The sequence below is a fragment of the Hibiscus syriacus genome, unplaced genomic scaffold (genome assembly GCF_006381635.1).
Source record: "Hibiscus syriacus cultivar Baekdansim isolate YM2019G1 unplaced genomic scaffold, ASM638163v2 tig00111028_pilon, whole genome shotgun sequence".
NCBI classification, from domain to species: domain Eukaryota; kingdom Viridiplantae; phylum Streptophyta; class Magnoliopsida; order Malvales; family Malvaceae; genus Hibiscus; species Hibiscus syriacus.
Window position 1 is genome coordinate 23,811 of NW_024062961.1, and position 144,179 is coordinate 167,989.

Consider the following 144,179-nt stretch of genomic DNA (forward strand, 5'->3'; position numbering starts at 1 on the left):
GTAGTAGATAAAATCACATTTGATCCTACAAGTCATAAACGACCCCTAGTAAGACATTATGACTATCCAAGTTAAATGAAAAGCTCATGATCTTAGACAACCTTAATGTATTTCATATGTATTAATCTCATAGCGATTCGATCCAATATTTGTTCTCAACAAATACATATGAATTTGATTTGGATCTCATTCCCACATTTTATCCTATGAATATCTATCAAACTTCATATCAATCTTATTTTATTGTCATTCTCACAATAATAATCGGTTAGAGATATTAAGAATAATTAATAATAATATTTAAGGATGTTAATATAAAAAGTCATATGAATTATGAAAATAAATTAGATAATCAAAATATCATGTCCAAGCAATAAGCTTAGGGTACTATTGCTAACAAAAAAGTGTTTAATGTTTTATTAAATATTCATTTTAATCTATATTATTTTGGAGTATTTTGATTTTAATATTTTATTTTAGGTTAAAATGACTTCTAGCGTTTTATTAAATAATCACTTTAGCATCTATTATTGTTTTGAGATCATTTTGACCCTTACATTTAATTCTAAGATAAAATATTGACCGTTTGTTGACTAACAAATTTTAAATTTGAACCAAAATAATTATTTAATCAAACGTAAGATATATTTTTTATCATTATATTTAAGATAAAATAAGTATTACTTTAAAAGATGGATGCCCATTGTATGCGATGAGAGTGGTTCGAATAATAGGCCTATGTTATTGCATTTATTTTGTTTATGATATCCAATTATGCACATGAAAAGACAGGAGTATTTTTTTTGGAATTTTTATATGCATAAGCATTATAACGTGATATATAAAAGAGGGTACGAACTAAACGATTTCGATAGTAAAAGAATGATTATTATTATTTAAGGTCTTGAGATTGAGTACTATGAATATTAAGGATATGAATATTTAATGAAAAAATAATTAAAAATTATCTTTAATTAAATGATATATTATACTTACCTTAAATTAATAAAAATAAAAAGAAATATTTGGGACAATAATAAAGGCAATGTTCCATATTAAATTCAAACTCCTTCAATGCACTGTACAGAGAGTTGATTCAATAATGTTGACAACTAAAAGTCTTTGTACTAAATCCACTGTCGATCTCCACGTCACATCATCTTTATTTATACTCAATTTCAAGGCTTTGGTGGGTGACACACTATAAGGTGCGATGCCATGTTCCCACGATCAGCATTATTCATTTATTTTAAATATATTGACGTGATTATGAAATAATATTTCTTTTTATTATTGAAGCATTATTCATTCATTCATTTTATACTAAAAGTTGTAATTAGACAATAAGAGAATTAAACAAAAGTTTTATATTTGTATATTCTGATTTTAATTTTTTCCTTATCATATTTAACGTTACATTTATCATCTGATTGATTTAATAAAAATAAATAAAACAACAATAAAATTAACTTGAACAACAATAATAGTTACTATCATTCAAGATTAAATGAATATTTGTAAGTGTACATTTATAAAAATATTAAGGTTAAAAGTTAAAATTTATGTCATTAAAAAATCAAACACTAATATTTATTTTACGTATGCATTAACAAAAATTATATATTTATGTTTATTGGTAAAACAGTTAAGCAAAATTGTCATAAAAAATCAAACATCAGTATTTATAAAATGTAATCCACATATAGAATAAGAAAATAAATTTTACTCTCACTTACCGTTTAATATACATTAATGCATGATATTTAAAAAAAAACAAATGAATATATAACTTCACGGAAATTTAAATATTACTGTCGGGATGTTTGTTTCAATCTATAAATAGACTTCTTCAACTAGCATACAAAATGTTCACCATCACTATAGGAGAATCCTTAAACACTGTAGCAAAATAGAGTTTTAGTGGCGTTTTTAAGCGCCGCTAAAAGCACTCGCGGCGATAGTAGAAACGCCGCTCATACCAGCGCCGTTAATGTTGGCGGCGTTTGTGATATAAAAACGCCGCAAAAAGTCAAGATATATAGCGGCGTTTTTGGAACAAACGTCACAAAAGGTTGAGATTTATAGCGACATTTTTAGAACAAACGTTACAAAAGGTCGAGATCTATAGCGGCATTTTTGGATACAAACGCCGCAAAATGTCAAGTTCTCTAGCGACGTTTTTGCCAAAAATGCCGCAAAAGGGTATATATATAATGGTGTTGTTGGATACAAACGCCGTAAAAGGTCAAGATCTATAGCGGGTTTTTGGAAAAAATGCCGTAAAAGGTTAGATATATAGCGGCGTTTTTGGATACAAACGCTACAAAAGGTCAGATCTATAGCGACATTTTTGGATATAAACGCCGCTAATTACCATTTCTTAGCTAAAATTAATTGATATTTTGCATATTACATTCGTCATATACATCACCTAAATTTAATATCATGTAATTTTATATAAATAACAACCACCATAAATTTTAACAACAAAATAAATTAAAATTTATAAACATTAAAATATATTCATTACTTCGAAAATATTGAGTTCAAGTCCACATATGGAAAGAAAAATAAATTAGTATGCATATAATATAAGCTACAAATGTCATTTGGCTGGATTCCTGACCTAAAAGCCATTCCAAATTTTCTTGGAGATTCAACTTCTGCAACTCCTCCCATTTTTCTCTGTCTGCAACCATTTTCAAGGTAATTGGACATTTCTTAATGGAAAGCATAAGCAAATGATGATCTCTTATAACCTCCCTCTATCTACTGGCCAAGTCTTCCAATATTTTTGAAATTTCAACGAATTCAGGTCTACAAGATGGATCATGTTACCAGCATCTCCATAAAATTTGGGTGAGTATGCGTAGGAATAAAAGGCATTAAACCTTGAAATTCACACAAGGAAAAATCTCTTTTGCTTCAAGTCTACTATGTTGGTATGAATTAGAAATCTCGTAAAGCCAATAAGCAAACTGAACTTTCCAAAAATTAGATTGATTTTTCCTAACCTAAACCATAAACTACTAGAAGAAAAGATAAACCAGAATGAATCAAAATAAAGGAGCCAGAGAAATTCAACGACAAGTTTTTCAAAATCTAAATACGACATCTACGCAAGAATGTCTTCTTCATCATCGAAGCTCAAATTCAATGTCTGTAACTTGAATCCTGCACCCTGTATGAGCTCCACCAAATTGAATGCCACTCCGGTAGCTTGGACCGCCTTCGGTTTAGTTAACTGAGAAAGAACGGAATAAAGGCGAGAAAACTCTATGAATGAATAGAATGTAGAAAACTCGATGAATGAACCATGGATCAAAGTTAGGAGTCCTAGAGAAAAGGGTCTTGTAATAAAGGCAGGAAAAGCAGACTGATTGTTTTGTTTAATTTTTGTTCGTTCAACTATGAATTCGAGTTTTATGACCCGATAGATCAAAGGTGCTCATGGGAAGTGATCTGAAAGCTTAAATACAAGACATATCAATCAACAACAAAAAGAACACTCACCTCAACAGTACCAATACCCTAATGGACTTGAACCTTCAAGGTGCTCAGAAGATATGAAAATAAGTTATTAATAAAAATTATATAAAAATAGATAAATTATATGAGAATTTAAAATTTTCATGAGAGACCGTTTCTATCCTTCTTAGCAGGTCAATAATACATTATTTCTCAAAAAATGAGAAAAATATACTCAATTTATAATATAATGATTCAAATATTAAATATTATTTAAATGATCAAACACTTAATTTTACTAGTCAATTAATTGTTGATAAAATATTTTACTAATAAATGAATAATAAAATGAATCCTTCAGTCATATTTAGTCTTAAAAATTTTATTGGAACTGGATGGAATGATAATTCTTTTATTTTCTTTATTTTTTATTTTTGAAAAAAATTAAAGTTTTCCCCCTAACTAATCACATTAATTACGCTAATTCATACGACTGCTTCTGTTCTATTAGAGGACGATTTTTTGAATAAATCCAGCTTGGCCCTTTAAAATTTTAATCCTTTATTACATAAGTTTACTCATTCACCTTCCATGGACCAAGAGCAGATAATATGTTAGAGAGCTGCATGAAACTGCTTAGGCAAATAATGTTAATCATTAATATAATCATGGTCTGGAATGCCATCAAAAGTGTCATCCCTCATAAATTCATAGGTGCTTGCTCAATGAAATAGTTATAGTTTAAAACAAAATTGAATATGTTATGCAACTCCTATTTGTAGTACTGAATGAATTGTAATTAACTACGAGTTTCAAGGTCTGCTTATGCCATACTTGTAAACAAGAATAAATTCAAGAAACATAAGATCCACAACCTTATCCAGGAAAAAAAAGAAACATAAGATCATCTTAAAACTGAGCTCAAATTCAGAATATGCAAAATAAAGTTCGATTTTAGACAAATAAAATTACGGTATGTTATTTGTTACACATCCTTTTCGAGTCTCCTAGATACCTCTATGTACAGATAGCAAGTTAAAAAGTCATAAAACGAAAATGAAAGAAGCGTACCGAAAATCGGTTGATGGATTAACACCTTGCCACCCCATCTCTTTCCACTGTTAATAGATCAAGCCTGTTAGAACAACATTGGGAAAGGCAATGTTCCACAATTTCATGAGAGCTTTCTGTCACACCAAAGGATCATGAGATCAATAGTCTTCTAATTTATATGGCATTTCAGCTCTGTATAACCATGTTTGCTCATAGTTAGAAAAGATGGAAAACAATATGGATGTTAAAAGAATGAAGAAAGTGCCTGATGGTCGGGATGAGTCTCGTCAAAGGGTACGTGTAGTCGTGCTTGAAGCCTTCGAAGTCTTTTTTACTGATCAGAATTAGTAATATATATATATATATATCAATTTTATTATTATTGGGGCTAAGAATGGAATGAAGATGTTTATATGTATATGTAATATATATGTACATACACATGATAGATCAATACAAATCACCTTAACAAATTATCCTGGCACATCACTAGACTGAATACCCAAGAAACGATGGAAAAAACCAGTTCAATTCTTCTCAAGAAAGTCTGATTTTCTATCGTAATCCGTCTTGTAACGGAGTTCTTAAATCTTTATCAGTCCTAACTTCACATTGTCAATTACTTGAATATGATTCAAATTGTAGTCAAGAAACTTCTTAGTGCGCTTGACGAAGCGATTGAAGAGCCCTCCTATCCATGATCGTGGTCCAACCATAGTATTAGCTATAATCAGTCGAGGTTGATCAGAGAGAGATATTAAACAATGAGTTGTAAACTGAATGCTGAAAGCTAAAACCATGCTAATTAGGAATGCTGAAAGAATTTATCAAGAAAATATACTCACTAAAACATTGAGCTAACTGTGATATGAGGTGAGTGGAATTGTGTGGCCATTCCAACTCTAGACGGTCTTTATTTCGTCTCCAGTGAACTTCATCCTCATCAAACTATATTTCAATTTTAAGCAAACCATTCAATACCAATTAGTTGCACATCAGGTTCAAAATTTGGATGCTAAACTTTGTAACTAAGCTCTTAATTATTCATTATATAATGTAAATGCATTCACTCCGAACAAGAGACATAATCATTCAACGCAAAAATGGAAGAGTTTTCCGTGATTAAGATTAATGACAAAAACAGATTAAGCTAACAGATATGTGTAAGTAATACACTTGTAATTACTCTATGAAGAGAAGAACAAGAAGGAAAGCATTGGCGACGCTTCCTTAATCTCATGAGAGAATCATGAACAAAAGGATTAGATTTTTTTACATTCCTTTTAACCAAAGGAAAAATAGGCACCAAATGATTGCAGTAAACTCATGCGCCTCCATCCAATTCAACCATTGTCATCATTAGAGATAGGCCAAATGAATATATTAATGACAAACACAAAGTTTCCTAGAAAAAAATGAAAAAGATGAATCATTTTTCATCTCTAGTGCGCAATCAAAGGCCACTTTTTGCTGTAAGAAACTTTTTTTGCACCCCAAAATAACAAAGTTTTGTAATTTGTAAAGAAAAAAGTCATAAAAGGTAACACCCTTTTGTCTCTGGTTCGTCAACGACATGAAATGCAAGACAAAAGGGTAAAAAGTAACCTTTTTTGTTACCTCGAAAGCGATTCTCTACCTGTTATTTCATGTATAGTAGCGAAGCAGATGGGTTTGAGGTCCGACAAAGTGAAACAGTGAAGCAACGAAGCAGATGGGCAAAGCATCGAAGTAATAGATTTGGAGAAAGGAATTTGTGAGATCGACGAAGCAACTAAAGAAGGACTAAGATCGGCAGAAATTAATTTGTGGGTTTGGGGTAAACGACGTAAAGGAAGTAAAGGAAAACTAGAAAGAAAATAAGATGAAAAAGGGCTAAGGTTTTAGGAGATAAAAATACAAACTTTGCGGCATTTTCAATTTCAAACGCCACTAATATCTTGTCAAGTGCGGCTTTTTAACAAAATGACACTAAACGTTAACCCTATTACGGCGTTTTTAGTTACAAACGCCACTAAGTACACTATATGCGGCGTTTGTTGAAAAATACCACTATGGATAACCCTATTGCGGTGTTTGTACGAAACGCCGCTAAAATGCTACTTTATAGCGGCGTTTTTATAAAAACGCCTCTAAAGTACTACTCACATTGCGACGTTTATTGAAAAACGCCACTATAGATGAACCTATTACGGTGTTTGTATAAAAACGCCGCTAAAGTGATACCCTATCGCGGTGTTTTTATAAAAACGTCGTTGAAATTACCATTTTTGTGGCTTTTAGTATGTAAACGTCGTTATATGTTTAAAATTAGTGGCGTTACTCCTAAAACGCCACTAAAAGCGCCGCTATAGAACAGTTTTGCTGTAGTGAAAGTTATTTCATGTATATCTCTTTATCTAGGTCACCACTGAGAAAGACAGTTTTCATATCTATTTGTTGCAACTCAATGTCGAAACAAGCTACTAATGTTAACATGATATTCAAGGAATCTTTCTTATAAAATGAAAAAGTCTCAGTGTAATTGAATCTTTTCATTAAATGAATCTTTCACAACAAGTCTTACTTTTATATTTATATGTTGTCCATTGGGTCTCTTTTTGGTTTGAAGACTTATTTACATCTAATGACTTTTACACCATGAGATAACGGTACAAGATTCCAAATATCGTTGGTTATCATGGAATTCATCTCATCTTTCATAGCATAATATCATAATTTTGGTTCATTGCAACTCATGAGTTGTGAAAATGACTAGAGATCATTTTTAGCTCTAACATTATACTCAGACTCTTGTAAGTACACAATGTAGGTACTAGAAATTGTTAATTTTTTTTTCTTTAGTAGATCTCCTTAATGTTGAACCAACATTTTCTTCTAGATCATCTTATTCAACTTCTTGTTCAATCATGTCTAAAGTTCTGGAACAAGACGATCTACTAGAATATTTTCAACAACTTGTGAATTTATATTGATTGGTTGTTTAACACTCTATCGTTCTTAAGGGGTATTTCGTATGATAACCAATCTCTAACTTGAAGTGAGAGGTTGATCTACATGAATTAAGTCCCAAGACAGATCTTTCCCAATGATTGTGTCATACTTAAGAAACTTTTTATTTCTTAATTTCACAATTCTAATGTTATGAGTTGGACAATGGAATATATATATATATATATATATTGGGCCTTTCGAAATATACAATGAAATATTCATTGATGGTTATGTATCTAATTTCTTTTCTTGTGGTTTATAAATTCTCACTTCATATGGGCACCCTCGTATGTGTGTATATTATAAACTTGATTTTAAACCTTTAAACAACTCAAAAGGTATTTTCGGGACAACCTTCCGATATAATATATACATAGTCCTTTTGAGAGCTTTAATCTTTAAAAATTAGTTAGATTAGAGTTGCTAAGCACACTTCATACCATATCCACTAAAGTTCGATTTCTTCTTTGTGCAACACCATTTCGATCAAGTGATCTTGACATGGTGTATTATCCATCTTTAATATATCTACCAGAATACTCATCACTTCTATTAGTTCTCACAATCTTGATTTGCTTACCACATTTTTCCTCTATTTCAGCCTTGAAAACCTTATAGGCTTTTAATTATTTGCTTTTGTGACGAAACTTGTAGAGATACATGCATCGTGAGTAATTGTCTATAAAAAGTGATGAGATATTTCTAACCTTGTACATACATATATGGGAAACATATATTAGAATCGATGATTTTCAATATGGTCGAATTCCTCTTGACATCTTTATTTGACTTGTTAGTATGCTTACCTTTAGTAATTAACATCCAGCTCAAATGGTCTTCAATTTTTAACGGAAAAGAACGAGTTTGGAATATATGAATAGTCTTGTGGCCATTTTATAACTTTTAATAGTTAGGGGACTCAACAAAACAACGCTCTATAGTTGAGGAACCCTTTTGTAACTTTTAATAATTGGGAGACTTAATAAAGCAGCGCTCTATAGTTGGTGGATCATTTGTGTACTTTACCCTATTATTAAACTTAAGTTGTTACTAATTCTTTAATTAAATAAAATTATTTAATTTCCTAGACATATATCTTAAAATTTTAATGAAAAATAATTTATGCAATAAGTCTTAGATTTTGCATGCACCTACCTAAAATGCATGTAACTAATAACCATGTAATTCACATACAATCAAAAAAATTTAGACACAAAAAAAGTTCATACAAATATTTTTAAAATGTTCCCAAAATTATTTTAAACATAATTAATTTTAGAAAATTTTTAATAAAATATAACAACTTCAAAAAATAAAGCTTCCAACGAAAAATTCTCAAAGTTTAAAAAAAGAAACATGTGAACATAATTTTGACAAACATACAAATTTTTAAAAACAAATAAGGTTGGGACTAAAACATGTTTTGATACTAAATGCAAGCACAAAATGAGCATAAACACAAAAGAAAGATCGAAATTATTTATACCTCCGACCATTGCTTAATTGATGCAAAAATAGGATGTGACTGAATATGGTAGCACCACCGTTAAATACTTCAAATCTTCGTGAATTATTATTGAACACTTCAAATTCGATTGCACCAAAGATTAAAACTACCAAGAATCTTTTAAGCGCTTAAAACCTTACTATATAGAATAAAATCCCAAACTTTAAATATTAAATTGTTTTCAAATTGTTTTGAGTTCTTATGAACCTTGTGCTAAGATATAACATTGTTTTTAAATTGTTTTGAGTTCTTATGAACGTTGTGCTAAATGGGTATTTAGAAGGATGATTCCCCATCAAAAACCACCACCTTAGTGACATAACTTAAATCATGGGATAACCACTATACCACTAACCAAACATGAATTAAATATGGAACATCCATTATACCACTAACCAAATGTGGTTTTCTAACGTGCATGTGCACGTAATTGAACCATTCCAGTAACGCTTTTTACTGCAATAAATAAATTTTTAGAATAGTACATATTTTTTTAAATAGTCCGGCGTGATTAGAATATGATATATGTTTAAAATTTTCTTAGTTAGTGACAATGCACAAATATCATGTAGACGCAGTCACTCGAATTTATATCCTCTGAGAAGAATAATATTCATTTTAATTCAGAAATTTATAATAAGATTATAATTTTGTCTTTACAATATATTATGTGTGCGATTAGGGTCTGATATGATGTCTATTGGAGTATAGATTTTGCATGTTTCATGCAAGTATATTGAACTGAAGTATAGCCAGATTATTTGAGTTTTAATTTTCGTTATATTTTTGTATGACGAATGTGAAAAGACAAAAATACTATTATCCGAATTAGAAATACTCTCGTATGATCTATGTTTGCGCTCGGTTAAATATTGTGTGTGTGAACTTATGTTGTATGTTTCTATGAAAATTTTAATTTTGCATATGATTAACAATAGTCGTAATATGTAAATCGGGTCACTTTAGTAGCTAATGTAGCGTTCAACATCTGGATCAGATTATCCTATGTACATCTCGAGTGTTTGAAATATAATATTTAACTCAAATATCATTTGATAATATTATCAAACATGTCATATATATACATACATAATATATATACGTACAACATATAAGCATAAAGAAAATTAAGCATATTCACATAGTTAAATTAAAAAACGCCTAACATACTTTTAATTTCATACGCATTTCAATCATCAATACACACATCGTACACTTTTTATCTCATGCTTTTATTATCATACATTTATTTCATCAACACTTATACGATATATTTTTACTAAATTAGTCGAGACTTAATTTAAACATAATCAGAAAATATCTTAAGTCATTCGAATCAATCATATACACATTTAATCATATTTCAAATGATTTGAAGGGCTCTTCGCAAGTCCTGGTACATCGTGTATTGAGCTAACTTATAAAATACACTTATCTTACTTATGAGTTTATGGATTCGTATTTTTATGATCTCCTGTTTAAGGAATATTAAAAAAATATAAAAAATATAAAAAGTACTATTATATATATTTCAAATGTTAATATGATCAACAAAAATTGTATATTCAGACTAACGTGAGATGGTCAAAATACTTTTTCAGTGAAAGTGTTTAAAGATTTTATTTTTTTCAATTTTTTTTAAAATTTTTATTGGTTTTATTAGTCTTTTTCATAATTAATTAAACTATCAATTTTTTTAAAAAATAATTAAACTTGTATGTCACATTATCATTAATAGTTGATTATCACGTTAATATTTTGAATTATTATATCAACATTATGTATCATCGTATTAACATTATAACGATCAATAATACTTTTCATCAATTAAATAATCAAATTGTTTTTATCTCAATTTAAAAACCATATTAAACACAATATAAGTTCAAGAATTACACTAATTATTTTGAAAATTATAAAACCTAAAAATCATTAAATTAAATATAATTTATTTAGGAAGCACATAATTGAGAAACAAAAATCAGTGCATGATATGGAAGAAACAAACAAGGGAAATCTTTACCATGTTTTGTGAAAGTGAAAAACCAGAATGTAAAAAGGTTGAAAAAGTTAATGCGGTTATCATTACAAGAAACGAGAGCAGGGACAAAATCGTCAATAGGTATTCAAGATTGGTGGGTACTATGTCTGCAGCCGCGCTCACTCTGCCCCACACAATCACATGACTCTTATCATTGTTTAACTATTATGGTATACTATAACTTGAATTTAAAAACTTCTTCTTATATTTAATCAATCTATTCTTATTTTACTTTTTTTCTTAATTTCAATAATACTAATGTTATTTTCTTAATAGTGTAGAACGGTTAAAATATATAATATTTATTTATATTTTTTAACTATTAATAATACATATTCATCATATAAATATCATTATCAACAAAATTAATTTAAATGATAAGTAATTTGATATCGTTTAAATAAATCTCGAGTTTAATAATCTCGAGTTTAACAATCTCGGGTTTAACAAATCTCGAGTTTAAAACTTTGTTATACAAAAAAAAAAAATTATTAGAAGACTCACCCACAAATAATAAATGTGGCATGGATAGATCGACATTTCTTTTACAAATGCCTAAAGAACTGAGAAAACAACAAAAAATGTTATGTAATATTTGAACATAGATCCTCTTAAAATAGAGAAATATAATATATGATTACAATTTTATTTAACCTACTAACAATATATACATCCTACAAATAATTACATTTATTTTTATCATTAAAATCATTTAATATATCTTATTTATTTTATATCAAAACGAGACAATTGAGAGACAAATAGGCAGAAAGGGGCATTTTTGGTTGAACATGGAACATGGAACATGAAAAGAAAAAGAGTTAATTAAAACAACTATAATAAAACAGTTACTTATTCAATAAAACAAGCTTATAATACATAAATAAAATAAACAAACAAAATTTGTGAGGCGTAATCTTTATTTAAGCCCTAATTTACCACTAATCATAATTTAAGCCCTAATTCAACTTATAAGTAAAAAAAAAAGATGGGGAGATTAAACTAAAATAAAAGTTAAAAATACCATTTTTTTATGTATATTATGGCATCATCAAACTTGGAACTTCCTTTTTTTCAACTTAAATCCAAATATTTCTCTTTTTTTTTAAAGGTAAATTAAATTCCAAATATCTTCTTCACATAACATTGCAGCTTGAGGTATTCTCATCACTAAAGAAGTGGGTATACGGGTCGGGTTGAGGGTGTGGGTATGGATGCGGGTATGGATATTGATATGGGTATGGGTATGGTGGTGGCATGTAATTGACAGCTGGTGGTGGCCTAGCGTGCATCATTGGCTGAAACCTCTCACTTGGTCCTCCCACTGCACGTTGCTGGTTCATCATTGCTGCCATGATCTGTTGTTGATGGTATGGATTACCCGGCATAACATCTGGACCCGCCCCTTGGAAGTATCCACCGTTGCCGCCTCCGCCATTGCCGTTCATAGCCGCGGTTGCTGGTAAGCCTTGAACCGCTGGGATGTTACCCATTTGGCCCATTGCCATGTTCATGGCAGCCGCCCTCTGAGGACCACCCATGTTTCCACCATTTGGGCCGCCACCCATGGTTGGGAACCCATCGGAAACACCATTATTTCCCTTCTTGCCACCGTTTGGACCACCGTTATTTACACCACCACCAACGTTCTTGTTTGCCTCCTGAGGTCCATTTTTACCTCCGTTTCTACCACCGCCACCACCTTGATTTGGGTTTCCCCCATTATTATATCCTCCAACAGGACCGCCTTTTTTACCTCCGTTTCCATTGTTACCACCACCAGCAGGCACACCATTGCCACCGGCACCACCCTTTTTACCGTTAGGTCCGGCGTTTTGGGCTGGCTTTTGGGCATTCATAAGCTGAGGATGATTAACATTCATCATCCCCTTCAACATCATCATATTGTTGGGTAATCCCTTTGGAGCATTTCCCATCACGGGCTTCATCTTGTTAAGCGGATGACGAGGATCATCCAACTCGTCTTCTTCGTCGTCATAATCATCGTCATCGAGATCACAATCATCATCCAAATCGTCATCATCATAATCATCATCATCACTCAAAGCATCCTCTTCAGCAAACTTCAAACCCTTCTGATTGTTGTTGGGAATAGGACTATTCTTCATGTCTTTCAACTGAGGAAGCTTCAGATCTTGAAACCCCTTCATTTGCTGAAGCTGTTGAAGATGCTGCTGCAATTGTTGAGGCGTTGGCTGGCCTACTTTGGGTGGTTGGTTATTGTTGCCCCCTTTCGGCGCTTCCTTCTTGTTATTGTTGCCGACATTGTTGTTCTTGTTGTTGTTGTTTCCACCTTTTCCGCCATTATCAAGCATCTGCATGTTCTTGAACTGGTTAGCAAGGTGACCCTGATTATTGTTGTTGTTGTTGGTTGCTTTTGAAGAACCCCAAAGCTCTGCATGTTTCCCAGATTTTGCAAGCTTCTTGATGAGAACATCTGGGTTTACATTTCCCAGTACTGTTACCTTACCTTGCTCAGAATCAACGGTGGTTTTAAAAACCCCTGAGAAAATAAAGGAAAAAAACCCAAAGAGCTCAAAATTAGAGAAACACGTCACAATCAGTTTTTTTTTCTGCAAAAAGAAGTATATTAGAGAAGAAATACCTTCAATCTTTTGTAAAATTTTCTTCACTTTGTTCTTGCACCCATCACAGTGTATGTTAACTTTGAGAACACAAGTCTGCAAAAAAAAAAGATTTTTAGAGTGAGAATGAGGTAAAGGTGCAACCTTTGAAAAAGAAAGAAAGAGAGTAAACATACTTGGATCTTCATAAGCTCTTCTTTACTCATTGTTTATCTATCTTAACACTTGAAAAATCAACAAGCACGAAAAACAGGGAGAAGGAAACAGATCTGAAGAAGGTAAAAAAACAGAGGATGAAATTTACAACAAATCCCAACAGAGAAAAAGGCTTTGTTTTGTAACAGAAGAAGAAGGAATTAGAGAGCAAACAACAAATGTGAACAAAAGAAAGAAGAAGAAGGCTTCGTCTTGACCAAAGAAAAGAGGGGATTGTGTAATAAGCAGAAGCAAAAAAAGAGAGTGCCGGCAATGGCAACAATTAGCAACGGCAAAGCAATGCATCAATCTTTTATCCTTTGGATCTTTATTTATTCGTACATAAAAATAAGGGTAAACTACAACTTTCGTACCCATCTATCATTTTTCTTTCGTTTTGGTCATTACATTATTTTTTTATGTTAAAACCATATCTTATATATTTTAATTTTATTTTGATCATTTATCATTTAAAAATAAGAGTCTTTTTTAACCTAATATGAAACATTAAGGACTAAAATATCTCAAAAATAATAATAAGGGATAAAGTGATTATTATGTCAAATATTATGAGTCTTTTTATCCTAAAATAAAATATTAAGGCCAAGATGCTTCAAAAATAGAATAAGGGTAAAATAATAATTTTTGTAAACGTTGGGGGCAAATTTTGATATTATATCTTAAAAAAGTAGTTAGATGAATAGAAGTGATAGTTGGAATAGTAAACATATAGTTTACCCTAAAAGTAATTATATATTGAATTGAGTGTAATTATGCTAAAATGTGTGGCTTGGCTCAGGCTTAATTGGCTTGTATCAGAATAATTTTGACCATTTTGGTGTTTTCACTTTTCACCGTGGGGTTTGGGTGGGTCCAATAATAAGTGGAGTGTACAAACATCACATATGTGAATGAACTCTTTGTCAGATTTTTCTTTTATTTTTAATTTTGGATCAAAATTCTTTGTCAGATTTACTCTCCTATCCTATAATACAATACAATCAATAATGACAGTAGATGGGATTGCTATTCACTTGTCTATTGTCGGTTCCATACCATAGATTCGATTTCGTTTACCTAAAATTTAATTCTAATTTATATGGTTTGTTTTAATTTAATGATAAATTTATGTCAGTCAATATTATTAAAGTGTTATCTGTATATTATAATATTTTATTATTTTTATTGATGACAACAAATTAATTTGGTGATAATCGGTGACTTTTTTTTAATTTAAAAAGAGAGTTGTAGTTGATAAAAAAAGATTATTGACTCACATATGAAAGAGGAGAAGAGTTTATTATGGAGGAATAAAAAAGCGATATTAGAATCGTGAGGGTTTCATCCCTTTCCTTCGATTTTGATTGAGGATATTTATAATGATTTTCAATATTATTCATATGATAATCATGATTATTCATAAATCGGCAAATTATATGGATCTAATAATTTAAATTTAAATTTTATTTTGACATATCATGTGAGTATGTCAGAAGTATTATCTAACATTATATCCGACTAAGAGCCTATGTTATAGGTGAAGTATAAGAGACTTTAATAGATAGAGAGGAATGTATAAAACTTTGATCAGCAAAAATCTAACGATTTCGACATATTTAATCCAAAAAGAACTTCAAAATTTTTAAAAATTATTTCTCTAAAGTATAAAAATTTTTAATAACAAAATAAATTATTCAAATTTATCTGAATCGTGACTCATGATCAGGCTTATGTAACCTGTTGTTTTATGTGTGGGCATAAATCAAGTAATATATAAGAATATATATTGCGAGTTTAACTTATATTTGAATGTTTTCTCTAACTCTTTGGACCACCGTTCTGATTAATTGAGTTTGGCATTTTTGTCCCTTTTGGCTTTGTATACAGTTCCTAATTTATGGGTTAAGGCTTCTTCATCGAACTAGTATTTAATTTAACGCTACCATCATAATTATAAAGCCACTGTTTTCATATACATATGTTGAAATTTATATTAAAAGACGTAAGTGTAGAAGTTATATTAAAAATTAGAAGATACTAAATTTATAAAATTTTAAAAAAATATGAAATTAAAATATTAGTATAAAAATATAAATAAAATAATTAAACTATATGAAAATTAAAATTTTCTTGATGATATGACCGTACCAACTCCTCTTCGATTCATCCATATTGTTTCATATCGTTAGGCTTAATCTGTACTGGTCTCGGACTGCCTTTTACCTTTGGATTTCATTCTCCGAACAAAAAAAAAGGTGACAGGTTCGTGTAGTAATGGTAACATAACTTTTTGACATAATGTAAAAATAAATAAAAAATCTTGTATACAGGAAATTTTTGTTAGAGACTATCCATCAAAATCAGATATATATATGCTACGGATCGATCTAATTAATCAAGACAAAGTTTTTGAAATCGGGAGGACAACTAGAAAAAATCTTTAATATTTAATTAAAGCTATAATGTCAAAATTAATATCTAGCGTTTATTAAAATTGTTATTTTTAGTATTTATTTTTTTTGAAGTATTTTGATTCAATGTTTTATCTTATGACAAAAATAGTTCTAATATTTTATTTAAAAATCATTTTGACCCTCAATGTTTTTGTTTTGGAGTAAAAATACTCATATTTTGGAATGTTAACCACTCGTTAACTAATAATTTCTATCCAGATAAAGACATTTTTGTCCCAAAATGAAACGATAGGAGTAATGATGCACCAAAAGAAAAACATGGACTAAAATAACTATTTAGTCAAATGTTAGAGATATTTTTTGATATTATGCATCAATTCAATGACCATTTTAGGTTTTTTTTAGTATTATGATCTGTAACGTTTTATTTTAGGGTAAAAAATCCTAACATTTGACAAATTAATCATTTTGGTCCATGTTCATTCTTTTTGAAGCATTTTGACATCATCGTTTTATTTTAGGGTAAAAAAGTTCTTATTTTATAGCATTAATTATTTGTTGACTAATGATTTCTATCTTCATAGGAATCTCATCTCAAAATAAAATAATAGAAGCCAATATCTCAAAAAAAAAATAACATTTCATTTAATCACCGAAATCATTAAATAAATTCACGTTTTAAAATATACTAGAATGAGTAAGGAATTTATTTTGATTTGTTCCATTCAATCGATTAAATTAATTTTTTTTTTTATAAAATTGAAATTTAATTTTTCATTTTATTATAAATGAAAAAAGGGGTTACGACAAAAATAAAATAAAATATGTGAAATATTTTTTTTTCTAAACAAAGCAGATGGAGGTTTGTTTTGTTAATTAAGCATGAGTAGTGAAACCTTCCTTACATTGAACAAAAGAATTCCTTTATTTTACTTATTGTCAGATGGATGTGAAAATTCAACTACACATTTCCAAAGGTCCAATTAGCTGTTTCAGTTGGACTTTGGAACCCAAAAAAATTAATGATTATGACTCAAATCACTACTTATAATGATTTATATAGTCTGAATTATGTGTTTCAGTAGTTAAAAAGATTTATTATTAAATATTAAGGTATTAAATTTAAGCATATATTATTTTATTCACATAAGATTTATAAAAAATAATGATTTATATCATTTTATTCAAGTTTAATTACCAAAGTTATACATATTATAACATTTAAACTACTTATAATCAGTGGTAGATTCAAAAAATTTTTGACAGTAAACACATTTATATTAATATATAAATTTTTATATAAGATCAAATAATATATTAAAATAGACACAATCAATAAAATAAATAATTACTCAAATAAAATTTAAATGCTCACTTTTACTAAGTCGTTGATCCACCACTACTTATAGTCTCATGTTTCTTAATTAATTATATTTTAAAATTATTTTTATTAATAAAGTGCTTACAAGTGGTAGTATTTGTTCTAAAGATTCGTAATCATTTGACAATGAACGCTCCAATACTCTAACAATCTCGGGTGCTCGAACTTCACACCTCTAGGAATAACAACCGTTTTTTTAACCAATGAGTTAACTTAGTTTGGGATCATAAAAGAAATTTAATGGTATTGACCAAACCCAAAAATACCTCAAAACCAAATTATACAAAACTGTAAGGTGTGGTGTCAAAGAATAAAAAGAAAGAAAAAAAGGTTGGGGTCCAAAAGAGGTAAAGTTGGGAAACATGGCTATAAATGTGTTCATTGAGGAATTGCATTATTCATTTATGAGGGAAAATTTTGATAATTATGGACAACACTGCCCTTCCACTTCATGAGATTTTACGTTTTGCATTTGGCTTTTCCCCCCTCAATTATTTCCATTTCTCCAAAAATAATTCCTTAATTATTTCAATAGCCATAATCATAAATAATTCTCCTTAACTTTAAATTAAATAGTTATTTCAAAATCAACAATTAATTTGTCTAATAATATGATGTTTTAGATTTATTAAATAATGTTAAGGGTTCGAATCATGACATTATGAATGTAACAACTATATTGAGAGGGTCGTTCTCATAATATACCTTTGTAGTAATAGATTAATCAACAAACGACTAACGTTCCAAAATAGAGGCACTTGTCCTAAAATGAAACGTCAAGTGTCAAAATACTCAAAAAAATAAAAAATAAATGCTAAAGTCTCTATTTAATTAAATATTAATTATTTTAATCCTAAAATGTTGAGATTAAAATAATGTAAAAACACTATACATGCATAATTATTTTAATATAAAATGTTTAAAAATAACAATATTTTCTGTTGCTAAATAGCTAATCTAATAAATTCATCTTTTATATATGAAGTTCTACGGTAGTCTTAATAGGAAATGCATTATTGATTTTGTTATTATTCTTTTAACAAAACCAATAAAAAATTACTTAAAATATTATTATTTTTATTGGTTTTGTTATTATTGAGCGCTTTACCGAGCTTAGTAATATATCCGATAAAGCACTACCTAAAATATTATTTTTTTTACCAGATATATTACTAAACCCGATAAAATACTTAATAATAATAAAATCATAAAAATAATAATATTTTTTTATAATGTTTTACCAATTTTATTAAAATAATAACAAAATCAATAATTTTTTTATTTAACTGTGTATTAATCACGTTTATTTGCAGGCCTTTTTTCTTCTTTCGATTTGAACTCTGAACCCTTCTTTTTTATATCATTTAATTTTTTCCCTTTCAAAAAGCCTAAATGTATCGAGAAAAGTTTTATTATACAACCGTCTAATTTAAAGTTAAAAAATAATAATAAAAATATAATATTTTTATTAAACGTAACTTAAAATATTAAGAAACTTAAAATATTTAAAATTATGTTTAATAAAAAATATTATATTTGTATCCTATTTTCACTTACATCTATTTTACATGTAAACACTCGTTGAATTGTTTTAAAAAAATGCACAATGCGAAAACAAAAACTCTAATATTTGATTAAATAATTATTTTGATTTTTTCTGAGGTATTTTGTTTCTTATATTTTAGGATAAATTTTTTTAGGAATAGAAATCTTTAGTTAACAAAATATTAACGTTTTAAAATAGATATATTTTTTACTTTAAAATGAAATATTGACACCCAAAATACTCTTAAAAAAGGATAAGGATCAAAGTAATTATTCGATCAAACGTTACAAAACTTTTACCTTAAAATGAAATATTGGGACCAAAATAATTTAAACTTAAAAATTTAATGCTCATCTCTCGTCATTTTCATTCAATTTACTTTTTAATATAAATATCATTTTATGATTCTTAATCATTTAATTTCTAATTGAAATATAATAATTTTTAGGTATTATGCACCCTATTTATATTTCATTATTTAAGATATATATATATATATTTCAATCTAATATCTTCAGTGATAAACTTCTATTCTCTCCGTATCATTATATATTTCTTTTAAACACGAATATATATTCACCACTGATTATAATTTCAGTCTTTATAATACACAATCTCATAGTCACTTTCATTTTTAGTGTCATTTGAATCAATTTATTGTTCATTTAAATATAACGTTGATCATAATCTTGTAAAAATATACATGTACTAACGGGTCAACGGAATTAACAAGGATGAACCGTCTTTTAATTCTCATACAATTTAATTTTTTTTTATATTTTCTAATAATCTATTTTTTTCTCGGGGAAATTATTTGTTGAGATAAGATGTTTGCTAAAGTGTTAATAAGAAGACACGTGAACTACTTGACGTTTTGGGAAGACGTTTGAAAGATACGTCGTCTTCTCCAAGCTGCATGCAGTTAGAACATAAACCCTAATATAATAACAATCCAAAAGACGTAGAGTGATCCAAGCATCTTTTCAAAACACGAGATAATTCGCATATCTTTCTAAATGAATTAATCTTTTGCCGATACATTATCTAAGAAATTTTATTACTGAGTATTAAATATAATGAGAATTTATTAAAAAGGAAAAAAATGAAGGATTGAAGATGACATCACATAGGTTTAGAAGGGAAATGGGAATGACATTTATATTAAAAACAGAGGCTGAGGACATCACATGAACACCACATGGGCGATGCCGTGCATTCCTTTTTAATCTTCCCATGGATTTTCTTAATAAACTAAAAGTTTAGGTTTATGTTTAAATTAAAAATTTAAATAACAGTCCATTATTAGAATAATAATAGATGTAACGATAAACACAATCGAAAATACGTCAATTTAAATAGGAGAGGTTTGGTTTTATTAAATGCTTTTGGCTGCCATCACAGTTTACATGGACTGAAAATGAACCCGTAGGTCATGCCTAAAGCTTCATAAGCTAAATTGGTAACGGTGGAAGACACATGTTATTATATCAGTTAAAGAAAATTATTATTTTTCAAAATATTTGAAATTTCAGTGTTTAAAATTATTTTCGACCATCAGACTAATATTAATTTGCTAAAATTTAAAACTTGATTTCGACCATTCAAAATTAGCAAATTTAATATTAGTTATAGTTTAAGGATGAAAGAGGGTCACATATAAATAGTACGAAATTCAAAAATCTAAAATGATTACAAACATTTATGATGCAATTTCAATGTTTAATTTGAAAGATTATATTGAATTTCAGTGTTTGAACAATTTAATCACTCAATAAATATAAGTAAACATATGTGTAAAAGACTATATTAAATTTAATCACTCAACAAATCTTATTTCAGTATCTGGGGACCAATTTAGAAAGAGGGTCATAGCTTTAGGATCAAATTAGAATGCTCAAAAGTTAAAGGACCAATCTACAATGAGGGTTATAGTTTGGGGACATATGATACAATTAACCCTTTTTTATAGCATTTTATTAGATCAACATTTAATAAACTTATTATTCAAAATGCAACCCTTATGATTTCTTTTCTTTTCGTATTATAATCAAAATCACACATAATGTTGGTGAGGTTTTAACTGAGTTGTCAAAAGCTGAAAGCCTGAATCATTGAACTCACTACTGAAAGCTGAGACTACAGGATTTTCCCTTTGATTTTCTTTCCAAAAGTCAAAAGATAAGATATTCCCAGATTTCCTTTCCATATATTACAACTTAAAAGGTCAAGAATGTCTATCCAACTCATTATCCCTCCATCTTTTCTAAACTTCTTGGAAAAACACCTGTGCTGCTCAGTAGATCCAACCTAAGGCTCGAGCCACACCTTGGACAATTCAAACTGTTTTTTTAATAGAAATGTTAATCTCATATTTTTTAATGAGGATATGGCATTACTTTATAATAATACGTCAACATCACCCTTACTTTTTTTTAAGGACAAATGACCAAAAATAAAATCAAAACGTTAAATACTTTAATAATAAAACGATTTTCTTATTGTCTTGTTATTTTCACCAAATGTTTTAGGTATGAGCACCTGTACTCCCAAACAAGGGCAACAATTTATATTAGGCATTACTCAAAGAAAGTGTAACAAAGAACAAAGAGGAGTTCGAACACTTTACATGGTTCTCACATATTCCTTCACAAACTTCAAAGCTTTCATCAAGCAGCAAACTCGGGAAAAAACATTATATTATTCACTTCACTAACATACATTGCTTCCAAAAGAGGAAAACCAAAAATAAATAGTGGGAGAGAAGAGAGTTAACTTCCAACATATGCAAGCTTTATATATATATATATATATATATATCTAGGGAGTGCACTTTAGACAGTTCACAAGAGAAATATGAGATCTAACCGCATTAGTTTATACAATCACTCTTAAGAAAGTGGTACTTCAAAAGAGCTCACAAGAGAAATCTGAGATTTAACTCGATCGGTTAATACAAATCACTCTTAAAATGAGATATATAGTAAATCTGGGGTCCAAATTTCACATATGAAAGACTATGAAGAATGTGAAGATGAAAATATACAAAATAATTGTGAATTAGATCAAGATCAGAAAGAAGGTTATGTCGTACCATACAATCAAACTTTGCAGGAACAGAACTTTTAGCGATCGCTAGTTATCTTGATTTCTATGAGTTCTTCAATAGGTTGACGACATATTGGACATTTGTTTGACTGAAGCCTCAATGCTTTAGCACATTCACTGCACATACACTGAAGCAAAACATTGCACTTGAGAATTTAATAGTGTTTGAAAAGTTATAATCTGAGAAAATAGACAAACACAGGTATCCTAGCTTTCTAATCACACTAAGATTTAGAAGTTTCCAAGTACTCATTAATCGAATTCTTTTCACTTTTACCAAGTTGTTAAAAAAAAAAGTAACCTAGCAACAATTTTAGACAATCTCAGATCACAAAATTCCCCATGTTACTCAGACTCCAATGTGAGCATATGCTTAGTTTTTTTTTTTAATGTTTGTTATTTTTTTATTTGGAAGTATTCGGAGGATCACATCCTCAAGGTAATTTTATTTCTGATATTTTCCATGTTAACCAATAAAGAAGCTCCAATTTCCAGACAAAATCGAAGCAACTTATTTCATCCCCAATCATCACACTCTTTCTCATAGCTAGAATGCATGTGCACCAACCATTAAAGACAATCATGTTTTGAGGATAGACGTGAATGCAATGTGGAACCCACGTAATAGCAAAACAAAAATCCAATAACTTTCAAGTAAAATACATATCTGCTCCTACAACATCCAAGTGTGGCAAACACCCATGCTTGAGACTGCTTCCATATCATTTTAAGCTATGCTACTCAGACTTGAATGTGAATGTCAGACATAGATATGTTCAATATTTTTCAGCATTTCTATGTATTTGAGGATCTTTGAAGGATTATATCTCCATACATATGTCCGAAAAAGCATTAGTACTTCAAGAAAAAAGAAGACTCGGCAGCATAGATTTTAATGAGTATTCCATGAGTTATGTAAGTGCTAACTTTAAACCATTATACCAGATTGATGCTCAGCATGCATTATATTCAAGGAATATTAGAAATTCTTACCATGTGGCGGCAAGGTAGAACTGTGGTATCCTTAGGTTCAGTCATGCAAATAACACACTCTTTGCCTGGTCACTATCATCAAAGCCTTCTGCTGCTGCTGCTTCCTATTCCATATATCTCACGAAGTTCATAGCGAACTCCATCAACCCATAATATCTGCCGAATCACTTTCACTTGGAAAGTGTTACTGTTGTTCTTCTCCAGAATGGCTTGAGTAATTTGCATGTGTGCTGATGTACTTTGTTCGGGAGCATCAATATGCTTGTCCGATGAATGTGTGGCATACATGTTTCAGCAGATATTACAAGAGGGAAAACATCTTCCCCCGGTGACGATTTTGAGAGATCATCTAATTCAAAGAAACCTAGGTCGATTCCTGTTCCAGGAGGCTGCTGGAATCTTTGGCCTAGTCCCTTCTGAAATGGGACTCTCACAGGCTCATAGGCTTCAGGAAATACGGGAACAAATCTACAATTCAACTCTTCCTTTGCAAAGTAGAAAATGTTGATACTGTACATTAGAAAAGCAACAGAGTTAGATAAAAGTATCAATAGAATTTGCATACCTTATCAGACAGTTATAGTCCTCCTGAAAACTGGACTAGCCGGTAATGCCCAATTGCCCATGTGGAACTTGCTTCACATGGGGTAAAAACTATGTTACTCATACTCGGATATGGGTGTCAGGTGCGTGTCCAGATTTCTTACTCATCAGCTACCTAGATCTTAAGACACAGGGATACGACATAAAAGGGTCCAAGAGAAGGATACAGGTGCAGGGACTCGTTTACGTGCGTTTAAGTATATTATATATTTCATTGAGTATATAATATATGTAATTTTGAGAATTAATTAATTATTCAAAGAAAATGAGCTAGAAAAGCATTTTTTATACAAATTTGGGCTATTTATTTTCTGTTGAGAACAAGATATGAAGATTATAATCAAATGTGGGTTTAAGGTTTATTCAAAAACAAAACCAAGTTGACCCTTCTTCTCTCTTTGTAGCACAGCAGACTAAAAGGTTAAAAAAAATAAGGAAAATAGCAAAACAAAAGTTTCAGACTTTAAGAGCTCCTCTCTCCACTTGATGGGCAGCTGAGAGGAAGCCATATCCCCTTATTTCCCTCTATATTTTCTCTATTTCCCTTTTCCTTTCTTTTTCTTGACCCATTGATTTCTAGTTCTTCTTCTCTCTGAAATTCCCACGATGGTAACTATTCTAGAGATATCTTGTGGATTTATATTTAGGTGATGATCGTGTGATGAAGAAGAGTCCAAAATTTTTTTCCATGTCAGACAGATCCCAGATCCTATCCAGGGTCTTGTCCTGTCGGCATGGGTATTAATTGATTTTTGGAAAGTCCAAGTATCATAGGATAAAAATGTGCATGCTGAATGAACTAGAGACCTTTCACTGTCAACCAAAGCTCTTCAGTGTAAAGTTCCCCAGGTTCAATTCCAAAGCATTTTTGTAAAACTTTAGTAGCAGAGTTTGGATTCTAATAATGGCATCAGACATTAGATTTGGAGAACTTATATGGTTTAAGATCCTTGCAATCTTATCAAGATGATTTAAGGGTCTTATGTTGAGCCAGTTTCTAATAATTGTTTTAAAGTTTGAATTCAGATAAGCTAGGTTGTTCCTAGTATAATGGATTCTATTTGTCTTGCAGAGTTTATTTAAAGGGCTGTAATTCCTCCATTTGATTAATGTTCTGAAGTAAAGTCAATGTTTAGTTCATCTCCTATACAAGTTTATGTGGCATCCGAGTTTGGTATATTGAGAAAAACAATGGCCAAAACAGCCATGACTGGAGCAAGTATCCCACCAATACAATTGCTCCAACTGTAATTGCAGAGGATCTCCCAATCACCATTTATAAACTCAACAGGAAAAAACCATCTTCAATGTCACACTCTGTTCAAAAGAGATTGATTGGGCTATCTTGATGTTACAGTCGTGTAACTAGCTAATTTTGATCCTATATGCTAGGTGTGGTTTGTGAATTTAATGGATGATAACAACAGGAAGAATTATCACTACTATACAGAAAACCTTTGGGAGGCTGTCAATGAGGATCCTTGGATCTGGAAATTTCTGCTAAAATATTTTGAATTTAAGAACTCAGAAATTGAAAAAAAGGAAGAGGTGAACATGACAGACCAACTGAATCAATTAAGATGAAAGGAAGGAAAGAGTCTGTAATCTGAAAAAAATCTCTGTATGGGTTAATACAGTTCCCATTACACATAAGCCTAGTCAGACAAATTTACTAAGGTCACTTAACATAAGGATAAAATCAAGCAGACACTGATAATACTTTGTTCTATAGACATAAAGAAGTAGCGCTGCTGGATCTTATTGTAGATGTTGATATAATATTAGCAAGACATGACAGGAAAGAGATGTTGAGGCTAAATTTAGCACTCGCTACTAAATTTAAGATGAAACACCTAGGGACTCTAAAGTAGTTCCCCGGAATGGAGGTTGAAGGAACAATATGTATATTCGTATTTCAATGAAAGTATAATGCTAGGTTGCAAACCAATTGATACACCTATTAATCAAATTCAAGATTGTGGGATCAATGAGTTATAGCTCTGTTAATAAAGAGAGTACAATTGTCTAATGGGAAAGCAAATTTATTTATCCTGCACTTGGCGACATATTGCCTTGCTGTCCGTCTTGTTAGTTCATATCCTCCCCACAAGGAGCATATGGAAATTGTTTATAGAATCTTAAAGTATCCCAAGGGGACTCCTGGAAAGTGTCTATTCTGGAAAGTGCTAGTCTATTCAAACATTTACAAAGGCCGATTGGGTCAATTCTTTTGACGATAGAAGGTCAACCTTATAGTTATGGTATGCTTCTTTAGGGTAACCTGTGATTTAAAGGAGTAAAAACAGTCTTGTTGCCCGAATCAGTTCAGAACCAAGTTTGAACCAGTGGTTCAGGGAATTTGTGAGTTACTATGACTGAAAATGTTACTTGAAGAATGAAGGTCAAGTAGAATCAACCTAAAGCTTTACAGTGAAAATAGCACTGCAATTAGTATCTCACATAATCCTATGCATCATTATAGAACAAAGCATGTTGAAGTGGAATGGTACTTTATCAAGGTGAAAGTAGATGAGGTACCATAATATGGTCTATGTGCCAACATCATGACAAATTGCTGATCTACTTACGACAGCCTTTCGATTCCAATCCACGTTCACTAATATAGTTTTCATGTTCCTAATGCGTATATGATTCTTTTAGGCATAGTTTGATAAGTTAGAGCTAGAAAATCAATAACCAAATACACAATTCCAAACTCTAATAAGAAAGTTAATCTGTTCATAAAATATGATGCATCATACCTCAGCTAGGTTTCTAATTCATATAGCAACAGTACCTCTAACTGGTACAATGATAACTATTGCAGATTCTTAATCCTTCAGATTTGGTTAATTTACTATTGATTGTAATGTAATTACAAGCAATAATTTGAAAATCCATATAAAATCCAGATCCGATTACATTATCTAATTTCCTATCTTTCTTTATCATTTAATGACCAAAAAACAGTTCCTATAATGTCAATTTTGTTTTTCATATCAAACCAAAAAGGGTTTCAGTTTTCATTTCATTGAATTTTTTTCATCTAAAAACAAGATAATAAACTTTAAACTAAGTCCATATTTAATTTTACCTCTAAAAAGAACTTCAACCAGACCCAAAATTGATCCGCAAATTTTTTTAATAAAAAATGGTAGCTTTTTACCTGCCATCAAACAAGGCATCAAAAACGAAAGAAACCAAGTGATGATCGGGGTTTTCCTCGTCTATTTCGAGCTTCAATGTATCCTTATGCACGTTCACATCATTCCTCACTTTCTTAGCATTCTGATGCTCCACATAAGGAGGCGGTGGTTGAGGCGCCGCCGCCACCATGGCATGAGCACGAATCGCTGGCCATGAATTAGTCTGGTTGGCGAAATATGGAGGGTATTGACTAGGGTAACGACCCATGACAGGGTTTGAGTAACAGCAGGGATTGAAGGGTGGGGAACAGTAGTAATTGTTGGGAACTGGAGGCGGTGGGGGTGGAGGGTGTGTAGAATAAGGGTTCTGGGGAACCGACGGATAAGAATGGCTAGTTGAAGGCGGAGCAGGCGGTGGCGGAAGAGGAAGGGAAGTGGGTTCTTGGGGGTAATAGAAAGGTGGAGGTGGAGGGCCATGGAGGTAATTTTGGTTTCGCCTCCTGTTGCTATTGCCTGTGTTGCTCCATGAGATACCCATGTTTGGAGAGAAAGAAAGTGAAGAAAAAGAATAAGAAATTTCCTAAGAAAATGGAAAGTTGAGAGAAATGGAGCTGTTTTTTTTTATTTATCTATTTCTCGTTTGGTGAACCAACGCATGTTCCCGACTCTAATTCATTATTGACTTTGTTCTGCTTTCTAGATTAAGAAAATTCTCAAAACTATTTTTTTCTGGGGGGTAAACTGCAAGATTAATCATTTTTTGTGTTTTTTATTTAATTTAAAAAATATAATATATATAATCACTTCCTTTTTATTTAATCAATATATAATCACTGAAAATTAACTGTCTTTGAATCTTTAACGGATTATTGATATTACAAAATAAATTTATAAAATTAAAAAAAATAAATTACACAAATGATCACTAATATTTGTTATATATTTAGCATGCAATGATTTTCATGCGTAAGTCAATAACAAAGATCGGAGTAGGGAGTATTGAATATTTTATCTATCGAGAAACACGCCTACAATATCAATAATGATATTTTTAACTTATATTCGATGACAGATACAAAAAAGAAGTATTAACTTGTATTCGAAGAGACGAATACATAAAAAGAGTAAAATGCATATTTATGTGAAATGTCATAGAGTTCAAATCTAAGATTCAACAAGAAAAGTATTTTAAAGAGACTATCGTAAGTAATATGTTTAGGCCAAAGGCCAAGTGTTTAGCCCTTTTCTAGAAGGGGGTCATGGTTTGATTCTCTCTAGAAATATTTAAATTTTTCTTTGCTTCTATTATCGTAGGGTTAAATTAGTATTTTATCTACAGTATAACGCTTTTTTATTAATAAATTACATCAATAATCACTCAATTATTTTTCATTCCTATTTCGATAACTAAAGTTTATTTTTTTAATTTAATTACTTAACTTTCAAATTACTCCTGATTTAATCACTCTAACTTTCATATTTAATTTTTTATTTTATTAATAAAATAAAAAATCATGTCACAAAAGTTATTAATAAAATAAATTAAAATGATTAAAACAAGAACAATTTGAAAGCTAAGTAGTTAAAATGATTAAAGTTATTTAAAAGTTATTAATAAAATAAATTAAAGTCATTTATTTATTAAAATGATTAAAGTTATTTAAAAGTTATTAATAAAATAAATTAAAATGATTAAAACAAGAACAATTTGAAAGTTGAGTAGTTAAATTGAAAATTTTTAAACTTCAGCGACCAAATAAGAGTGAGAGATAGTTAGGTGATGAATGATGTGATTTATCCATAAAATTGCCACGTCCAAAATTTATAACGACAAGATACTAAAATGAAACATAAACTAAACGTTAGGTATGATTTTGAAACAAATAAAATTTAGGTATCAAAATGAGAGAAATAATGAGAAAATGAAAATAATAATAAAATATCGCATCAAGTAACCAAAACATAAATACTTAAAGAAGTAGGTGACTAAAAGGGTAATTTGGTCTCAATCTTTCTTTCACCGCAGAAGGATATGCTTTATGGCCATGGCATTAAATAAACTATACCTCAAACATCCGAATTACTCTGAACAGATATTTCATGCTTTGAATAAGAATCCCATAAATTCATGAAAAAACCTTAGAAAAGTTAAACGTCGATAATCCATCAATCGTATCGGAGTCGAGTATAAGCAACACAAGTAGATAATGGTAAGTTCCAAGGGCAGGGCACCATCCCTGCACTACAGAAGACGACCACTAAGAATGAATGCAAGATTTAGGATTGTTACTCCAGATCACACAAGGGAAACCCCAATGATGACATAGCATGAACAAGAAAGGAATTCATGCACAAAACGGCAATGAGGCTACAATGAAGCACTAGTAATAGGAGTTTAATGCTTACAGTTAGCACTGAAGCTGGAACTGCCAAGACTGCCAAAGGAATGTAAGCAACAGCCCTGCAAGTCAACAAAGAAATATGATTTGAAAGGTAAAAACGTTACGATACTTTTATCCACGACTAATCAATTCAGCAGCAATATCAACAACAAAGCTTCGAATTAGACATTATGCATAACAATGAGGCTGAGATTAATACTCACTGAGGGAATTATACTAATAATCAGTTGAAAAATGCCTCAACAGCAGTGAACAATATTTATTTCGTTTAATAGATTAATACACTAGCGAATCAAATGTAATACATAAGGTAAACAAAGAAAAGAGATACTACTGGAAGCAAAAAGAAATTACAAGAGGATTTCAAGTGACTTACAGCACAAGTGGATCCCAAGGTCCAAGATCCTTGTCAACCCATAACAGAAAATCCTTCGGAATCTGCAAGAAAACTTGTTTTCATCAACATAGAGGGGGAAAACCTACTGGGTAGTTGCACTAACAGATAATCTCTGGAAAGCTAGGGAGAACTGAAATCCTTAAGAATTCATGACCCTACTTAATCTTGTATTCCCCCTCATAAATCTGATTGGAAACTTGGTTGCTGTAAATAAAAATCTCGAAGAAGACGCTTCACTCCCCAAGCTCCCGCTCTTCCACCCACTGCCCCAACGATGCAGAAACAACACATGCAGCATTTCTGGTTCCTTCCCACAAAACATGTGTTTATCTTTAAACTGTATAAAAAAACACGGCAACATTTGAAGGATGAGAAAGGAAATCATATTCATGACTAAGACCTGATAGGCAGTTGGTCCTGCCATAAAATGAAACCAAACTTTTAGCCACATACCTTGCAAATCATTGTGCAAACTATGTCCCACTAAAATAGTTCCACCAGGTAACAGTTCCTTCATGGATTTCTATGAAATGTTCCATAGCTCAGATAAAAAGGAGGTCCAAGAAACATAAAGATAAGCCATTCCATACCTGTATATGTCAGCTACTGAACCAGAAACATAACAAGTTACATTCTTCTCAGGTGGTATATCGGAAACTAATTTACATTAAGATGCTGCAGTATCAAAGGTCATTTTTTTATAATTCTATAAAGAAAATACGCTTGATAACAAACTCTCACCAATGCTTCAGTGCCATATTTCACAGGAAAATATGAATTTCCTCGAAAAAATGCCATTATACCTGCTCAGGGTATTCATTGTCCCAAGATTGTTTTCTAAATAGTTCCACTATGTTCATAATTAAATGACTTTGCAACACTACAGAGAAAAGCTGCAAACAAGAAAGTGAGAGGGAAAAAACATAACATTAGCATCCTCAAACCCAGATTACCAAACGAAAGAGAGTACTTGAAAACAGTAAGAAATCATGAATTTACTTTCAAATCATCCTATTTAGTAAATGTCTTAAGAAACGATACTAAGACATCATTGGTCCGCCTCTCAAAGAAGCACCGAATTTCTTGTCATAACTTCTCAAAGAGTCCTTCCATCCTACTTGTCTGCCTTCTAGTCCTCGCTTTTGAACTAACTTCACGATTTCAACAAGAACCTGTTCATAAACCAGCACTGATTAATATAAAGCGATAGGAAAATCAACAATTAGTAGTGAGAAAAAAACATTAAATTTTTTAAGTAAGATTAGGAATTGAATCCTAACGATTGGATTCGTTAAGTAATAAATCAAATATGAATATAATATTAAAAATTAAACACTTTTATATAAAAAATATTTGACTGTCTTTTCATTAATTGGAATATAATACTATTGTTCAATCATATTTTCAATAGAATCAATATTACATTATAATATCAATAAAACCCAAATTCAATACCAGGTAAACTAGTTCTTGTTGAAGCCCATATAAGTTGGTGAGCAATCGAATAACACGATAAAATCCTTACATCTATTGTTCATTGTGAAGGAGCATACCTTGCTTTCCAAAAGAGAATTTTAATCCCTTTAAATTCTCTATAATAATATGGAATCTTGAACCCATCAAATGACTTCATTATTAAGGAAAGTGTTGTTTTCTCTAAAATTATAGATTCGAACAATTAGTCTACGTAATTTATGAATGCATTATTTTTTTTAGTACACAAAGTGAAAGAAACTAATCTACTATAGCCGCAATCTGTTCATTTGTAAACAAACTTCTACTTCCATAGGTGGTTCCGAGAAAGAGTGAGCACCAAATGGAAGGTGCCATGCCGTCAAGCCATCAACAATTGCATTTCGTTCCCTTGGGATATGTGCGAACCGTAGCTCTCAATTCTGTTGAATCAACTGTACAATATGCGACACCATCGGTGATAGTCAACCATTGACATGCCCTGTGAAAGGAGTTTAAATGCCTCTCTACTACCACCCACTCCACTATAATGTTTCTAATGCCATATTCTAAGCCATTCCAAGCCCGACGACTATCCTTAGAGTTCGTCATCTAAGTTCGAACATCGTCCTAGAGCCTTGGTGAACCCCGTGATTCAGTTGCCATTGTTATCACGCAGCTTTCCCCCACAAGCCGTCATACCTGTGTCCGGTTTACGAGCCCTATCGGAATTAAGTTTACACCATCCATTCGTGGAGGTGGTTCCCACCAGCGTTGTTGGCTACTCTTTGCATTATGTTTTGTTGGCTGTAGGTGACGTACATTCAAGCATGCGAGGTCTCCATTTGTAATCTCATTTCAGCTGTAGTATGCTTCTGATTCGTTCTGGTTCAACTATGCATCCGATATTAAGTATATTTATAGTGTTATATTTTAAAATTGAGAAAATAACCTCAGTGACCAAAAATCTCATATAATATACGATTTTAACCAACTTTTTCCGGATTTGCCAAAATGACCAACAATCGCAATGCGATCGCTAATTCGCAACGCGATCTCCATTATCGCAAATACGCGTTGCATTTCGCAATGCGATAATTGAAAATCGCGTTGCGATGGTCTACAATATCGTTGCGATTTTCCCAATTCGCAATGCGAATAAGTAAATCGCAACGCGAATTGGGAAATTCGCAATGCGAATAAGTAATCGCAACGCGAATTGAGAAAATCGCAATGCGATACTGACCTATCGCAATGCGATAATAAAAAATCGCAACGAGATACTTACTTTCGCAACGCGATACTGACTTTCGCAACGCGATAATACATAATCGCAATGCGATTTTCAAAGCGCCATTAGTATCCTGGCCAAGTATTATTTTTAAATTCCAAACATGAATATAAATATATTGGAACACTGAACTGTCCACAGTATATCCCGTAATCGCAACTCATAACCTAAAACCTAAAATCACAACTCAGTCCCATCTCCATCTCTCACTCTCTCACCCATCTCCGACGAAATCCGTCCCCATCTCCGGCGAAGTACTGGTGTCCGATTTCGCCATCTCTCCACTTCATCTTCAGGGGAGCCCTCCCGTAATGAACACCGTCGTTGCATCTATTGTCGAAGTGCCATGAATAAGTCATATCGAAGTTATCGATCACACTAGAACCAGCCCGACTTGCCTCAATTTCTCTAAAAACACCCATTGAATGCTTCCATCTTGTGAGGATTGAATGCAAGTGATCTTGCATACCCGCCGGTTGCAATTGTGGACCGGAACACAATTTGTGGCACCAAAGCCCTTTCCGCCTCACTGATTCCATAATGTCTTTCCAGAACGACGCTGCATACTCTGCCCCGTGAGAAAATGCTCGAACATTCAACCAGTGAACACCGTCATGCAAGCCAGAGTTCATGATGATAGTGTCCGGGACTGTGTCCCCCAAGAAGTACTTCTTTACCAAGTTCCGAAACCCTGCATCTTTCAAAGAATCCAAGCCTAAGTAATTCTGTGTTCCATTCCAATGACCATTGAAAATGCTAGTGATCCGAACCGTCTGAGATCGATCTTCAGGGTTCGAGAAGTTCATATCAAACCTTCTCGGTACCGATTTGATCTCAGGCAAACCCAACACAAAATTAAGAACTTCCTGATCGATCGACATGATTCGAGTCACCCCAGAAGAAAATCCACCTGTTCTTCAAGCAATCCCAACCAGAACCAACTGAAACAACCTAAACGAACAATGGCTCGAATAAACCCAACCGTTACTCTCTAAAACTCCTAATGAACCATTGCACCATGGACTCCGACATGGAAAATCCGGTGCCAGGCATCGTATCGACCATCGTCACTGATTCGACAATCATCATTCTTTCCATGCCTAGTCCATCTACCAGACCAAACATCTCTATTGAAATCAGATTTTGTGCAAGTTTGCAGCTGAGGCAATGACTTTAGTCCTAAGAACCTAATCCCTATATGGCGTAATTGTCTATCAAACACAAATCTAGCAGGTGAAAATTTAAGACCTTGGAAATGTCTGAAGAGCAAAATAACAGTGAGATTATAATCACCAGCAAAATCAGGATGAACCTGAATCGAAACCGAGTAAGAACCGTTTCCAAAATCTTTAACCACAGGCCTTGATTCCATGAATCTCCTGAAAGATCAAACTCAAAGTAATCCCCACCTAAACAACGAGGATACCCGGATTCATCAACAGCTTGAAACACAAAATCATGATTTCACCAGCAGATAATTCCACCATTTTCTGCTGGTCCAAACCAGGGATCTTGATTCCCACAGTTTCAGAGTCCTTGCATGGCTCTCCCCCCTTAGCCAACCATCTGCTCAACAGATTTGCAGTAAAGTTGGCCTCAAGATCCGCCGAAACCCAGTTCAGAAATGAAAATCATTGGATTTCGTTGAATTAACACTGGAAAGGGGGAGATGTGAAGTGTTTAAAGTGGGGTTTAAGGTGAGATTTCGAAGGGAATGGAGGGATTTTGGAAAGTTTGATTGATATTAACAAAGGATTTCACTTTCAAGGTAATGTAATTTTGTTTAAACTGCCATGAGTTGATGAAACCTTGATAGTGCACCCATCTATGCTCCAAACCACCACCATGCCAACGAGAACCAAAGTTGTCAACAAACCCAAAACGCCATGATGCACTGGAACAAAGCTCCCTCCTTTCTCAGTCATCTGCAAATAAAAACAAAGTGAAAACCAGAAAGAAAGAAACCCTTTTCTTTCACCACCAAGGAAGAACAACAGCATATTTATTTTATTCGAAAAGAATCACCAAGACTTACAGTTTGACGACACGACACATTCCAATAAAAAGGTTTTCCAAGCACGGAGCTTTTGAGTTTATCAATGAAAAAAAATGAAGCAATTAAAAAGTAGAAAAAAGCTGTGAGCCTGCAATTTACTTACTGGATTCTGGATATGCTTCAAAATCAATTAGAAGACCAAATTGTATAATGAGCTGATCTTCTTCTTCTTCCTCTTCTACAAATATCGCCGGCTTTATCAAACAAAAAAAGTTCTGGTTTTGACAGATCGCTTATGGAATCAACGATAATTTTTTCCTGCTACTATAACATGATTTTCCATCTTTTTTTATGCATTTTATTATATTATTTTGGAAAAAAATATATAAAATTACAGTTTAACAAAAGTTTGGTTTTATTAAGGAAATGATCTCCTACAAAGTTTTAATATATGGTTAAAAAATGTATTATCGATTTTGTTATTATTTAAATAAAAAAAATAGTAAAAAAATTATCGGAAATATTATTATTTCTATTGATTTTATTATTATTAGGTGTTTTACCGATTTTACTAATAAAACGGGTAAAACGTTACCGATTTTGTTATTTTTTCTATCGATTTTATTATTATCGGACACTTTATCAAAATATTAAAAAATTTAATGTTTTAAATAAAAATAATATATTTTAAATAAAATTTTATTAATTTTATTATTTAAATAATAAAAAAACTAAATATTAAAAATGCCGCCCCGTAAATAAAAAATAATATTTTAAATAAAATTTTATTAATTTTATTATTTAAATAATAAAAAAACTAAATATTAAAAATGCCGCACCGTAAAAATTCATATTTATTAGAATCAGGATGTCTTTGATAGTTATACTGTTATAATTTTTTAATGTTTAATAAGTAAATAACTATTATACCGTACCTATTTATGAAATTTAATTTAATTTTAAATTATACTAAATTAATTTATACTTAAATTACAGTGAAGATTTTTAGATGTTTAATAAGTAAATAACTATTAGGACTTAACTATTTATTGATATTTTTATTTTTATTTTTAAAATTATACTAATTAATTTATACTTAATTTACAAGTGAAAGATTTAGATGTTTTATTTTTGTAGTGTTTAATAAGTAAATACTTATGCCATAATATTTTTAAAAATATTAATAATTAATATATAATACTATTATGTCATACTATTTATTAAAAAATAATATTATTTTTATATTTATGTCATACAATTTTCACAACACGTAGATGTTGATGTTACGAACTTTGTTGGTAGATGAAAAAACATATTTCATGATTATAGCGAAAACAACAAATAGCTATAGGAAACACATTTGATGTATGATAACCTTATTCTATATAATGATAATTTTGTTTTAATGATTATGATATAACTTTATAGGGTAAATTATGTATTTAGTATCTTAACTATATCATTTTATTCTATTTAGTCACTCAACTGTTTTTTTATTTCAAAATCACACCTAAAAATTTAACGGTAATGTTGATGTGTCACCATAAGATAAAATCATATCTTCAATGATTTTTTTTTTTAAAAATTGTCGCATCAGTAGTTTTGTTAATTTTTTTAATGACGGGTGTCCAAAATGAAACCAAAACGTAACGTTATGTATAATTTTAAAAAAATAGTTAGATGATCAAAACATAATAAAAATATTAATTGGAGTATTAAACCTATTTTATATTATTATTAATAATAAATAAACAATGTTTTTATCAACAATTTGATAAACTAAATAATTGCACTATATGCTATCCTATTTTAGGATTTGCAGTTTAGTCTATAATTTTAATAATTCTATTTTTACTTCAAATATTCTATATTTTATGTATTTTTGTCACTTGCAACATTTTTAACTAATACAACTCCATTTTGATAAAACTTTAACAACTTTCAACGTTCCTAACTAAAACAACTTTGAACACTTACTTTTTAACTAAATCAATTTTAGCAATTTCATTTAACCAAAACTTACAAAATTGGTCATAAGACTATGCAATAATTTAACTAAAATAATATATCTTAAAACTATTAGAGAAACCTTATTGATTTATTGAATTCTATTCATTTATTTTTAGTTTAATCATTAAATTTTAATTTATTGATCGATTAATTCACATTGTATATTTTAGAGATTTATTATAGAATAACCGTACTAATTCAAAAAAAAATTCATTCACAACGTCAATATTTAAGCTTTTGATCATACTTAAAAGATTTATTATATTATCTCACTCGACCAATTTATTATTAATAATTTTTTATGTTAATTAATTTCACTTAAAAAGTTTTTTAAGGGTTAAGTATACAAATGATCCCGGATTACAGGGTATTTTCTTGTTGAATTTCATTACTATTAAAAGTTATAAAATAGGCACTCGACTATTCATATGTTTTAAACTCGTCTTTTTTCGTTTAAAAAATAACTATAGTCTGTGTTGGACGTTAACCTGCTAAATGAGATATAATAAAATCTGATCTCATAATCTCAAACGAATATTATATCTCAATTAACATGTTAACGTCTAGCTTAGATGACCGTTAATATTTTAACGAAAAATAACAAGTTTAAAACATAATGAATAGCATGGTGATCGTTTTGTAACTTTTAATAGTTGAGATATTCAATATAGCAACGCCTTATAGTCGGGAGATCAAATTTTAACTTTTAATAGTCAAAACTCAATAAAATAATACTTTATAGTTGGAATGATCATTTATAACTTTTAACATCGATAGATACTACAAAATAACATACTATAGTCAGAAAATCATTCGTTTAAAACAACATTTTTTAAAAGAAAGACAAATGACTATGAAAAATAAGCAAGTTCTAACGCTATTATAAATTCAACAGAATTTGAAGAAAGTAGGTAATTTTCTATGATGACCATAATACCCTTAAGTTTAACTAGATGACAGTGAGGTACATGATCTAGAAACACCGAATACGGCACCGACATGTCAAGGAGTCACGGCCTATGATCGGGATGCGTCGGTGTGTGGGGTGGGGATGGGCATTAATGTCAATTCGTAAATTGTTAAATATGGGTTGGCAGATATATATTTTTTTAATTTTGTGTAAGTGATAAATGTTCACGTGATGTGTTGGGGACACAGGAAAGGACAAAAGTGCTGTCTTTTTTAGAACAGTATCTTAAATCGAATGCCAACCACGTTCCCTTATACGCGGCTCCCATCAAAATACCTCAATTCTATCATAAAATCAATATAAATACTATAAATATTCATATTTTAATTTTTATATTTTCATAAGATTTATTTTAATAAATTGATAGTTAAATATTTAGAGCACTTATACATAAAATGTTAGTTTGCGTAATGAATTTTGTTTCATATAAATATATTCACCCAATTATTCAATAAACGATTTATTTTCTAAATTATGATTCATGGTCCAAAAGACATCCAAATGAATGTTTACGTTAGAATACTTCGATAAATTCTTTTATCGTTTCCTATTTTTTGAAATATATTTCAAAAGAATTTCATGAGTTTATATAGAATTTAATTCAATTTCCTTACATAAAATGTTCTACTAATTTTTTTTTATCAAAGAATCTTATAATTTTATTCAAAGAATATAAAAAAATTGTACAAAAATAATTTTAATATATATTTATATTTTTTATTCTTTGAAAATACATATACATATCAATAATATTAGTTTATTTTTAGGTACAAAGATATTGAGAGGTACATACTGTTAATTGTTACTTTTTTTATTTATTCATGCTACATGTATAAGTTGTACGACAAAATATCATATCAAAATATTTGAAAAAACTAATAAAACATAAAAATATATATTATATAAAGATTTTATGAAAAACAACCTTAAAAAACGTAATAAAATACGTACAAAAAAACTTGAATTAAACAAACATTTAAATAATCAAATATATTATTTATAAGTATTAAAAAATTGAAAAATAAATAAAAATATTTATACTCGTTTAATTATATACAAAAGAACGATTTTTGAATAACTATATTTCAAGGTTATTATTATGTTAAGGGGAAAGAATTGTCTAATACTATGGAAATGACATTCTCAAAAAGATTAAAAATTACTACGATAAGGAATACTTTATTATTTCTCGGGATAGAATGCTAGGTAAAAAGTAATGGTAGGACCATTATGATTGAAATGCGAATTTAATGGAGCAGAGATAAAGTTGAAACTAAAACTTGAAATGTGTGAAACTGCCTTTTGGTTTCACCTTATTTATAATTAGGGTAAAGTGTAGTAATGGTCACTGAACATTTCTGAAGCTTGCATTTAGGTCCCTCAACTTTTAAAACTTGCAATACAGTCCCTCAACATTTATTCCGTTTGCAATATGGTCCCCCAACTTAAACAACCGTTAGAAAATTAGGGTAAATTATATAAATGATCATTGAACTTTTTAGGCACTTGAATTTAGGTCCTCCAACTTTTAAAACTTGCAAAACAGTCCTCAATTTCATTCTAAACCCCAAATTCCAAAGTAATTCAATTTTATTCTAAATAGTAAATTCATGTTCAAAATTCCAAAGTAATTCAATTTCATTTTAAATCCCAAATTCCAAAATAATTCAATTACATTCTAAACCTTAAATTGAAGTATTTTAGAATTTAATTGAATTATTTTGGAATTTAGGGTTTAGAATAAAATTGAATTACTTTAGAATTTGGGGTTTAGAATGAAATTGAGGACTGTTTTGCAAGTTTTAAAAGTTAGGGGACCTAAATTCAAGTGCCTAAAAAGTTCAATGACCATTTATATAATTTACCTTAATTTTCTAATGGTGGTTTAAGTTGGGGGACCATATTGCAAACGGAATAAATATTGGGGGACTGTATTGCAAGTTTTAAAAGTTAGGAGACCTAAATGCAAGCTTTAGAAATGTTCAGTGACCATTACTATACTTTACCCTTATAATTATTTCCTCTATTCGTTTCCAACGGATACATCCATTGAGTATGGTGGTGGAGATCCAACTTTCATTCGGTTTAGAAGATTAAAAGTTGATTGTTTTAAAAAGATTAACAAAAATTCTTGTAAAAATTTCTCTTTTCAAATAGCTACTCATTATAAGAAAAATACATTAACCAATTAAACAAGAATTAGCCGGTAATTAAGAAATCTATTGTTATCCTTTGAGATCTTAAGTTCGAACAATATTGAGGTAAGAAGTGAGTATTCATTATCGAAAATGCGTTAGCAAATGAGCAGATCCATTATTAGGAAGTTACCTAATGCCAACCACAACTCCATTTGCTTCAATGAGTCACCCACAAAAGTAAGTAAACGTTGGTGGCTTTTAATTCTCATATATCAAACCAAATGTCAAAAGGCTTTTGCTCATCTTTCAATTTTGTTGGTTGTTAAGGTATAAACATATGGGACTCAGCTGTCACCTCCCACTGCTCTTTCTCACGAAATTTATCAGAACGGAGTTAAAGATTAAATATTAAAAGAAATACAAATTTATTAAAAATTTAAATTTAAGAATTGTGAAAGATAAATCTCTAATTTCATTAATATTTAAATTAACAAAGACCTAAAATATTATTACACCAAAATAATTTAAAATATATTCCATCCAACAAAAATCCGAATTTCTTTGCTTTGTTATTATTTTTAATTTTGTCCACCCTAAAATTTTTTTATGTCATTCTCATATGAAAATTTTACGTTATTTATGCATGTCTATCCTAAAAAGCACTTATGAATCCACTACTGTAGTTTTACATCCGGAATATATGATTTTCATTCGATTACACTACCACAGTTTTACTCTCTAAATAATAATATAATATTTTTATAATATATATATATATATATATTAAGAAGATTTTATCATTTAATTGGGTGAATGTGATCTAAATTCAACGAGTAGAACTTATTTAACTCGACCATTGAATAATAGGCTTATGACATAAATAGGGATCCATTTTCCTTTGTACAGATCCATGTACTGTCCTATTAGTTGGGCCAAATTTTCCTTTGTACAATGTTTGGGTACCAGAAACCGTGAGAAAGCTTTATGTTGATGAAGATGAAAAACTAAAAAAAAAGGTTTTTTTTTATTTTAAATACAGAGATGTGAAAACTAACTACAACTCAAGCAATAAACACTGTCTGCTTTCCCTTGTATAACAAAAGGAAGCTTTGTTTTAACCATGCTTGAGTGGTCGATTCCCAAGGTACTCAGACTAGGTGCTTGGTTTTAACCGTGAGAAAACTGCTAGTGATCACGGTGGTGACCAGCAATGAGAGGGTCATTGGTCAACGACGACCGCGGTGACCAGTGTTGATAGTAGTGAAGGTTGAGGGTTTTTGTTCTGTTTTTTTTAATTATATTTTTATTTTTTAAAAAATAAAATCTTCAAAATTCTTTAAATGCATCTGTCACTTAATGTCCCCACATAGCCGTTATGACCGGGACACTTAAAATGATAATATTTATAACTCTATACACTTAGATTTACCAAAAATAATTTAAACATCTAAATAAAAAATATATAATTTAAACACTTATTTTTATATTAAATCATAAAAAATACATGTTAACTAATAAGAGTATAATTGCCGTTTTATTTACATTTTACTTAGTAAATAAATATTAAATGGTATATGATATTTTCTTTAAATCTGATAAGATAAACCGATATTTTTCAAACCACGGGGAATTGTATATTTTACACCAAATCCTTTGGGTTAATTATACTGAGTTATGAGAAATACAAGAAAAAGAGCAAAATGATTCAAATAAATAATACAAACTATTAGTTAATTTAACAAGACAAAACACAACATCCATTAAACAAAATTGAATTAACTCAATTGAAAGTCAACTAATAAATTTCAATCATAAAAAATCAAATAACATAAATAGAGTGACCGTTTGTTTATTATTTATTGTATATTTACTTTTCTATTATATATATAAAAGACATAATCCAATTATATAGAACTTTTTAGTTGTATACAAATGTAGGACCGTTGCATGAGTGAAAATAAAAAACTGAAATTAACAGTAGAAAATTAGAAGATATTCATTAGGAAAAAAAGGAGTTAATCTCAACTTTCAATTTTCATTTATCAAATGATCATAAATCTGTGTAAAAATAAAAAAGTTTTACACGGTCTCTAAGTGCATCCTGACCCTTTTACGTATATATTATTCCTGGCCAAAACAAACTAATTTAATTATAGATAACCATTGCAATAAAAAGGGTTCCCCTGGCAAAGATACAAAATAAAGGCAGTATTAGTACTCAATCTTCAGCTTTCTATTGGTTTATCAGAACTATAAATGAATTTAACCAAGTTGAGATTTTTCAAAAGCACCAAAGAACTAAAACAAATATCAACAACACGCAGTATAAATGCATTTAACCCCGTGGAAGATGCTCATTATTGGATGAAATTATATTGCTTGGATTTGTGTGTATGTCGAATTCAGGTATATTCTATTACTTCGAAATGTTTACGTGTATTTGGAGAATCCTTGTAGAGCCATTTCTCCGTACTCATATCCGAACATATGTCGCACACATGTACTTCATAGAGTGGAAAAAAAAATGAGCAAGAGCAACAGAGGGATGGATTATGAAGGGACAGGTGCAACAAACTACATAGTCAACAACGAGACAATAAATCACAATGCAAGACTTATTTTTCACGGAATATGGTTAGGTATCAGGAACATAACATAAATTTCTTAATGTCTTTCCCATCCTGTGTTCTACATCTAAGGTTTTGTTTGGTAGGGTGGAAAAATGGGAGGATGGAAGGAGATAGTAGAAAAATGGAAAGAAAATAAGTTGCTTGTGCTTGGTAGGGAGGAAAAGTGGGTGGGATGATCATTTTTAATCTCCATGTGTAAAAAAAATATTCCAAGTTGGAAAGAGATGTAAGTTACTTCAAAATTATGTATTTTTCAAAAGTCTTATTTTCTTTCCTCTCATCTCTCAACTCTACTAAGCAACGAACGAAAAGAAAATTGCAGTTTCTTTCAATTTTTCCATCTTTACTACCAAGCACATCAATGGAAAGAAAAACTTTCCCTTTTTCTACCTTTGATTTTCCATCATTCCAATTTTCTTTCCACTGTGCCAAACAAGGCCTTACGGTGTGCTTGGTTGAGTGAAAAACGGAAGGATAAAAGAAAGGAGAAGAAAAGTGCAAAGAAAACAAATTTTGAGCATGCTTGGTGAGAAATAAAAGTGAAAGGAAAGAAAATGAGGAGTTGTCGTTTTTTCTATTCTCATGTGTAAAAACAAATCATTTCAAATTGGAATGATAGGAGGGAACATGTGAGAGAGATGCAAAGTTAGCTTAAATTTATGTATTTTTCAAAAGCTTTAAAGAAAATTACTTTTTTTCGTTCTTTTTTGCATCTTTCCTACCAATCATGTATTTTGTAATGTATTTTGCATCTTTTTCCTTTTCTACTCTTTCCATAGTTCCAATTTTCCCCCCACATAACCAAGCAAAACCTTAAAGTAACTTTTGAGACTGCATTTCTATGTTAAGCACAGCAGTTGCATCTAAAGTCTATAGTTCCGAAAATCCCCTTTATTGCCAACCGGGCATAGCTCCAGTGAAAGGTGGTATATGTGTTAGATCTTATGCTTGAACCTAAAATGAAAAGCTTAGCTTATTGCCACCAGGGCATAGCTCCAATTGTTAAGGTGTGATATTTGGTTAGAGATCTAATGTTTGAGCCCTAATGCACTCTCTTGAACCAAAAAGAAATCTAGTCTAATCGTGTCAGACAGCGTCTGTCACATAACACATGTCAGCCTAGACATATCATAAAATATAAGATTTCATTTGAAAATGCATAGAAGTAGATATCAATAAATCATGGACTTGCTCCTCTAAATAAAATTTAAAGTTAAAGTAAGATCAATTAGAAACAAGGATTCTTACCAACCACAACGCCTAGAGAAGTAATCATTATCCAATGATATAGCAAGAGCAACAGCAACCGCTCGCTCTGTGAGAGTCAGTGGACGGCTTACATCCAACTCTTGGATCTGCAATGAAATCAACAAACTTGTGAACAAAAGACAAACATTTAATCTCTATGCACAAAGAACTTTCAATCTCTAATGCAGAAATTACCATGCTAGCTGGACCAGTCTTCGAGATGGGATCAGCATTCCCGAAGCGGATAACATACTGACCAGCATCTGTAAATATCTGCATATATGCAAATTACTTGGTGGGTTATATACACTTTTCAGAAAACTAAGAATTTTAGTTCACGTCGCAAAATGGAATTGAACTAGAAAACACATAGCTAGGTAGCATAAACCTGTTTATGACAATAATGTTGAAATGAATCCAATCCCGGAACAAATCAACTACAATGAGCCACATGCCCTAATGGCCTTAATTTTTCAAAAAGTACCACCAAATGACGTGGAGATTTTTCTGTTCCACTGAACATTTTCTGTTCCACTGAACATTTTCAGTACCCCCTTTCATAGAGTTAGGAAGGGAATTTTATAAACAACACTAAGGTTTAGTTCTAAAGTTTGTTTCTAGAGGGGGAAAAAGATTTTCTTTCTTTTCCTCATATCCAACATTTTAAGGCTATTTATTCTTTTTGATTAAGAAAAGCGAAAAAGAAGAGTTCCAAGGAAAAAGGGAAAAGGAGATTAGATAAAAAGGCAATGTGGAAATTTCAACAAAAAATGCTATGTTAGATGCTTTTGATAAGATTATAGAGTGGTCAACTAAAAACTGAATATTGATTATCAGAAAAGAAAGCACAGAGTTTGAAACAGGGAGGACGAGAGAGAACGTAGTATATAGAAAGAATTCAAAAATTGTAAGTCTTTTATTTTTTTTTAATTTTATTTCTTTTAGGATCAGTATTATCTAACTAGATTACTTTCTTAGTAGATAAAAATCTTTGAAGATATTGTTTCTTAGCTAATAAGAATCTTAGGAGACAAAAAAAACTAGTAAATAAAGAACTCTAATTTATGTAACACACATCCGATTAAAAAATTGTGTTTTTCCTTTCTTCAGTCAAATAACAAGAGAGAAAATTCCTTCTTTTTCATAAATTCTCACATGGTATCAGAGCTACACTCTAAACCCTTGTATAACATGGAGACGCACAACACCTCCTTGGAAATTAATTCCGGATTCGAACGCCATTCCTCAGCTAATATCATCTAGAACTCATCTATACCAATCACTAGTCACAAACTCATGGCCACAATTTTCCTCAGTGGTTACCATCCGTTCATTTATATATTTCTAGTGGAGGCAAAAATGATTCTCACTGAGAAGGCTCCTATCCCAAAAACAACTGATCCAAAGTATCGCTCGTAGAAGGTTGAAAATCATATGGTCATGTCATGGCTAATAAACTCAATGACCACGAAAATTGGAGAAAATTTCCTTCTCTACAAAACAACCAAGGAAATATGGAATGCAACAGGAAAGACTCAAATTCAGAAAACACCTTTAAACTCTTTGAGATTGAGACTCAACTTCATTTTCTACAAGGGGAGATGACTATCACTCAATGTTACTACACAATAACCAGGTACTGAAAACACCTTGATATGTTCGAAATACATCCCAGTAAGTGTCCTGAAGATTCAGACTTACATAAAAAGATTGTTGCTATGATTTTGTATAAACGCTTTTATACTATTATGCTTTGATTTTATTAAGTATGGATGATTCGAAAAATAAATTTGATGCGTTGGATCTGAAATGAAAATGTTATAAATTTAGTGGTCGACTCGGTGACCTAATGTAGCACCTTGGATCCTTTGGATATTTTGGATTGGGTTAAGGGTGTTACAAGATTACTTTCTTAGTAGATAAGAATCTTTGTAGATAAAAATCTTTGTAGATAAAGTTTTTAGCTGATAATAGTCTTAGGTGACAAGAAACCTAATAGATAAAAAACTCTTGCTTATGTAATACACATCCTATTAAAACGATGTGTCTTTCCTTTCTTCAGCCAAATAATTAAAAGTGAAAAATTCCTTCTTTTCCAATGGCAAAGGGGCTTAGACAAGAATGCAGTCTTTCTCCGCTTTTGTTTAATATAGTAGGTGAGCTACTTAATTTGATGTTTTCTAAAGCAGTTGATCTGGGTCTTTTTAATGGATTCGTTATCAGAAAGTTTGAAGATCTGTTTCGGTTATCTCATCTTCAGTTTGCCGATGATCTCATTATTTTCTGTCAAGCTTCCCTTACACATATTAAAAATGTCAGAAAAGTTTTGAGGATATTCAGTCTAATGGCGGGATTACATCTAAATCTTGCGAAGAGTAAACTTTTTGGGGTTATTGTTGAAGAGTCCATCTTAAATGATTGGGCGTTGGTCGTAGGTTGTTCAGTTGGTTCTTTTCCCACAGAATATTCGGGCCTCCCTCTCGATGCTAAAAGGAATTCTGAAATCCTATGGGATCTGGTCATTAAGAATTTTAACTTGAAACTTACTGGGTGGAAATCTTCATGTCTTTCCTTGGCAGGCAGGTCAGTACTTCTGAAATCGGTGTTATCCTCCTTGCCTATTTTTTTCCTTTCAATTTTTAAAATGCCTAGCAAAATTGGCAAGAAATTAAACTCTTTGATGGCCAATTTTCTTTGGGGAGATTCTGAGGAGAAAAAGAGGATTCATTGGGTGAAATGGAGTACAATTTGTCGGCCTTTAAATCATGGGGGACTTGAAGTTCTGGATCTGAATCTTACCAATCGGGCTCTACTAGGAAAATGGGTGTGGAAGTTTGCCAATGAGAATGATTCATTATGGAAAAAAATGTTGTGCAGTAAGCATAAGGTCAGTTGTAACTCCATGTCTATTTCAAAGGTTTTTTCTCCTCAGGCGACATGGATTTTGAGAGCTATTGGTAATAACTACCTGAAGAATGATTCGGAGGGATAGTGTTTAAGATCGAATTCGAAGTTGCAAATGGGTAATGGTAAGTCCATTTTCTGGGACAGATGTTTGGATTGATAACACACCTCTCAAAATTATGTTTCCTAGGATTTTTGCTCTTTTCCTAATAAATGGGATAAGGTAGCTGAGTTCGGTAGTTTTGAGTCGAATGGTTAGGTGTGGAACATACAAACTAGGGGAAATTTGTGTGATTGGGAATTGGACCAATGGGTGGATTTGTTGTTTAAATTGAATAGCATAAATTTGACTGATGCAGTGGAAGATTTACTATCTTGGTCTGCAAGTGGGGATGGATTGTTCTCGGTTAAATCTTGCAAAAGAGACCTTAGTGAGTCCTTTGGGAATAATTATTTGTGGAAGAAATGGGTGTGATTGAGTCTAGCTCCTCCACGTGTTGAATCTTTCCCTTGGCAGTTATCTCATCAGAAAGTGGCAGTCAAAGTAGAGTTGGTTAAGAGGGGGTGCCCATTGGTGAAGATATTCTCTGTCCTCTTTGTAGGCAGCATGTGGATTCAATGCAACATCTTTTTATTTCATGTTCTGTCGCTTGGAAACTCTGGAATAAGATTATCAGTTTTTGGGATTTATCTATAGTTTTTATTTCATGTTCTGTCGCTTGGAAACTCTGGAATAAGATTATCAGTTTTTGGGATTTATCTATAGTTTTGCCAAAGGATCCTCTTTCTCTCCTTAGCTTGTGGTCTGAATTGAGGGTGTATTCGATGATTTGAAAGTTTATTCCAGGTGTTGTTTTTTAGTCCATTTGGAAAGCTAGGAATGCAATTGTTTTTTATAGAGCATCCCTGGACAGGATATCTCTTTTCTTCATAGTTAGATTTAGGTTATCTAAGTGGTTTCTAGCCAAGTGTCCTCAAGTTCTTATCCAGGAGGATGTGCTGATTGGAGATCCTTCCCTCGCAGATAATGTCTCTATTCCTAAATCTAAGAGCTCTCTTGTGCTTTGTTAGCTACCCCCTCCACTGGATTTTCTTAAGATGAATGTTGATGGAGCTGTAAGGTTTGATGGGTTGGTCTGATGTATAGGTGGTATTTTAAGAGATTGGAATTGTTGCACTTTATTGACGTTTTTGAAAAATATTGGTCAAGGGCCCCCTCCAGTTGCTGAATTAAAAGCTATTAAAAGAGATATTGAAATCTTTCTTTCTTCAGTTTGGGTTTCTATTGGTAGGTTGATTGTTGAAAGTGATTGTAAGTCTATAGTGGAGTGGATTCACTCTCCGTCTTCGGCTCCTGTCTTCTTTAACTCTCTAGTTAAGGAGATTTTGTCTCTTTTTTCTGATAAGGTGTCTTTAGTTAGGTGGATTCCAAGGGCTTATAATTGTGAGGCAGATAGTTTAGCAAAGGAAGGGATTGGGTGAATGTAAGGTTTTGGTTTTTGGTTGTTTTATTCATTTTTGTAGTTTCTGTTTTCTGGTGTAATTGTTAAGTCTTATGTAATGATGTTATATAAATAAATTAAGACACTTTTTTCCTCCTTCCGCTGATTGGTTCTTTCTTTCGGGAAATGAACCACTATGAGGGAGGTTTTTAATGAGGCCTCCTATTTCTATCAAATAAATAAATAAATTCTCACATAGTATAGATCATTGCTTTCAAGAAAATTGATCCCTAGAAATGCACAATAAGCACCTCCTCTTCATAAGCAAAAGAAACTATTTGTCAATACCAACTACCAGTTTTCACCAACAATTTCACTTTTACAGAAACAAATGCAGTGTACAATTTTATTTGAACAATGAGAAATGCAAAAATGTATGAATCAACAGCGTACGATCTAATTATGAGAATTAACACAACTCCCAACCTAACGTTTCCACTTCCTTTGTAAACATGTAAACCATATTTCTACAATAATCAATCGAATTTCTTCTTCTTAGTAAACTCTTTTGCTGATTTTGACACATGAAATCATACACTTCAACATTTTGGACATCCACTACCATCTTTCTCACAGGATGAATAATATCTTACAAAAGAAGTTCCCCAAGCAAACACAGGGCCCTGCCAACTTCTTCGATCTCAAATACTACACTTCACTCCAAATAAGAACTTTGACCTATTCTAGTATCTGATTACTAAATAACTCTCTAGTGGTAGAAGATAGTTGGGTCTTTCTTATAAGGTATGCTAAAGTTACAAAGCATGTGCCGTTATAATTCAGGGATTATGATGAATTAAGCCAGCTCCAGCAACTCAAAGAACCCATATCAGGCCAGGAATTTAGAAATGGAACAGAGGACTAATCTTTTATATCTTCATCTGGATGAACTGGTAATGTCTTGCAGGTAAATCCCAAACTATAAGGATTTCGAGTTTAATGAAAGTCTAAACCTCTGCTATAATCCAACAAGTAAACATAATTTTACAATAATAATATATAAGAAAAAACTTACCATGGACACTATGAAAAAGGAACTAGAGCTAATGAATTAAGTGAAAATTAAGAGATGATATATTTTTTTTAAATGAAGAAGAAAACCTCAAAGCCAAAACCCCTCCAATCACGATCTATTTCTGCTAGAACTTGTCCATCAGTGTCCTTCAAAGTAAAAGTCCAATTCCATAAGCCAGGATTTTCAACCACAGCAAATTGTTTATTCCTACAAAGAAATGGACAACCTTCGCTTTTAATGCTGCATTTAAATGTAAAATAAAATTTAAAAGAAACTACGTAATTGCTAACTATCCTTGATGAGAGCTGTAAACAAGCTGTCATGAATGCATGTAGAATTCTCAAATGTAATAATAGTTCCATAATTCTGATAGATACATAAGCAACAAAGAGTTATTATGTGATCCAACATCAGTGGAAAAAAATAATTCCACACGCGGTCTTCAGATTATGACAAGTGTAGTTTTAAGTATACTTAAAAATCTAAAAAAATAAATAATGGGACACTTGGCATCATCTTAACACTGCTCTTGGAATTTTTTTTTTCCGACCAGTAGTGTATCAAATAATAATCCAAAAAGAAATCTCTTCACGTGATTTTTAAGAGATAGAGGAAAATAAAGAGTTCAATTGATTCGAGTTCCTTATCTCTTATAGGAAAACAATTTAACCAGAAAGTCAAGGAAAGCGAGGAAAGTATATAAAAGGGGAAGGGGTGCTGGGAAACACATTCTATCATGATTATAAGAAGCTAAAGTATATTCCACACTGTAATACAAAATTCGGTAGTCATAGCAAAACTATAGAACCATTGGGAGAAAGCAAAGAATACAAATAAGAAAGGAACAGATAAAGAATAAAGGGGAAAGCCTCCCTCACTTGGATGGATTAAAGACAGAAAAAAACATGGAAGGGGAAGAAATGAGTACATCAGACACCTTTTTTGCTCGAGGACAAAGAAGAAAACCAAACTTATGTTCTTTTCCAGTAATACCATTTATGACTTAAGGGGGGGGGGATTAAAGGATGATAATACTACACATAGGTGTTCTAAACAACAGCAGAATCCATTTATGTAAAACAGAAATGACTTCACCAAACCTTTCCCAAACAAACAAAATTACCAAGTGTAAGCTCTTGAATGAAGCATATTTGTAGAATTAATGCAGTGATGGGGTAAAAACAGCTCACAATATATTTAAGTGGGTTAAGCACGTATAGCACCAATTCGGCATTTTCAAGTTACTATTGTTGTTTCCTATTTTGATAGGATTTAGGTTTGGTTATAAATACGTATAGTATTTATTCTCAATTAGCTTTTAGATGTTGAATATTTGTGATACTGAGATTTTGATTATAGAGATTTTCAACCTATATTGATTTTCTTCCTTTCCCCCCAAATTCTGATGTTTCACCCCCAACATCCCCTGTTCTTGCCTAATCTTTCTGGTCTATTTTGTGTTCTTCCCTAAATTTTCAAAGAATTCTCCTCTCTCTACTTATCCTACAACAGTATGCTGACAGGTGACTGTATCTTGGTATTGTTAAAAAATATGGGACAGCTTTGTCTCTCAAAAAGGTACTCGTGCATGTAAACAAAAGGAGAAGAGCCCTATATCTAGTCCATATCTAATCTATAAGCCACCATACAGGAATTCTAAAATTGCCCAATATTTGAGACTGGTTCAATGATGCTACCAGTAAATCCTTGGCAAGTAACGACTACAATGCTAATTTCATGCTATAATGCCTTGTAAGTAAAGACTACAAAAGCAATGTTAAATGCTACACAGAGATTTTAAAATATTTTTTTTCCAAATAACATTGAGAGGTAACTTGTACACCCATGGGAATTATAACTTCAAAGAGAATTTTCAAAATGCCAGGTGACCCTTCGCATTTTACACTGTGTTATAAGTCAGCTTTTATTGATCGTATTGACACTTAAAACTTAAATATATAGGGATCCATAATTCAACACTAGGACCAAAAATATTTATTGCTTTCAAGCAAGTCGTCCCACCCACCATATTCAAAAGTAGGTACTAAATTTTTTAGATGTCATATTTGGTAATTTTCAAAATGCCAGGTGACCCTTCGCATTTTACACTGTGTTATAAGTCAGCTTTTATTGATCGTATTGACACTTAAAACTTAAATATATAGGGATCCATAATTCAACACTAGGACCAAAAATATTTATTGCTTTCAAGCAAGTCGTCCCACCCACCATATTCAAAAGTAGGTACTAAATTTTTTAGATGTCATATTTGGTAATTTTCAAAATGCCAGGTGACCCTTCGCATTTTACACTGTGTTATAAGTCAGCTTTTATTGATCGTATTGACACTTAAAACTTAAATATATAGGGATCCATAATTCAACACTAGGACCAAAAATATTTATTGCTTTCAAGCAAGTCGTCCCACCCACCATATTCAAAAGTAGGTACTAAATTTTTTAGATGTCATATTTGGTAGTATTTATGTAAGAACATCCTTGTTTAATTAATCAAATACAATTTCAACAGGAAAGTGTATCCAACCACCAAATATTCAGTACTAATACTAAATTATACCACAAACTTCATATACTGCTTGCTAAGATTCACTGTATAAGCACAAAAATGAACTTAAACAATCTATTGCTGGTAAACAAACTAATATTAATAGAATTTAACAAATATCGAAAATAATATTGAAAATGGCTTGTCGATATTACCCCAAGTACAAATCATACACCCTCCTCCACAGATGCCACCTTCTGTGAACCACACGAATTTCCTAGAAAGGAATGACATTTTAAATCGTTGAAATGAGATTTTCTGCGCTAGACTCATATATGCAAAAGAAGGTGCATCAATATTTTTTTTGATAAAAATAGGAGGCCTCGTTAAAAAGTCCCTTCATGATTAATGGAGTTCATAGGCAGCTCTTTAATCAGTGGAAGGCGGAAAAGAGTGCCTTAGAAATATATTAGAATCATGAAAAATACATAGGAGTTACAACAACCTACAAGTCCTGTAGGAATTATAGAAATATGATTTATTATGATTTGATATTATTCCTTTAATTAAGGGATTCTGTACATATATTTATACAATCCCTTATTTTAAGGGATCACTTCCTAGAATTAGTATCTTTTCTTTCTTAAGTGTTTTATACTTTAGAGAGATAATTTGTATATAAAGATGTAATATGTCCTATTGAAAATACAGAGAATTACTCTGATTTCTACATGGTATCAGATTAGGTTACAATTTCTTTCCAACCTAGACGATGTCCACAACTTCTTCTCCTACTCTGGAGATCACTTCAAATCCAAAAAAATTTTCAGGTTCTGCTGCTCAATCAGAAGGTAATTTGGTCATGAAAAAACCAGAAGGTAAATCTCATGCTACAGTTTTTTTCTCCTCCCAGTTGACCCCTAATTGGATCCTCGATTCTGGTGCTACGGATCATATGACCGGTAATAAGGATTTGTTTTGCAAGTTTTTTCCAAACTTTGGTAAAGCTGTCAAAATGACTGATGGTTCCTTCTGCAAAATAAAAGGACATGACACAGTTATTCTCAATGACCAGATTGTACTTAAAAATGTCCTCTCCGTACCAAATCTGGCTTGCAATCTCGTTTCCGTTAGTAAACTTTCCACCGACTTGCATTGCTCTGCAATTTTTAATGATATTGATTGTACTTTGCAGGCAGTGAACTCGAAGAAGATGATTGGTAAGGTCAACTTGCAGAATGGTCTCTATATTCTTCATGGTCTCTATATTCTTGTGTTGACACCCCACAACAAAACGGCATTGACGAAAGAAAAAATATACACCTCCTTGAAGTTACTCGTTCTCTTCTATTTACCACTAATGTTCCAAAACATTTGTGGTTATTAACTGCCACATATTTAATCAATCGAATGCCTAGTAAGGTTTTACAATTTCAAACACCTCAATCTATATTTTTGCAATACTTTCCCCATTTAAAACCTATCTCTTTCATTCTTCCTCTTAAAATATTTAGTTGTACTATTTTTATCCAAAACATTGCTCCTAATAAGTCCAAGTTAGATCCTAAATCATTAAAGTGTGTACTAGTTGGGTATTCTTCACTTAAGAAGGGTTATAAATGATATCATCCTCATTCTAAACGATTTTTTACCACTATGGATATAACATTTTATGAGCATGATCCCTATTTCACTCAGGCTGAAATTCAGGGGGAGACATGGAAGGATTTTCAGTCGTATCAAGTATCTCCTCCTACTCTTCATTCTCAACCTTCAAAATTGCCATCAATTTTGTCTTTACCTACAGATTTGTCACCTGTAACTACCCCCATTGATTCATCTGTAGTACCTATCACTACTTCACCTACACCTACTTTAAACACCCTTCCTGAAAACACACCTACTCCCATTCAAAATCTTCCACAAACATCACCAATCAAACAACTTCGTGTCTATACAAGGAAAAGAAAACATATTCCTGAGGTTGTTTTGCAATCTTATGCTTGCCAAGAATTGGATTTGGATCCAGCTGCCGAAATAGAAGAAGAAATCAGTAAGTCCACTTCCCCTACTCTATATGACTTCCCTATTGCTATTAGAAAAGGGTTAGACAGTGCACCAAGCATCCTATTGAAAAATTTGTTGGTTATAATTCATTGATGTCGTCTTTTCAAGCATTTACAACAAACTTGGATAAAGAACAGGTTCCCACAAGCATAGCTGAAGCTCTAAAGGATTCAAAATGGAGAAGGGCTGTTGAAGAGGAAATTTGTGCACTAGAGAAAAATGCTACTTGGACCGTTACGGACCTTCCTCAAGGAAAAAAAGGTTGTTGGTTGTAAATGGATATTTGCTGTAAAGTATAACTCCAATGGTAGTATTCAACGATACAAAGCTAGACTAGTGGCCAGAGGCTTTAAACAAACATATGTGATAGATTTCACAGAAACTTTTGTACCTGTGGCGAAGCTGAATACTGTTTGAGTACTCCTAAGTTTGGCTGTAAATTGCGATTGGAAATTACACCAACTTGATGTAAAAAAATGCTTTTCTTAATGGCAAGCTAGAAGAAGAAGTCTATATGAAGTTGTCACCTAACTTAAAGTCTGTTGAAGGAAGTAACAATGTGTGCAAGCTCAACAAGTCTCTATACTGATTAAAACAATCACCCAGAGCTCGGTTCGAGAGGTTCACTAAAGTCATTATGAAAAATGACTACAAGCAGTCCCTCGCCGATCAAACTCTTTTAATCAAGATAACTTCTACAAATAAGAAAGCTATCCTTATTGTGTACGTGGACGACATAATTCTTACTGGAGATGATGAAGAAGAGATTTACAATTTGAAGAAGTTGTTAAATGAGGAATTCGAAGCCAATGACTTGGGAAAGCTAAGATATTTCCTAGGAATGGAGGTGGAAAGGTCAAAAGAATGACTTGTAATCAACCAAAGAAAATATGTACTTGATTTACTCAAAGAAACTGGTTTTCTTGGCTGTAAACCGATTGATACACCAATGGAGGCAAGCTTGAAATTTAGAAAAGAAGATGTATACTTAGTAGACAAAGAGAAATTTCAAAGATTTGTTGGGAAACTAATTTATTTATCCTTGACAAGGATAGATATAACATTTCCCGTAAATGTGATAAGTCAACACATGACTAATCCTACTGAAGAGCATATGACAACAGCAAATAGAATTCTCAAGTACTTGAAGAAAACTCTAGGACACGGCTTAATGTTTAAGAAGACACAAGACAAAACTGTTAAAATTTTTACGGACTCTAGTTGGACCGGTGACCTTACTGAAAGGAAATCCACTAGTGGCTATTGCACATTTGTTTGGGGTAACCTTACAACTTGGAGAAGTAAGAAACAATATGTCGTTTCAAGAAGTAGTGCTGAAGATGAATTCAGAGCACTAGTACTGGGAATATGCGAAGGAATTTGGCTACTTAAACTATTGAAAGAACTTGGCACTAATCAAGAGGATCACTTTGAAGTCTTGTGTGATAATAAATCTGCTATTCAAATTGCCAAGAACCCAGTTCAACATGATCAGACAAAGCATGTTGAGATTGATAGGCATTTTATAGGTGATCAAGTTAACAAAAAGACAGTCACACTGTCATACATTCCTTCAGAAGAACAAGTTGCAGACATTCTTACTAAGACTTTGCCAAAACTTGTTTTCAATAAATTCATATTCAAGCTGGGATTATACAATGTATATTCTCTAGCTTGAGGGGAAGTGTATGAATTATAGAGATATGATTTGTTATGATTTGATATCATTCCTTTAGTTAAGGGATTTTGTACATATATTTATACAATCCTTTATTTTAAGGGATCACATCCTAGGATTAGTATATTTCCTTTCTTAAGTGTTTCCTACTTTAGAGAGATGATTTGTATATAAAGATGTAATCTATCCTATTGAAAATAATATGAAAATACAGAGAATTACTCTGATTTCTACAAGTCTCTTAGTAGGAAATATAAAAACATAAAAAACAGCCCTAGTCAACAACTCAAAAATCAACCTATACCAGCCTTAGCTAGGGCATCTGCCTCTAGGTTAGTTGTCCTATTAACTCATCTAACAACACCTTCAAAAACATTAAGCCTATCAACAATATCTTTAACAATAGCAGCGTAACGTCTGGGCATAATTCAACTTTCTGAATCCAGTCCACTGCCACCTTGCTGTCACTCTCAATAATCAAACGATTCTTGATCAGATTTTGAAAGGTGTTAAAAAATGATAAGCCTTTTTGAATAGCTTTTAATTCCATCAAGGTAGGAGGCCCCAGACCAACAGAATCCTTAAAAGAGCCTAAAATCGAACCAGAAACGTCTTTTAAAACTCCTCCTAACCCACTTCTCTTCCAGTCACTAGTAGTAGCAACATCAACATTTAATTTAATAAAGCCCTTGGGAGGAGGACACCAAGGGAACTTAAACAATCGGATTAGGGTAATAAGAACAAGAATCCCCCAAGGAAGGATCCGATATTAGTGAATCCTTAGAGATAAAAACCTCTCTATACTTGGCTAAAAACCATGAAGCAAGCCTTAGCCTTGCTAAGAAGAAGAATTCTGCTTGATCAAACTTCCCCCTTCGAACACAATAGAAAGTGCAACAATATTAAAATTTTGCATACCTTACTATCAATTTCTACAAAAATTGAGCTCATTATCCACCAAAAAGGCCTACGAACCTGAATGTGTAAATCAAAGGCTTAAAGCTGAAATGATTATATTTTCAATATTTAAGGGCCATAAGACATATATATTAGCTCAAAATAAAATGCAGATATTCTTGTTACCCTAAACAGCTCTTGACACATGGCATCAGTGATGTATGTAACAAAAGGGCGTCTTGTGCGCAGCAACTACAAAAACACAATATAGTCAACAATATGCAAAACATAATGTTAAGAAAAGAATAGCAACCATGTGGTCGAAGCAATGCATTGAAGCAAAAGTCATTAAAATTTTTTATACTAAAAACCAAAACCAGATTATAATCCAAAATAATCATTACCTATAGAAAATATTGAAGCCAAACAAGTGCTTATGGTACAATCAAACAAATAAACAAATGATGATTCAAAACAGTCCAAGTGAATGCTGACATATCTACAAAGTTATCTAAACTTGTATCCACCTTTCAATGAGAGTCACATGTTATTTACATCCGATTGTTAAGTAGCCAGTGTGTCAGATGTTACCTCATTATTGTATACCATTAGAGATCCTAAGATTAATCTCACATCATGCCTTTGGATAAAGTTAACCAACACGCAACATTTTAGGATAAGGCCGCGCAGATTGTAACTGAATAAATCAGAGTTTGATTGTACTTTAATAACGAGAGTTTTATTTAATTTATTTGTACTCTACATCTTATCTAATTAAGAGATTAGATAAGATAACATTAGATAGAATATTAGTTAGATTAAATTAACTTCTAATAGGACTCTAAGTTAGAGTTTTATACCTATTGTAAATCTGTCTATATAAGGCCTAACCTATGGAGTTATTTTCAATGAGAAAAATTACAAAGAAGAGATTCTCTTATCTATTCCCAAAACCATCTTCACTATTTCTATTTGGTATCAGGCTAGGTTTCATACCTAACTCTACTCCATTATGAACCCTTTCACCTTATCATCGAAAGTCAGTCAGGATCTGAACAAAATCTTTTCCAAACCAGTCTAGTCAAGATGTCACCCAACCCCATCACCTGCCACAAACCAAGAAGCAAGGCAGACGAGGGAAAACCATGCAAACTTCACTGAGGTTCCAAATGATGGCAGTAGCAACAAGATTTTCAACAAAGAACAAATTAAAGAACTTTAGAAAATATTTAGAAACATGATAAGTGATAATCATACAGGCTTTGTAACTCATTAAGGTACTATTTCTTTTGCAAACACCGTAGATAACGACACATCTACAACATGGATAGTAGATTCTAGATCATCAGATCACATGACATGTGATATCAATCTATTTCAGACCTTTCGATGACTACAAACACCATCAAATGTTAAGACAATAAATGGATCTCTTTCTAAAGTTTAAGGGTTTGGTAATATTCAAGTAACACGGAATCCTAATATTTCATTTGTGCTTTATATTCCTCACTTAGCCTGTAATCTTCTATCTGTTAGAAAGTTTTCCCACGATCTGCAATGTTACACTAAATTTGACTCCAATCTTTATGAATTTCAGGCACTGAACTCGGGAAGGTGATTGGCAGTGCTAAACTCTGTAGTATACTCTACATACTCAAAGGGACACCTCCTCCAAGACAAGTCCACTCAAGTTGTGCTTCTCAGTCTGTTTATTTTTTCTTTTTTAATAGTTCTCAATTTGTTTCTAAATTCCCTTCTACTTCACATTTTTTTCCAATGATATTCTATTATGGCATTATAGGCTAGGACATCCCAATATCCATTATCTTGAAAATTTGTTTTTCGAGTTGAGTAAAAAACTTAATTTTTTTCTCTGATATTTGCCTATTTACCAATTTGCCAAGCATACAAGAACTGTTTATCCCAAAACAAATTACACACCCTCAACCTTTTACAATTATCCATAGTGACATTTATGGCCCTTCCAAAGTTAAAAACGTTGTTGGATGATGTTGGTTCATATTCTTCATTGATGATCAATCTTCATTGCTTCAAAATAAAGGGTAATTGGATGAAGTTGTTGTGACACATCATGAATTAGGGTACTGTGGACAAAATTATACAGACAATTGCAGAACTCACAAAAGAGCATAGGGAAATAATACAATGGAAGCATGAACCATAAACAACAGGAAAGAGAAAGTAGTCCGAGCTTTCAAATGGTTTCTAGAAACTTGATCAAAATTTAAATATGAAATGAAATAACAGTAAAGTTGATCATAGATAAACCCATGTCCAACAAAAAAATTGAGTTTAATAGTTCACCTATCTAGTAATGTCGTTTCTCTTCTCACGAATAAAACCAACAGGCTACAAAAATAAAGCTTACAGTTAGGTATTTCAGAAGAATTATAGGTGCACAATATTCTTTTTCATTTTATTTATGGAGCATAATATTTTCTCAATTGCTACCAACTTTGTTCTTTAGGCAAAAAATGCAAGAAAAGAATCTTAGAATATGTTACAGTTGGTGAGATGAGAGGGAAGAGATCGATGATGGCAGAGAGAACAAAGGAATTGGGAAAAGAAGAAGCCTAGGGTTAGGGATTGAGGATGGTGAATTGGGAATCGAGGCGAGAGAAGGAATGGAAAGAAGGGAATTAAGGATTGTAACTGAAGAAGAGGAAATGATGCATTTACCCTTCCAAGTGATTCGTGCAGCTGAACTGGTTCAGGAGGCATTGGATTTAGTGGAGTTTCAGACCCAAGCAGAGTTGAAGCAGCCCAAGACTAGTGGCCCAGTAACCTGAAAGAGAAAGATATGATCAGTTTGTTATAACTGTTATAGATGTAACGCCAGCTGGCATTATTTGCAATTTACGTTTTTAGCCCTGTAACTAAATAAGACTGGTTGTAAGGCATTGATTCCTCAGATTATGAATGAAGAGTTTTCTATTTCCCTGAAATCCTTTCTTCTCTATTTTCTCATTCTTACATTTTTATCTAATTCTCTTGAACTGTAACAATTTGGTATCGAGAGCTTCGGTTCTGGAAACAAGAAAATCAGTGGGCATAACAAAAAAGAATCAGAGTATGGAAACGGATTTAGCTGGTTTGCAGAAACAGATAGAGGACTTAGTAGCTATGGTGAAAAAATGACAAGATGAGACTAGTCCACCTAAATGGTGGGAGATTCAGGAAAATAGGATCACTACACTGGAGTCTAGGCTAACTACAAATCAAGGATATGTTGAAGAAATCTTGAAGATTTTGACTGGGAGGAAGGAGGACCAAAATCAGTCTGTTGATGATCAGGTACAGACCCTTAATTCATCTAATATGAGTGGCAGACAACCTGTTAAGGTGACAGTGATAAATGATAAGACTAGGTTTACTTATAAACCTGATGAACCTGGAATTCTTAAGTCTAAACCAGCTGATTTTCCTAGCTTTAAAAATGACAATCTGATGGGGGAGAACAGTACTGTTAGAAATCAGTTAGTGGCAGTGGAAGGGGATAAAAGAGGTATTGGGGGGTCTTCTAATATGTCAGGAGCAATGTGGCATAGACCAAAAATTGAGCTGCCAATGTTTGAAGGACTTAATCCAAGGGGATGGCTACAAAAGTTTTTGAAATATTTTGCTCTTTGTAATATTGCAGATGAGCAAAGAGTTGAAGTGGCTACAATGCATTTAGGAGGTAAGGCTGAAATTTGGTTTGATGGTTATATTATGCAAAAACATCATGTTACATGGCATGAGTTTGAGGCAGACCTATGTCATAGGTTCAGTGATAGATTTTTTGTTGATATAGTAGAGGAGTTTAGAAAGTTAGTGCAGAAAGGGACTGTGGATGAATATCAGGACAGATTTGAGGAATTACAACCACATATGTTACTACATAGCCCTACACTATGGGAAGAATTTTTTGTTTCACTATTTAGTAGTGGGTTAAGGGAGGATATTAAACACAGAGTTAAGGTCTTAGCACCTAAGTCACTTTCGGAGGCATGTAGGCAAACTAAGTTATATGAGCTGTCTATGGAATTTGAAAGCAAAAGATTGAGACCAACCTTCAGAAGTGCACCCTATACAAACCCTATATCTACTCCAAAGCCAAATCAGCTACCAGTACAATAGAAAAATTCAGCTAATCTATCACCAAAGCAGAATTTAATAGATTACAGAAGACAAAACAATTTATGCTTTAAATGTGGAGATAAATTTATTCCAGGTCATCAATGCAAAATGAATCAATTGAACATGATGATGGAGGATGACACTGTTTTACCCTCAGAAAATTCACCAGCAGATTCGGAGCAAACGAGTATGCAAGAAGAAGAGAATCTAGAAATATCAATGAATACTATTAATGGATGTATTGATCATAATACCTTACAGATACAAGGAACAATTCAAGGGAGGCCACTTAGTATATTGATTGACAGTGGTAGTACTCACAGTTTTTTAACACCTCAGTGGGCTGAAGCTGGTACACGGGTTAATACTCCTTATCCTTTGGCTATTACAGTAGCAAATGGACAGCAACTTTATAGTTCAGCAAGGTGTAATGAGGTGGAATGGAAGATGCAAGGGCACTCTTTTATGCATGATTTTAGATTACTTCAGTTGGGGGACAGTGATATGGTATTAGGTGTGGATCGGATGAAACTGTTCAGTCCAATTTTGATGGACTTCAATAATATGACATTGAGTTTTGTGCATAAAGGGGAGCAGATTATTATACAAGGTCAGCAATAATCTAATTTTCTACAGCAGATTTCAGGAGCTACCCTATTGAAGATGACAGCTTCTGATTCATCTATTCTGGGACATGTAGTCTTATTTACTATGTCTGAAGGGTCCAAGTCTGTTCCTACAACTATTCAGTCTCTATTGGACCAATATCACTTTGTTTTTACTGAGCCTACAGGTCTGCCACCTACAAGGAATCATAATCATGCTATTACTCTTAAACCTGAAGCTGCTCCTATTAATTTAAGACCTTATAGATTTCTACACAATCAGAAAATTGAAGTGGAAAGGCAGATTGCTAATATGTTATCATCCTCTATTATTCAGCCAAGCAAAAGTCCATTTGCTTCTCCATGTCTTTTAATAAAAAATAAGGATGGTACTTGGAGGTTTTGTGTAGATTACAGTAAGCTAAACAGCATGACAGTGAAAGATAAGTTCCCAATTCATGTGGTGGAGGATTTATTGGATGAGCTACATGGAGCTGTTTATTTTTCTAAAATTGATTTGAGGTCTGGTTATTGACAAATCAAAATTAAACATGAGGATATCTATAAGACAGCATTCAGAACTCATCAAGGCCACTGTGAATTTAAGGTAATGCCCTTTGGGCTTACTAATGCACCTGCTACATTCCAAGCTCTAATGAATGAATTATTTAGTTCATTTCTTAGAAAATTTGTCTTGATTTTTTTTGATGATATCCTAGTTTACAGTACCTCTATGGCAGATCATGTTGTTCATCTTCAATTAGTTTTGGAAATTTTGAAAACTAATCAATTATTTGCCAAGAGGTCCAAATGCTTCTTTGGACAGACTCAAGTGGAATACTTGGGCCATATTATCTCAGCTTCTGGAGTCTCTACTGACCCTTCCAAAGTTGAAGCTATGAAGGATTGGCCTGTGCCAAAATCTCTAAAATATTTGCGTGGATTTTTGGGCTTAACAAGCTATTACAGAAGGTTTATAAAGGGTTATGGTACAATGAGTAAACCCTTGACACAACTGCTCAGGAAGGACAGTTTTAAGTGGAATAAGGAGGTATTTCTGGCTTTTGAGAATTTAAAGAATGCTATGTGTGAAGCCCCTGTTTTAGCATTACCAAATTTTGGTAAATGTTTTTATTTGGAGATAGATGCAAGTTCAGGAGGAATTGGGGTTGTATTGTCTCGGGATGGAAGACCTATTGCTTACCTTAGCAAGGCACTTAGTCCTAGACATGCTGCTCTTTCTATATATGAAAGAGAGTACCTTGCTATTTTATTGGCAGCTTCTAAATGGAGACATTATTTAGAAGGCAGTCCGTTTGTTATCAAAACAGACCATGAACCTCTCAAGTATTTATTAGAGCAGAAATTAACTACTGCTATTCAACAGAAGGGTCTGACTAAACTGCTGGGGTTGGATTACACTATTCAGTACAGGAAGGGAAAATCTAATGTAGTTGCTGATGCCCTTTCTAGACAGTGGGAAGATCAAGTTCAATGTTTAGCTATGACTACTATTTTGATCATTCCTAGTTGGGTGCAAGAGGTGGAAGAGACTTATAAAGGGGATAAATTAGTTGCTGAATGGATCTCTGTTTTAACAGTTACTCCTAGTGTTGATACTAGGTAGAAATATTCTAAGGGTATCCTTAGATTTCAAAATAGAGTTTATATTGGAGCTAATGGAACTCTAAGGGTGCAAATTATTCAGATCCTACATGATTCACCCCATGGGGGTCATTCTGGTATACAGGCCACTTATCAGAGGATTAAGGCTTATTTTTATTGGCCTAGGTTGAAAGCTATGGTAGCAGATCAGATCAAGGTTGGTACAGTGTGTCAACAAACAAATGTGGAGCATATTGCTAAGCCAGGACTCCTACAACCAATTCCTATTCCTCAACAGGCTTGGGAGTTTATTACTATGGATTTTATAGAGGGTTTACCTACATCTTTGAGGAAAAACTGCATTTTGGCGATAGTTGACAAGTTTACAAAATACAGTCATTTCCTAGCATTGTCACATCCCTATTCAGCTGCTGATGTAGCCAAATTATATTTGGATATTGTCTATAAACTTCATAGCCAGCCTAAAATGGCCATTTCTGACAGAAACAAAACATTCACTAGTCTCTTTTGGAGAGAACTAATGAAGCAGCTGGGGACTAAGACATTATTTAGCACTACTTACCATCCAGAGACTGATGGTCAAACAGAAAGGGTGAATCAGTGTTTAGAACAATATTTAAGGGGCCTATGTTTTTTTTAACCAAAGCAGTGGGCTAAATGGTTGCCACATGCAGAATGATGGTATAACTTATCACACTGCCCTAAAGCTTACACCATTTCAGGCTTTGTATGGTTATAAACCTCCTACTATAGTTTGGCAGACAGAAACTACAGTGCAGTCTGTTAGTGATTTAATGACTAGCAGAGAAAATATTAGACAATTGGTTAAGTTACGGTTAGAGCAAGCAAGCAGCAGAATGAAATAGCAAGCAGACAAAAAGAGGACGGAGAGGGTATTTGCAGTGGGAGATAGTGTTTACCTGAAGTTACAGCCATATCGCCAAACTTCACTGGCCCTGCAAAAAAATTTAAAATTAGCAGCAAAGTATTACGGTCCTTATAAAATTATTGAGAAGATTGGGGAAGTTGCGTATAAATTGGACTTACCAGATTCTTCTAGGTTGCATCATGTTTTTCATGTCAGTGTCCTGAAGAAACATGTGGGCGATTCGGGTATTTCTTCAACTGAACCTCTTGCAATGGATGATGATGGTCAGATTCGCGTGGAACCGTATAAGGTTATGGGCAGAAGAATCATAAATAGACAGCACAAACCTGTAACTCAGTTGCTGGTACGATGGCGAAACCTCGATGAATCCAGTGATACGTGGGAGGACTATACTGTTCTCCGAGGACAGTTTCCAAAGTTTGATCCTTGGGGAAAAAGATCGATTCCAGCGGCGGGTATTGTTACAGTTGGTGGAGATGAGAGGGAAGAGATCGATGATGGCGGAGAGAACGAAGGAATTGGGAAAAGAAGAAGCATAGGGTTAGGGATTGAGGATGGTGAATTAGGAATCGAGGCGAGAGAATGAAAGAAAAGAAGGGAATTAGGGATTGTAACTGAAGAAGAGGAAATGATGCATTTACCCTTTCAAGTGATTCGTGCAGCTGAACCGGTTCAGGAGGCATTGGATTTAGTGGAGTTTTAGACCCAAGCAGAGTTGAAGCAGCCCAAGACTGGTGGCCCAGTAACCTGAAAGAGAAAGATATGATCAGTTTGTTATAACTGTTATAGATGTAACGCCAGCTGGCATTATTTGCAATTTACGTTTTTAGCCCTATAACTAAATAAGACTGGTTGTAAGGCATTGATTCCTCAGATTATGAATGAAGAGTTTTCTATTTCCCTGAAATCCTTTCTTCTCTATTTTCTCATTCTCACATTCTTATCTAATTCTCTTGAACTGTAACAGAATAGTACTTACCGACTGAGGGTAGCAGACATCCACTATTGCATATCGGTTCTCCTGCATTTCAACAAACATGATTAGAGAACAAATGCTAGTTCTCGACCATACCTTCTGATGGATTTAAGGTATTGGTGGTACACGAGGAATTACCTGTTGGTCAGGGGATGGGGCTGTCGAATTCCGAGAAAGTGGTTGGGCGTCATAAAAAAACAGCTTTGGAGGAGAGAAATGCTATATTTAGTTCTCTCCGAAATTTTCAAGAAAAATTCTCTGCTCATCAAAGGAAGCCTAGTTAATGTCAAAGCAATAAGTCTCAGAGGAAGGTGCATGGAGAGGGAGTTTTTTCTGATCTTGAAGGTTCTATAGTTGGAGTTTTGGATGGTCTATGTCGACAAGTCGAGCTAGAAGAGGCAGTAATGCGGAAGAAGAGTCTTGTACTCTTCGAGTGGAAGTTCAGGGCTTTTTGATTTTGGATTTTATGGTTTGAGTCGGCTGTGATATTTGGCTTCTGCTGTAATTGTTTTGTTTTTGTGTTGGTTTTCGGGTAGTTAAGGTGTTAAATCTGGTTAGTCATTTTTGTGATTGTCGATATAGCTTAGTTGGATTTCGTTGTGTTAGTGTTGTTGTTTAGGGTTCTTCTGGTTGTTTTGGGTTATTTATGTTGGGGGAGGTTTTTCTGATTGTATCTTATGTTTCTTATGGTTAATGAAATCTTAAGGCACTCTTTTCCTCCTTCCGCTGATTAAGGAGCTTTTCTACAAGCTCTTTTAATCAAGAAGGAGTTTTTTAACGAGGTCTTCAATTCCTATAAAAAAAAGTAAAAAGCAAAATCAAGAATCCAAAAGAAAACGAAGATGAAATAAATATGTATTTCTAACATCAGAATGGCCAGAAAATTTCTCCCTGATATGAAGTACTTAATACTCTATGTTCTGTTATCAAGATGTTGACAGCTTAATGAGCACACGTGTTTGTCATATCTAGGAGCTTTTGCATAGTATATTAAAGATCTCTAATTTTATTAAATATGTGCAACCATTTCTTCTCTTCACCCTATCCCAATCTTCTGCAACCAATTTTACCTAACTACTTTTCTTATATTCCAATTTTATTTTTTTCCTTTTTTATGAATAGTTTCTCCCTCTTTTGAATCAGTTTGCTGGAATATCAAAAAGAATTCATTCATGCGGCATTTAGAACTACAAATTACAAACAATGTTTATATGAGATATCCTTTTCAAACTACATCAAGATTATATAAAAGATCAGCAAGGAATAAAACGCGTTTATGTAAAACTCAACATTGGAAAAATAGCAAGAAAACTGTAACATGATAAGTATAAACCTATTTTCCTTTTAATGAGCATTTTAAAAACTTCTTCTAGTTGCCAAATAGAAAGAACAAAGAAAAACTAACATTGGAAAAATATCAACATTTGTAGTAGTATGTCAACTTATAGATCATCACACCATAAGAAAAGATTTTGATGATGAGCTTCATTGTGATGCTCATGCAGTGCAAAATTAAAGCTCTAATATATACTATATAGGGTAAGAGGGGGGTATTACCTGCTCAAAACCAAGTACAATATTTGCCCCCTCGATATCCCTGGTAATTAGAAGATTGGACCTAGCAAGAAGAGGTGCAATTTGAGCCTGAATAATTTCAGAAACAACTATTGTCGGCTAATTTTTTGAATGTATAAGTGTTAAAACCTCCAAAAGGAAAGAGTAACCATTAAAAGAAATATAACATAACAGAATTAGCATCTAAAATTAGTATCAACTGTAGGTGAACGTATTCCCCTGCTCCAAGAACTAGGTTTGAATCTCCCTTCACCCAATGAAAAACAAAAAGGTGAAAAGAAATGAAAACTACAAAGGACTTTACCTCTTCTTGTGATGTTGGCCGAAGAAAACCTGAGATATTTTGACAAACTGGTTGTTGCTTGAAAACCGGTACAGCTCGATCACTAGATTCTTCTACTTTAACTCTACCGCCGGGAAAGCATTTTTCAAATGGATGTTCAAATGATTTCTGTTCTCCAACATAATTTAGGTGCTTACATTTTCTTCTTTTTTCAAGATCCTTTATCATTTTTCTTTCTGCAACCCAAAGCTGTGCAAGAAAATTTCTACTTAAATCAGGTTCATTGTTAGCAATGTTGCCATAATAGCAATATGCAGGACTCCCTTGTGTCGACCAAGGAGAATTTCCTCGAAAAGAGCAAGGTAGGTTAAATCTCGAAAACAAAATTCTCCCAGACATCAAACTTTGTAGAGAACCTATTCCACCATACCCAGAACATTCCTGCTGCTAAAGTTGCTGATGGAAACACCTTTGACCTCGAATACTAAGAGGAATGCAAGGCTTTGCTGGGTCAAAAATACCATAAGGATGTTTATTCAAAACATGATCATGGAATGATTCACCTAATGTGGATATCTTCCTAGAGGATTCCTTAACACTAGACAGGCAGCGAAACCACTTAGTTGGATTCATCTAATACAGATGAAGCAGTACCTGCCCAAATTGAAGGCATAATACTAATCACAATCGTTTACTGTAAATTTCAAGTGAAGGAAAATTATTAACATATAAGAGAATAAACTATACACAGCAGAATCAAATGAGGTTTCATTTTTTCTCTTTCTTTTTAGAAATATATAAAAGAAACCTAAATTCATTGTGTGCGAGGTAGGGGTGTAAACAAGTCGAGTCGAGTTCAAGTATTGTTGAACTCGATTCAATTCGAAAATTCGTGAGTTTAAAATTTTTAAGCTCGACTCGAACTCGAAATCTTGAACAGAAACTCGTGAGCAGCTCGAAAAGACCCGAAAAAAAAAAATCTTAAACTTAACAATATTAAATCTTCAAACTTAAACCTGAACCTTAATTACATCAAAGTCTTATTGTATTTTTTTTTATAAAAAAACAACACATAAATTTTAATATTATTAATAATTTATTTTTTTTAAAATAAAATCTTAATATATTATATTTTCGAGCTGCTCACGAGCTTTTCGAGTCGAATATTAAGTAGTTCGTTTCAAATAACTCGTTTCGGCTCGTTAAGAATTCTAGTCGAGCTCGAGTTAAGTCCATTCGATCCGAGTATTTATTGAGCCTTAACTAGATCGATATCGAGTAGCTCGTGATCTATCTCGTCTCATTTACAACCTAGTGTGAGCATAGCATAGGAAAACAAAGGAATATCCCAATGAAATTAAAGTATTTATTTGGGGTAAAAAAATCGAAGGAAGGGAAGGGAAAGGGAAGCAAATACTGAAGAATGAGACTTGATTGCTTAATGTATTGCCTGGTTCGTAGGGTTTGGTTTAAACGGAAGGGATGGGCGGAAACCACTGGGAACAGGCGTTGACTGAGATCGCACCGGCGCTTGACTCCGTTTGTTTGATTCAATAATCAAACTAGATATTTTGCAACAGTAATTAGGAGTAATATTTCTTTACACTTGTACGCGTGGTATTTGATCCCAGATATTTTGATCCCAGATATTAAGTCTGTGTTTGGTTCACGGAATGTAAGATTATCAGTGAAAATGTAAGATTATCAGTGAATAAGATTACTGAGAATGTTATATTTTGTGTTTGGTTGGTTTAGCAGGAATGTAAGATTACCGTGTTTGATTAAAGGAATAAAAGATTATTGGAATATATATTTGACCAAATTATCCTTATTATATATTTATTTTTTTAACAAGTTGAAAAATATTTATATATTTTCTTTAAAAAATTTAAATTCATAAAATTTATATAATTTTTTTTACAAAATTGAAAATATAAAAAGGTTTAATGAAAGGGTACAATTTTATTTTAATCCATGAACTTCATATAAAATTTTAACTATAGTTTTTTTTTGTAAATTTAAAATAGTTTAAGGATAAATTTGTAATTTAACATTCGTAGATTTTTTATTATTCAATGACAGAAGAATGATATTTTTGGCAAAAAAATTAAAGGCATTTTAGTCCAAAACGTCGGTAATCCAACAATACTTAAGGAAAGGGAGGTAATGACATTCCCAGTAATATACACCAAAAAATGCACTATTGGTAATCTTACATTACCGAGAATGAGATTCACGGGCTAACCAAACGGGAGAATGTGAATTTTATTCCCATAGGAATCTCACATTCCTCCATCCAAAAGCCACCTAATGGATGACAATTTTTATGTAATATCAAATACTTTCAAATTTTATATAATATAATTATAAATATATTTAATTAAAAAATAAATACTCAAATTATACTTCTGGTTAATTTTATTGTTAAGTTTAAGCCTATAACTTTTCTGATTTAAATAATTACTTAATATTCTTCAAGTTGATCAATTATATTATCATCGTTGAAATAATTTATTAAAATTACTCTATCAATCAATATTTGATATCTGATTTAATTTTTATTTTTTTAATTTTTTCAAAAAATGAAATTCAAAAAGTTAAAAGAAACTTTACATTTTTATATTTTTACAAAACAACCCAAAATTCATAAAACCTTAATTTTTTAACTTAAGTTTAGGAGTTTAAGGCATTTAGATGATGAAAAGAGGATGACCAATAATGCATGCCCAACGATAAATGTATGGTATTCGATAAGGGTAGTGATAGTCAACAGTGGTAATTGATTTTGAGATTAGAACTTTGGGTACATGGATTTAGGGGTTTAAGGTTTATCAAGAATTAGGGTTTAAGTTTAGGGATTTATGGGATTAGAGCATCGAAAAAGGATGATCGACAATGAGAGTGTGACGATAGATGGATAGATTTTCAACAACATCGGTGGTGATAGACGGAGGTAATATGCTTTGAGATTAGGATTTTTTGTATTGAGAATTTAAGGACTTGGGTTTAAGGAGATTTATGGATTTATGTTTAAGATATAGATGATTAGAACGAAAGTAATAAGAAGATCAATAATGGTAATTCAGTTACAATTAGATGGGCATTCAGCGAAAATGATGACGACAGAAACCGACAATGGAAATAAGTTTTGGGGCTAAAGATTTTGAGATTTTTTAATTTAGAGAAATTTACTTTTTAATAATAATTTTAAGTTTTATAAAATAAAATTTTCAAAAAATTATAAAAGCATGCATATTTTGAGTGGTTGACATATTTTTTAACGAACGTGACAGAATTGACCTTAAAATTGTCCTAAATATATATATATATATATAATATTTGAGTATTTTTAACAAATGGGTTAATTCCAATAATTATCCTCAACTATTAAAAGTTATAAAATGGTCCTTCAACTATATAATGTTTCTTTGTTGAGTCTCTCGAATTTTAAAAGTTACAAAATGGTCACCCAACTATTCATTATGTTCCAAACTTATCATTTTTCGTTAAAAATCAATGGTCAGCATGTTAACGTCAAACTCATACTACCGTCAATTTTTTAATGAAAGATGATGAATTTAGAATATATGAATAGCCAGGTAACCATTTTTTTAACTTTTAATAGTCAGCGAACTCAACAAAGTAATGTTTTATATTTGAAGGATCACTTTGTAACTTTTAATAGTGAGAAGACTCAACAAAGTAACACCCTATAGTTAGGGGGTCATTTGTGTACTTTACCAAAAAATTAATATTCTTTTCTACTGTTGGGAATGAGGGCAAGTTTAAATTTATATCTAATTTAAAGAAAATATTTGATTCTTTGGTAAATGTTAAACTAATTCCATTTTAGAAAATGCAATTTATTAAGCGAACAAAAAAAAGGTTAAAAGAAATTACAAATTTAAACCAACGTCCCTAGCTCCCTAGGAATTTGAGAGCAATGCATAGAGAATTTGGTTCCATGTATCATGTGGTCCAGCAAGACACCAATGGCTACAATCGTTTCCCTTCTTCCCATCATAAATAGAAGGATGACCATCTTTCCTCAGCAATGAATGTAACACCCCAATTTAGGGTTAAATTTTAAAAATTATAAAATATTAAATTTAAGTGGTATTTTGAAAAAATTAAGGATTAAAGTGTAAAATCGTAAAGTTAATAGACCATTTAGAAAGTGTAAGAAATTCAGTGACCCAATCCTAAATTTACCCATTTTTATTATATGTTAAATTATAAACTCTCTCACTCATCTGTTTTCCAGAATGTTTTTTCATTCTCTCCCCCGTTGACCCTCATTTGTTATTGACCGAGCCGTTGGCCGTTGACTTTGACAAAAAAAGTTAAAATTTTTGAAAAGTCATATTTTATGTTTTTCGACGTCATGAGTTCGTTTTTTCAAATTCAAACTCAGTAAGCTATTTTTCACTGATTTATCACCCGATTCGATCCGTTTTTCGCAATTAAGCTCTGTTTTTTATGAAATTTTTGTTGATATGTATTTGAGGAATTATTGGACTTTGAATTCAAGTTCGAGGGCGATTGAATAGAGTTTAAATGGTCGATCGGTATGGCACAGAAATCGAGGTAATACTCTACTACCTTTTGTATGCTTTATGGAACTCATGGATAGTTGGTAAATGCTTGATTGGAATGATTGATCTATTAGATGTAATTAATTATCATTGAACTCATACATAAATAGGATTAAGGACAAAACAATGTAAAAGCCTCAGACGACTCGAAAAAGAAATATGTAGAGTGACCGAGAATATACATCGGTTCAATAATTTAATCAGTAAATTAGTAAAACTCAGAACTCGTAAATTATGATTAATCTCGTTATAGGTTAAATGATGGAAATATTTGGATATGAAATTATCGAAAAGAGCGCCATGTATAAATTATAAAAATGCCCTTGTATTGAAAAATGACCAAGATTTCCCTTAGTGGTGAAATTAACCTTCAGTGAGCAAATGAGCAAAGTACTCTGAACTTTAATGGAGCTGGAATACTTTCAAGCCTAATTTACCCGAAGTAACGACACTGTCAGAATTAATCAAAATTACGATAATACATTTAAAGAGTAAAACGAAATATGGATGACTATGATAATAAAGACGACTTGAAAACTCATACCTTGATTCACGAGAACCTTGGAATCATCAAATTAAATTCTGGATCTATATTGGAATTATAGAAATACCCCTAAAGTGTAAAATGACCAAAATGCCCTAAAGTGTAAAATGGCCTAAAGTACCTCTAAACCCTAGAATTTCTAATACCCTCAGCTCTGAAATGAACTGAATGGAAGTATTGTATGTATCTGAATAATTGAAATGACCGAATTACTCTGGAACACTGAAGTGACTGGGATAGACTTGACTAATAAATGAACTTAGCAACCTCAATGATTGAGGATTAAGTAAATGATTTGGATAAGTCTGGAAACTCTGATGAACATACATGATGTATCATCCCTATGGGTTATGAACCACTAATCAAGTAAGTCGGTATTTCCTGATATAGTTTAAAAGTGGAAATGAAATAAAGATCTATGGAATATATGTTCGTCTCTTTAAGATATATTCAACGATGATTCTAAAGATGATCTATGAACAATAATTGTTGGTATTAAAGAGTGAATACCCTGGAAGGAAAATGAATTGACTATTCGACAGGCATCAGTTATGGGAGTTGCCAGCTCAAGTTGTTCAATAATTCGATAGATCGACACAAATTATAAGTGTCCTAAATCTTCATTTCTCCCTTATCAGCTCAAATCACTACGGTCATATATGAAAACACAAGTAACTCAGATGTAAAAGATTATGAATACCCCATTTGGTTCAATTAGACTAAAATCTTGTTAATTCAATGCATACTCTCGAATACCCATGATTGTTTGGGTAATAGAATCACTCTCAGTAAATATGAATCTAGAATTATTCTGTATAAGGTTCCTGAACACTTTTCGGATGCACATGAATCATAGTGGGATTCTTAAGTATCAACCTTAAATGTCTGATTAGATCGATTAGTAATCGATTCCCTTCAATAGGACCTCTTTCCTGGAATCTGATCAAATTGTGCAAGTTTCATGTTATTCATACTGATAATTACCAAATGCCTCTGAAAAATACTTGGATCCTCTAGTGTGTTCAACATGTACTACATGACGATTTTATATGTTTTGAAATGAGTTTTTAACGAAATTATTGATTTATTGGTTTATGAACCATGACAACATGGTATGTGATATCTGATTACTGTTTTCATCGAAAACTATGAATTGTTCCTGATTTATGGAATCATGTAATTTACTGGTTTATGAATTATGGTTACCTGAAATGTGTTATCAGGTTTCCTATTTTCACTGGAAAATATGATGGTTATTGATTAATGGACCATGAAATATATTGGTTACTAATGGAATTGTTTTATTGGGATATTATGTGGGTAGATTAGAGATACAACATTGATCAAGTTGGAAATTTCTTACGGACCTAAGGTGATCCTTGGGTAGGCTCTCAGGCCCCAAGGCACTCCCTTGGGTTAATCATTGGACTACTTATGGTGTACAGGTGGAAATCAAGTATACGGTTTATTTCATTATCACGATTATGACATATTACTGGATCACGATCCAGATATTACGATTTACGGCTAAAACTGATTTCTACTGGATATTTATATGGATAGGATTCTGGAGTATGGAGGCACAACCATGATCCAACTGGTAAGTCCTTACGGACCTAAGGATACCCTTGGGTGGGCCTATAGGCCCCAAGGCATATCTTAGGTTGGATCCCTTTGATGTGTGCTTAGGGTAAGCCTCATGGACGTAGTTCTGGGGAACTGCATAATAGAGTTGGTTGGAGGGTTTCACTATAGTTTTAAAAGATTTATATATTTTTACTGGTTTTGAATGGAACACACTGGATATCCTATTCGACCTCCTGAAAACGTGATACTATGAATGCTTCCTATAAATTGATATCTTCATGGCTTTTACTCGATGAACTACCAGTGTAACCCCAGATTATTTTGAAAACCGGTATACGTCTGATCCAATAAGAAAATTATATGGATTTCCATTTATCTGCATGTCATGTAGCATCAACTAGTAGTATTGTATTACTGAGCTTCCCAAAACTCACTCTATTACTCACATTTCAAGTTAAAAGAATCGTACCAGTGTATTTATCGACATCAGTACGTGAGTTCTTCCGGCGTTGCTTACAGAGTATGGTACATGTGATTAGGGGGCATGTAGGTTGTATTTTGTTTTATATATGAGTCTGAAAATCTATTTATTTCTGAATACTGATAAATTTTATTTTGTATTTATAAATCATTTTATGATTTTACATGTTTTCATAAAAGTTTTAAATCCGCTATTTTTACGGTGGATCGCTCCAGTGACCCTAATGTGACATTCCGGATCGGATCGAGTTACCAACATCGGTATGAGGGAGTTACAATGAAAGCATCGTTATATCGAGCAAAGTGACCGGCTTTGACATCGTTTGCAATACTTGCTTCACTACCAACATCGCCGGCGGCAATGGTCCGGGATAAGTTGTTCCAATTAACGTTGTCGTTTCGCCTTGACAGGTTTTCGAAACCGAACTGTTCCATTCCCTGCCACTGTAAAAAATTCATCCTTTGTTTAGTATGTTACATTAATAGCAGTACAAGAAATAATTTATATCAATAATGAAAATAAATAATTTAACTTACTCGGTATGAACAGGAGAGATACCCTGAAAAAAATACTTGAGTAGTATGAGGATCATATTGGAATTAACCCATTTGGACCAAGTAGTTAGTCCCTCTTTGAAGGCCATTAATCTATCCATATCCTTATATATCTTTCCTCCCAATTCAATGAATTCCCATCTAATTTCCATTAAAACGTGTCAAAATATATATATGTAAAGGTAAAATTTCTTTAATAGATAATAGAGTGAGAAAAATTGTTTATATAAGTTGTAGTAAAAAATATTGCGTATGGCTTATATCTACAAGGCTAAAGTGAAGAAGAATGGCTCACACTATCGCTGCATCTGGGGAAAGGTTGCTAGACCTCATGGTAACAGTGGGGTTGTTCGTGCTAAGTTCAAGTCTAACCTCCCCCCCAAATCTATGGGAGATAGAGTCAGAGTATTCATGTACCCTAGCAATATATGAGTAGTGTAGATCTGCGAGGAGATCAGTTGATGACTTAATTGGCTCGACATTTTCACTTCGTTATTATGAACTTAGTCAAGATTTTGTGTGCTTTGAACCTGTCATTTTGTATCTTTAGGATGGTGGATTATGAGACTGCTTTTTTCTACATATATCAAGTATTTTCATCAAAAAAAAATGTAATTTTTTTAGCAATACTCGATGAAAGTTGTCATGATTACTTGACGAATTATAAAAATCGTCAGTACTACACGACGACTTATGAAAGTGCATGTAATCTTGACGATTTCCATCGACTATTGTAGCAAAACTTTTAATTCGAAAAATAATTTATATTGCATCTTATACGTACATTTGTTCCTTTCCTGTATGAACCCACGATCAACGAATAAACTCCTGCAATAAATATCCATTTTTAATTAAAAATTATTAAAATAATAATTATATATTAATTCAAAAAAATGAGAGAAGAATCATTTAGTGGCAACAATTATAAAAGAAAATGTTATTCAGCTAAGAAAATCAGTTTTCAAACAACTGTGCAAATATATGTGCTTGTAATTGTCCTGGACTTTTGAAAAAAAAAACCGATCAAACTCACCGGTAGAGGAAGTGTGGGGTGGTTGCCTGCACTCTTAAAATTGTATTTGGATAGCGGCACTGCTGCATGAACCATGCACAACAATGACTCCCACATATTCAAACTCAGTGAGTCCCCAACAAACAGTATTTTCTTCCCCTTCATCTTCTTCAAGAAATCCAAACCATCAAATCTCGGCAACGAACAAGCAGTGGGCTTCCATTTATATTTGAGGTAAAATTTATCAGGTCGTTTATTTCCTTGACAGTCTAACTGAACAGTTAATAAACGGACAACTCGCACTGTTGTAAAGAGGATAAGTATCATCTTGTATCAAACTCCCTTTGAAATAGTCACATCCGCCTCTCGGTTTAGACGGCTCGACCGACTCGACTCGACCGAGCCATGAAACGAGAAGAATAATGGAGAAATAAAAGCTGCAAAAGCTGATGTGATATCCATGGCGATACCCCCATTTTCTTTTAAAGGAGTTGAGAATTACAACAAGGGTTGTAGTTATTTATACTCTCTCCTTCGGTGTTGTCAGGTAAATTTTATTTTTTTACCGTTTCGTTTTCTTGATTTTTTATATATTGGATTACTGATTTAAGCTTTTTAGTATAAATTTATTCTTTCTATTCAATATATATATATATTTTAGATGTAATTATTTGACTGTCTCTCATGATTCACCATATATATGGTTTCTTATCTATCTTTTTCAGATCTAAAAATTTAATAAAATTAACTGACGTATACGTTAAGTTTAAAATTATATTATTGACGTAGAAGTTATAACTATATTAGCACATAAAATTAATGGGTGACAAAACTATGGAATATAACTATATTTGAAAAGAAAATCTATAACTGTACCCTTTCGTGCTAATAAAGCTGTTAGAAATGGATTTAGAAGGAGATGTGTTAAAAGATGATAAACTATTATTCATAGCCACTTCGTTTGTACCAAGAAAAAACCCTTTCGTGCTTTTGTTTGAATTAGTTAAGTTTGTTGATGGTAAAATTTGAGCTACGATCATTATAAGTAGGGGTGTTCATTCGGTTAAAACGGTGACCGACCGAATCGAACTATCCTTAATCGAATTAACCGAATTTTTTTTTTCTTTAACCGTTAACCGAACCGAACTTTTTTTCAAACATATTAACCGAATCGAATTAATTTCGGTTAATTCGGTTAATTTTCGAATTAACCGAATTTTTTTTAAAAATTTTCTAATTTATATAAAAATTAAATGTTTTTAATTCAAAAAAGGTTTATAATTAATTTAAATAATATATAATTATAAAATAAAAATTTCAGATAAATTTTTTAATTAATTAATATTGATTTAGATTTAAAAGTTATTGGATCTTAAATTATTAATTGAGTTTTAAATTGTTTGGGCTTAGCCCAAATGATATATATAATATATTTAATATTTTTTAATTAAAAAAACAGTTTACAATTAATTTAAATAATATATAATTATAAAATAAAAAATATATATATATTTTTTAATTAATTAATATTGATTTAGGTTTAAAAGTTATTGGATCTTAAATTATTAATTGGGTTTTAAATGGTTTGGGCTGAGCCCATATGTTATATATAATATATTTAATATTTAAAATTTAATTTCGGTTAATTCGGTTAATTAACCGAATTCGAACCGAATTAACCGTTAACCGAATTCTAAAAATTTTCTTAACCGTTAACCGACCGAACTAATTCGGTAACCGAACCGAAATAACCAAACTAATTCGATTCGGTCGGTTAACCGAATTAGTTCGATTATTTGAACACCCCTAATTATAAGTCCATTTTTATTTAGATGAAGAATTGCATACGATGATTCAATGAAGGATGGTACGACGAAGATGATGAATAATGTGAGGTTGAGAGAGAGAGTGTGCCTAGGATTTTGTTCTCAACCTTGCATGGTGTTTATATATTGACCCTTAGTGCGGATGTTAAACCTAAGATTATGATAATTATTTGTAGGTCAATAGAGAAAATAAATATGGCCGCTAGTCAATAGATTTGGCCTTTACAAACATATTTTCTTTTTTCATGTATATATACTTTTATCTATATTTATACTTATTATAAAATGGTTGATTGAGTTGATATCACGAGTCATCTTAATACCAACTCAATGATGAAATGATTGGAATAATTTCAACGTAAATGATAACAAATAATATATTAAAGATGTTATGTTTTTTATATATAAATATTTAAATAAATAATTAAAATATTATTAATTAAAATTTTCATCACTGAGGAAAAAATTTATTTATAAACTTTTTACTACTACATTTATAATAATTTATTTTATTAGTTTTTATATATATATCATTTTAAATAAAATATTTCTTTTTTATTTCTAAAAAATTTAATTTAGAAGTTATTTTAATTAAAAATAATAAATTATTTTAAAAATTTATATATCTCGTTTATTACTATATTCAATTTAATAGTTTTCCATAAAATTTATTTACATTTATATTTAATTATAAATGTTAGATTTATTTGTCGAGTTAAACATAGTATTTATTGCAAAATATCCATCAATTATCATTTAAACCCATTTAATTATAAAAATCCTAAAAGATATAAATTAAAATGGCATAATAAATTATACAAAAACAATCATGAAAAACAATATTTAAAGGGTAAAGTACAAAATGGTACCTCGACTATAAGATATTATTTTGTTGAGTCCCCGACTATTAAAAATTACAAAATAATCTCCTAACTATAGGAGTTACTTTATTCAGTCCCTCAACTATTAAAAGTTACAAAATAGCCACCGACTATTCATTGTGCTTATCCTTTTCCGTTAAAAAATTAACAATCGTCTGAGTTGGACGTTAACATGTTAATTGAAATATGATAATCCTTTGATATTATGAGATCATATTTTATCATATCTTAGTTAGAAAGTTAACATCCAACTCATATTGTTGTTAATTTTTTAACAGAAAATGACGATTTTAAAACATAATCAATAGTTAGGTGACCTTTTGTAACGTTTAATAGTCGAATGATTCAACAAAGCAACTCCCTATAGTTGAGGAATTATTTATAACTTTTAATAGTCAGAAGATTGAATAAAATAATATCCTATAGTTTGAGGACCATTCGTGTACTTTACCCTTAAAGTAATATGAACTTACATGAACAATTTAATCCATGCCACAAACTTTATTCATGCATTCACCGTGAAAAAGCAGTGTTGAGTTTATATCCTCCGAAATCGAGGATAAACAAGGAATTTCGTATCGTAAATGTTGTGCTTTTACGTCGTTCTGGAAAACTGAAAACGAGAGCGAAAAAAACGAAAAAGAAAGAAAATGGTTACCGAGAAGAGGGAGTAATTGATTTTGGCTATCTTTTGCCGCTTTCATGCATTGGCGAATAGGTGTTTTAAAGGTATGCCGTTGAATTATTATCAAATAATACGAATTGTTATTATTGATGATGATCAATCTGACCTCCATTCGCTCGTTCATTTACCGTAAGAAACGAAATGGGAAGAAACGGACACTGCGATAATCGATTATCTGCAATCGTGGAGAGAAGGAATAGATGCATTTGGTGAGATTGATAGAGAGGGATCAAGGGTTTATTGGCTCTGCCTTGGATCTGAATCTAATCAGAAACGATGGTATTCATTGTGTTTTACCCTCCGATTTTATTTACGTTCAAGTTTATTTCTCTTTTCCTGTATTTCTTTATAGTTAAATGTACCTTTAATGGACTGTTCTGTTGATTTTGGATTCAGTGTCGTGAATGAATAGACAGATCATTTAGCTCCAATGAACTAATTCGATTGGGAATTTATATTTCTATTTTTTTCTCTGAATGTTGTTCGTTTCCTCCATTTTTTTTGGGTTGATTTAGAAATGTGCACTTCTTCAATGTGAATTATTGGGCTTTGAGTTTCATTTATTAAAAATAAAATTCATTGTAATTATTGAGGAAATTTAATTTCCTTGAATTCATTCTAGTTTCTAGAGCTGCATTTCTATTTTTTTTTGGTAGGAAGGTTTTTTAATGGATAGTAACCTGGAAATTGTAATTTGCTTAACGCAATTTAATCAATAATTCCCCTACAGCAGTGTGAGCATAATATACTAGTCTCTTGAGAAGTTTCTAGCTCACTAAAACTTCGGCAGATCAGGGTGTTCACAGCCTTGGCGCTGTTCTTCTAAGAGTTCGTTTTGTTGACTTGAATATGTGTTTCCCAAGTGAAAGTTCAAAAATATTGTAATTGTTAATTGAAGGATGTAATAAAATTGTTTTAGAGAATTATAGGGTGAGAGAGATGTAGAGAAACCAAAACATGGATTCACCAATGTGGCATCGAATGGTGGTCACAAAATGCACCATATAGCCCTTTTGCTGGACCTATATATAATTGTAGAAATATAACTTATTTTTATGTTTCATTGTTTGTGATGAGTCTGTTTTCCTTCAAATTGACTTGCTGATGATTTGACATGGCGTCACAGGTTGCTCCATCAAATGTTATTGTCGGATCTGTCGTTTGGGTGGAGGACCCTGAGGCAGCTTGGTTAGATGGGGAAGTTAAACAAATTAACGGGGAAGAGGTTACAGTAAAATGTAAAGAGAAATCAGTAAGTGTTTGTTTTACCTTTTTTTACCATTTATGATATGCAAGGATTCGAACATAATATTTTTATTACCTTCTATTGTCAAATATGTTAAACTTCCTTCCAACAGCAGTTTAGTTGCAACTAAATGGTTTAATTCTTTCATGAAGGGCCTTTTGCTTTGTTCCTTGCAATCAAGAAACTTATATGTGTATTTTAAGCTAGAAATGAATAGAAAATCACCACCACCCTAGTTGAATGAACATGGAAGTTTTAAGTTATATTGCTAAATTTCCTTCATGAGATGATACGATTTTCATTATGTTTATGGAATATCTAGAGATTATGGCTAAGCCATATTTTGTTCTAAACATAATATAAAGCTGTAGAGGATGTTATTGTTCTTCTAGTACTTGGTTGCCAATGGTTTACTGTATGTTACAAATTGGTTTGACTTGAGTTTAAGCAGGGAATTCTTTTTTCCTTGTTGATGAGATATTTTTAGGTCAAACTAGATATAAGCTCATCTAGAGAACCTGGAAATGAAACCCTCTAACTTCTGAATTCCGATAAGTTTGTTGCTCAAAATTACTGAGACCATTATGCTAGTGCTGATGGTGTAAGCTCTTTTACACCCACCTAATGTTTTACTCATGAGTTTTGTCTTCATATGTTATGCCATCGTATTATCTAATGCTATGGACTGTGGCTTGATACTAGGGCTCCTTTGTTAAGTCATATAGTGTAGGGTTTTAATTTTTTGTAACTAGAAGTGCAAGGAGGTTTTGGCATCATGAATCAAATTGTAGGTGTGGTCTGCAAACCCTTCAAATTATGGCATATTGCTTATGCACGGTTGTTGGGTCAGAAAGCAAAATGTTTTTTTTAAGTATGAGCTAGTGACGAGAAATCAGAACTGTTAAATGTCTAAGACTACACGAGATAGGTATTTTTGAACAAGAAAAAGGCCGTAGAACGAAAAAAAAAAATGATGATTATGTATCATTTGTGCTAAAATATGCACTAGAAAGTTACATTTCATAGCTCTTGTTCCATTACCTATTCATGTTGGCTATCGAGATCTTCAACTGTTCATTCCCTGCAAAAGAATAAATAAATAAAGAAAAAAAGGTTTTCCATTCATTCAAGATACTGCAATAAGCAAACTAATCCTAGATATGTTTTACAGTTTAGACAAGGAACAATTGTAATCACTAATAAGGTAATTAGAGTAGGATGCAAGATCTTTACTAGAGCAGTAACTTTTGGAAATATATCATGGCTCATGATTCTGCTATGGTATAATCTGGTAAAGGTAACAAAAGGTTTGAGTTGTTCCTTTTATCTTGTGTAGGTTGTGGCCAAGGCATCTAGTGTCCATCCAAAGGACCCTGAATTTCCTCCCTCTGGTGTTGATGATATGACAAAGCTGGCATATTTGCATGAACCTGGAGTTTTGCATAACTTAAAACTTCGATTTGATATCAATGAAATTTATGTAAGTATAATAGATAATTTGCATCTCCTTAACCTTTTCTTTTTGATGTTAGACTTATTTTAGAGTTGGTATGGTAAGGGTTGTTCAGTGTTGAGAGAGATTTTTATGAGAGAAAAAAAGGGGAGTTTTTTATTCTCTCTCATTTGTTTTGGTTAGTTACAGTAACATCTATCTCTATTATACATGGTAAAATACCCAAACAAGAAACTATCGCAATGCATGCTATTAGGGCCCTTATAATGGGCACAAAGTACAACAATTACTCCTAAAATTTCTATTCCAAAAACCAGTCAACTCAATTACTCTAAAATATCCCTACCAAACATCAGTTGACATCCCCTGACTTCCACACTCCCTCTCAAGTTTGGCTGTGAATGTCCATCATTTGCTACATGGACTTCAAGCTCTTGAAAATATTTCAATGAAATGCCTTTATAAGAATGTCTGCTTTATGATATGTACTTATTGTGAGAAACTGAGAGAAGAAAAGAAAATTTCAAATAATTTTTCATCAAATCTAATATTTTTATCAAAAATATAAAAAACACACCTGATTTTATAGGCGATTGATTACAAGTTAGAGTCCTAATAGGTCTCTTTCTTCCTAACATTTACCTCCTAATCTGTATCTTATCTCCTAAAAAACTTAATCCTAATCGTACAATATAAATAAATTAAACTTTATTTCCTAAAATAAATTAAACTTCTAAGTGAAATAAAATTCTTAATTGTCATCAATTTTCTACACTCCTCAAGTTGGGGTGTATATGTTTATACAAAACCAACTTGGACTTGAATCCATCAAAGTTAAGTCTTGGAAGGCCTTTAGTAAGAATGTCTGCAAGCTGCATTTGAATTGATTTTTAATCTGTGTGCTATCAAGTGATGTGGTGAATGCTTTGAGTGATGGCAACAGTTTTACGTAGGCTATGTATCTCTTAATAAGATGATCATACTATTACAACCCGTCCTTGCTCAATGGATACAAAACACCCATACTTTAGCACCCGGTGCAATGGCTCCTGGTGCATCTCGGTTTTCGTTTCCTTTGTGACTGGCCTTGAAGAGGGGGGATATGTCAAGTATCCGCTTGGGATCATGTCCTAATGAATGTTTCAACTCTTTTTCTTTGAGCAATAGGCAGTTCTGAGTTATCAATAAAAGGAACAAGTTGTTAATTCGAAGAAGATTCTATATATGTGTTAATTTTTTAGACATAAGATTCCAGTTCAGGTTCTTGACAATTTCTGACGTGTGATATCCTTTAGATTTTCTGTAGGTCGTCACTTCCTGTTATAAACATGAAGTTCTTGATTGATGTCAAGTGTGAGATGGTCTTGGAGATGGTGGGTTTTTTGATCGAGTGATTTTTGGTTCTAGAGAAGAAAATACATGGACTGGGTAGTTTGAAGGCTATCCCAAAACTATAATTCCCTTAAAATCTCTCCCTCAATTATAATTTTGGTAAAATAGGTCTGATACTAAAAAAATGCGACATCCATAAAATTGTATACTTTCTGAGTGACAGGAGAGTAACATTTATATCTTTTCTGTTAGATGAATATCATAAGAACAAACATTTGATGGGTCTAATCAAAGTTCTCATTGAAAAACAGAAAGTACAACCCGTTTTTATAGGCTATGAATTATAAGTTAGAGTCCTTTTAGGTTTCTTTTCTAACTTTTATCTCATAAACTTTATCTTATCTCCTAAAAATTTTAATCCTACAATATAAATAAATTAAATTTTATCTCCTAAAATAAATTGAACCTCTAAGTTAAATAAAATTCATAATTGTAGGCAACTTTCTACACTGAAGTAGACCGACAACACAATTTGTGGAACTAGCATTTCTTTTTTTTTTAATTAATCACTGGTATCCGATCTATTGACCGACTAATCCAGATCGGGTACTGCAGAGGCGAGCCAACCCAGTTTGCTCCATTCGCAAACACCAGGAGTCGAACCCTTGACCTTGCTTAAGGGACCTAGTGCCTCATCCTTAGACCAACTGGTTGTTGGCATGGACCTAGCATTTCTAATTGTCCTTCCCGAGTCTAAGACCTGAAATTCACACATTTTTGGGAAGAATTTAGCAGCACAATTGGTGGCATTAGTAAACTTAAAGATAACAGATTATGGTCAAGAGCGGGAACAAGCGGTATTGTACCAAGAGATATATCATTGGAGATAATAACTGAAGCTGTACCAGCAACAATAGGGAGACCAATCAGCAAACGTACCTGTGCATAATCAATAGATAGACTGTCTATATGAAACACAGTGACATCTCCTGTCATGGTCGAATGCCCTTGAATCCATGATCCACATGCTAGTTTTCCCATGTCTATTATTTATAGTAGTAAGGTAATTACCATTTTTTGCTATTGATATTTTTCTGTCATATATGATGGTTTTGTAATAATAGGAAACTATCACAAAGCATTTATTTATAGTGCATAATAATAGGAACAAATACTACAACTACTCTTAAAATATCTTTAACAAACTCCTGTCACTTAAATTACTCCTAAAATATCTCTAAACACCTGTCAACATCCTTGATTTCTACACTCAGATTATTTGTCATAGCATGTTTGTCTAATGGCATTCCTTTCGATCTTGTTTGATTTAGTGCTACTGCTTAGTGCGTACTCAGATCAGTTATTTCACATCCTGTTTTACATATTGTAGTTCTACTGAGTGTGGTTTTTGATGACCAAGTGTCAATATGTTGCTTTAATTTATTTCACGGCTGTTTCATTTTTGGTCAATATATAAGACATCGTTTTCTGAAGCTAAATGTGCTGATGTGTTATTCCAGACCTATACTGCAAATATATTGATTGCTGTAAATCCTTTTCAAAGGCTTCCGCATTTAGTAACAGATGACATGATGGAAAAGTACAAAGGGGCAGCTTTCGGTGAACTGAGCCCACATCCATTTGCTATTGCAGATTCTGCCTATAGGTAACCTGTTTCTGTGTTCTCCTTCCTTTTGCATTGTTGAAGTGAATTATTTGTGTAATTAACGTTGTGAACAGACAGATGATTAAGGAGAAAGTAAGCCAAGCAATTTTGGTAAGTGGGGAAAGTGGAGCTGGTAAAACAGAGAGTACGAAGATGCTTATGCAGTATCTAGCCTTTATGGGAGGGCAAGTTAAAAACCCAGAGAAACGTTCTGTGGAGCAAAAGGTCTTGGAGGTAAGCTCAAACTCCATAACTTATTCAGTTTTGGAATATGTGAAATTGATCAATTTGATGTTGCTTTCTATGATGTGAGGTTCCCCTTCTTGCTTCTTGGAAGCTGAGATTTCTTCAGTACAAATTCTCTTTTTCATAGCATTTTTTGTTCTTACATTTGTAGTCGAATCCTGTTCTGGAAGCATTCGGTAATGCAAAGACTGTCAGAAACAACAATTCAAGGTAGGAAATCTTTTCTCATAATTTATTCCTCGTGTTTGTGCAAATCTCTTCCTTTATTTGATGAAAGACTGCCCTGATTGAATATATTGTATTTGTAGTCGCTTTGGCAAATTTGTGGAAATTCAGTTCAATGAAAATGGTAGAATTTCTGGAGCTGCAATAAGGACTTATTTGCTAGAACGATCACGAGTTTGCCAAGTGTCTGATCCAGAGAGAAACTATCATTGCTTTTACATGCTTTGTGCTGCACCGCCAGAGGTAATATTGTTTTGAGTTTAATCAGTTACTTCGAGTTTAAGATGTTTGTTTTAGAAAGACGTATAAGAAAGCGACACATGTCTAGACCTTAGGATCAAATGGGATAGGATAGGTGTTATGTGAAAGACTAACCAAAGAAGTTAATTGGAAGACAAGTTTGAAAACTTTGAATAGTCAGGTGACCGTTTTATAACTTTTAATAGTCGAAGGACTCAACAAGTAACATCCTATAGTCAGGAATCATTTGTAACTTTTAATAGTTGGAGGACTTAACAAAGTAGCATCAGACATTATTTTGCCTGCATTGAATGGTTTTTTTAACCAAAAATTCATCTAAAACTTTTCTGGTTTTATTTCCTAATACATGTTATCAGGATGTTGAGAAGTACAAATTGGGAAACCCACGAACTTTTCATTATTTGAATCAGTCAAATTGTATTGAGCTGGATGTACTAGATGATTCTAAAGAGTATCTTGAAACTAGGAGAGCAATGGAAGTTGTTGGGATCAATCAGGCAGAGCAGGTAATGCATCTTGGTCATTATTTCAGCTGGAATATTTGACTTTGTTTTTTTCTTTTCTTTTCTTTTAAGTCTGCTTGTTTGTTACTACCCCAGGAGTCAATATTCCGAGTTGTCGCTGGAATTCTACATTTAGGAAATGTTGAGTTGCAAAGGGAAAGGAAGCGGATTCTTCTGAACCTAAAGATGATAAATCTCGGCACCATCTAAAAATTGCTGCAGAATTATTCATGTGATTTGTCATTGCTATTGTTATCCTTAGGCATCCATATGATTGTCCTCAAGAGTAGATTTGAATGAGAAAACTCTAATATGTATCTCTTGTATAGGTGTGATGAAAAGTCTCTTGAAGACTCCTTAGTTAAACGTGTTATTGTGACTCGTGGTGAGAGCATTACAAAAGCGCTTGATCCTGATACTGCAGCTCTAAGCAGAGATGCTTTGGCCAAAATTGTTTATTCAAAGTTATTTGACTGGTAACTTTCTATGTACCATATAGATTCATTCTGGAGAGAAACACAGAGACATACATGCAAAACACATCTTACATATGATCTTTTTCTTGACATTTTCACTTTGGTTTCTCAGGCTTGTTGAGAAGATAAATATTTCTATTGGCCAGGATGCGAATTCAAAATTCTTGATTGGAGTTCTGGATATTTATGGATTTGAGAGTTTCAAGACAAACAGGTGCTTAACTGGCATGCTTTGTTTTCATCGTTTACAGATATCAATTTCTTTCATGATATCCCTGTGCTTTTTTCATGATTGGGTTATCTAGATGGGGGAATTCGATATTTTTAAGCCATTATTTTTAAAACTTTCTTAAAGATTATGCAGGGTCTATATTGTTGATTAGATTTGTGGGTATTACCACTGCTCTCTTGGCTAGTCTGGACTCATCCTTCCTGCACATTCTTTCTGTTATTTAAGTTTTACGGTGTGCAGAACTGTTGATCATGTTCCTATGTTTGGCTGTCAATACCTACATAATTTTTGAAATTTTCATTGTATACAGTTTTGAGCAGTTTTGCATCAATTTGACGAATGAAAAGCTGCAGCAGCATTTTAATCAGGTTTATACATTGGATTGATGCTAGTGTCTTTAGGATGTTTTATCTTTAAAGCAATACTTAAAATGTCCGATGCTGTCATTTTTCCAGCATGTTTTCAAGATGGAGCAGGAGGAATATAAAAAGGAGGAAATTGACTGGAGTTATATAGAGTTTGTTGATAATCAAGATATTCTTGATCTTATTGAAAAGGTATAGCACGACTATTTTGATTATTTTTATGGCTTGTATCTTACTTCCAATATGCAATTTATGTGACAAACTCTACATACACACATACACATACAAATATATAATGCACATATATATATGTACATAAGGCCTTGAATGTCTTTGCCTGTGTGTACGTATGTGTAACCATGCTTGTATTCTCTATCGTCTTTGTTTTTTTTTTTTTCAATTCTTTGGGGTAGGGGGGATAGCTTTGCTTTGGACTCAATGGTACCTTGTTTGATAGATAATATGTTTATTGTTATACTCCACAAAGAATGAGTTTGTTATGATTCAAAAGTTCCTCTTTTGTATCGTAGTGTGATTTGATTGTTTCACCAGAAATCTAACTTTGTGCCATTATGATTTGTTAGTGTGGAAGAGATCTATATTTCCTTCATGATATCTTTTATGAATAAATTTTATATCTTTACATTTTGGTCTCTGTTCATTTGGTGTACAGTATTTAATTCAATTGTTTTTTATCCTTACACAGCCTTCATCATTATTGTTTTTAGAACATGGCAATTTAAGCCATGTTTTTGGATTGAAATTTCCATGTATCTTGTTAAATAGAGGTTTTAGACTATGCTTCAGTATTTTCATGTTTCCTAATAATGCCTAAACTTTATTTTAGTTACTTGTGAGTTGTGACAGAAAATAATTATCTTCAGCAGAATGTCTCCACCTGTATTTATGTTTCATTTGTTTATTCTTTGATAATAAATTTAAGAATTGAATGAAAGAAATAGTCCATACATGTAAAGTGTTTTCCTTTGATCTTCCTGAACTTTCCTTTTATTTTGAAAGAAATGAAAAATATTTTTACCAACTGATGTTTACTTTTCTGCTTACAGAAACCCGGTGGCATCATTGCTCTTCTTGACGAGGCTTGGTAGGTATCAGATGCATAACAATGTTAAACCACTATTTCTATTTTAAGAAATTTGGTTTATCTAACTTTAGTTTTCATTTGCTTCTATAAGCTGTGAAATTGTGACAATAACTCCTGTTTTTCCATAGCATGTTTCCTCGATCAACACACGAGACATTTGCCCAAAAGCTCTATCAGACTTTTAAAGATCATAAACGCTTCATTAAGCCTAAGTTGGCACGCACTGACTTCACCATTTGTCATTATGCTGGTGATGTAAGTATCTTTATACTAAGGGCATTCTTATGAACCACATTTAGGAATCCCTTAATGCTAAGCTAAAAGACATGGCTGCTGGAAACATCTGTTATGCTCCACTAAGTTTAGATTATGTGTGTGTTTCTGCTTATGAAACCTTGTATCCACAGACTTGATGATGTCCAGCTTGTAAAAGACAACTTAAACTAAACTTTACTAGCAAGTACAGCTGTAAACTGGTCAAGATTAAAGGACAGGTCTAGTTAGCTACTTCGACTAACTATGAACAGCAATCCATTTTAGCAAATGTTAAATCTTCTAAAAAGCCTCGATTCAAGATATTAAACAACATAAACTGATAGCATTGTTTTGTACTGTAAGTAGCTGCACTGGTAATAATGGATCTTAAATAAATAAATTGGTCCCAATATTAGCTACAAATGACTTATTCCAAGTGCGAACCATTTAGTACTGGTTTGAGTGCTACTGACCTGTAGGCTATAGTGAATTTAGTAGGTATTAAACTTGCCACACTGCTAGTGAGATACCTTGGAATTCCGTAAGTAGCTAGAAATCTTAAGGAAGGGGATTGTAAAAATTTCATTGATTAGAATAAGAAATAAGATTTAGACTACTCTAAATTACTGACTCCTACATATGACAATTAATAATAATTACAGTAGATATTACATGACTCATTTCCACAGTTTGTAACAATTTTTTCTTGATGAAATGATATATTTATCATCAAGAAATAGTTTCATCAGATATGATTCTCAAATCTAGTTTTGAAATAGACAATTTCGAAGTATCACGGTGAAGTGATTTTCGCTACAGGTGACTTACCAGACTGATCTCTTCCTGGAGAAGAACAAGATTTAGTTGTTCCAGAGCATCAGGCTCTCTTGGCTGCTTCCAAATGCTCTTTATTTCAAGCTTGTTTCCTCCTGTAGTTCAGGAATCATCTGGTAAATCATCAAAGATGGCCTCAATAGCTTCTGGATTCAAGGTCTGTTGCTGCTCCAGCATCTATAACAATGGCAGATATATGCGTCATTTAATTTTTTTGATTTTGACTTGTACTATCTGCTTTATACAGCTACAACTCCAAACATTACTTGATACTTTGAGTGCCACTGAACCACACTACGTTCGTTGTGTAAAGCCAAATAATGTTCTTAAGCCGGGAATATTCGAAAAAATCAATGTACTTCAACAACTTCGTTGCGGGGTGAGTTTTCATATTTTGGTCAATCCTTTCTTTAAGAAGCCTGTCCATATGATGGTTTGGTATATTTTTTTATTCCAGGGAGTGCTGGAAGCAATTAGAATTAGTTGTGCTGGATTTCCCTCTCGAAAGCCGTTTCGTGAATTTATAGATCGGTTTTCTATATTGGCTCCAGAGGTTCTCACTGGAAGGTAAGTTTTCCAAGATTTTCTATTGTAGTTCAAAACTGTTACTTCTCTTTTATTCTTTAATCCGCGAGTTACCTTTTTTGGTGGTAGCTATAATGAGGTTGCTGCTTGCAAGAAGATTCTGGAAAAGAGTAAACTCAGTGGTTGTCAGGTACATCTTATGTGTATAGAATTTCTTAAATAAATTTGGGACAGTTTTTTTTTCTTCCATTCCATGGGCTTTGTAAGTAGTTGTTGAATATCATGTCTCTCACATATCCTGTTGGCTGGTTGATCATGTCAGTTTTTGCATCTATTTCATTTTGATATTGTTGCTTCCACTATGCTCTTCCACCATTTAATAGATTGGCTGCTGTTGCAGGTTGGTAAAACAAAAGTTTTTCTGAGGGCTGGTCAGATGGCTCAACTCGATACATGGCGAGGTGAGGTTTTAGGAGTGTCAGCAATGTTATACAGAGGAAAGTCCGTGGATATTTGAATTACAAACACTTCAATCGTTGCGGTTATCTTCCATAACAATTCAAGCCTTTTAGAGGTAATAAGAACTCCATATAGGGAAAATTTGCCAGTATCATTAGTTATAGCTGCTTCCCTGTATCTATTGATTTATTTATTTTGTCCAACCTGGTTGCAGGACAAGTGACACGCTATCAGTATGAGAGGGTGAGAAAAGAAGCTGCTTGTCTGAATATTCAAAAAAATTCACGCAAGTTTCTTGCAAGGAAAGCATACAAGAATTTGTACCTCGCATCTGTTTCCATTCAAACAGGGATCCGGGGGATGACTGATCGTAAACAACTCCTTGCAAGGAAAGCATACAAGAATTTGTACCTCGCATCTGTTTCCATTCAAACAGGCATCCGTGGGATGACTGCTCGTAAACAACTCCGGTTCAAGAAGCAGAAGACAGCTGCAATAGTAATTCAGGTAAAGATAGAAATTTCTTTCAATTAATGAATATTAATAGCTAGTTGTTTTCCTTTATTTCTGGTTTTACTCCTTTCTAGGAATTTCATCTCCTCGATGAAGTTTTATCTTGTGTTGCAACAAACGTGGATGCTGGTGGTTCAGCAAAAGAAATAATGCTGATGCTTTGTGTTTTTGCAATGTCTAGTTGCTATTTGCTATATCAGCATACTGATACCATCTGATTTCATGTCTGTGACAGAGTCATGGTCGTCGATTCTTGGCGAGCCGTCATTACAAAAGGTTAAAGAAAGCTGCAGTCATCGCACAATGTGCTTGGAGAGCAAAACTTGCACGTAGAGAATTACGCAAACTAAAAATGGTGATTTTTCATTTGTTTTTCTGGTTTTGTTTCTTGAATTAGTTTAAGCTCATAATGTCTTGCATAGGCGTCTTCTCAATTTCCTTCAACAAGTTCTTAATAGATAGTGGTTTGACTGCTGTACTCTAGTTCCATGTGATATTGAATCCATGGTTTCTAGGAAACCAATTTACATTTCCAATACATCCACTTAAACAAGAGTGTACCTATTATGCATTACCAACATGTCTGCTAATGCTTCAAACTTCTTACTTTGTAATCCAGTTGTAAAGATGTCTGCTAATGCTTCAACATTTTCCTTGCTTTTGTCTTCTCCTTTATGAGTTGTCGGTCCATTTAAACATGCTTCATCCTACCATATTGAACTTGATTATGGGCAATTCTGATGACAGCAGCTTTGTTGTCACAAATGGGTCTTTTCCTAACCCTTTTGTTAAAACGTCTGCAACTAGCTTGTTGGTAGAGATGTACTACAAATCAACCCATTATCTCTTTTTTTTTTGATGTAGTGTTTATCAACTCCAGTGTTAGTTCTATCTTGAAAAACTGGATTATGAGCAATGCAGATTGCTGTTTTGTTGTCACAATACACCTTTATAGGTAATGGACTCGAGATCTTTAAGTCTTCTAATCCAAAACACTACACAAATTCAATAAGCAATTGATCTAAATTCAGCCTCCACAACACTTGCAACAACACTTTTTCAGTCAACTATCTCCAAAGTGCAACTCTTTTTTAGTCAATTGAATTGGTAATCAATAGGAAAATACCCATTCAAAGTTTAGTCCTTATTCTCTGTGTCCAATCAATAGGAAAATCTCAATTGCTGATGGTTCAATCACCATAGTAGCAGGAATATGTTAGATCCAAGTTAATCCACCTTTGGTACAAAAATATGTTCTCCTTCTTATCAGTTGGTTCAGTAAATTCTTTCTTCTCTAAAACTGCTAACTTCCATTCTGGATGATCAAGAGATTCCAGTACAGTTTTCCAGTGTATTCACTTGTTTGATGCGATGTTCTCATAGGCTTAGCCATGAGGTGAAAGTATGTGCATAATTGTTACAATTGATTATCCATGATTGTCGGCAGGCTGCCAGAAAACTGAATCCCTCCTAGCGGCCAACAGTCAGCTAGAAAAGCAAGTTGAAGAACTTACATGGCAGTTGCAGAAGTTGCATCGTGAGAAGGAAAATTGGGGTACAAACAACACTTCCGGACAAGTTCTTGGCACCAAAGAGGTCTCGGTAGTTGACAATGAAACGATGAATAAACTTACTGCCGAAAATGAACAGCTTAAGGTATTGTTAGATATTTGTTAATTCTGAATAAGGACCTTACTTGGACTAAAGGTTTGTTAAATGCCATTTAAAGTTGGTGATTTTTCGTTCTTTTTCTCCTGAAATTTTTTTTACCAAAATGCCATTTCAGGCTCAGGTAGCTACACTAGAACAGAAAATTGAAGAAACAAACAAGCTTAGTGAAGCGCGGCTAAAGCAGGCTACGGAGGCTGAGATGAAGATAATTGACTTAAAAACTGCAATGCAAAGGTTTTATCCTGATTTTGTGCTGTGTTAATAGATGTTCGATGTTTATGTAGTATGAATATTTAGCCAACTGGATTGTTCATTCTTCAACTTGAACTGCTTATCTTCCATGCAAATAATCGTCTATATCTTTTAACAGGTTAGAAGACAAGATTTCAGACATGGAAACTGAGGAAAAGGTTTTGAGAAAGCAAGCTTTGCTGAGTGCACTAGTAGAAAAATGTCATCTCAATTGTCATTTACAACACCTGCAGTAAGCTATTTTTAAACATGATGTTCTCATCTTTCTTGAGTTGGTCTGGTAGTTGTGATTAATTTTCGCTTGCTTATTTTTCTTTGTTGGTCCTTATTTCACTTTGCAGCCTGTGCAAAATGGTCCTCCGCTAGTAAGTGAAGAATGAATAGACTGGATAATTAAATTTACTTCAATTGATCATTTATATCAGCATCCTTGATTCTTTTTTGCTTTATGACCTGAGATAGAAAGCTCTTTTTGACAGGCACAACTGAATTCTGGTCCATCAATGAGGTTCGGTAGAGAAGATAGTAAAATGATGAGATCTAAGATTGAAGTTCCACAAGTATGAACTCGGATGATATGGAACTCATTTTCCTTTCCTACTTCTGTTTTCAAGATTTTTTATTGGATGGAATTTCTAGGGGTTAATTATTTTTGTGTGTATCACCCAGATACAGGACGGTTTCGATTCTCTAATAAAATGCACGGAGCAGAATCTTGGGTTCAGCCATGAAAGCCTGTTGCAGCATTTACAATATACAAATGCCTTGTTTACTGGAGATCATTAGAAGCTGAAAGAACAAGTGCATTTGATAATCTTATTCAGATGATTGGCTCTGCACTAGAGGTAACTTATTTATCACAGAAAGCTGAAGTCAGCATCATATTTAGGCAATAAATGAGAAAAGGACATACTGATTGCAATATAAAGGATCCAGATGTTCCTTTTAGTACTCCACCAACTCTCGGATTTATTTTTGGTTCAAAATGTTCTCATTGTTATCATCATTTTTAGCTTTTATTGTTCCACCATGTTCACTTTTTGCTTTTGACAGCAAGAAATAAGTATCAACAGTGATTACTAACATAAACATCCAACATAACATTATGATCCCATTGATGTTTTGCAGAATGAGGATGACAATGCTCACATGGCTTATTGGCTGTCGAACATGTCTTCATTGTTGTTTTTGCTCAAGTAGTTTGAAAAGTGCACAAAAACCTCCTGCTCCAACATCACTATTTCAAGGATGGCTCAAGTATTTAGATAATTCATTTACAAAGTCTGATTAGTTTGCATGAGTGGTCATGATTTAAAATATTTCTCTTATTCTTCTTTTAAAATCTTTTGATATGTTTTTGTGAAATAACTCTACAGCTTATGCTGGAAAATTTTATGATAGGGTGTTGGGTTTTTTTCAGAGTTTTCGTTCATCTTCTTCCAATCTTGCGATTGGAATAATACGCCAGTTCGATGGCAAGTATCCAGCTATACTTTTTAAGCAGCAGGTCACAGCATATGTAGAAAAGGTCTTCGGAATCATTAGAGACAACTTGAAAAAGGAATTGTCAGTGCATATTTCTCGTTGTATCCAGGTATAAGGAGCTATGCGGAATTGCTATATATAGTGGCAAAGTGTCATTCTTGAACAATCTCCCTCATTTGCATGGAAGCAAACAGCTTTATATAGGAATTGTAATTGTTTTGTTTCTTTTTGTTGCTAATGGCATTACCCTACATATCAGGTACCTAAGACATCAAAGGGAACTGCTATTAACCCGTTCGAAGAGTCACAAGGTTGTTCTCCCGCTAGTCACTGGCAAGGAATTATCGAGTCCCTGAACAAGTTTCTGGGTACTTTGAAAGAAAATTTTGTACGTAATTCACTGCTTTTATGACATTGAAGTGAACTAGTACCGTCGGTTTAATGTTGAACTTAAGGTTACAGATTCTTTTCAGGTGCTCCAGTGATTGTTCAGAAAATTTTCACTCAAATATTCGCATATATAAACACACAGTTCTTTAATAGGTAAACCAAAGTTCATCTTTATGTTCTTGTTAGATAAATGATAAGACTATAATACTATATTACTAAATATGATGTTAAATGTTCTACTACAGCTTTCTTATCCGTATAGAGTGCTGCACGCTTAGCAACGGGGAGTATGTGAAGTATGGCTTAATTGAATTGGAACTATGGTGTGCCCAAGCCACAGAAGAGGTAATTTATTATTTCCAACTGAAGATTGTTTTGAAGGTGGAATTTCAAGTTTGAACATCCATGCCATCAAGGGGAAAAATTTCCTTTTCTGCTTACCGAGTTTCAATATTGGTGGCTTGGTGATTCCCCTAATTACAGTATGCAGGCTCATCATGGGGTGAACTCAAACACACACGGCAAACAGTTGCTTCTTGGTAAGTTTTCTATTCATTTACAAGGAATAGTACTCGAATTTACCAAGTACCGAAATTCACACATTAGATTCTTTCATAGTTCAATTCTTCCAATTTCTCTCATTTCTCCAATTTGAACAACTGTTGTTATGTTGTCAGATTCTGCAAGAAAAATCCAGCATCTCCTACGATCAAATAACAAATGAACTTTGTCCTGTAAGTCTCTTTTTCTTTCTTTCTTCATCCACAACTGGATGATGGGGATGGTGAAGGACATGTCTTTGTAGGTATTTCTCTGCTTTCTCTTACGTTGTGTTATGCACCAGGCTCTGAGCGTCCAACAACTTTACCGAATATGCTGGCTTTTCAGGGATGACAAGCACAACACTCCAAATGTTTCACCAAATGTAAGTCACACCAAACTTAAATCGCAACGACTTATCCTCCCCAAAGGCAACATTCTTTATTCCTTTCTATCTCTTTAATTTCTACAGGTCATGCCAGCATGAAACATAATGTCGGACGGTTCTGAAGATGAAGGTGGCAGCACCTTTCTGTTGGAAGATGATACCAGGTAAGATAAACTAAAGGAGAAATGGTTTTAGTTCCTCTAATATTTAATGGTTTCCCGTTTGAATGTAGCATTCCATTCACAACGGAGGACATTACTGGTTCAATGCAAGTAAAGGAATTTGCAGAGGTAAAACCTTCTGCAGAGCTTGCAGAGAATCCAGCTTTCCAATTTTTGCTGCAGGATTAAGCCACAGATTCTACTATCAATTTCTCTTTTTCATACATCATTTATTTTTTCCCGGAAAAGAAAAAATCAACTTCATCATGGGTTAATATACGAATGGTATCCCTTCACTACAAGATGCACTGCCTCAAAAGTGTAATATTGTTCATCATTTCATTAGGGTTTGTAGGTAGTTATTTGATTATTTGTTTATTTGGTGAGTAGCATTTTTTATTTTTGTGAGGTAGGAGCTCATGAATTTTTTAATATAGTCTTGGCACCCTCATTTCATTCTGTACAAAACTATTATTATTTATTATTATTATATTTCTTGTTCCCAATCCCCTTGTATCTGAAAAAACTTTGATTAAATTCATTTTAGCTCTATTTTGTTATGGAGTATTTATCTCCCAACATTTCATCATAGGGCAAAATGATCTATAAATTTGATTAAATAGTCACTTAAACCCTTATTCTTTCTTTTGAAGCATATAGGTTCCAACGTTTCATGTTTTTAGGCAAAAAGGCTTAGAATGTAGATCGTTGTTGACTAATAATTCCCATTCACAGAGGGACTTTTTTGCCCAAAATAAAACGTTGAGACTAAAATACTATAAAAAGAATGAATTAAAAATGATTATGTAATCAAACGGTTGTATACTTTTTGTCATTATAAAAAATAGATTGATTGAATCATAAACAAATGGCTTATTTGATTTAGTAACATACACAAAACCAAGAAGAAGAAAAAGTGTACTTAGATTTGTATTATTTCAAATTTCAGACCTTTAAGCATATAGCGGAATTTAGGATTCTTGAGTTAAGGACTTTTAATTTTTCCAAAGTCTTGTGTTCGAGGACTTAACCATCGGGTAAGTGTATGTTTTATTAAATAATTATTACATTTAACATTTATTCAAATTCAAATTTTGATTATTTAATTTTTTTTAGTTTGATTGAACTAGACGGAGAGTATTGCATATGATTCATTTCCCATTGAAATGAAAATAAAGAGAAATCAGCATATGACAAATTAACTAAAAGAGAAATCACAGTTTACCCGGCACAACCTTAAAGTATTTAGGAATTTTGAACCATTTCATCCAGAAAAAAAAGTAACATATCGAAGGAAGGGTATCGATACATCCCATTAGGTATTGATATTAATGGTTGGATATTGATATCCTATGTAGGTATTGATGCTCTTTTAGATTCTAAATTGTTAAAAAATTTAAGGAAAAAAAGTAGGTATTGATATTCTTATCTAAGATATAAATACTGTAGCGCGAGTATGGATACCAAATTTACTTGTTGAAATTTCAAAAATTATTTATTTAGCAAGGTATCGGCACCCTAAAATTAGTATGTCTTATTTAGGCAATTTTATCAATTTTAGGAGCTTCTAAACATGTTCACGTGACATCCTAGAAACATCATAGAAACGTGCTTGCAACATTGAATTCACCAATTAATCAAAATTTAGACCCATGTGTCTTTATGTAATTTAGTGATTAGTTTCTAATTAGTTTAGACAATATACCTTTTAAGAGCATCTAACCCTTCTAAAATTAGCTTGCTAACATCTTGACCAATCCTGTAGACTCCTAAACAACGTGGACAATAGATAGGTACATGTGTGAATAATATAATATCTGAGGGTGTTAGAATAGTAATACTCGTAAGTGTGATGATAATATAACCTCGATAAGTAGGGTGGATGTTTATTAATAACACTCTAAGACGTGGAATAACTATATGGTGCATTAGACTATGATATTCTAATTATATGTAATATGTTCCACTGTTTATTTGGTCAAAACTCCTTATTCAATATTTCATCAAGCATGTAACAACCCTTTCCTGGTCTAGTAATCCTATACATGTATGAGGCATTACATTCGAGGATTTGAGAAAAAACTAAAACTTTTTAGACTATATTCTAATCAAATATTGTAATTTGCAAATGTCAACGCTATTCGGAGACTGTATTGGTTAGCATACAAGCAATCTAGGTATCGTGAATATATTCAAATTTTAATCATTATACTAAATAAAGGGATTTATATGTAAATAATTCATCTTTAAGGGCTTAAGAATAATTATGAAAATATTGGGCAACTAAAGAACAAATGTTATTATAGTATAATCACACCAGACAATAAAAAACATTCAAATGAAACCTCTAAGACTTTCATGAATTTTCAAACTTTCATGGTAAATTTAGAACTGAGAAGATTATAGTTTAATCTACTGTTTTAAAATAATTTTTGTTTTATTTTGATGAAGAAAATATATATAAGAAATCCTATACTATGTTCAAATGATCATTTTGGATATTTAAAATTAATAAACTATTATGTGTTTATTTTATTTATCTTAAATATCAATCACTAACACCTAATTGATTTTTTTTAAAACTATATTTGCAGAGATTTTGAAGCCAGAGACGAAGCAAGAATTAAATATTGATAGGGGCAGAAATATTAGACTATTTAAGAACAATATAAAAACTTAATAGGTATTTAAACTCAAAATTCAACATGAATCAAGCGACCTTAGTGATTAAAGGATTGTTGTTATCATTGAGACTCCGAGTTCAAACACGCATGTAGAGGTATGAGCGTTTATTGTCAAATAAGTAAAAATCTTTATACAAATATTACTTTATATTCACCCTAAATTAAAAAAAAAACTCAAAACTCAAAAGACAACTTTTAATTTGTCTAATATTTAAACTTACAATTAGACCAAAAACTTGAGAACACAAACTTATCATTCTTTAATTCGACCCCTACTTGATTAAATATTTAATAAATTTTTATATTTTTATATTTTTAAAATTTAAATATTTATTTTTACATAAACCAAAATACTATTAAACTAAAATTATATCGAATATATAAATTTTAACAAGGTCGGAACCCCTTGGGTCCAAGGGAGCTCCGTCCCTGTCTACAACAATAGTAAGGGTTGAAAAATGAAAACTTGGGGAATGCAGAGTAATGAAAATAGCATTCGAAATAATTAATATATAGGTTTTTTCACACTAAATAAAAATAATTCATATTAAGAATCATCAACTTTACAAGATATTCTTCTAGATATGCTCTCAAAATCTAAGAAAATAATTGAGGTGTTATCCTTTGTTCGCTGTGTTTTAGCTTCATTCAACAAAACATTTGCAATCTTCTCTGCCAAATTCTCCTTCTCCGGCTCCGGCTCCTCCCTCATCTGACCACAACACACCGAAGATTCGACATTTATTCGAGGAACAAGAAAAGAAAACAGGCAGAAGCTGTATTATTATTATTATGTTATAATAAAATACCTGCGCAACTAACTGGACTGCCTTCTTAACACTAACAACATCCCAGAATCCATCACTGCAATAGGCATGTACAAGTGGGATCCATATTATAACAAAATAACGACAAGAAATTGCAGAATATTTAACGATTACGAGCAAGAAAATATGAGCTGAGCAAAGAAAAGTATATAACATAAATTGTTTTCATCACAATCGGCCAAGAACAGTCGATGCAATATGTTTCATATGCAAAATGATAATCAAGAAAGGGTTTGATAGAATCACCTTGCTAGTAGTGCAAACGCCACACTTGTTTGATTGATATGCACAGGTTGACTTATATAAGGCTCGGAACTAAAACGAGAATCTTGCTGCTTCAAAAACTTGTCTCCGAGCATCCTTGCAAGGTTCAAACCTGAAACAAGTGGGCAATTACTTGATATGTACCTTCTTTTGGCCATGTCACCAAGTCCTGTCTCCAGAACGTAATGACTATAATGCAGAAATTTACAAATACCGCATAGACGTGTTTCCCCATCTTTTAAGGGTTCCCCTGTTCCTTCGATGCGGAGTCTTTCGGAATAACTAGTTAATTTATGGTCTTCTGTCATCTTAAGTTGCTTACCTCCAAGACTGTCGCATTAAAATTGAATTTGGTAGTAAGTATAGCAATAAAAGCAGCATTATGAAGAAAAAACTAGAACAGGATATATATATATATGAAAGAACAGAAAATGGTGAGAAAATTCTACAGAAAATAAGAAAAAAGTATGACCAAATACCACTACAACAGGCAAAACACATTTCATTGACACTAAAGTGGTCAATTATCTATATTGCCCGGACTCTTCATTTTTCTTGAAGTGCTCGTGTCCAATGCCTGTGTTTGATGTAAACCTGGATTCGATTATAAAGATATGACCCTCCATAGACGCTCTAAATATAAGAAAAACCTTCGCAAAATTGAACACTCTAGCCAGATGCATACCTGTGTTCGAGATTCACACCCGAGTAAGAGTAACATACGTGATTATCACAAGCATACAACATCAGGCAATAGCTAGATGAATTAACAACTTAATGTACACCGATTAGCATAGGTAGCTTCTGACAGATGCCAATAGATTTCTTCATGAATTGTTGATGGCAATTTATCCTATATTCTGACTTACAGATCACCACTCTACCTAAGATCAACAGAAATTTTCTTAAATATGATCATGGATAGGCCATGATCAAAGTGATGTTAATCTTTTCAAGATTCCAAGAAATTGACTGTGATAGTAAAATACCCTAATAACCCTAGAAATCCTACAACTTGAAACAAGAAGAACGAAACGTACTAAATAAGACAAGCTGAATCCCCAACATTTGCACATTGTGCATATAACTTTTCACCATCACCAGCCCAAACCAGAAGAACTGTTGCAGTACAGCCCTGCAAGGAATTAATTATTAAGATATGCACACCATAAACTTCGATGAAGGCAGAAGAGATCCAGTGCTTGACGACAACCCATTAAATTATCGTAAATACCGAAGGACATGCATAGTCGATGGAAATAAGGGTAATAACCTGAAAAGAACATGATTCAACAATAGTGGTAGCAAATCTACAAATGATAACAGCAGAAATACAGTGCAGACAGATTCTAAGTGTTGTTTTTTTTTTGGGGGGGGGCACTACAGCACACTCTTGACAGATTTACAAACTAAAAAGCAATAAAATGTAGATAGAAGGAATAACAAAGAAAAGAAGGAAAGGCAGGTGAGGGGAAAACCTCATAATAGTTATTCATGCTGTCTTCTGTTCGTGAGAACGCATCCTTAAGAACATCAGAGGCATCATGCTGTGACAAAACCCTCTCTCTTTTAACAGAATCTGATAAAATGGTAGCAAGCATCTCAGGCAGAATCCTGGACATCAAATCCTTGAAACTTTAGTAAAATAGTTAAGCAAAATCTGCATATCAGCTAAAATGAGCAGAACAGCTAGTTTTTTTTTTTTTTGGGTCAAATCAAAAACCTTAAATCTTGTACTGAAAGTTTCATGTTGCAAGAATAATGCAATTCAGATCTACAATCAATAATTGCTGGTCTGAAGAACAAGTTTTCTCATTTAATATATATGTGTGTGTGTTATAGCCAAAGAAGATAATAAGATTCGAACGATACAAAGAAAATACATATAGCCGAAGAGAACAAAAGAAAACAGAATCTACGAATATGATCATAACCAAATCCTCCATCAGTTTGTCACTTGAACTCATACACAAAGTGGAGAGAAAGCTAAAGATAAAGAAAGGACATAAATAAAGAAACACGAAACTTCTCTCATTTCCCTCAAAGGCCATACCCAGTGTACAAAGCTCCCACTATAAACAGGGATTGAGGAAGGTCTTAATGTACACAGCCTTTCACTATATACACAGAGGTTGTTTCCAGAATTTGAACCTATTACCAAGTGGATAGCAAGTAGACACTTGAGCCCACTATGGTATTCAATAATTCCACCATGCCTTATTACTATGCATTTCTAACCACTTTCCACAGCAAATAGATTGAAAAATTCTCGCTGGTAATATTCCAAAATTCCACTATTCATTAAATACTCTAGCACCATATGCACTATTGATCCATGACCATATAAACATTTGGTTTCCAATTGTTTAATAAAAGAAAAACAATAAAATACAAATGTCCTTCATGTTATTTTCGTAACATGGAGGGTAAGAAGGGGGTTTTTAATGAGGCCTAATCTTCTATCAAAAAATAAATAAAATACAAACATTCAGGCATATGTATTATGATAATGGCTATAACTGCCAGCTACTAAGAAGTATAAGCTATTATGTAAGTAAAGGTATGGAAGAAACAAAAATTTTATGAAGAGTGCTCAAAGTTATACTCTAAGCAAATTCTGGGTGAGTCCAAAATACAAACGGTTAATATAAGGCTAAAAACGACAGAAATCGGTTGTTAGCAAAAAACTTACCAAGAGCGCAACTTTTTAGAGTAAAATGGATAACATTTTAGGTTGAAACCGAAAATATTACATTTCCATAACAATTTGTGTAAATTGCATAACTATTCCGATTGCAACCTAAAAAGCTACCGTCAAGACATTCTCGGTTGTACCGAAATTATTATCACTTGTGTAACTTTTTAGAGTAGACATGTAACATTTTAGGTTAAAACTCCACGCAATGTAACATTCTTGGTTGTATCCGAATTTATTACCAATTGTATAACTTTCTAGGTTGGACAAGGTAATATTTTAGGTTAAAACTGTTTGCAAATTAGCCTTAGGTTCGGCCCCCGCACAGCAAAACTACCCACAAATTCTAAAAAATTAGTTATCTATCATCTAGCTAGGTGTTTAAGGGGGGGAAAAGTAGCACCTAAACACCTAAATATTTCATAATCTCTCAATATATATCTAACTTTAACCCCAAAAGTATCCAAGGAAACCAGTGAAAAGTGTTGTGGTTCAATGAGTGGAGTTTGCCTGATCTGAAATCTTCTTCTAATACTAACCAGAGACTGATGTGTCATACCAGTAAAAGGTATCGAAAAAAAGATCATAAGACAATTTCAAATGAATAAATCAAGCCAATAATTAGGTTTCGCTAGTTAAGAAGGATAGAAAGGAGTAAATATGAAAATTTTATTAATCAAATGGTTAAGCTAGAAAGTAGGAAGGTGGTTATAAAATCCATCAAGCAAAGCCTAAGTCAGCAACACAGCATTTATCATATCAGAAGCTCATGGAAATAAAACTGACAGAATTTAAACAAACACAACTAAAACAGAAAGACAGAAAGGAAAAGATGCAAAATACTGTGACAAGCTTTGAAGACTATGATACACTCTAAAACACACGATTAATCTATGGGAAATAAAAAGTGTATCTGATAATTAATCAAAATATGAAATATCTACGAGTCAACTAGAAACCCTGTCTAGGAAGCACACTAAAAGACGTAATAGGAATACTAACTTGCTCGCAGATTGGGCAGCCTGAACACCACCATGCCCATCACAGATACCAAACACCCCAAACTGCAATGTCAGCACAAGTATAAGATTCATTGCTTTTGATAGAAGGAAAAACATCAACTAATAACTTAAAAACCTGATCAATGCCATGAAGTGGCCATTGATAATAGCAAACATCTTCCATGGGAAGCTTCCTTCCTCCTCGACGCAACGACATAGGATCCGAAATCATACCAACTCCAAAAGGAACCAGACACTCATTTTGGGATGAAATATGAACCTGTGACAGAAGACAACATGCAATCAATAAAATCAGCTCCACCAAATCAAATATTTTCATGCATTACAAATTGTTATGAACATTGTACTATTTGCAATGAGTACATAAGAGAAAACACTTAACCACAATAGTCTATCAGAAAACTAAAGCAACTGCCACTCAAACAATCGAGCCTACAACCTAACCATATGGGATTTTATCTTATGGGGTCAGTCTATCAGCTGTTAACTGAAAGCGCGACATTAATGTGCAGTTCTTCAATTTACCCAACTGTTCATAACTAAAGTAGCTACCATGCAAACAATCGTGTCTACAATCCTAATCATACAATTCCCAAGGATCTATGCACTTTCTACTAACAGGTGGGGGAAGGTGTCGGAGTTTGGCTGCTTTGTGAATAATGGCTGGGTTTGGAACATCCAATCTAGGCGTAACTTATGTGATTGGGAGTTAGATCATTGGATTCAACTTATGTCTCTGCTTGATAACATCAGTTTGTCCGACTCAGTGGATGACTTCCTTAAGTGGTCGGGGAAGGGTGATGGTCTGTTCTCGGTTAAGGCCTGTAGGACGACTCTTTCCCTAAAGTCGGGAGGATCGTTCAATTGGAGTAAGGATGTTTGGTCTGGTCTCGCTCCTCCCAGAGTCGAGACGTTTCTGTGGCAGGTTTCCCATCAAAAACTGGCAGTCAGAACGGAGTTGAAGAGAAGGGGTGTTGTTTTGGAGTCAGTTCTTTGTCCGTTATGTTTGAAACAGGAAGAAACGGTCCAGCACTTATTTATTTCCTGTTCGGTCGCAGGGAATTTATGAAATAACTATTTCAAGCTATGGGACATCTCTTCATTTCTGCCTAAAGACCCGCCGGCTTTGTTGAGTTCTTGGTCGGATTTAAGGGTGAAGTCTTTAATCTGGAATTTTATTCCAGGTGTCGTTTTCTGGTCAATTTGGAAAGCTAGGAATTCGGTGGTGTTTGAGAAGATGAAGGTGGATTGTTCCTCTCTTTTCTTCAATTCAAGATTCAGATTGGCTAAATGGTATCTAGCAAAGTTCCCGAATGTCAATATCCTAGTCGACTCTCTTATTGGGGATCCTACTATTGCAGATAAGCTTCCCTATCCTAATGTTAAAAGGAAAACCGTTCAGAGTTGGCTTCCTCCTCCAACTCATTTTTTTAAGTTTAATGTTGATGGGGCGGTTAGTGGTGATGGGCTAGTGGGTGGTATTGGAGGTATTTTGAAGGACTCCAGCTGTAATGTCTTAGGGTCTTTTTCTATTAGTGTTGGCCCTTGTCTTCCCCCTTTGGCAGAGTTGAAAGCAATAGAAAAAGGCATTGATTTCTTTCTCACATCAGCATGGGCTAAGGAGGGAAGATTGATCATTGAGAGTGACTGTAAAGTAGCTGTGGACTGGATTATGTGGCCGGCTTCAGCCCCTCCTTTCTTTACTTCTTTGGTTGGGAAAATTGTATCTATTATTTCGGAAAGGGGGTTTATTGTTAGGTACATTTCTAGAAGTTGCAATTGGGAGGCAGATTCTCTGGCTAAACAAGGGATTGGGTGATTTTTGTATGTGCTCTACCCCTATGTAGTTTGTGCTGGGAGTCTGTTTTTTGGATGGTGTGTTAGGTGTTTCTTTATGTAATTTGTACGAGTTTGATCTATTTATAAAACGAGGCACTCTTTTCCCCCTTCCGCTGACTATGGAACACCGTTTTGGTGGTCTGTTAATCATGAGGGTTTTTTTTAATGAGACCTCACATTCCTATCAAAAAAAAATATGGGATTTTATCTTATGGAGACAGTCTATCAACTGTTAACTTAAAAGTTCACCTCAGCACTCTTGAAAGATAGTTATGAACAGAAGCAAAAGAGAATTGCCTGAGAATAAAAAAAAGATAATGGAAAAATAAAAAGTCACAAAAATTATGTACTTCTAGAATGTCAGAAGTGGATGTGGCTTGTGCTTTATGACAAATGCTTATAGGGTATTTTATATCAAAACGACGTTCCTGACAGTCAATATACAAAGACAAGTAAGATGTCAGTTCTATACTCATGGTCTCAGATTATGATGATCTTATGAAATTGCTGAAATAAGAAAACGAATGAAAATGCAAATACCTCAATATCCAGGAGATGTGAATAATGTACAGCACTTGTTCATGCATAAGTTCGGTCTTTATGAACATGATAAATTATATCTAGAAAGTTTTGAAATTTCAGAAGCAAAAATTAAAATGACAGAATCAAAAAGGCATATCGACTTGCATGTATTTTTGAGGTTTTTCCAAGTGTTATTGTGTCTCCACTTGAAAGCTCCATCGGGTGGCCCCATTGCCTACTTCCAGAATCAGGATGATTAATTGGTCGAGAATTCAACAGTGTTCCATTGAGGCTACCCATGTCTACCAGCTCCCATTTAAGTTTCTGCAGGAGTTCATAGAAATCGGAACAATTAATACACCACATATAGCATGCAACCAAATGCAAACTACTGTCATACAATTTGTGAGAAGTATACATTTGAATTCCAAGTTATCATAGCATGCTTTCCGGAAACCTCTCCATCCTTCAATAATAAATCACTTGGAGAAACTCTCCCTAGGGTCAAAGGCAGCCTTGAAGTGTTTGACTGTACAAAACAACGAGTTCCACGAGAAGGACCAGAGACAACCTCAAGAGAGAGGCAACTTCCTGCACTTCTAACAGAAAGATATAATTACATGCTTTACACATCCAATCTATTGAAAGAAAGCAATGCATTAATCTCTTTACAGAAGTGAGAGAAAACAAAAATTACGTTGATTACTGGTAGCCTGGGGCACAAACTCTTGTATACTGTTTTCACTTTGATTTTCAGGTCTACCATGTTTTACAGCTTCAACTAGGTGCTCTGTGGCCGGTGGGTGCTTCAGTGTCTGCCCAACCAAAATATCCTCTGAAAGATCAGATATTACATCTAGAACCAAGCTATCACCTGACCAAAGTAAAACATTAATATTGGATTCACTTAAGCAGAAGAGTTGAAGCATAATTATACAAGAAAAACAGTAAAAGATGGAAGCAAAAAGTTAGTACCCTGAGCTAAATGGGGAGATGCTGGGGGGATCCGCTGTTTGTGAATAAGTCCCTCACTACGAGGTGGACGCAGAAGAGCTTCGGTTTGGTAACATGCTCCCTCTAAATCATAATTTCTTGTCAAATCACTACTTTGATCTCGAGTGAGATTGGCATCATCTGTTACTAGAGGCCTCTCAACATCATCAACCTACAAATCCATGTACACTGTCAAATGAAAGAGGATCACAAGAGATTCAAACAGAAAGCAAGCTTCAACAGTTTCCAAGTATTCCCCTTTATTAAATGGAAAGAATATAAATCTATATGCACAAATGCTATGACAAAGTTTAGTATTTAGATACATAAACACATGAAGGGTTTAAAAGAAAGATCCCAACTCTTGCTTCCATCACATATATTTAACTTGTATGGATTTAGAGAAGAAAAGAGAAGAAAAGATAAAGGAAGAGAAACCGAGAGTAATCACCTAAAAGTAAGTTTAAATTTCAAATATAGTTGGATGGAAATACAATAGAAAAAATCTAGGAAAATGAGATAATTATACAATAATAATTATACGATATTACGATTGTTGTTCGACATTTAGAACAAGTCTATAAACTTGGAAAATCAATCTATCCGTTGGTTTCTTAAACTTTCAAATTTGTCACTTACCAAGAGATAAGTTATTAGATTACTTCAAAATGATAGCCAAGTTATCCTCTTCTCTCCATATATTTCCATCTAAGGAAAGAAATCAACCAAGTTCTTGATGAAGACCCTACACTACAACAATGGATACATATATTTCTAAAACCGGCCGATTCACAAAGGGACTCTAGGATACAACACCCATTGCCATCTATTTTTAGTGGATGTGCGTTAAGTGATCCATCATAGTTGACTGACTCAGAATAGATGCCATTAATCTCCAAGCAGATTTACTACCATATTAAATCTGCTAAACGACATGCCATATCTGGTATTCATGATTGAAATCCACCCACAATCCGCTAAACTAGAAAATGAGTTACTCCTCTAGCATCAACATAAATCTAAAGTCATCACAGAAGAATACCAAAAGTAATTCAATTAAATGCATCTCTCCAATTCAACGAATCAAGAAAATCTGCAATGTATTCCCACTGATTTCAGCAAACCGTAAGCTAAACTGTATAGAATCCTCTACTATTTATTCAAAATACCACCAATTAGCACCAAAAAGAAAATTACTAAATAAACTCGCCGCGTTGATTCATTACACATAAAGAGCTGACAAGTGGATCAAACAAAAGCTAAGCAATTAAATCCATCTAGAAATCAAAACAGAATATATATATATATATAAAAAGCTCGTAACTACCGGAATCGACGGTACCTTGATGGTGCGAGAGCGAGAAGAGAAAGAGAAAAGGGAGAGGGCGAAGGAGAAGAAGCGCCATGGTTTGAAAGCGAGAAGGATGATGATAATGATAAGGATCAACATAAGGAGGAGGAGGGTGAAAACGACAATGCTCTCTAGCATCGCCATAGTCGTTCAGCGCTCTCTCTCTCCTCGCACACAAATCTCAGATTCGTCTGTTCTTCGCGACAACCTCGATATGAATGGTTCGCTCCTCGTTCATTTTCCCCCAATTTTCCTCTCTCTCTCTCTCTCTCCCATTTAATTTTCTTATTATTGCTATTTTCCTCAACGTATCTATTAAATTCTTTTGTTTTTTTTATTACTTATTATTTACGCGAACCAAAACATGATTTTTATTATTTAAATTGATTTAGTGGTATTAAACTCACTTGAAAGCCTCTGTATATATAGATAGTAATATAGATTTTTTTATTTAATTAAAAATATATTAAAAACAGTAGCAAATTCACGTAAGCATATGTCCGCTCTCAAATCCAAATTTTCGTAGGTTTATCATTCATTTTATTAATTATATCTATTTCATATTAAAATTTTATGTAATTAATCATATATATTTATCTGTAAAAATATTTTTAGATCTGGCACTGATTAAAAATAAATTAAAATGATAAAATTAAAATATAAAATTACTCCAATATCTCAAATTCTTTTATTAAACCTTTTTAAACAAAATTCTAATTTGACAATGCAATGAATGTTTGTTAATTGGGTAATTCTTAATCTTAAAGTAAAATAAAATAATTCTTGCTTTTAATGATTTATAGAACCTTTTATCGTAAAAATAAAGGTTTTCACCTGCTCTATTATATTTATACTATTCTTGGGTTTAAATATCAAAACAATAATTAAATACCCATATGAACGCTACCCATTACCCAATCGTGTTGGTGGAAAGTGAGTGAGGTGGTTTGGCTAAATTATTAAAACAGTATTCTTCTATTCTTTATTTATTAAATTAACACTTAAAAGAATTATTTTTCAAAATGATATTCATTCTACCATATAAGATGAAAGTGTGTATACGTGACGATGCCTTTTGAAATGTTCTTTCTCAAGGCAGCATTTTTGCTTACGTGGTAGGTTACATAAATTGTTTCTCCAACGCTAATATCATTTATGACCAAAATAAAAATATTAAACCAAAATTATATAAATTTTATTAAAAAGAACAATGGCCTATAGTGTAAATTCCAAAACATATTAGAAAAATAACTAATATTTACTTTGATTTCTGAATTTTATATAAAATATATAATATTTCTAGAAAGTTTACTTAAATTTATTAAAAATTGTAAAATTTTAAAAGATTTGTTATATTTTGCTTTTTAAATATTTACTAGAAACATATAAAATATAAAATATATTTTATAATTATTTTTTGAAAAAAAAATTAATGTTTAGGAAATTTTTCTAATTGTAATTGTTTCATTTTATAAGATTTATGTATTTTTACTTAATATTTTTATTTATTTTCATTTTGATCTTGGATGACATCAACATTAAAGAATCTTTTATAATATTTCTAGAAAGTTTACTTAAATTTATTAAAAATTGTAAAATTATAAAATTTTAAAAGATTTGTTATATTTTGCTTTTTAAATATTTACTAGAAACATATAAAATATAAAATATATTTTAAAATTTTTTTTTGAAAAAAAAATTAATGTTTAGGAAATTTTTCTAATTGTAATTGTTTCATTTTATAAGATTTATGTATTTTTACTTAATATTTTTATTTATTTTCATTTTGATCTTGGATGACATCAACATTAAAGAAATAACTCATGTGGCATGTCACGTAAATAAAGGTATTTTCTTAAGGACTAACCTTTCAAAAGACACTGTCACGTAGACACACCTTATCTTATCTAACAGAAATAGATGTCATTTTGAGAAATAATGTTATTTTGATAATTAAATATTATTAAGTATTATTTTAGTAATTTATCCGGTGGATCTAGATAAAAATAGTTTTATGTTTTATATTATAAAAATAAAATTACAAAAAATATTATTTCTAAATTAACGAAATAAACTTAAAATAAATAAAATTATATTTTAAAATATTTTTAAAAATCAATCAAATTAGTTTATTTGATTCTTTTATATAAACCAATTTTGATTTTTAAAAAACTGTATACATGCCAGTACAATAGCATGTATACATCTACGTACTAAAAAAGAAAATATAATTCCAAATATATATATATATATAATAATAAAAAGTTAGAATAATTTGAATTTAAATTCTTTAAAGAAATATAAACTTCAACATATTATAGAATAAAAAGTCAATATCAATATTTATCGAATAAATAAGGAATTATGATAAATAAAAATATAGGAAAATAGAAATTATATACCTGGTTCTTCTCCATGATACTTTGGCGAAAATATTTGAGTGAAAGAGTTTTTGTGGATTTATTCAGAAATAATTTATAAAGGCAATTTTGTCAAGCATCAGCAGGTGAAAATGTGATAAAATACGAGCGTTAAGTTATTCGGGTTTTTTTATATATAAATTGTTTGCGATTTCTAATTATAATTATAATTAGAATATATACGCGGTGGCGATTGAACGTGCGATCTATGATGGCACGTGTCCACTCTGAAATCTAAATTTCTTTATATTAAATGTTTATTTTGTTGATGGTGTCTACCATGAAAATTTATTTGTGTTCACCTCATACGAAAAAATTTTGTTATTAATATATATGTGTCCACCTTCAAAAATATATATGGATCTGTCACTATATATGTATATGTGTGTGTAGATTTTCCCCCATATATAAGCCACTAAATTTATTAAAAAGAGGAAGTATTCAGAATCATAAAGAAAATTTATAGCCATAGTCGTAATCTAAACATATAACAATGACATTTTCATATAATTATTAACTTAAGAGATTGGTCTCTTAAGATCACACAATGACCATACAAGTAAAAAGTTTAAAAACTTAACCAAAAATATTTAAACAAAAGATATATACGAACAAACCTAATTATATAGATAAATGAACCAAGAAAGCGAATCAAGCTACTGAGAGACCACCGCATAGCGATGTGAGAAAACTGTTCATGAACGCAAATCACGTATTTAAATACTATTAGTGAGTCCAAAGCAAAAAAATTAACATGATAAAAAATAAGTGCAATTTTGATCAGTCGTGACAATGTCAAGTCTAACATTGAGAAAAAAAAAAGATAAACGAAAATAAAGGTTACATGATCAAAAATGTGTAATAAAAGTAGAGAAAAATGTGTCATAGCTATATAATTATTAAAAACTAAAAAACAAAGCAAATTAAAAAAATATGATCTAAGAAGATAAAGAAAAACAAAAAATACCAACAATGATAACCGACCACCTATCAACTAAAGACGAGTTCATTTTTTAATTAATTGAACGAAATTACAATGTAATATATGTCTTAAATATTTTCAACTATTTGACACAAAAATTCAAATACTTTTATAATCTCTGATACCCAAATTTAAAAATTCTAAAGATAACAACTATCCTTTAACCATCATTATCTAACAACAGTGGACATAAATTATCTGACAAAAAACGGAATTGTTAGTATGATTATTCAATGATCTATCATCATGAAACTTATATAAATAAATATGATTTTAATTTTGTTTAGTTTGATAAATCTATAAAAAGGTATATGTCGATATGAAAGGAAATGCATTAATGGGATAATTCATGTATTTCATTTCTAATTTCCGTATATGATTATTACTTAATCAACCAAGTAATATCATATATGGCATGCACCAATGGAATACATAATTCATGTCCATTAATATATTTTCTTTCTATTAACATTTACCTTTTATTGACTTATCACACTAAGCATAATTAAAATCACATGTATGTATACAAATCCTAATTTAATAATCATAAACCATTAGATTTACGATCATTGAGTGATCATATTAATAATTACATATAAAACAATCGCACGCGAGACTTTAATATTTTTAATTTTTTCCTTTTTTTAATAAATATGATAATATAATTTATACATTTCCATATAAAACAATTGCATGCGAGGCATGTGACCAACCATTAGATCCACATTCACTGAATAATTATCTATATAACATAAAAAGATGAATAAAAGTTATTTTGGTAGTTCACAAGTTAAATTCGATAATTTATAATATTTTCATTTGATTCACTCAAAATATGTAAATCTATATACTATCAATGAATCAAATGATATCGTTTAATTGGTAACAACATCATCGGTATTTTCTTTACTATTAAACGCATCAAATAAATGCTCACATATCTTACGACGACGTATATGTAGAAATGTGATTTATGTGAATGTTAATCTCAAATCCAACCTAATTAAAAACCTTATTCGAGTTCATGAGTTTCATCTGATGAGATCTTTCTATTTATTCTTTGGCATAATGACAAAATTATTCCCTAATGTTTTTATACATAGTCATTTTGCTTCCTATAATTTTTTTATAGAGTATTTTAATCAACGTTTCATTTTGAAGTAAAATGTATCATAATTAGATGAAAATCGTTAGTTGACAAACGATCAATGTTTCGTGCGAACATGACAAGTCTAGGGGTGTTCAAACTTCGGTCAAAACCGATTTAACCAACCAAACCGAAGTTTTTTTCGATTAATCGGTCAATTAATTTTAAGTTTGGTCGGTTGACGGTTAATGATTTTTTTCAAACTTGGTTATTGGTTAATTCGGTTCAAAATCTGTCGATTAATGATTAATGATTTTTTCAAACTTCGATTATCGGTTAATTTGATTCAAAATCTGTTTGTTAACCGAATTAACAAAATTTTTTAAATATTTAATATATTATTTATATATTACTTAGGCTTAAGAGTGTTTAAATTTCAATTTTAACCAAATTAAGCAAAAATATAAAATAAATTTCGATTAATACAATTAGATTAACCTGTCTCACCACATCATTTATGGTCCTAATTCTCAAAGTAACTTCCTAATTACTACCCACTCCTTATTTACATGTAGGAAAGTGGTGAAGATTCCACCTTAGAAAATAAATAAGATGGATGAATTTTATTGTTTGAGACCACGGATGACGTGGTGAGCCGAGTCCATCTAATATTTTTTTTTCATTGTTCTAGACTTCATTTTTCTTAAAATAAATGTCCAAAACATATGGACATGGATATAGGGGCATGACCCCTCTAAAGATCATCTAAATACATGATTTTTTTATTAAAAAAAGTTGAATATACTCACCAAAAATAGAATACATAACTGACAGTCCCATTGGTAAAGTTAGATACATTTACTTGCCAGAAAATGCAGATCGAAATTGTTCTCTTTGTCCATATAGAAACTTATCCTTTGGAGATGATGTCTTCCGCAGCATCTCTGCAACAGAAATTTTGCTTGTTATGTATCCGAATTCCGAAGAGGACTAACATAAAAAAAGCACACTCATAACAGGCTGGAAATTGAGAAAATGAAATGAAAAGCATTACATACCTCGCTTCCTTTCAAGCTCTTGGTCCAGCTCCTCCTTCCACCTCCTTTGTCTCTCGGAAAAGCTCATGCTGCAATGCCATTCGCAAGATTAGAGAATAGGACATGAAGTTTTTACATGCAAATGTAAGCTAAAGCAGACCACAAAAAAGTATTAGCAAACCTAGGACTAATAGTCTCCTGCTGGGCATTGAGTCCTTTCCATTCCCTGACGGGTGGCTGAATTTCTTGTAAAGTCCGATCACGAAGACCAGCAGTATTTGACAAGGGATTCTTACGACCCTTAGGGCTAACTATGTTGGAAGCATCAGCAACTGCCGAGAGTCTTCTGCTAGGCAACCGCTTAGGCGACCTGCTTTTAGGAGGTAAGCTCAAAATATTTTCACCATTTGCAGTTCCAACAGAAGTTGGAAGACTACCATTCAATGTGTTGTGAAACTCTTCGTACAGAGGAGATTGCATCTTCTTCAGTTCCTGAGCCTGGTCAAATGATAGTACAGAATTAGCTTCTCTCATACAAGACCTCAAGGGAAACAAAATAAAAAAAATGAACCTAAGAATCATCCATAAAAGAAAGATCATTGTATTTGTAAAGCAAACAGTACTTTTTCATCCAGAAAGGCTCTAATTTTTATCTCAGTAACTTCTTCATCATCATCAGCTGCTGGCAGTCCATACAGAAAAGTGAAGCCGTTCTCCTTAGCAGACATTCCAAGAGTGCCAGCAGCTTCTATTGTTTCCCCCAAGGACAAGTTCACTCCACTTTGGCTTAGCTCAGAACTTTGGTCAAATTTGCACGGCCAGTCTTCAGTAGGTTCGCAAATGGGATTAAAACTCTGATGCAAATAAATAATTAAGCAATTTAGTTCGAGCTAATTATAAAAATCTGACAAGAATGGGGGAATCGCAGGAATAGTTTATTACTTTATTCAAATCAGTAGATGCTAAAACAGAGCTGAACTTGACTGAAGTGCCAAACTCAAGATCATCATTGTCATCTATTCGACACATGCTATTGTCACAACTGTTTTCCCTCCAGTAGGCTCCCGGTTCTGATAATTTCACAAGATATGCTGTAGTGCAACTCACACTACCCATTTCACAAACATCCTTTAAACCTATGCTTGTTGATCTGATCCCTGAACTTATTCTGTGACATCAATATTTGTTACCAGCGTTAAGTTCAACCCTTGTATATAAAAAATAAATAAACACGGCTCATGAAATTTGTACACGTACAAGCTCTTCAGGTTAACCCCAGATGCCATCTCCAGATTCTCAGATTCCTGATAGATTAATCAAGGAAGGTCAAAAGAAAAGAAATATCAAATAATAAAGCTTAATGCAATCAGACTTACCGTTATTGAGCTACAAACTGCATGTTCCTCATAGTTTCCAGTCACAAATGGGTGCTGCATTTATTTTGATGAAGATATTAAATTATAACTGAGCAAAGTATTATTTATGTAGTCATATCCACGGCTAAATGCATGCATTACAACCAGCATATGACTATTTTATGAAGAATTCAGGCAAAAACTGGTCAATAATTTCAAATTACCTGAAGCAAATCTGATGCACTAGGTCTCAGTTCTGGTTCTCTGGAAACAAATTGAAATTATTAGGGAAAAGAAAGTTCTTGCAATTTATGCATGATTCAATTACTTCATTGACCTTTTAAAGAAACAGAGAATGGATGGAAAAAAAATATGAAACTCTAACGACACAACAAAAATAGATATCAAGAATGTACTTTTGTAGGCATTTTAACAAGAAATCTTTAGCCTCAAACGAGAGATGCTCGGGGATTGGTGGATGAGATTTAGTTGTCCCAATATAGAAAAGTGCAGCAACCTGAAAGAAACACCAGATCAGCATTTAAAATAAGGGAAATCCAAGCCTAGTCTAGTCTATAATTGGATTATTTTTATATATCATTCTTACGATGGTTTTCTAACAGCTTCAAATACTCACCTCCTGATATTGTTGGCTCCATGGAGGCTTTCCAGTAGCCATCTCAATTATAGTACAACCGACACTCCATATATCAGCAGAGCTAAGAAAAATAAGACCAAAGCAGATAAGCTCCCAATATCAGATAGCAAGGACTACAAGCATTATATTTTAGTTCAATCCAAGCAAATATTTGTTGTACAAGTATATTTCCTAAAAGGTTCTTGTAATGATTTATTATAATTTGTTTCTATTGTTTACAATTTTTGTTCTAAAAAGGAAGGAAAAATTTGTGCAATAAACACAACAGAAAGGAATCATGACTTTATATATAACCTTCCTACTCCAATCTCAAGAGAAATTTGATAGTTTTTATCGTTTATAAGAATGAAGTTACGTGAATTTCTTACAAGCTATGTCCTGTTTGAAGAATAACTTCAGGAGCCATCCAATATGGAGTTCCCTTCATTGATTTGGCGCCGTTTATTGTAGCCTGAAGAAGCAGAAAACCATCACTCCAAATGAATACCATTTAAGGCATGGATGGAAAAGAAAGGAAAATAGTTTTCTTACCAACTCGACAACCTTTTTTGATGCACCAAAGTCTGCAAGTTTGATACACCCCTTGTTATCCACAAGAATGTTTGCTCCCTGAATAAAAGCACATCATCAACCAAAAAAAAAAGCTACGTGTAAACAAGCAACAATTTTCAATGAGAAACAAATGAGGTACCTTAATGTCTCTGTGCACGATTCTATTCTTGTGAAGATATTCCAGTCCCAACAAAAGTTGTTTTGTATACATTCTTATAACCTGTTTTTCAGCAACTATTCTAATTAGTGAGTAAAATTAGATCACCACCGACTAGAGGAAAAGGGGATACACCAAATATTCTAAAATAAAAAACAATAACTTACAGGTTCAGGAAAAGATCCAAACTTCCCCAAAAGAGATGAAATGGATCCACCCGGTACAAACTCCAACAGAATATTCAAGGAATCGTTCTCCCTTGCAGTTCCCAAATATCTCTAACAAACATAAAATACTAAATGATGGCTTGTGAATTAAACACATCAAATTTTAAATAGAATTCCAGAAATCACACTTACAACTATGTTTGGATGTGATAGATTCTTTAGTAGCTTCACTTCTTCTTCGAGCTCTCTAATTTGAGCCTACCCATAATCAATTCAATTAAAGAAAAAAAATAACGATTGTTGTCTGATTCAATTTATAATGTTAAACACACTTTCAGAAGAACTTATAAAAGAAATCCTTTTCTACCTGTATTTTCTCCTTCGAAGCATTTGCCGCAATCAAAACCTTCATCAACAAAAAAAAACATAGTCAAAATAATATAATTTAATAAAAAAAAGTCACGTATTCAATTGAGAGTAACTCGCCTGTTTAACTGCTAATAACTCGCCGGAGTCAAGATTCATCCCCATGTAAACACGACCAAAGGCGCCAGAACCAATCAACTCGCCCTTCCGCCACCGGATCGACGAAGCATCCGTCTTTTTAACAGGAGGAAGAGCGGGAGGCGCAGGTGGCTTAGCGAACAAGCCGATCCGCGATCTGCGAATGCTGGCGCCGATCTTCTCAACAAAGCATCCAAGTCCTCCACCGCCATCTTCGCCGGACGTCGAAGACCTAAAGACAAAAGATCGGCGAACCGATCCAACAAAGTCCTGCATTTAGGGTAAAACAATATTTTTCTTCTCCGACTCAGATCCGTTTGCTCAAAGATTTGGATGTTTTAGGGCTTGTGAAAGAGCGACAGAGTGAGGAGAATTTGAAAGGAGAGGGAAAACTTTTCTATTTTCTTTTTGAAAAAATAAAATAAAGAAACGGGCAAAATGATGGAAGATTAAACTTTCAAATATTATGGGTTTTTTATTTATTAAAAAATGTTTTCGACCGTTATATTCACATCGGGTGTTAGATGTGCTGGGGAAAGATAAAGAGACGGTCTTCTCCTCTTTTTATGAATTTTCCAGTTTCCACCCATTTTGGTTTCAGATCAGTATTATTATTATTTTTATATATAAATTATGCTCATTATCATTTAACTATTTAAATAATTTCAATTAAATTATATGTCGTTAATGAGAGTATTGACTATGACAACTAATAAAATTAGAATAATCATACAATTGATCTTTATTTATATCCTAATTTTAATTTTATTTATTATATTCAATCATTTTTCTTTCGGTGATTATCTAGTTGAAGAAAAAATAAATTATTAAAAAAAAGGTAATACGAAGGAGTTTAGAAGGACTCAAACCTAGATCCAAGGGAAAGAGTGTATGAACCTAAACTACTAAGTTAATCTTAACATTCGTGTTATAAAACACACATTAATATATATATATATATATATGTGTGTGTGTGTGTGTGTTTTGATAGTATAATTATAACAGAAAAAATGAAAGGAAAATTCAAATGAATGGATTCGAACTTGGGTAATTAATATAATTTGGAAGCAATAAATCATTGAAGTAAATCTTATATTTGGATTGTTGAGAAATTGAATTTAAGATTTGTATATAAACTTAAATTGAGTATTTTTAATTTAATTAATTTATTTTTTTATTAAAATAAAATGTACAGAAAATATTTATTTTTTATTTATTTTTCTACTTAGATTTTCACTATTATTCCTCCCAAATTTTGATGAAAGACCTAGGTTTAAAAATAGACATAATGTAAAAATTAGTCTTTAACATTTATTTAAATGGTTATTTTGATATTTATTTTTTGTGTATTTTCGCCCCTAATGGTTTATTTTAGGACAATAAGATCATTAACATTTAATAAAATAGTCACTTTGACCCTTATTCTTTTTTTAGAGCATTTTGGCCCTTAATGTTTCATTTTAGGGTAAAAGGGTCTAAATTTTAAAGTGTTGATCGTGTATTAACTAACAATTTCTATCTATAGAGGGGACTTTTTGTCCCAAAATAAAACGTCAGAGGATAAAATACTCCTAAAAAATGATAGAGGCCAAAATTATCATTTTGGTAAATGGTGGGGGACTAATTTTAGTATTATGCCTTAAAAATATGAGAATGGAGGTTTTTATTAGAGTTGGTGAATTGTAGGGATAAAGTGAGTGAGTGAATTTGAGTTGATTTTGTTGGGGTTTGACCATTGACTTAGGAGTTCAAGGGGGAGAGAGGTTCTTAATGTTAGCTTGAGGAGCTAACGAGTGAAAGTTACCGAGTTGGATTCGAGTTCGAGTCGCAGGGTTGATAGAATTTGACAAAGCTAGTTATTTATTGGCCTAGATGAATAGGTGGGTTTTGGGCCTGATTTGGGCTAGCTCAAACAAATATTAGCGTTAACATATTTTTTTAATTTCTTTTATTTATTTTCTCTTTGATTTTATACTATTTACTTTCTTGATGTTTAAACTTAATTCTTAGAGCTTTCCTCCATTTATTACTTGCCCAAAAAAATCTAATCAACCAAATCTGCTGAGAATTGACGGCTAGATTTCATTGTAGAATAAAATAGTTTCCATTGCTTGTTAGTGTTTCCTACATTATATTTTCTCGTAACGTTTGATAAAATAATCACTTTGATCTATATATATTTTTTTAACATTTTAGCCCCTTAACGTTTCATTTTGAGACAAAAAGACCGTTCCGTGTATGAAAATTGTTAGTTAACAAACAATTAACGCTTGAAAATAACGATTTTTTACTCTAAAGTGAAAAGTTGAGGTTAAAATACTCTAAAAAGAGAATAAAAGAATAAAAGTCCAACCCTAAAATAAAATATTGAAGCCAAAATATTCTTAAAAAATAATATTTGATAAAAATAACTATTTAATCAATCGTTAATATATTTTTAAGTATTATGCCTATTTTTTTCAGCTTTATTTGTGTGAAGAAGTCTTTGATTTCCACAAGTAGAATAACAAGACAACCAGATGACAATGGCAACAAGAAGCAAGGAAAAAGTGAGTTGTACAAGAATATTATGATGAAGTGTAATCAAATCCTTTCTAAAATGGCAGCAGAATGACAACATCAAACTACAAAAGGACTGATTTCATTCATCTAAAGTAAGTGCGTATGTGTGGGGTGATTCATAGTTTTTCTATCTTTTAAAACAATGGAGTATGGTCTTTTTCTTAACCTCTGCAAATGAATTAAAAGTGCCGTAAACCAGAAATCAGTGCTTATAACAAGTAAAAAGCAGCCACCAGGAGGAGTAAGACCAGATGAATTAGACTGGTGTCGCAAACCAAACTAGCAGCACCTGTAGCTGGCGAATAGCTTCCTTCGGGTGTGCCTGTTGTGAGGACAACAACTATCCAGTCTCTGTCGGAACCCGATCCCGACTCCCGTATACTTGGTGTCATTGAGGTTTGAAGAGTACAGAGATTGTGTAAAGTTGGTGAGCACAATATTTGGAACCAGGTTAGGAACACAAGCAGGCATTACTGCTCCGTCCCTTGTGTTGGAGACATTCAAATGGCATTTGGCCAACAGGTTAGGGTAGTTGGCGAACTGTGGTTCGGTACCGGGAACGGTGTTGGCACCGGTGGAGTTTGTGCAAGGTTGGTTCTTGAATTGATCTGCTAGTTCATCGGCAAGGCACTCAGCATTGTCGTTTTTCTTCAGAGTTGTCAAGTTCAATGAAGCCCGGTAATTGTTTATGCCTTTAAGAAGATTAGCCTCCTCATCTGTGGATGTCAATATGAAATCCAGTGAACACATATTGTTTGAATGCACATTTCGATTTCGATTTAACAAATAAATATCTTATTTCGGGTATGAATCATAATGCAAGGAAGATCAGTTTCTTCCTATCTTGAAATAAAAAGAAAATCATAACTACATGGCAGAAAATTTCCGGAGAAATAAGTTCATTATCCATACTATGTAGCTGAATTACTGAACTAAATGTAAGAAAGATACAGTACTGCTATTCATGAAGTTACTCAAAAGTAGAACCAATTAATCCATACACCTCACCAGTAAACTTAGGATATCAGAGAAAGAACACTTCTTTACCAATACAACCCATATTCTAGCCTGAAAATTTGAAAAGCAGATTTTAAATTAAACTCTACTGGTGTTAAGTAGTTACCTTTTTTTCTATTAATCTGGGGTGATTACAAGATAGTAGCTATTCGAATTTGGGAACTCTAAAGAGAATAATACTCATTTTTACCATTGAGATAACTTAATGGGTTCGTTAACTAATTACTTTGATATTATGTATTGATTATATTCATAGAATTTAGGTATTTTCTTTATATTTCCTATTGATAATATGTTTTCGCCCCCTAAAACTTTATAAATTCATCCCGAGTTAGTCCTGCGGACCTGGGTAGTTCAAGTACCAATATAGTTATGCATGATCTTCTCAACAAACCAAAGATGCCAAATAGTGATTATACATGTAATTTTAGCATGGCCGGATCCACTGGAGATCAGATTGCCATAAACTTTATCAACAAGAAGACATAAGGAATTAAACGTTGATCAAATATACTATCCGCAAGTAAAAGGATCTACAAGTTAAAACTTCAAAGACCCTTCAAAACTACAAGGGACCACCATTTTCAATTACATTGAAAGTTAATAATCGGCAAAATCAGATTTTGAAAATTCAACTAGATGGATCCATTTGAATTCTCCTAAAATGGGTTCGTATGTATGGATGCATCAAGTCTAAGAAACGCAGAAACGTCATCATTCAATAATCATATAAACAAGAAAAATAAAAACCAAAAACCAATTAAAAAAATCACACAGATTTCAGATAAATCCAAGAGTTCAAAGCTCGAACAACAAAGAAAAAAAAACCCTAGAACCAGAGATGAAAAAGAGGAAGGAAAGGTTACCAGTGTCACAGGAGACGAGGGAGTTGAGGAAGAGAAAGGAAAGGAGGAGCAATGCGAAGAAAAGGGAGAGCTTTGAAAATGCCATTGTTGATTTGAGCGTCATGAATTGGTGGCCATGGGAATAAGAAAGAGTTTATAAGAGAGGGAAAAGAAGAGTCGAAGAGTTGGGAAGATTGTAGCTGTCGCTGTTGAACTCAACTACCGGTTGTTCACAGTTCCAATCGGTTAGACAGTGATTTGAAATTTTCTGAAATTAGTAAAAGAATTTATTAAAAATTATTTATTCATTAAACAATTTTTTTAATAAAAATATATATTTAAGAAACCATAAAGATCAATGGTGTTCATAATGATAATTTGTGAATAATTTTTTGAAAAATAATATTTTTACTTTTATTTGTTGATCCAAAGGTTGAGAATGATTGTAAATATCATTTAATAGGTTCTAAATCAAATCTAAATAATATATTTGAGTTTGGAAGGATTTCAACAATTCTAACTCTATTTTCAGCTAGTAAAAGAATTGGTTGAGACGTTCTTGTTTAATGAATTTTGAATTGGATTATAACTATATTTCGGTTAATTCGCTTTCAAAAGAGTAAGTAATATGTACATAATTTTGAATTTTCAGCAGGTAAACATGAATCTATTGTTTTGATGCACATAAATATGATAAAATCTAATATAAACTCAAAAGAATAAGTAAGATGTACATAATTATTATTGCATCTGGTTGAAATATGTGCACGACATGAAGTATATTCACATAAACCTACCTTGTATGTTATATGGCTAAGTGGACGTCATATGGGCCTTTAAGTCCATATATAATTCTTGGTTTGCAAGATTGATGTGTATGCATGGTGATGTTGGTGTTTATGCATATTTCGAGTATGGAAATTTTGTTAGATATTAATTTAAAAGGAGCTTATTTATTTGAACAAGTTACATAGGATAAACAAAGTATGTTACGCTTACTTGAATGGTAAAAAGACTTAAAATGTCAAATGTGACTAGTTGAGTTAAAAAAATAATTTAAATTGTATAATTTGATTTTTGATCCACTTGGTATGCTCAAACATGATTTTGATGTATATAATATTTTTGAAATATGTTCATTAACATTAGGATCGATCATTGGCGTGTTTAAGATAAAAAAAAATGAACATTCAATTCGTTTTTCTGTAATTTTTCAGAAAAGAAACAGTTTCGTTTCGAAAAATAATCTATCCCTTTTTAAGAAAGATCAATCCTTTAGGTTTAATGTTCGGGTTTAATTTTGGTGACACTCCAGAATAAAAAAGATCAACCCTCGATTAAAAGGATCGATCTCTGGATAGAAAAATATTTGAAATTGTTATTTTAAGTTCCAAGAGTTAGTTTTTAACTTAATGTACTTATATAATTGATATTTTTATAAATTAGTCCATAGATTTTGAAAATACAATTGAAGATTAATTTTAACTAAAATAAATCTAAAATCTCACTAGTATATTTCTAAAGACCTTAATATAATTAATAAATAAAAAACTCTAAGTTTCAAAATAAATTTTTTAAAAAATGTTTTAAATGTTCACTTTAGTCCCTAAAAGGATTTTTTGAATTTCCCTTAATATATTAACTCCATTTGTGCTTAAAAATGTTGCACTGAGATTTTAAATATGTACTAGCTAATTAATGGTCTTAAAATGATATTTTTAAATATTTTACGAATGTTAAGTGTAAAATGATGATTTTACCTATATTTGAAAACACTTAAATTTTCAACTTCGTTCTTGTTGATATTTTCAACACAACTATTTTAATTAATTATAAATTAATTTGTAGAAATTAAAATGGGGTTTCCAAGTGTTTCGAATATAGATGAAAAAAAATTAAATGCCTTTCCTTACATGTATAATATTTTATTTTAATTGCTTTAATGCATGTTTGACTTGAAATAAGCAAGCTTTTGCTACCTTGGTTGATTATTGATCGATGAATGTTGAAAAAGTATAAGCATATGTATGTAAGTTGATAATGTTTCGGTCATTTTGATGGTTAATGTGTTCGTTTTAAATTTGGATGATATCATCTTGATTGAGTTTAAGATGTTACATTTGATGGTATGAAAGTCGAATTTGCAACGCTCGAATCATTGAATTAAATCCTAAAAACAAGATTGAACGAATTTAGGACGTCACAAGTGAAACATTCAATGTTTACTATGATTTTAGACAAAAGATTACTAATCTTGGAGATGATATTCTAGATTAAATATATTGGATGTAGGTTCAAAGCTAATACTCACATAAATTCGAAGACTTGGGACTTTGGAAAGGGAATAAGGAGTTGTATATGCTATGATTTATGGACATAATAGTAATAGTTTTGGAGCATAACAGCCTATTTGGGTTGCATATATAAAGCTAATTACTCTTACCATGTTTGATTTATGACGAGCACAAGTAAATGTTCGACCATGATTTCGGATGTCCCATCGACACATGCCATCGGAAAAACCGACCGTTTAGCAAGGACCGTAATACGCGACGAACGACTCCACAATCTGTCTCAATCTCCGTTAACTGATGCAAAACCAGCATAATACTCCGGTGTATCAGAATGGTGAAGATACATGGACTGATAAAACTAAATTCCAGAAACAATCAAGTCATAAATGATGAAAGCATGTGCCAAATTTGGGAAGCTCAAACAAGCTTTTACTAAACTAAAAGTTGAAGTTGACAAAATGTATAAAGAACGAAACTAGAAAAAAAGCTAGTTTTAAGTACAACATTAAGACTGATCCATTTCTCATCAACAAACAGTCAACCTCCCCCTTTTTTTCATTCTACAAATACTCACATTCTTGGTATTCACATGGAGACTAATCCATTTGCTTCAACATAAATTCCCATGGATCCATATATTTCTTTAGATACCAAGTAGGGAGAAAGAGCTAATCTGTGGCAGCAACAACTGCTGGCTCCTCCACCTGAAATCCAACATCACCAAACATAAGCAATAATGATCAGGGACAGGCAAGAGATTTTATGCTAGGGGGCGAACTTCTAAAATTTTAGGGGAGTGAAAACCGAGAACTTTAAAAATTCTAGAGGAGTGAAAACATATTTTCAATAAAAAATACAAAGAAAGAATATAAAATATATTATAATTTGAAATTTTGTCCATCCCTAATAATGATAGATGAAAGATAATGTGGTTTAAGTCATTCTTTACAGCCTGGTTGAAATGGACAATGGGACCACAAACAACAACCATTCTTCATCAACAAATAGATACAGGATTTATATGTTACTGACTCCAATTCATTAAAGAAACAAAGTAAAAATAATGTTACCTTAAATGTAGCACCCCATATTTCTTCTTCTTCAGCAGGAACTGCAGTTATCTTGTTCTTGGGATTCTCATAGCTTCTTATTTCCCCAACTGCTGTGGAGTAGAAACAGCCTGTAGAGATGAATATGAATATTGTCAGTTGAAGTTAACAAATCAACTGGATAATAATAATAATAATAAAGGTGCAAAGTGTTTTAGAGGAATCCACCTTGAGGGAAAGAAGCAAGAGATTTCCCACAGGCACCTTTAAGCAATTCAGCATTATCAGCAAAGGCCACATATCCATCAGCAGTGATTCCCCAATAGAGAGGAACCTTACCAAATTGATCCTGTCATTATCATACCACCTCATTTGTTGTTACACTCCAACCAAAATATTTAAGATCAAGTAGGTGAGACTTGTGTTACTCGGTCTTATTTAAGATTGAGTAGGTGAGACTTATATTACAGGTATGAACAGATTTTTCTGAACTTTTTCTATATATTTGGAGATTTTTTCATATTTATGTGTTGGTAGGGATGGACTGAGTGGAAAGCTGGTGGATGAGATCGTTTCCTGAAAATTTCAATCTATTATTTAATTTAGGTGTTTTCTGTGTATATTTTATTGATATATTTTTTTCGTCCTCGAAAATTTTATAAGTTCGCCCTAGTATAAAATTTTGTATCCGAACCTGTGTGCTGGGATACGCTTGTTAGAGACAAATATCGGAGAGATATATAAGAGAAATGGACTTACAGAAGCCACAAACAAAGTGGAGGTGGACTTGTCAAAGACAATGAAAGCAAAGCTCCCAATGAGATGGCCAACCACATGATTTGGAGGGTAAGGTGCTCTGTCCCTAAGAGCCTTGTAAGCTTCAATAACCAATATCACCTCATTTGCTGACTTTGCAAGCCCATATTGCTGCTTTAAACTCCCCAAGTTATCAAGGGTCCCCTCAAACATGCAGAAGATTTAATCTTTCACAGCAAATGATCTGCCATTTATCAATACCCAATAATTACCAATCATTCAACTTCATATCAACGTCATCATCAACAACAATATATTTTATATTTATGTGATGCCACATGATTTTATTATTTATATTTGTTTTGACATTAACATTACAACAATTACAAATCCCAATAATATAAAATATCAAAGTGCAATATATAGATAGATAGAAACATTGAATATACTAAAATCCAATATCCCATGGAATTTGATTTTTTTTAATAATTTATAATTGATTATAAGATAATATTTATTTAAAATATTTCTTAGTCATTACGATATGCTCCATGTAAACATAGCTATTCGGATTTAAAAAATCTAAGAAAACAACACTCATTTTTATTACCGTCTCAATGGGTTCTCGATTTTAAATGACTAGGAGTCACCTAAAGTAAATTCTGAATAAATAAAATGGAAAACCAAAAAACTTAATTATGATCGAAATAAAAGCATAAAAAATGATGCATCAAATATGATTATAATTTAAAAATATAAAATAAAAATATAATAAATAGGATAGTGATGTGGAAAATTACAAGGACAAAACTCAATGGTGGGCATGGAGACAAACATGGGTCCAATCTATATATTATGGTAGCTTTATTCACAGAAATGGACTGACCTCAAAAGTTGCGTTATAAAAGAATAGCCCAACTAAAAAATTGAGGTTTACTTTATCAAAAGTTAGTGATAACTCATAAGATCAAATAAAAAAATAAAAATATTGAAGATAATTAATTATTTATTCAATCAAAAAAAATTCTAATAATAATAAATTTTATTTAATAATTTGTCTTTTCATGTATTTTAAATAAAATAATTAAAATTTTAGTATAACATATTTTTATTAAAATAATTAAATATAACTCGTAGCCATTTCTTTTTTAAAAAATTAAAATAATCTTCAAAAAAATTAATTAGTTTATATAAATTATTTTCCAACTGTATAAAAAAACATAATATTATTAAAAATATAAAATTTAATTTGTTGATTCTAAAATTTTAAGAAAATGCGACAGATTAAATATTAGATTTTTAAATATCACTTCAACAAGAAGCACTAATTAAGTTTTCAGACTATTTATTTTAAGATAAAAATAAATAAATTTTCAATCTAACGCGAGATTCGAACCTTTGATTTGGTTATTTATTTCTTTCCAAAAATATAAATAAAAGGGAAAAAAAGGTCACGTTATTTATTTCTTCGCGTCTCACCTTTTTCAGTCCTTTTTATGATTTATCATTGAAACAATCATGAGCCAAAAATCATTAAATTTCCGATTAAATACTGATTAAATTAAAGTTTGAAATTCTAAAAATTTCTATTAAATTTTACTTTTTACATCAACGAATGAGATCCATCACGGCCAATAACATGTAACTATTATTTTTACCTGGGCTGAAAAGGGGACTCGTTATGGTGTGAATAAGCGAATTGAGCATGATCTCCGATCTGCATAGACACACCGGAGGAGTTCGTCTCCAGGAACCGTTTCACCAGAGATGCCGCCGATATCTTAGGGGACGGAGTACGGCAAACGGCCGCCACCAACTCATCCGGTGGAGAAACTATCGCGCTGCTAAATACTCCCAGCATTTCCTCTCCCAAAAAAATTAAACAAAAAAAAACGACGATTTTTTTCGGAAGTAACGAAAGATAAATAAAAGCTAGCAAAATGAGAGCTCGGATATAGGAATGCAAAAATAGAAGGGGGAGCAACTCCATTTATAGGGAAAAATTTATATCGGTTGAGGGCAGTTTCGTAAATCTATATTGGTGATCCTTTTTTTTTAATTTCCTCACTTTCTTCTGTCGTTTCGTGAAGTAATAAAACGAGGGGATAAATTAATAATCCAAAAGGAGGACGTGGCACGTGATGGTGGGTCCCACACTACGGGAGATGATATTTTAGCTGAGATGCTGACGTATCGAAACCAGGGTCGTGGGGTCCATGACAAGGCAGCTGCTTGTTGGTCCTTTTTTTCTCTTATAATAAAAGTTGTTAGTCTTATTAGACAGTTAAATTATCTAAAACTAAAACAAGTATTTAAAATCATTGACGTAAACTAAAAACATATTATAATATTTATAATCATTGTCGTAAATAAATACATAATTTAAATATTTTTTATAACATTGAAACTAGTTAATTTAGATCATAGAAGGATCATATATGAAAATGATTAAAAATTCAACCAAAATATTCAAACAAAAAATAAATATGAACAAATAATGAATGCATCAATAAACGAACTAAAAAAAGAAATTAAACTATTAAAAGATCACCAAGAATTGTTAATCAAAGTCGAGCATCGTGACAAACTATCCATGAACGTAAAATCGTGTATTAGCAAAGAAGATCGACAATATTACAAATAAACTTCATCTAAATCAGTCATGACATCATCAAATCCAATTATGAGAAAATATAAAATAAAAAGAACGGCAAACGATAGAGAAAGAAGACGAAAAACATGTCACAAAGACAAAAAAACATGTCACAAAACAAAATTATTCTTATTAAAAAAACTAAGGGGTTGTTTATTTGCCTCTTAATGGAACCATTCAACGCTGAATGTTAAACCGTTTAGCATTCAGCGCGTTTGTTTCGCACCTCTGAATGATTCAGCAAAACAGTGTTGAATGATTCAGCACATAAGTACATTCTAAATTATTCAGAGCCATTATCAAATAGCATGTCACATTCAGAGCTAATTCTACAGAGCATATGAATCATTCAGCGCTTAATCATTTTAAAATAAACAAACAGCCCCTAAAAAATAAACAAAGAGAATCAACGATAGACAACCAATGTCAAAACCGATAACATTACTGACTTAAAAAAAAATTGATCTAATCTATAGAAAATAGTACAAATTTTAAAGGAAAAAAAAAGACGAAAAACGCCTAGGGTTATCCTTATATTATAGAACAAGGCAGTTGCTTGTCTTGATTATGAATAAAAAATAATAATTAATAATTAATATTTTGTTTAACATATTAAACCACCTTAATAATTAAAAATAATATTATTTTGAATATATATATTTTATAATTATTTCGGGTAGTTAAAAAATTTATACCATTTTATTGATCAGAGAAAATGATAAAGTAGTGTCACAAATAATTTCTTAATTTCAGCAATTTTTTTTTGTTTAAATAGTAATTTTATGAATGAAATATATCCATCATTTATTACAAAATCCAAATCATTTATTGCTTTCGGGTTAATTAAAACTTTTTAAAATAAAACGTCGTCAATTGTCTTTGACAACTTTGGAAAAGGTGTGATCTAACATTTTAAGTATTTTCATTTGTTTAAATATTTAGTATTATTATAAAAATATATATGGTTAAATAATTAAAAGTTAAAATTAAAATAAATCATTATAAACTAAAAATGTTATACCTTCGACTAAATTTTCTACGTATCATATTTTTATTCTTAATTTTCTATCAATTAAGGTCTTCAAAGTATTTCTTCGTCAATAAAAACCCCTGGAGTCTTATTTTTCGCTTAGTGAAAGATTTGTATATTAACATTTGCATTTGTTTTACTCGTATTGAGTGAATTAAGTTCACCAAATGTATAAAATAATATTTGTATAAAGTTTTTAAATTGAATAGATACAAATAAAATTTCATGTGAACATCATTAATAAAATAAATAATTAATTAAAAAAATTCAGATATCTACCCTCGAAAAATCGTAGATCTACCGCTTATTATAAGTAATTATGTATTTTAGATATAACACAAAAATATATTATATAATGTTTAATAATAAAAATTTTATAATTTCAGAAAAACAATATAACGTACTTAATGCCTCAAAAAGCAAATTCTTTGCAGCAGGGATGTCATTGGGAACTATTGAAAGTATTAAACAAGCTACTGGCTTTAAATTCGACTCTTTGCCAGTGAGATACTTAGGAATCCCGCTGCTCACGAGAAAAATCTCTTAAAGATTGCGCGACCCTCATCGATAATATCAAAACAAGGCTGCTCCACTGGTCCAGTAAACTTCTCAGCTATGCAGGAAGGCTGGAGCTAATCTGAACTGTTCTATCTTCAATGTCCAACTTCTGGTGCAGACAACTCTTCCTGCCTAATTATGTCTTGAAAAAAAATTAAACAGCTTTGTTCTCGCTTCTTCTGGAAAGGGTATGATAAAGCAGCATCAGGAGCACGAGTGAGCTGGAACAAAATTTGCTCCTTGAAATCAGAAGGAGGTCTTGGAATTAAAGATATGAAGACATGGAACAAAGCTTGTATGTTCACCTTAATCAAACAAATTCTTGCTGGTGAAGGTTCCTTATGGGTAGCATGACTCCATAAATACGTTTTAAAGGATAAAGATTTATGGTCAGTAGAAGTAAAAGCCACTACAAGCTGGTGTTTTAGAAGACTTATGAAACTAAGACTTGAGGTGCGTAACCTCCTCTCTTCGGGTGCTAATTCAGCGAGCTCCATATAGGATTCTATCCGGGGGGGAAAAAGCAGAAGGTCTCATGGCAAAAAATTGTTTGGGTTCCCCTACACATACCAAAGCATAGTCTGATAACTTGGATGACCCAACTCGACAAACTCCCAACCAAGGAACGACTTCAACGAATTGGGCTTATAAATGAAAGTTCATGCGTCTTATGTAACTCTGATATGGAAACACGAGAACACATTTTCTTATTATGCCCAACTGCTGCTTTATTGTGGGAGCAAATCTTTTCTCTATCTGGTTTGTCTTTTACATCCTGTTCTTGGGATGGTTTTTTGGCTATGGCGAGCACTAACTGGAAAGGCAAGTCAATGCTATCCATTGTTATGAAAATTGTCTTGAATGCACTGGTTTATTTGCTATGGGAAGAAAGGTGCAGACGACAGTTTAAATGTCGTTCAAAGATTGCTACTGATTTACTAAGACCATCAAAGAAATTGTATATATTCAACTTAAGGGTAGGAATTTCAATAGAATATATAATGTGAATATTACTCTCTATAATCATTGGGGTATAGATGATCACTGATTTTTTTTATGTAATTGTTTGGTATACGAACCCTGATTATATTTTATAACTTTTTGCTATTTAGATAATAAAATTCTAAATTATAAAAAAAAAATACAAAACGTAAGATAGTCGTGAAGTACTAAAAAACAATAATTGGGTGAGATTATTCCACTTGTTATTATTTTATTTTTGTTGGTGCTTTCCTCGTCATCCAAGCAAAATAAGATACTTCAATTTAGGAATCTTGATGACATTAATTATCAGTAATATTTTTTAATTGTTTAGAGAATATTTTAATAGTTCGAGTACGACTATAATAAAATCATTAAATTAGGGTGAAAGTAAAATATAACTGAAGAAAGGCTGAAGAAAGAGGACCTGACCTTTTAATTTTTTTTGTTTTTCTCGAGAAATTATATTTTATTAAAAATATATAGAAATATAGCCGTGATAACAAATGGTTTCAAAATTTAGATACATAAATAGTTCTATATTAAGATCAAATATCGTTATTAATTTTTAGGTAAAGTTAACAAATAGTATATCGGTTATAGGACATTACTTTGTTGAGTCTCATAACTATTTAAAGTTATAAAATAATTCCTGACTATAAGATATTATTTTGTTAAGTCATCGAACTATTAAAATTTATAAAATAAACTATTTTTATATTATAAATTTGTCATTTTTTATAACAAAAATTAGCGGTTATGGGAGATTGATGTTAACCTGTTGACTGAGATGTGATAAAATATGATCTCATAATCATTTTAGCTATATTTTATGTATCAAAACTCTATTTATATTATGTCGTCGAGTCAGTGTTTGAAATATTATGTTGTCGAGCCAGTGCTTGAATGCAAGGATGGTGCCAATAGACATCATTAAAATATGGTTTTATCATAACTCAGTCAACATGTTAACGTCTAGCTCAAACATGCATTAATTGTTTAACAGAAAAAGGATGATTTTTAAATATATGAATAGTCAAATGGTCACTTTGTAACTTTTAATAGTAAGTGACCACGACGTCTTGTTGTGGTAATATCATTACATAAGTTAAATACAAAATATGGTGAAATTAACTCAAATGACTAGCTTAGCTGAGTGGTTGAATGCCTTTCATCTCATGCGAGAGTCTTATGTTCGATTCATGCTAGGAGTAAGAATGATTTTATTCATTTTATCTTCATAGAACATCAACATTGTCGTTAAGTTTTTAATGTCAGGGTACTAAATTGAAGTTTAAACTAAAAGTTATGTATGATTTTGAACAAAAAAAATAAAGTTTAAGTACTAAAACAAAATAAAAGTGATAAATTATATACTAAACATATACTTTGCCCTTTTACTATTTATTTAATATGAAAATTTTAATTAGTGATATATTTTCGTGTGTCACATTAGTGATGTGTCTTGATATATTAGGTTCCTTATATAATTTTTTATTGACATAATGCATATGACAATCATGTAACATATCATGGCTTTGATTCAAGAGGCTTTAGGTTTCCTACATGAAGATTGTAATATTTGGATTCACAATATATCTATTCATTTTTTAATGAAATTCTTTTAATTATTACAAAAAAATCATAAATCAATTTTTAGGATACCTATTTAATGAAGTCAAATTTTTTAATAATATAGGATGATTATAAGATAATATTTATTAAAAAAATTATAATTGATAACAAATATATTTATTATAAAGGAAGTTGCTCGAATTTAAGATATCTATTTATGAATCAATGGCTTGCACGTCTGGCTCAGTTGGTAAAACACAAGGTTCTTAACCTTGTGGTCATGGGATCGAGTCCCACTGAGGGCAATTCATAACTGAGGTCTTCTACGGAAGCTGCTCTTAACATGGCACTGGGGGCAACCTACTACCCTACCTCCCCTTATCCCATTACATATGGGAATAAAGTCAGTTAATTTTTTATTATTTTTTATTTATGAATCAATATTTGTTCACTAATGATAGATTGACGATCATGTTTAAAGCGGGGTCCACTAAACTTGGGGATTAGAACTTTTGGATCTTTACCTACAAATTCATACAAAATTAAAAAAGGAATCTTAAATTTGTGGGAATACGTTGGAGGGGGACAAGATTGACAACCCAACCCATTGTTCTTTATTTTAGCCCACGGTTTAGTTCCCAGTGCTCTTCTTATTTTCTTTTCTATATTTTTTACAAATTAACAAAAGGGTAAACTAAGTATTTAGTTATCTATCTATTTTCATGGTTTTATTTTGGATATTAAATTATACTTTTTAAAATCATATTCAATGTTACGTTTTTATTTTGATCATTCATTATTAAAAAAATAACAATATATTGATGTGTCACAATAATATAATGCTATGTCGTCATTGAACAAAATAAATAAAAAGTATTACATCAACAATTATATTTATTTTTAACAACATATGTCCGATACAAAACAAAAAATGTAACGTTAAATGTAATTTTTTTAAAAAAGTTAGGTGACAAAAATGGAACAACAATAATAGGTGGGCGATTAAATATGTAGTTTATTCTAATTTTTTAAAATACACGGTGAAAATTAATTACTAGTGATGAATTTTATAAATATTAAATCCATATTATAAAAATATTTAATATAATGAATATTGTTTAATAATAATAAATTTTGACTTTTAAAGGTATCTTATTTAAACTTATGAATATAGTATCAACCTAATAATTTCAGTGGTAAATGAATTGTTGATATTCATTGAAGTTTTGAGTTTGAGTATCAGAAATGCTAGAGGTATGAGCGTTTAAGATTAAAAGGTTGAGAGTTATCTTTAAACATATACTACCTTGTATTTATCTCATATTAATAAAAAAAAAAACTTATGAATGAGTACTTCGTATTATTTTGAATACTTTTAGATAAAATTTAAATATATTACTTTCAATGCTTCAAACTTTTAATAAGGTAAGGGAGATAATTTATATTAAATATGTATATATATATATATATATATTTGTAAAATTAATTTTATTAAAAATTGATTTGTCTAAGAAGGTGAGATATTATGCTTCATTAAAGATTTAAATTATGATATTAAGAATGAAACAAACAAAATTGAAAGGATTGTCTCCATAATAAAATTTTAAATATTTGATATGGATTAATCGATTAATCAATCGAATATCAACAATTATACTAAAAAATAAAATCAACTTAATATTTTCAACAATAAAGATTTATTTTGATAAATCCTTTAAAATTAATAATTAATTTGAACTTGCGAGATAAAAGAAAACTCATATTTTTTTCCAGAGAAAAATCAATTAGATTCTTTGAAAATGATGATGTTGTCACGCTCGACGAGTACGAATGAACATCACTAATGATGAGCACCATTAAATTAATTTATAAAATATTAAATTATAAAATATTAAATATACAATTATAAATTAATTAAAAATCTAAACGTAATTTAATTAAAATACAGTATTTATAAAAAATAGTTTTTATGGTAAATTATACCATTAATCACCAAACTATTTATCTTTTTTACTTTAACCATCAATTTTTCAATTTTTTTCAATCGAGTCGCCTAACTATTTAAATATTTTTTTTATAAAAACCACCTGCTGTTAAATATTAATGGAGGAGATGATGTATTAGTTAATAAAATTTGTATAATTACACAATTAGTCTTCATTACTTACACATTCTATTAATTTAGTTCTAACTTTTATTTAATTCAATAAATTTAATTTTCAATCCGATTGTGACATGTGTCACTGTGTGATTGAATTATTTTAAATATTTTTATTTTCTAAATTTTCTATCCAATCAAATGGTGCCACATGTCACCAATTGAATGAATGAAAAATAAATTAAATCAATAACTGCTAATGAACTAAACACCCTAACCACTAAGCTAGACCACTAAATTTGTTTAATATACGTAACATAATCTATATAATTTATAATATAGTTAATGGTAATAAATGACCTTATAAGGACTCAAATATGAAATAATTGAATAGTATGACAATATAAAATATATAAAAACAAATTTTATAATTGATTAATAAATGAATATGTTTTTTATATTATAAATCACATTTAATGCAAAAATAAAAATAAAAACAAAATCAAATTTAATATTTTATAATTGAAATGCATCATTTTACATATTTAAAAGGAAGGGTGAACAAAATTAATGACCAAATCGTAAGACTATCAAATACTCGACTAAATGTTTTTTGAATTGAAAATTTCCAATTCTAACTCATACCGAACTTGAAAATCGACTCAATAATTTGAGTTAACTCAAATAATTCAAAAAAAAATTAAATATAATTTTTTCGTATAGAACCGAGTCTAATTTTATTCACCCAGGTTAGTTTGTTCCGTTAACAACCATTAATTTGAGTCGCTAGTTTTTCTCATGGATTATTGTCCCCCCCCCCCCCAATTAACATTGGGTACCTTTCAAGAAACAGTCGGCTTGAAAAAAAGAGATTAAATAAGGAGAATGGTTATGAAGTGGTGGATGACCCTGGCTGATGTTTACAAGCATTTTGCAAGAATCCAAACTTGGATTTTGAAGAGCCGAAAATATCAATCCTACCCAAGATAAATGGGTTAAAGCACAACCACTAGTACCGACAATGTAGACTATATTTTTTAATGCTTAATAAATATCATAAACTTTGACCTTTTGTGGTACCTCCTCCTATTGAAAACAACTTTGAGATGGTGCCATTCCAATACTCTTTGTTATTCTGACCACTCACACATCCCATTTGTATGGGAATATGAATCAACCTTCTTATCTAATTTCAGCATAAAATCGCATTATCAATTATTAAAGAAAAAGTTGTTATATCTTGAAATTATGGGTTTGAGCAGTTAAGTCTACATGATGTACGTACGTTATCAATGAGTTAAAAAAATATTATGAACAAATATTATTATTTTAATTCTAGTTGATCAACATCGTATCTATTTGTTAATGGAGTGTTTTTTTTGTTATTAAAATTCTTTAATTTCACAGGTAAGATGCAGTTCTCTCCTATGTCTATCAAGGATTAAGATGCAAAATATTCAAACAATCCATTTGTTTTTGTTAAAAAAGTTATACAATTAAAAGAGAAGGTATTCATTGGCTGAAGTGGGATTCGGTTTGCTGCCCGAAATCTCATGGTGGTCTAGGTTTGGTTGATGTTAAAGTCAGAAATCGAGTTTTGTTGAATAAATGGGTTTGACGTTTTAGTGTGGAATCTGATAGTTTTTGGAAGAAGATTGTGGTCTCCAAGTATAACTACGACCCCGATGCGACCCTCCCGAAAAATATCAGCTCTAAAAGTTCGAAGGGGTTGTGGCATGATATAGTGAATTTGGTTTTGGTTTCGGAGGATGATTTTTTTGATGACGTTCGGTGTGTTATGGGGAATGGTTCAAATATTGACTTCTGGTATGACCATTGGACTGAGTTTCGCTCATTGAAATTAGCTTTCACTAGAATATACGGGATGGCTATTAAAAGCATGGCAAGATTAGCGATTTCGGAAGTTGGGTGGATGGTTTATGGATTTGGAGGATTGAGTTGAGGCGTGAGCTGTTCTCTTGGGAAATTCCAATTTGGAATAATTTTATTCATGCTCTTAACAGAGGTGTTCCAGATAATTCAGGTTTAGACAGTTTAAAGTGGTTAGGAGGCTCAAATGGCAAGTATAATCCTAAAGAGTTCTGCTTTAAGATCTCTTCGATTGGTAAGTGTTCAGATCCTCTATAGAACAATGTTTGGAATAAGTTTGTTCCTCCTAAGGTGGCTGCATTCGTCTGGAAAGCGATGTATAATAGGCTGCCGGTGGCGTCTGAATTGATTAAGAGAGGAATTAACGGTAGTGTTCAACCCCTATGCCTGTTTTGTAAAATTCAACCGGAAGATGTTTGCCATGCTTTATGTCAACGTATTGTAGTTTGGAAAGTGTGGCAAAGGTGGTGCTTATTATGGAATGTTCTGATTACATTTCAAATGTCAGTGAAACAACTTCTTCAGATTTGGTCGTCTCAGTATATCAGAAGGAAAGTCAGAAATCTTTGGTATCTTGGCTTTTTCGGACTGACTTGGCAGATATGGTTGTGCAGAAATAAGTCTATATTTCATGGCGAAGTTTTCTCAAATTATAGAAATTTTAATATGGTTTTGCTGCAGGTCGGGTTTTGGGGAAACTATTTATGGCCATCTCTGGTTCCCCATGTGCTGGATTTTGTGCGTAGTCCAGACTCTATTATTTCGGGGTGAAATAATTATAGCTGCCTATGGAGCTATCTGGTCTTCGTTATTTCAGTGTGGGCAGGTCGGTGTTTATCGATTACCTTGGTAATCGTTCTCCTTATATTTCTGGAAGCTGAGTATTCTGTTAGCTTAGCTCTTGTTTTTAGCATCAGCAGTTTCGATCAGAGGCTTTGTTCTTGGACGATTATGTCCATGCTCGAGCTCTGTGGCTTCTTCTGTATTGTGATGCTGTTTATTTCGGTTGCTGTGTAGTTCGATCCGTTTGATCCTACTGATAGCTTGTTCGATCTTCCTTCTTTCTACTTTGGATCAGATTTAGCTCCGAATCATTTTTTATCTTCTCTTTGTTGGAAAGTCCAAGTTCCGGAGGATGATGCGAGTTCGTCTCGCAATCGTTGGGTGTGCTGTATGTTTTTGTCTCTTTTTATCATTCAAGTGGGTCATGGGTTTTGTTTAGATATTCTGTTTTATTGGATTGAAGCTTGGCGATAAGGCGGGGAGTTGGGATCCTATTGTAACGCTTTGCTTGTTGTTTCTAATTTATGGGGTAGACTATAGCTTCACTGATGTAGACTGTTCGGGTTGTTCTTCTGCTGTATCTCCAGGTGGTTGTTCTACTGCTGTAGTTCCAGGTGGTTGATCTTGTTGTTTTATGGTTCATGTTGGTCCTGTTTCCATCTAAAGGCTCACTCTTTTTTTTTTCATATAAGATTAGGGATGTTTTTTAATGAGGTCCTTAAGGTGATGTACTTTGTAATTTATAATACAAAGTAACCATTTTTCAAAAAAAAAGAAGAAGAGAAAAAAACGTAATGTTAGTGATGATTTTACTAGAAAATTATTTTTATGATCTATGTAAGAGAGTTATAATATATTGACGACTAATGATATAGTTTACTTAAATAAATAATATAAATGGATTAAATTTTATTTCCATTTTTTTTTGATATTGTTGTTATTTAACATGTTTAAGAGTATAATTTTTTTTATTAGTGAAAAGTATTTCAATTGTTTATATATATATATATCTAATAAATAGATCAAGAACACAAGGTCTTCCAAAATCCGTTCCTATAAACTTGAGTAATAATTTCTTTTAGATAAATGCTTAAATGTTACGTAAATAATACGATAAATAAGTTTTAATTTTATACAATCACGCACATAAAAATTAAATATTGTTTAATTTAATATCAAGTGATATCAGTGATTAAATGAAGTATTGTACTCCCTAGAGGTATTAGATTCGAGTAATTGCTTTGTAGAATGTGTGTTGTCTATAATTGAAAAATATTCTAAACCATAAGTATCTTCTAATCACCCGGACTAATGAAAAATATTATTTTAATTAAGTGGTTTACAAAAAATAAATTATATATATAATGATAGGCATTAGACACCGAAGGATCCTTGAAAAATTGAAAGTGGCCTGTTGAGGCCCCTGTCAAGCATTAGGCCATTATTTGTCAAAAAGTTGGTCCACTTTTGATTATTCAGCATCAGCGAATATGGTTTGCACGTACTCAATTGGGCCAAATTGCTACCGTCTATGGACCATGCTCGCAATTTAATTCCATTCTTTATCAAATAACTAAAAGGCATAATATCAAAATTAACCCAATGTATATCAAAATGGTCATTTTAGCCCCTATTCTTTTTCTGGAATATTTTGCCCCTGATTTTTCATTTTAGGACAAGAAGACCCCTATAATTTGACTGAATAGTCATTTTAACCCATATTCTTTTTTTTTTCTAGAGCATTTTGGCCCTCAACTTTTAAATCTAGGGTAAAAATATCTATATTTTAGAGTGTTGATCGTTTCTTAACTAAGAGTTTTTATTCACATAGGGATCTTTTGTCCCAAAATAAAATGTTGGAGACTAAAATATTCCAAAAAAGAATAGGGGTTAAAGTGATTATTTAATCAAACGTTAGTGCTATTTTTTATGTTATATTTAATTAAAAACTAATTATTAACAAAATTTAGATTTATACTAATAAAAGTATTAGGGATTATCTAAATATTTAATATGGTATAACTATACTTCTCTCTTTGCACGTCGATGAAGAATAGAAAATTCAGTCTTAGATGTAAATCTTCTTGTAATCTTTTTCGACATAGTGAGTTTTTGCTCCTGAAAAGGTTTTATTTTAAGTTTTATGATTATTTTACCTTCGTTATTCTCGTAATTACATTATTATTAGAATATTTTATACATTAAAAATTTACAATAGTAGATCGGCTTCTAGGTAGATTGGATGACAATCATGTAATAAAAAATGGAACCGGATTAGACTTGTTTTTCGAAATTTTATTTGCAATCAATGAGATTTTATTTTTTTAAACTCTTAATTATATATAAGAAAAGTAACTATTAACTAATTTAATTATTTATTTTACATTAAATAAGCGTTAAAATACATAGAACCAAAAATGGTGTTATAAGGAGGGCCTGAGACGCAGGAGTCGATACATGAGAGCGCCTGAAACAGCACCAATTACAGGAGCCGTGAGATAAATCCATATTCTATGGAAATTCCTTGAAACAATTGCAGGGTTCAGTGATCCTCCTGAGATAGGCCTGCATTTGCAAAATTGCTGATTCAGTTCAGTCAAAGGCCGATAAAAAATACAATGTCAAAGAGTTGGTAGAATTATTCACACTGTGATAAGGACTGCAAGCCCAATTGCCATTCCAATTACCACTCCAGACACCGGACCAACCTGCTTAAATTCACAATGAGTTGGTCTATTTGATAGTGCAGTATGGCCTATGACATGTCTAAATCCACAAGAATCCTTACAGAACGTGATTGTCTGGTGACCGATGCAATGACAAATACGACGATGAAACTGGCGACGAGCTCCACCATGAAAGCCGCTTGACAGCCTTGACCGGGCGGGGTTGTCAGGAGATCCGATTTAGTGCCGTAGATAAACTCTCCCATCAATGTTGCCGGAATAGAACCCAGAACTTGTGCCAATATGTAAAGTGGTACATGTGAGAAAAAAAATACAAACAAAGGATTTATGTTTATGGTACCTAAATTAGTGGACAATGGAGAATTAAAGCACCTTTGACCAAGGAAAAAAGCCGAATGCTGCAAAGGCTATGGTGAGTGCGGGGTTAACATTAGCACCAGATATGGATCCAATGGATTAGACGACAACAACAATTGTTAACCCTGCAGTGGTGGCATACTCCAGCAGAACCGGGCCACCTCCGGTTAGCCTAGTGCTTGTTATGATCCCACAAATGCAAAGGACTAAAATAAAAGTCCCCAACATCTCAGCTAAAATCTGCATCATGTTTCAACTGTTGGGTTAAAATCCGTAATTGTAGATACATATGTATAATGTATGATGCTATAATAAAGTGTGACACAATTATTAAACCAATTATGTTATATGTATCATAGGTGTTAAAGTATCATGGACATAATAGTGTAGACACCATACATTGTATTTATAATTTAACGAGGGACAAAATCAGTGGTAGATGCAACTTGTTCCTAAAGTGTGCATGTGTTCACTTTGAAATCCGAGTTTTATTTGGTTAATTATTTATTTTATTGGTTGTACCCACTCTGAAATTTTATTTGTACACATGCTATATAAAAAATTTACATTATTATATATATATATATATATATATATATATATGTCCACCTTAAAAAATTTACATTATTTGTTTATACTTTTTTTGACAAATTCTAATTCTAATCCTAATCCTACGTAAAGGGGAGGAGAAAGGAGACATCTAGGGAAATAAAGTAGAGTGCTCCTAGTGGGGTCTATATCCCATGACCTAAGGAAACATGATGGGAACAATAGTGAGTAGCTTGGCCACTAGACCAAATTATAAATAGTACAAACTAATTTACTATTAAGTTTACATAAAGAGGTAGTTATTTCCGATAAATAAGTTAACTTGTATTACTCTTATATTTATCGGATGATTTGGGAGCAGACTGGGTTTCAATTTGTGGGCATTTTTGTTGTTAAGGTTCATTGAATTTGGAGTCGCTTGCTTGGTTGATCAAATCGAAGTGTTTAGTTAAGTCATCGAATCTGCATTTGAAAGCATGGATTGTGGATGAGAGGGAGGCAAGATCGTAAATGGATTTTAAGAGTTGGGGTTGCCCTCGTTATCCTTCTTCTTCTTGCAGTTGTTATGTTGATGGTAGCTGTTGTTGTTTGGGTTTGACTTTGACAGCTGGTAATGGTTGTATAACGGGTCGAGTTGACCTCGAGTATTGATATGAAAATTGGAGTAGGGTTGTAATCGAGTCGAGTTGAACTCGAGTATTGATGAGTTCGACTTGATTTGAAAACTTTAAAATAGAGCTTGACTCGACTTGAAAACTCGTGAGCTTAAAATTTTTAAGCTCGACTCGAACTCGAAACCATGAATTGAAGCTAAAAAAAAAAAATCTTAAACTTAACTCGGTTGAAACTCAAACTTGAAATTGAACATTCCGTACATGAAAACCTTATATTGTATATATATATTTTAAAAAATAACACATACATGTTAATATTATTGGTACTTTATTTAAAAAAAATAAAATATTATTTTTTTTAAAAATAAAATATTATTTTTTTAAGTTTCTCGCGAGATTTTCGAGTTGAGTATCAAGTAACTCGTTTCGATTCATTAAGAACTCGAGAAGAATCCATTCAAGTCGAATATTTATTGAACTTTAACTGAATCGATCTTGAATAACTCATGATCTGTTTCGTTTCATTTACAATCATAATTTAAAGTTTCGAGTTTCGAATAATTGTTATGACAGTCCATATTATAGTCCACCCTGCATGTTATCATCCAATCAATACATATATTCTACTTTTACTTTAATATTATAATTATATTTGTCTCTTTCCTTTATAAGTTGGAAAGATAATATAAATAGATTTTTCTAACAAATCTAACTAGGATACAAGGGAATAAATTTAAAAAAAAAAGATGAAGTATCATGATTATGTCCTATTATGGATTCACAACTTTGAAAATGATATGTAAGCAGAAGTCATTTTTATATATAAATTATTCAAATTAAAGTGAACCACGTTCTTATCTATTCAATCGTTGATATGGAAAGAACATCAAAAGTTAATGTAATCCCATAGACAACATTATTTTACGACCCAAAATTACAATATTTAATATCATGATTATTTATTTATTTTAAATTACTTTTTATAATTATTAATATTAAATTTTAATTAATCTAAATGATTGTTTTATAAACCTATTATGATATTATTTTTTCTTTAAAATTTTAAGATTTTAAATAGAGTAGATAGTGTGAATATTACTCTCTACAATCATTGGGGTATAGATGATCATTAATTCTTTTTGTATGTATTGTATTATTTTTGAACCTGATAGTATTTTGTAGCATTTTTGCTATTTTGGATAATAAAATTTCTGAATTATCTAAAAAAAATTAAGATTTGAAATCTGAATTTTATTTGGAAAAAATTAGTGTCTTTTTCAATCAACCGATAACTAATTTTAAATTTACATAAACTTAAAATTTTATTGGAAATCTTAATCCCACGTGCTTATTGCTTGATTATTTTGTGGTTGTCAGTAAGTTGGATCGTGTTATGACAGTGTGTTAATGTCATGAAATCATGCTGTACCATCTGTATTATTTTTATTTCACTAGTGCCGTGACTTGGACATTGATATTGCCTTTAAGCTTCTTTGAAGCAATTATTGTCAATTTTTTGGCCTTTGAGCCAATATTGCTTTTATTAATAATTTTTCTTTGTTGTGCAAAAAAAATGATATCATTTCCTGCTAAAACAATATATTTCGTTTTATTTAAAAAAATGTATAGTAAATTTACTTTACTTAAGGAATTCATTGCATTATCCCGGTATATTGAAGGATGAGCTATTGAGGAAGTCTCTTAAGGAGGTTAGGGTTGCTGGAGTTTGTTGAACAGTTTCAACTGTAAGTTGATTGAATGAAATAGCTAGTTATGCACTATAAATATATGAACTCGGTAAAGAAATAGAGTGTGATTTCACTGATAAAGTTTGACGGATGAGTCTAGAGTGAATGTCACATACCGACCTGCATCATTAATGAAATATAGCGATATGCGCTTGTAACATCCTCAATACAGGTTAGTGACCAAATTGTAAAATTTCAGAATTTGGTGATTAAAGTAGAATAGTTGAATAGTTCAATGATTTATTTGGAAATATTTCTTGGAAGTTATTAGTAATTATCAAAAGAGTCAAAGGGCAAATGGGTCATTGAACAAGGAAAATAATTAAATAATAATTAGTGGGTATTATAATACCCATGTAGAGCATGTTTTGAGGAGATAAGTTTCCAGACTTATCTTCTTCATCTTCTTCTCTTCTCCAACGTGAAGCCCCAAGATAAGGTGAGTTTGATTTCTTTAGCTTAATCCTTAAAATTTAAGTATGATTTTGGTTAAGGAAGACTTAGGAAACATGATGGAGATGAAAAACGTCATAGAAACTCAAAGATTTGTAAGTTATGAAAGATTAAAGAGAATGGTTTTTAAGAGAATTTCTGAAAAATAATTGATAAGTTGAATTTGAAACTAAATTTGACTTGTCATCAATTTAATTAAGAGATATGAAGTGATAGAATTGGATTTAGAGCATCTTGAAAATTTGGTATGATTATTGATTTCCATATGAAAGATGAAATTTTGAGGTTAAAGATGTATTGAATGAGTAGAAATTAGTTTAAGTATATGTACTTTAGTTAAGAATAGAAAAGGAAATGAAACATGAAGAATTTAAGCTGAAAAGGATGAATTTCAGGCTTAAAATACAATTATGGGCTAGTGTGCATCGGTACACATTCAACATGTACCGATGCATCAAAGATAAATTTCCAGAAATTATTCAGTGTGTATCGATGCACAGGAAGTATATCGATGCACCCGTTAAAATGAAAACATCGAATGCCATGAGTGCATCGATACACTATAGTGTGTACCGATACACTACAAAGGGAAAATGGAAATAGATCTTTATTTTAGTTTAAGAAATGAAAGATTAGAGTATGCCAAGTGGAATGCTTATATGTATACTATATGTGTGATTATGTAGATATAGAACGTAATTCCGTTATGGAACGATCAAAGAATTAGGATCGACTCAAAGTAAACAAGGCTAAGGTGAGTGCAATTTAATTTGTACTTGTGTTATTGAATTAACATCGGCTTGCGATGAGCCAGTGACAGAGTTACTATGATAAGAAGTGACTCCTAACATATTATTTGATTTGTGATGCATGCATAACGTTATACATGAAGGTTTGAATACATGATTTCATAAGTGATTATAGGAACATGTAATATAAGATACGTGAATTCAATATAAGTGAATACATGAAAATAATATATAATTAATGAGATATAAGTAATTATGTAAAACTGTGAGATAAGTATATAACATTGATATATGGACAATATGAAAGTATGTACATGAATACATGTATAGGTTTATATGTTATTCTATGTGCTATGTGATGTATATATGAACATATGTGAATAAGATATGACATACGTGTTTACACGAACACATGAGAAATGATATAAGCTATATGATAGATGATATGTGAACGTATTCAAATGACATATGTTATATGATATGAAATGAATGATCATATGCACATGTGATATGTGATAGAAGAAATGGTACGAGTACATGAATATATGAAGCATAAGAAAAATGCCCATGTTATATAATATGAGAGCTATAGGTATAGTTGACATGCCAAGAGTCGAGGGTCTACGCGGTTCTTCGGACATATACAGAGGTCTTTCGGGATAAATACATAGGTCATTCGGGACAAATTTCACATGCCCCTAATGGGACCCCATACGAACTGTGGTGACAACATATGTGCATAACCTCTATGTACTCACATATCTTTAGTTCTCAAGAGTGTACCATAGGCTAATAAAGAGACAATAACAAATACAATATATG

At 32.0% G+C, this 144,179-nt stretch overlaps 7 protein-coding genes and 6 pseudogenes across 10 annotated transcripts; 3 read left to right on the forward strand and 10 right to left on the reverse strand.

Annotated features, from left to right (window-relative positions):
- Positions 1–12,108: 12,108 nt before the first annotated feature.
- Positions 12,109–30,427, reverse strand: LOC120151199 (heavy metal-associated isoprenylated plant protein 32-like). 2 transcript variants are annotated; one of them, XM_039163725.1, is made up of 5 exons: positions 30,408–30,427; positions 18,444–18,455; positions 13,843–13,883; positions 13,687–13,762; positions 12,109–13,584 (listed from the first exon to the last, which is right to left on the reverse strand). In XM_039163725.1, exons 3-5 carry the CDS (start codon positions 13,870–13,872, stop codon positions 12,197–12,199), a joined length of 1,494 nt encoding a protein of 497 aa, XP_039019656.1. In that variant the 5' UTR covers positions 13,873–13,883; positions 18,444–18,455; positions 30,408–30,427; the 3' UTR covers positions 12,109–12,196. The 2 variants fall into 2 exon arrangements, with proteins under 2 accessions (XP_039019656.1, XP_039019657.1); XM_039163726.1 differs by lacking the exons at positions 18,444–18,455; positions 30,408–30,427 and having other exon boundaries at positions 12,109–13,044; positions 13,096–13,584; positions 13,843–14,081.
- On the reverse strand, positions 22,131–27,682 carry LOC120151200 (annotated as a pseudogene).
- Positions 30,428–31,955: 1,528 nt separating the features above from the next.
- LOC120151180 lies at positions 31,956–56,487 on the reverse strand (annotated as a pseudogene).
- Positions 56,488–64,110: 7,623 nt separating this feature from the next.
- On the reverse strand, positions 64,111–66,711 carry LOC120151181. The gene is made up of 4 exons (XM_039163714.1): positions 66,267–66,711; positions 65,945–66,031; positions 64,391–64,432; positions 64,111–64,158 (listed from the first exon to the last, which is right to left on the reverse strand). The coding sequence occupies exons 1-4, from the start codon at positions 66,642–66,644 to the stop codon at positions 64,111–64,113; spliced, it is 555 nt and encodes a 184-aa protein (XP_039019645.1). The 5' UTR covers positions 66,645–66,711.
- Positions 66,712–70,110: 3,399 nt separating this feature from the next.
- Positions 70,111–74,158, reverse strand: LOC120151182 (protein trichome birefringence-like 37). The gene is made up of 3 exons (XM_039163715.1): positions 73,989–74,158; positions 73,734–73,895; positions 70,111–70,304 (listed from the first exon to the last, which is right to left on the reverse strand). The coding sequence occupies exons 1-3, from the start codon at positions 74,156–74,158 to the stop codon at positions 70,172–70,174; spliced, it is 465 nt and encodes a 154-aa protein (XP_039019646.1). The 3' UTR covers positions 70,111–70,171.
- A 100-nt stretch (positions 74,159–74,258) lies between these two features.
- LOC120151162 (60S ribosomal protein L35a-1-like) lies at positions 74,259–74,590 on the forward strand. Its single transcript, XM_039163699.1, has one exon. It carries the CDS (start codon positions 74,259–74,261, stop codon positions 74,436–74,438), a length of 180 nt encoding a protein of 59 aa, XP_039019630.1. The 3' UTR covers positions 74,439–74,590.
- A 4,043-nt stretch (positions 74,591–78,633) lies between these two features.
- LOC120151183 (myosin-7-like) lies at positions 78,634–82,190 on the forward strand. Its single transcript, XM_039163716.1, has 4 exons — positions 78,634–78,689; positions 79,537–79,662; positions 80,993–81,136; positions 82,053–82,190. Exons 1-4 carry the CDS (start codon positions 78,687–78,689, stop codon positions 82,188–82,190), a joined length of 411 nt encoding a protein of 136 aa, XP_039019647.1. The 5' UTR covers positions 78,634–78,686.
- Positions 82,191–82,437: 247 nt separating this feature from the next.
- Positions 82,438–95,292, forward strand: LOC120151184 (annotated as a pseudogene).
- A 2,908-nt stretch (positions 95,293–98,200) lies between these two features.
- On the reverse strand, positions 98,201–107,464 carry LOC120151172 (protein phosphatase 2C 70-like). 3 transcript variants are annotated; one of them, XM_039163708.1, is made up of 14 exons: positions 107,445–107,464; positions 107,182–107,357; positions 105,822–106,011; positions 105,544–105,720; positions 105,265–105,437; positions 105,012–105,170; positions 102,601–102,744; positions 102,466–102,527; positions 100,247–100,382; positions 99,809–99,903; positions 98,983–99,098; positions 98,751–98,880; positions 98,487–98,541; positions 98,201–98,389 (listed from the first exon to the last, which is right to left on the reverse strand). In XM_039163708.1, exons 2-14 carry the CDS (start codon positions 107,332–107,334, stop codon positions 98,225–98,227), a joined length of 1,755 nt encoding a protein of 584 aa, XP_039019639.1. In that variant the 5' UTR covers positions 107,335–107,357; positions 107,445–107,464; the 3' UTR covers positions 98,201–98,224. The 3 variants fall into 3 exon arrangements, with proteins under 3 accessions (XP_039019639.1, XP_039019640.1, XP_039019638.1); XM_039163709.1 differs by having other exon boundaries at positions 107,441–107,461; XM_039163707.1 differs by lacking the exon at positions 107,445–107,464 and having other exon boundaries at positions 107,182–107,429.
- Positions 107,465–112,381: 4,917 nt separating this feature from the next.
- Positions 112,382–116,553, reverse strand: LOC120151175 (mitogen-activated protein kinase kinase kinase NPK1-like). Its single transcript, XM_039163710.1, has 17 exons — positions 116,092–116,553; positions 115,973–116,011; positions 115,798–115,863; positions 115,606–115,716; positions 115,421–115,501; positions 115,261–115,338; positions 115,098–115,180; positions 114,709–114,790; positions 114,488–114,588; positions 114,296–114,335; positions 114,093–114,146; positions 113,974–114,020; positions 113,659–113,884; positions 113,340–113,570; positions 112,898–113,214; positions 112,738–112,805; positions 112,382–112,623 (listed from the first exon to the last, which is right to left on the reverse strand). Exons 1-17 carry the CDS (start codon positions 116,383–116,385, stop codon positions 112,538–112,540), a joined length of 2,004 nt encoding a protein of 667 aa, XP_039019641.1. The 5' UTR covers positions 116,386–116,553; the 3' UTR covers positions 112,382–112,537.
- Positions 116,554–118,687: 2,134 nt separating this feature from the next.
- On the reverse strand, positions 118,688–120,694 carry LOC120151174 (annotated as a pseudogene).
- Positions 120,695–123,381: 2,687 nt separating this feature from the next.
- On the reverse strand, positions 123,382–126,533 carry LOC120151173 (annotated as a pseudogene).
- A 12,089-nt stretch (positions 126,534–138,622) lies between these two features.
- Positions 138,623–139,493, reverse strand: LOC120151185 (annotated as a pseudogene).
- Positions 139,494–144,179: the final 4,686 nt, after the last annotated feature.

What these genes read in the sequence shown, in the direction of transcription:
- LOC120151172 (XM_039163708.1), bottom strand. Translation starts at nt 107,334, where the DNA reads ATGGCGATGCTAGAGAGCATTGTCGTTTTCACCCTCCTCCTCCTTATG. An exon ending in ATCTCCCCATTTAGCTCAGG is followed by an intron (nt 105,721 to 105,821) that starts GTACTAACTTTT and finishes TACTTTGGTCAG; the next exon opens with GTGATAGCTTGGTTCTAGAT. An exon ending in TGGGGAAACACGTCTATGCG is followed by an intron (nt 98,881 to 98,982) that starts GTATTTGTAAAT and finishes CACTTGTTTCAG; the next exon opens with GTTTGAACCTTGCAAGGATG.
- LOC120151199 (XM_039163725.1), bottom strand. Translation starts at nt 13,872, where the DNA reads ATGAGTAAAGAAGAGCTTATGAAGATCCAA. An exon ending in AAGAGCTTATGAAGATCCAA is followed by an intron (nt 13,763 to 13,842) that starts GTATGTTTACTC and finishes TTTTTTTTGCAG; the next exon opens with ACTTGTGTTCTCAAAGTTAA. An exon ending in AATTTTACAAAAGATTGAAG is followed by an intron (nt 13,585 to 13,686) that starts GTATTTCTTCTC and finishes TTATTTTCTCAG; the next exon opens with GGGTTTTTAAAACCACCGTT.
- LOC120151181 (XM_039163714.1), bottom strand. Translation starts at nt 66,644, where the DNA reads ATGTCTGGGAGAATTTTGTTTTCGAGATTTAACCTACCTTGCTCTTTT. An exon ending in TTGTACTTGGTTTTGAGCAG is followed by an intron (nt 64,433 to 65,944) that starts GTAATACCCCCC and finishes GTTGAAATGCAG; the next exon opens with GAGAACCGATATGCAATAGT. An exon ending in ATGTCTGCTACCCTCAGTCG is followed by an intron (nt 64,159 to 64,390) that starts GTAAGTACTATT and finishes TTTCTCTTTCAG; the next exon opens with GTTACTGGGCCACCAGTCTT.
- LOC120151182 (XM_039163715.1), bottom strand. Translation starts at nt 74,158, where the DNA reads ATGGAAATTAGATGGGAATTCATTGAATTGGGAGGAAAGATATATAAG. An exon ending in ATCTCTCCTGTTCATACCGA is followed by an intron (nt 73,896 to 73,988) that starts GTAAGTTAAATT and finishes AATTTTTTACAG; the next exon opens with TGGCAGGGAATGGAACAGTT. An exon ending in TTGCTCGATATAACGATGCT is followed by an intron (nt 70,305 to 73,733) that starts TTCATTGTAACT and finishes TGGGGTGTTACA; the next exon opens with TTCATTGCTGAGGAAAGATG.
- LOC120151175 (XM_039163710.1), bottom strand. Translation starts at nt 116,385, where the DNA reads ATGCAGGACTTTGTTGGATCGGTTCGCCGATCTTTTGTCTTTAGGTCT. An exon ending in TTGTTAAAATGCCTACAAAA is followed by an intron (nt 114,336 to 114,487) that starts GTACATTCTTGA and finishes ATTTGTTTCCAG; the next exon opens with AGAACCAGAACTGAGACCTA. An exon ending in CAGTTTGTAGCTCAATAACG is followed by an intron (nt 114,021 to 114,092) that starts GTAAGTCTGATT and finishes TTAATCTATCAG; the next exon opens with GAATCTGAGAATCTGGAGAT.
- LOC120151162 (XM_039163699.1), top strand. Translation starts at nt 74,259, where the DNA reads ATGGCTTATATCTACAAGGCTAAAGTGAAGAAGAATGGCTCACACTAT.
- LOC120151183 (XM_039163716.1), top strand. An exon ending in TAAAATGTAAAGAGAAATCA is followed by an intron (nt 79,663 to 80,992) that starts GTAAGTGTTTGT and finishes TATCTTGTGTAG; the next exon opens with GTTGTGGCCAAGGCATCTAG. An exon ending in TTGATATCAATGAAATTTAT is followed by an intron (nt 81,137 to 82,052) that starts GTAAGTATAATA and finishes TGATGGCAACAG; the next exon opens with TTTTACGTAGGCTATGTATC.